Source organism: Camellia sinensis, chromosome 3 (genome assembly GCF_055761805.1).
Source record: "Camellia sinensis isolate YWXY chromosome 3, ASM5576180v1, whole genome shotgun sequence".
Classification (NCBI taxonomy): Eukaryota; Viridiplantae; Streptophyta; class Magnoliopsida; order Ericales; family Theaceae; genus Camellia; species Camellia sinensis.
The window spans coordinates 152,006,886-152,151,064 of NC_138963.1; the positions used below are offsets into that span (position 1 = coordinate 152,006,886).

At 37.7% G+C, this 144,179-nt stretch overlaps 6 protein-coding genes and 1 pseudogene across 11 annotated transcripts in view; 5 read left to right on the forward strand and 2 right to left on the reverse strand.

Moving 5' to 3' along the window:
• The window catches only part of LOC114303585 (protein kinase STUNTED), a 5,954-nt gene extending 1,530 nt beyond the window's left edge, over positions 1-4,424 (forward strand). Inside the window, exons 4-10 of the mRNA XM_028248722.2 lie at positions 63-782; positions 884-1,132; positions 1,657-1,820; positions 1,911-1,990; positions 2,221-2,368; positions 2,450-2,599; positions 3,970-4,424. Coding sequence (XP_028104523.2) covers positions 63-782; positions 884-1,132; positions 1,657-1,820; positions 1,911-1,990; positions 2,221-2,368; positions 2,450-2,599; positions 3,970-4,212 — 1,754 coding nt within the window. The 3' untranslated portion in view covers positions 4,213-4,424. The remainder of the gene's footprint in view (positions 1-62; positions 783-883; positions 1,133-1,656; positions 1,821-1,910; positions 1,991-2,220; positions 2,369-2,449; positions 2,600-3,969) is intronic.
• A 28,200-nt stretch (positions 4,425-32,624) lies between these two features.
• On the forward strand, positions 32,625-43,341 carry LOC114303593 (Zinc finger C-x8-C-x5-C-x3-H type family protein). Of its 4 annotated transcripts, none has more exons than XM_028248729.2 (10): positions 32,625-37,781; positions 38,990-39,218; positions 39,329-39,479; positions 39,606-39,741; positions 40,064-40,138; positions 41,351-41,441; positions 41,628-41,898; positions 41,997-42,039; positions 42,111-42,214; positions 42,648-43,341. In XM_028248729.2, exons 1-10 carry the CDS (start codon positions 32,816-32,818, stop codon positions 43,125-43,127), a joined length of 6,546 nt encoding a protein of 2,181 aa, XP_028104530.2. In that variant the 5' UTR covers positions 32,625-32,815; the 3' UTR covers positions 43,128-43,341. The 4 variants fall into 4 exon arrangements, with proteins under 4 accessions (XP_028104530.2, XP_028104532.2, XP_028104531.2 ...); XM_028248731.2 differs by having other exon boundaries at positions 39,606-39,708; XM_028248730.2 differs by having other exon boundaries at positions 39,023-39,218.
• Positions 42,760-48,547, forward strand: NDHM (subunit NDH-M of NAD(P)H:plastoquinone dehydrogenase complex). Of its 2 annotated transcripts, none has more exons than XM_028248734.2 (3): positions 42,760-44,877; positions 46,457-46,638; positions 48,033-48,547. In XM_028248734.2, exons 1-3 carry the CDS (start codon positions 44,413-44,415, stop codon positions 48,136-48,138), a joined length of 753 nt encoding a protein of 250 aa, XP_028104535.2. In that variant the 5' UTR covers positions 42,760-44,412; the 3' UTR covers positions 48,139-48,547. The 2 variants fall into 2 exon arrangements, with proteins under 2 accessions (XP_028104535.2, XP_028104537.2); XM_028248736.2 differs by having other exon boundaries at positions 48,126-48,547.
• LOC114303595 (uncharacterized) lies at positions 46,547-58,228 on the reverse strand. Of its 2 annotated transcripts, XM_028248733.2 has the most exons (7): positions 57,987-58,218; positions 56,079-57,372; positions 55,067-55,207; positions 54,682-54,922; positions 52,207-52,289; positions 48,869-48,926; positions 46,547-46,945 (listed from the first exon to the last, which is right to left on the reverse strand). In XM_028248733.2, exons 2-7 carry the CDS (start codon positions 57,261-57,263, stop codon positions 46,932-46,934), a joined length of 1,722 nt encoding a protein of 573 aa, XP_028104534.2. In that variant the 5' UTR covers positions 57,264-57,372; positions 57,987-58,218; the 3' UTR covers positions 46,547-46,931. The 2 variants fall into 2 exon arrangements, with proteins under 2 accessions (XP_028104534.2, XP_028104533.2); XM_028248732.2 differs by lacking the exon at positions 48,869-48,926 and having other exon boundaries at positions 57,987-58,228.
• A 20,160-nt stretch (positions 58,229-78,388) lies between these two features.
• LOC145821927 (uncharacterized) lies at positions 78,389-79,042 on the reverse strand. The gene is made up of 2 exons (XM_082918498.1): positions 78,900-79,042; positions 78,389-78,806 (listed from the first exon to the last, which is right to left on the reverse strand). The coding sequence occupies exons 1-2, from the start codon at positions 79,040-79,042 to the stop codon at positions 78,389-78,391; spliced, it is 561 nt and encodes a 186-aa protein (XP_082774624.1).
• A 5,132-nt stretch (positions 79,043-84,174) lies between these two features.
• On the forward strand, positions 84,175-84,899 carry LOC114303584 (putative calcium-binding protein CML44). Its single transcript, XM_028248721.2, has one exon. The coding sequence runs from the start codon at positions 84,265-84,267 to the stop codon at positions 84,733-84,735; it is 471 nt and encodes a 156-aa protein (XP_028104522.2). The 5' UTR covers positions 84,175-84,264; the 3' UTR covers positions 84,736-84,899.
• Positions 84,900-97,465: 12,566 nt separating this feature from the next.
• On the forward strand, positions 97,466-97,936 carry LOC114303592 (putative calcium-binding protein CML44 pseudogene; annotated as a pseudogene).
• The last annotated feature ends 46,243 nt before the right edge of the window (positions 97,937-144,179 follow it).

Consider the following 144,179-nt stretch of genomic DNA (forward strand, 5'->3'; position numbering starts at 1 on the left):
TCTGTACTTAATACATGTAGAGTTCTTGTCTCTTTATTTATTTTGATTTTATTTTTTTGCAGGAATCGATGATCAAGGAAGACATCATTTACTTGGTGCAATTCAAAGCTCGGCAAGTAAGAATTCCAAATTACTACATGGTGCAAATGTGGATGAGAACTCAACAGCGACAAGTGATCAGATTACTTGTGAAAGTTTAGAGACCGCGTTAGTAAAGGCAAGATGGGATTGTGCAGAGAGAGCCTTGAAAAAGAAGTGTTCCATTTGTTCCCCAAATTCTGTTTCGCCGGAAAATTCTTGTTTCGAATCACCAGAGAGCTCTGCTGGTGATAGCGATGAAGACAACTCGAAAGCTATAGTGCCGGTAAAGAAGGTAGAGGCTCCATTGAGCCCAATTTCTTCGTTGATAAGAGAATTGCCTGAAGTGAAACCCGGTTGGCCACTTCTTCATCGAGCTATTTTCTCAGATCGGCAAGTTTCTGACAGATCATCAGTGAAGCGGATCTCTGCGGTACAATGGGCATTGCAATTGCCCAGCAGACATTGTTTGCATAGTGCGGATTCAAATCAAACTACTTGCAGAGAGCAATCGTCTGAATTTGATGAGGAAAGTGGCTCAATTGTTTCTGTTGGTGCAGAGACTGTATCTTCCCCATCTTCTCCAAGCTCTAGTTCTAGAAGTCTACCAGAAGAATTGAAAGGACTTCATGAGAAGTACTCGGAAAGTTGCAGATTGTTCAAATACCAGGAACTTCTTCAGGCGACATCGAATTTCATTCCGGGTTTGATTAATTCTTCATTCATTTTTAGTATCGCATTTACAAATCTATATTGCTAACATTTAGCAGACTCGATCAATTTTTTTTTTCTTTGGTAATTACAGAGAACTTGATTGGAAAAGGAGGTAGCAGTAGGGTTTATAGAGGTTGCCTTCCTGACGGCAAAGAACTTGCTGTGAAAATCTTGAAGCAGTCTGAAGATTTATTAAAAGAGTTTGTATTGGAAATTGAGATTATTACTGCCTTACATCACAAGAACATTATCTCCCTTTATGGGTTTTGTTTTGAGGATTGCAATCTTCTCATGGTCTATGATTTCCTATCACGAGGAAGCCTAGAAGAGAACCTTCATGGTATGCAATATTAAGAGGGCTTAGATTTATTGTCCAACAGGTCTTATGATAATTAATGACATTTTTCATCGTACATTATTAAAAACGTCACTAATTATTAATTTTTAGGTAAAGTTTGAAAATTTTATTACAAAAAATATTACTAATTATAAGTTTTAGCAATAGTTTAAAAAAATTATTACAAAAAAAGGTCACTAATTTTTAACTTTTAGCGACAGTTTGAAAAATTCGATATAGAAAAATGTAACTAATTGTAAATTTTAGTGACAAGGTATTAAAGTCGTAACAAAAAAAAGAAGAAGTCACTAATTATAAATTTTTAGCGACATAAAAAATCGTTACAAAAAATTATTTTTAGTGACAATTATTGTAGGATTTATTTTCAATAGAATTTTATGGAAGTTGGTAGTTTATCCTAACATTAAAACATCTGTTTTAAGACTTCACATGATAAAACTAAAGTAAGAATTTTGGTGTTTGGAATTCGAGATTACTTTATAATTTATGGGTATTCTCTAAAACAGGTAATAAGAAGGGCCCTCGAGCCTTTGGGTGGAGGGAGAGATTTAAGGTGGCTGTCGGTGTAGCTGAGGCACTGGAATATCTGCACAATGCAAGTGCTAAACCTGTGATCCACAGGGATGTGAAATCATCGAATATACTACTTTCTGATGATTTTGAGCCACAGGTAATCGAACTTGGCCTTGCAGTGTACTGGCATTGGACAATTTGGTTTTTGCACTTTCTCAATACTCATGCTGTTTATGTTGGTTTTCAGCTGTCTGATTTTGGACTAGCAAAGTGGGCATCAACGACTTCATCACATATAACATGCACTGATGTTGCAGGGACATTTGGGTTTGTACTTTCTTTAATTTCTAAATCCTGTTTGGATCCTAGTCAAAATACATTTAAAAGTGATTTTTTCTAAAATATTATAATTTATGATGAATAAAAAAGCTGAATTGGTCTAATTTTACTGTCGAAAAATTCCACAAACTTTACGGATCTTCATTTTTATTATTTAAAAAAGAACAAAAAAAAAAACCTGGCACAAATTAAGTGGGGGATCTTATTGCCTGCTGCAGTTACTTGGCTCCTGAATATTTCATGTTTGGCAAAGTTAATGAGAAGATCGATGTCTATGCATTTGGGGTTGTACTCCTTGAGCTTCTTTCAGGTAGAAAACCTATAAGTAATGATCATCCGAAGGGCCAAGAGAGCCTGGTTATGTGGGTAGGTTCTCTTTACTCACTGGATCATTATGAATTTATCTCTTGATCATGTTTAATACTAACAATAAATCACCCCTTCTAGGCAAAATTGATTCTAAAAGGTGGAAAGGTTTCCCAACTATTAGACCCAAGCATGGGAAACAAATATGATCACAATCAGATGGAGAGGATGGTTTTAGCCGCTACTCTGTGTATCAGACGTGCACCACGAGCTCGACCCCAAATGTGCATTGTAAGTTTTTTTTTTTTTTATTTATTAAAAAAATAAAAACTTCCAGTCCATGTAATTTTACACTTTGAAGTGTATCTTAGCTTGCATCCAATGCTATGTAAAAAGTGGAGGCGAAATGATTTTGTAGCACTTGCTCTAGTTTCATGTTTAAAGCGTTGGATGATTTGTAAACAGTAACAGGGTTGTTTTATCCTAACTGGTTCGATTTCTATGCTAGTTATTGTCACAAGTTCCAAATAGCTCCTTTCCTTTCAATTAATCGTTGTATCATCTTTTGTTGTCTTAGCATTCATTCTTTTTGACCCTTCTCTTGCTCTTGCAACTCCTCCAGGTTGGCTAAAATTGCTTCTGATTTTTGTGGTGTTGTTATTCTCCTTCGCACACCATCAAACCATCTTTGAGAATTTTTTCTGGTCTATTCTTTATTGGTGTGCTGTTTTGTCTGTGTTACCAATCACTTTGACACTTTTACTAGTTGTACGGACATGCATTTGTGATTCTTGACTAGTTTACATTTTACACTGTGAAGAACAAATGGCCCCATAGCTGTCTTGCAAAAAATCCATCTTGTTTGATTAGTGAATGATGATCTTCATAAAACAGATACACAATTCCTCCTTTTTTAGTCCTTTCCGAACCCCCATCTTTACTCTTTAAGTTTCTAACTGATGACTTCTTGTCCAAGAGAGCAGAAATGTTGTGATTCTGATAGCCAGAATCAAATAGACACTTTTTTCTTAATTCTGAGACCTTGTTGAAATCCAAGGTCTTGTGCCGGTAAGAAGCTACAAATTATTAGAAAAATGAAGGAATTCATACACAGTTTATTCTAGTCAACATGCTTTTTTGGTATGTGGCTACATCTGCCGGCAAATTAGCAAGAGAAGTTTAACCCCAACTTGAAAAGACTAATACAAAGTTAACCATTTTCCCAACTCCACAAGTCTAGCTATCACGGCATAGGGAATGAGGGGTTACCACTATCTAATATCTTGTCATAAAGTTCTCCTGTCCTATGCTAATAATCTCTTTTAAGTAATTGCATTTCATTGCTATTTTAAGGATTTCCAAAATTCCCTCGTCACAATGAGAACGGACTTTTAAATGAAAGGAACTAGGATCACGGAGTTCAGTGATTTAGGCTGTCATTGAGTTCCCAATAAAATATACCCTTTTGTGGGTGTAAGATCTTCAGATATCAAACTCGATAATGGGTCCCACTTCATGCTCTCCTAAATGTAACATGATGCATCTCAATTATGAAACTTACTCTTTGTTATTTGCCTATACGATGCACATTTCAATTTTTATTTATTTTTATTTTTTTGTTGACAGAAGGCCCTTAACATACAAGTTCTTGTCTATTACAGGTCTCAAAGCTCCTCCAGGGTGATTCTGAGGTAATTAAGTGGGCAAGGCTACAAGTTCATGCTTCGGAAGGGACTGACATGCTTGATGGCGAGGCTCTTCCACGTTTGAATCTCCAGTCCCATCTTAACGTCGCGTTGCTTGATGTGGAGGAAGATTCTCTCTCCTTGAGCAGCATTGAGCAAAGTGTCTCATTGAAGGACTACTTGCAAGGAAGGTGGAGCCGTTCTGCAAGCTTTGACTAACCATAAAAACGTTTTTTTTGTTTGTGTTTTTTTTGTTTTTTTAAAAACCCTTTTTTCGGGTTGCATTACTGCGGGTCGTGGATGAGAGGCTGTTTGCAGATGTGCCCTCCTCCTTCCCTCAATTTGTCGTAAGTTAGTCTCCGGCTGATTCACTAGTTTTGTTTTCTAGGAAAATTGTATCAGTTTCTGATTCTCAATCTGAACTGATAGAGGGCTGCTCACGGGTCGGTTTTGGCCGGGTGCGGGTCAAACCCGACCCGACCCGCACTTATGCGGTTGGGGAAAAATGGACCCGCAACCGCCCGCGATGCGGTTCGCGGTTTGTGCGGGCGGGTGCGGTTCGGTTTGCGGTTTTTTTTTTTTTTTTTTTTTTTTAACTTAAGCAAATTTGACATTTTTTGTTACTTTCTAAACATTTTTTTTTTTTAGAAGAGTTATAAATTAAATTACAAGATATACAAACATGTTAGATAAGATGATATGGAACTATGCTTGAGGATAGTAATTAATCTTTCTCTTTAGCTTGCAAAAACAAACCCTTAAAGTCAAACTAGTAACACTAATTTAAATATGCAAAAACAAACCCTTAAAAGTCAAACTAGTAACACTAATTTTAATAGTGGATTAATCTTCACTGTTTAGTTTTTAATATGCAATAATGTGATAATAGAATGACAATTCAAAATATCATATTTAACTATGTCTACTAGACTAATGGAATATAATGATTTTTTTTTTATATATATATAAATAAAAGTCAAACTAGTAACACTAATTTAAATATCATTAGATCATGATAATGTATATAAGTGCTCATATAATAAATTTTACTTTCATCCAAAATGTAAAAATAAAAATAATAATTAGTTATCTCCATCCATCCAAAATGCAAAAAATAATAATAATAACTAGTTATTTTTTCTTTCTTTAAAAAAAAAAAAAAAAAAAAAAAAAGATGCGGGTTGCGGGCGGGTCGGGTTCGACCCGAACCCGATCTTTTGCCAATTTCTTCACCCGCACCCGCCCGCCTACCTACATCGAAACCGCCCAAAGCACTGCGGGTAGGGTAGGGTCGGGCGGTTTGTGCGGGTGGGTGGGTTTAAGAGCTGAGTTTGATGTTTGTAGTCTTGGAATGGTGTGCTTTGTTTAAGGGTGTACAAATAGCTGTTGCTACATTCACAAATCAAGAAGGCTAATAAAAAGCAATTCTGTCTTCGATGCTTTGATTTCTTTTCAATTCAAATGTTGGATGTCAATTGCATCGACTAAACAAGTCTTTTAAGTACATGATTGTCATCCCTAAACTAGCTAGCTGCTTGTATCATTAAATAACCTCTCTTTCACTATCGGTTTTTTACCTTCTGTCAACATCTATAATTTGGATCCTTTTATGTGTGGCTGTTATTTTATCAAATCACAAGTTGGTTATAAGATGTTTTGTCTCAATGTGGTTAGTTATGATCACATATGTAATCAAATTTCATATAAATTAAAACCTGTGTCGCATTAAATCTTAACTAATACAGAGAGTGCGCATGATGCATGCGAAAGTTTACAGGATAATTATTTAGGCAGGACCTATTCATAAACAAGTTTACCAGGCTCCACTTCACCCCATTGCCATGGCCACACAAATCTATATCCTCCACAGTTTCTATATTTAACTTTTTGGGGGAAAGAAAAATCACCTACTTTGCCATAATCAGTGATTTATTTTTGCCATAAATCTAGGTTTCATATTTCTTAAATATTTGTTTATGAATAGGTCCAATATCATAGTATAGTGGATGGGACTAGAAGGGTTTTTGTGGGTATTCTATGGATTTGGGAGGGTTTTATGATTTGGGTGGGGGTCATGTGGCTGGGTGATCGAGCTCAGTGGCAGGATAAGAATGAAAAAAATTATTTGGTTTATCCATGAATGAGTTAGAAGTTACATATATATAATAGATTTATAATACAATTTAAGAAACGATATAAATAAGGAAATGATATAAATAAGAAAACAATACTAAATTAGCGATTGACACAATCATAAATTATATACATAACACTAAAAATAAAAAGATTTTATATATTCTAATTTCTATATTCAACACTCCCCTTCAAATTGGTGTGAAAATATTTAACAATCATAACTTGCCAATGAATGACTGAAAAAAGCCGAAAAAAACTCTATGGCTAATTCAAATAAATCCTTTCAAGCTTGTGTGAAGATATTCAACAATCGCAGCTTGCCAGTGGATGACTGGAAGAAGCCAAAAAAAACTCAACAGTTAGTCCAAATAAATGCTATCGAACAAATCTAATAGTCTACTACATAAAAAGGCCAAAAGTGCTTAATACATCAGTACCACACCCTAGAAAGAGAAAGAGAGAGAGAAAAAAAAGAAAAAAAGAAAAAAAAAAAAAGGGATTGAATTACCCTAGAAGAGCTGTCGAAGCATCTATGGCCAGGAAACACCCTGGTTGGCAGCCAACAAGACCTAGGTTGGTATCAAAGGTCAGAGCTAATATCGGAAGATAGTTTATGGTCATACCGGACCATTGTAGAAACTGGTCGGAACTAATGTTGGGACAATTTAACGTCATACTGGACCCGTGTAAGAACTAATTAGAATCAATGTCGGAACAGTTTACGGAGTCATGCCGAACCGTTGTAAGAACTGATCGGAATCAATGTCAGAACAGTTTACGGGGTCATGCCAAACCGTTGTAAGAATTAATCAGAATTAATGTCGAGACAATTTACGGGGTTATGCCGAACTGTTGTAGGAACTAACTGGAATCAATATCAGGACAGTTTAAGGGGTCATGTCGAACCATTGTAGAAACTAACCGGAATCAATGTCGAGACAGTTTAAAGGGATCATGCCGGACCGATGTAGAGAACTAGATGTTGAACCAGCAAGCGTGGCATACACATAACTTATGATGTGGTGCTGAACAATGATGGCAACAAATGACTAAGTGTGCCAAAGGGCGACTTATTAGAAAGTGCACCAGGGGAGCAATTTAGGTCGTACGCTAAGAGGGCAACTTGGGTTGTGTGCTAGATGGGGTGGCTTAGGTGGTTCACATGGTATATCATCATGCTCACCATGATATAAGCATAATACCCCCCTCAAACTCAAATAGGTTTAAAGATAGAAACATAATTGATGTTGAAATAGAGGGAAAGACAAAGTGGCAAAAAATAGATTGTAAGTAAAAAAAATATGATAGAGATATTTGGGATAGGAATAAACTAGTGGATAGAGGAAGAGATCACCACGAAGGGATACTGAAAGAAAATATGGCAGTGGAATGAATAAGGTCCGGCGGACGGCCAAGACAAGGTTGTTGCTCACCTGTGAAGCAAAATTACTAGGTACTTAACCAAACTCTAATACCAAAAAGAATTAAAAGAATTATTTGGCTTACCCATGAATGAGGTAAAAGCCATATATATATAATAGATTCATAACACAATTTAGGAAACGATATAAATAAGAAAATAATACTAAACTTATACAATAATTGAATCTAGACCTATATCACTTTTATAAGTTTTTTGATAAATTTTCATGGTTCCTATTCTTTCTGGGTTTAGGGTGTGAAACATGGAATATGTAACTAAAAATTTATTTTAATCAATCTTTTTATCAAAAATTCAATTTACATAATTTTTTTAATAAAATGTTAGTTTATTTAACGTTTTTACTTAAACATGATTTTTTATGAAGTTTATTTATTTATTTATAGGCTATCCTTGGAGTAGGGTTGGTTGTCACATTCCAATTTTTATCAATTAGAATTGGCTTCTACTTGTATGTAAGGGTGAGCATGGTCCAGATTAGATCGGATTAGGGTAAAATCAGGACTAATTCGTTATCAACGGTTCTTGAAAAATTAGAACCAATCCAATCTGTTTAAATCATGGAACCAATTCGAACCAATCCATTTAAACACGGATTGGATCGGTTTAGGACCACGGATTCACATAATTAAATAACAAAATAATATACATATAACACTTTAATTTCATAAAAACATAAATATAACGCTATATTAATTCCACAGTAGCAACATGTTATTCTATAATAGTGACATACTGTTCTAGAATTTAAATAACTATAAGAAAACTAATTTTACCATAAGTATTTAGACCATTACAAATTAAAACTAAAAACTAACAAACAAAAGTAATAAAAGAAGATATTATACGGGTTTCAATTTGAGTTTAGGTTTTATATAGAATAAGAGAAGATACTATGGGGGAGGATGTATAATAAAAATATAAACTATTTGTATACGGTCTGGATCGGTTCCAATCCGGAACCGTGAGGTTCAATCCGGAACCAATCCATGGACTACGGATTTTTAATTCTTTAATCCAGAACCGAACCACGGATTCAAAAAACCAATCCAAACTTATCGGATTGGACTGGACTGGATCGAATTACGGATTTCACGAATTCCTTGCTCAGACATTTATTTGACAAATTAGATTGGATTGAGATTGTGAATATGGTAGAATTAAGTAATGTGATTACTAGTATGATAATATTCAGTTGGAGATGAATAATAATTAGTAATACCATAGTAATAATTATTTTTTATTTTGCTATGTTTGGATGGTATTAATACATGAAAATTTACAATTGCCCTTCTTTCATTAGCAGAGTTATGTAAGGCAGGTGAAAAAAATTGTATTTGAAATCTTTTTCAAGAACCCATTGGAGTACTTTTTGATACTAGTGCCTCTTATTCTTTTATATCTAGACAATTTGTAGAAAGAGAACACCTTGTAACTACCTCTTTATCTAGACATATTCGTGTTGAGACCCCTTTAGAAGGGACAGTTACTCTTTATGAGATGTGTAAAGATTTTTGAGATTGACTTTACGGGCAAAGTCTTGTATGCAAACCTAATTGTGTTAGGGTTTTAGGGGTTTGTAATTATTTTGGGTATGGATTGGCTGCGAAAACACTTTGTGACTCTAGGCCCCGTTTGTTTGGGGTTATGGGAAAGGGATTAGGTTTGATAGTGAGGAGGGGATTGAGAATGGGGTGTTTGTTTTGAGAGATAGGGAGGGGACTAGTGTAACAACCCTCGTTACTGTTTACCGATAAACACTGATTACCGTTAAACTGAATTGATTATGACTGATAATTGGACTGGTAAAAGTACTGAACTGACTGACTGAAATTGGAAACCGAATTGATTGAATATATGTTAGTTAAATTGCATTCTATCTGTTTGACTGTATGATTATCTGTTCATGCTTATATGTTTAAACTGCTAATTGAAGGCCTTATCGGCGGCCGAATCCGGAATTGATTAGTGTTTTATGATCCTCATAATTAATGTGATTTTATGGTATAATTATTTAAAAACTGATTAGGTATGATTAAATTAGATTAAAATAAGCCAATTAAAGAGTTGGACTTAATTACCGTTTTGCCCTTGAGTGGGCCACTACCTCTATACCTTGAGCTCATTATACTTGAGCCAAAAACATTTTCCTCAGCCCATTCCTTGTGCTCTAGCCGACCTTAGAGAGAGAGAGGAGCTAGAAGAGTTGAGTTCAACTTGCTTCATTGTGAATTGGCTAGAATTACTTGAAGAATTGAAGGTTGATTACTAATTTGAGCTCCCTCACTTCTAATCCTACACCTAAGGTAGATCATTTATCATCTTAATGATGTCATTGAGCTAGTTCTTGCATGATTCATGCTTCATTGTAGAACTAAGTCATGAATTGGTTCATTGTTGTTGAATTGAAGCTTAATTGTTGCATGCATGTACATATATTGAAGTTTTGAGGTTGGAAGTCCATGTTTCCTCACATGCATGTCCATCTTTTGGTCATACTCCATGAATTCATCATGTTCTTGAAGAAATGAGTCCATTTGAACAACCTTTGAAGGTTGAATTTGGTTTGAATCCATGCATGTTTGCATGTTCTTCATATTCTTGAAAATGGGTTTGAATATGGTTTTAATTGACTCACCTTTGGGGCTTGAATTCATAAATTGAGCTTTGAAACTTGTCATACATTGAATTTAGTTATGTTTTCCAGAATTTGGGCCCAAGAGGTCGAGTTTGGAGTGGTTGAATGCTTGGTTTGAGCTTGGGAGGCAAATCTGGAAATTCCAGATTTGGCTTCCTCGCTCGAGCGAATGGTTCCCCGCTCGAGCGAATGGTTCCCCGCTCGAGCGAGCACCTTTGTCCAGGGCTCCGCTCGAGCGACCATCGAGCGACCATCGCGCGTAAAATCACAACATCCAGTATTTTTACTGTTTCGACAGACCGCTCGAGCGAAGGATTCCTCGCTCGAGCGAAGCCTTTGATTTTGGAAGCCCGCTCGAGCGAAGAAAGTCTCGCTCGAGCGAGGTTCCTATTTTCAGCAAACTTTGCAAAATGTTTTCTAAGTGTATTTTTGCATCCTCATCCCATCCTAGGCATTCTTAGGCCTAGTTTAAGGCATCTTAATGAGGATAAAGATGTAGAACACACCAAGGCAAATTAGGGATTAAGTTATTATCTTTCCCAACTGTGTAGCGTAGTGTGTGTTCGATCTGTTGACTGTGTAGGGTTGACTTCCGAGGAGACGCTCTAGCTTACTATAGCCCAGAACTCTGTGAGTAACATTTGTGTAAAGATATGTTCAAAATGATTATCTTCTGAACAATTAAACTGAACTGTTTCTGAACTGTTATTGTTAACTGAATGAATGAATGTATGACCTATATTCTGAACTGTATTGTGGCATCCTTAGCAACTACTGCTTACTGTTACTGTTACAGAGATCTCTGTCGGTTCCCATGTTGGAACCACTACTGTTTACTGATATGATGGCCATCATTCACTGTTTGGTCTATTAAGACCTGGTCTGTTAAGACCTACTGTACTGTTTAGCTATTGGATGTACCACATATGACTGTTATAATCTATGAAACTTGGAGCAAAGTGCTGCACGGAACTAAGTGCTACAGAGTGAGCCACCTCTAGAGTCTGTGCGAGACACCTCTTGAATCCATAAGAACTGTACTGTTTTCTGAAATGCTACTGCACTGTTACTGTTACTGTACTGCTACTGCACTGTTACTGTTACTGTACTGCTTGTACTGTTACTGTTACTGTTACTGCTACCGCACTGTTACTGTTACTGTGCTGCTACTGCACTGTTACTGCTACTGTACTGCTACTGCACTGTTACTGTTACTGTACTGCTACTGTACTGTTACTGTTACTGTACTGCTTGTACTGTTACTGTTACTGTTACTGCTACTGTACTGTTACTGTTACTGCTACTGTACTGTTACTGTTACTGCAGCTGTACTGACACTGCTACTAGTACTGCTAACGGATGTGCCACGTACGATTACTATGATTTCTAAATGACTGTTACGGCATCAATATGAGCCACAAACTGACTGACCGATATACTGAATCAATGAACTGTTTAAATTTTGAAAAGACATTCATCCTAAACCTCTTTACGCATTATGTTATTCACTGGGCTTTAGCTCACTGCTCATATATATATGTAGGTGTTCAGGCACTGGACCGCTGCTAGGAGCGTCAGGCAAGCTTTTGTTTTGTCAGCCAACCACTGTGCCTCACTGTGAGGTTCTAAGCCGTTCAAGCTTCGGCTTTGGGGTGTTTTAATATTCCCCGTCTGTCCCTGTAACTGTTTTGTTTACTGTATAGACTGTATAGACTATTACTGTACCGTTTATTAGGGATTAGATCCTTGTTCTGAATGATTGTACTTGTATGTGTAGACTGTCACAGCTCATTGGACATTGTTTATTTACTGTATTGGCTTCCGCCAGGCCCTGTACTCTGTTTTACTGGATTACTGTTAGGCAGGCCTTCGGTAATCTCGAATTACTGGCCGGTTACGGTGCTAAACCCATAGGGCCGGGTTTGGGTCGTGACAGAGTGGTATCAGAGCGATACTTAACCACGAGTTATACTGCACACACGTGTCCAAATGAGCTATTGGATGTCCTAGAAAAGTAATTAGGGCATCGCATGAACTTGAGAAGTGTGTGTGGCCATGATTTGAATAAATGTGTTAATGTGTTTAAGTATGCAACTGTCTACGCTTATGATTACTGTACTGTCTATGGTGAAATGAACGCAACCTATATGCACACTTAAAGAAGTTAAGTGGTATAACATGTAATGTGAATGTTAATGCCGAATATGGAATCTATGTGATTATGGACGCGTGGTAGTAAAGGGTCATGTGACCGTACCTGAGTTGAATTGAAAGCATACACACGTCTGATAGGAAATAAAACGTGAAATCAGTAAGAACCTCTCCTGGATTGATAATCACCCCATTGTGAGTAAACAAGGGAAAGGGTGAGGATTGTGAACGAAACTGAATCTTCTGGTCTGAGGATTAATAGGCTAGAATGAATGATTGAAGGCTTAATCGAAAATCTGAGATAATAAAGGCAGACGTACGTGCCTGAACCAACTGAATATGAACTGATGACACTGATACAGAAATCCAACAAACTGAAACCACCGGAATTTCTGGGAAGTACCGAACCACTGAAAACTGAGGCATGGGTTCAGTAACTAAGAAAATAGGTGAAGTGTTCTTCGAAAAATACTTTCCCCCAATGCATCCAAGATAGGGAAGTATCCGAGTTGAACAACTCGAGTAAGGTGATAAGACTGTGGTCGAATACAAGGTAAAATTTACCCAGCTAATTCGATAGGCACCCCACATGTTAGATACTGTCTACAAAAGAATTGAAGGTGGGCGTGACCTAGATGTGTTTGACTGAATTGACGTGCTAAAACCCAACAAAGCATGTAGATGTCCTGGATAGAGTATTAATGCCTGAGACAACGTAGCAGCATTGAAATATCCAAATCAACATCGTCGACCGAATCAGAAAGAATGAAACGGAAGTAACAGAAAGTGAAAATGACCACTGCGAATGGAAAACCCCGGGCAATAGTCTTGACCAATGATACACCTATCTGTACCGATTGTGGGAAATAACATTGGGGCGTGGCCACCGCCTGTCTAAAACTCGCTTTAGACGTGGACAGGAAGGACACTTGCCTAAATCTTGCCTACGAACTCAACCGAACGACATTGAGTCTAAATCTAGACCCTAGTTCCAGAGAATGCTCAGAACACTGAAATGACTGGTGCGGGTATTACCTTAATTATGTGTAATTGCCTATACGAACATTTGTGTGGGAATCGTACATTCCTTAATCCGATAAAGACTGTGAACATACTGACTGAACCAACTGAATTACTGAAATTATGAACCCTATACTATGAGAATTGTCAGGACTTGTGACCAACGAGAGTTTACTGAGTTAGGTCCTTGTATCATATTGCAATAATTGAATGTGAACTATTAAGCATGACCTTTTGAACTGTGCTAGAACTGTTGAACGTGGGAACACCTTATGACTGACTGTAATTCGAGAAATCTGTACAGCTATGATTCGGACTGAACTGTTATATATTGACGGGCATCATTGAATGAACGGACCCTTGAACTCGAATTATATACGTGAACTGCTTGTGTGTGGGACTTCTGAAATTAAGAACCCATATTAGCTTGTAAAGATGAACTACTGCGTATGAATTCGCGAACGAATGCTCACATGCTAATTGATTTTAGACTCACACCTGTGCATATGTTCCCATGCTTGTAATACTATTAGGACTGTCAGGTATGGACTGTGGTTAATGAATCTTTCGAGATCTACTATTTGATGTGGACTATGTACAACACCGTAACGCCTTATGTTAACAATCACCTATGCTATGAAAACTGTTTGGACTCATGTACATGTTCGTATACCTTTGCTTAAGGATGTCACTAGACTGGGTAGACTTATGACTTGCTACCTTAACTATCGTATCTGGGGAAAACTATTTTGTATTGTACATTGAACTTATGCATCCGTATTGGGAATATTAGTGGACTCTGAGAGTGCACATATATGACTGTACCTTTGCTCGGACTGATTGGTGTATAATTTGTTGATAACTTAACCGTTGGGACTATGACTCCAGAATTGTGTGACTGAATAAAGACCCCGACGAATAAACTCTTGACTGTTGGAATAGACCTGCGAGCCTATGCTCTAGTGACTGTATGACTGATTTGGAACCCTCGTAGGGCAACTCCCTATTATGTGTCCGAGAATCTCGCGTAATGTATTACTGTATGCTATATGCCTATATGAAAGATTTATTTGGAAGTTGCTATACTAACTGTGATGTTTACCCCTCGATGTGAATAACTGCATTGCCTGTAAACTTAATGGGAGGAACACGTTGTATGTGATCTGTACTGCTTCGATATGAATTATAATGATACCAGACCCTGATGTAAGTTTGACAATAAATGGACTCTGACTAATTGCGAAACTACTGACTATGTACTGAAATGACTGGAGTATGAAACTGCTACCTGATCTGATCTGATAGAACCATGGGTTGATGAAACCCTTTGTGTAACTAATAGAACTTCTGTTTGATGCTTGTGCTTCGAACTCTTACTTATTATGATTGGGCAGAATTGGCATCTGAAATGACCTAGTCTAACTTTCATCGATTTGACTTGAGAAAACTCTTATTGAGAGCTATTACCTGATTTACTTACAATATGGAGAAACTGGGTACATGACATGTGATTACTTACCCGGTATTACCGTTATGATTATGAACTTGTTTGACTAGGGAATGATTATTTTGGTGATTACCGTGCTTCAGAACTGATGGGATTTATTGACAACAGACTGGTTTTGATTATGAACCCTCACTATCTAGAAGTATATGTAGTCAGTATGACTGCTTCCGTATTGATACGTAATATGATCGAATCTGTAAGGACTGAAACTGATGAATAGTATGTGAATGATTACTTCAGAACTCTGCCTACTGCTATGGAAGTAATGTACAAATTCGCCTTATGTTTCCAATAACTCCCGAATGAACTGGACTGACTGTGATGGATTGCCGAATTGAGGACAAATTGAACAAAGACCAGATGAATGACTCAGAAGTGAATGAATCGAATCTCTGTAACTTAACGGGGGAAATTACTTATGAAATGAAGCTAGTGCAATCTATAACCCCGATAAGTACTTGATATAAGTAGTGGATTACTACTACAGTAAAGTTGTGTGCAACTGTATTCATGTTCTGTGTTATAAAATAAGTTTTGTTTTCTGAAATGCTATATGCTGTATACTGATTAAGGGGTCAACCTCTGATATGTATTCGTGACTCTTAATATTATGTGGTATATGTTAGCTGCCCGGTATTGGAGGTTCCTTATGGAACTTATATTTGTCTGCACTCTGTTACCCGTAGCGAAGGCCTCGTCACGAGGGCTCAGCTTCTGCTCTATATCTGAACCTGTTCCTGACTCTAAAACCTGACTAGGTCTAAGACTCCACTATAATTCGGACCCTAATCTCTGTATGCGATTTATGATTCTGTTTCTGTGCACCGCTAAGATTGAGATTGGGTCATGAAACTGTTATGATTATGACTATGCTCCTTTTAAAGAGTAAAAGCTACTGTTATGTTAGGCATTATCTCTGTTGCCGTATGTTAATCCGAGTTTAGAGGACTAAACTCTTTATAAGGAGGGAAGACTGTAACAACCCTCGTTACTGTTTACCGATAAACACTGATTACCGTTAAACTGAATTGATTATGACTGATAATTGGACTGGTAAAAGTACTGAACTGACTGACTGAAATTGGAAACCGAATTGATTGAATATATGTTAGTTAAATTGCATTCTATCTGTTTGACTGTATGATTATCTGTTCATGCTTATATGTTTAAACTGCTAATTGAAGGCCTTATCGGCGGCCGAATCCGGAATTGATTAGTGTTTTATGATCCTCATAATTAATGTGATTTTATGGTATAATTATTTGAAAACTGATTAGGTATGATTAAATTAGATTAAAATAAGCCAATTAAAGAGTTGGACTTAATTACCGTTTTGCCCTTGAGTGGGCCACTACCTCTATACCTTGAGCTCATTATACTTGAGCCAAAAACATTTTCCTCAGCCCATTCCTTGTGCTCTAGCCGACCTTAGAGAGAGAGAGGAGCTAGAAGAGTTGAGTTCAACTTGCTTCATTGTGAATTGGCTAGAATTACTTGAAGAATTGAAGGTTGATTACTAATTTGAGCTCCCTCACTTCTAATCCTACACCTAAGGTAGATCATTCATCATCTTAATGATGTCATTGAGCTAGTTCTTGCATGATTCATGCTTCATTGTAGAACTAAGTCATGAATTGGTTCATTGTTGTTGAATTGAAGCTTAATTGTTGCATGCATGTACATATATTGAAGTTTTGAGGTTGGAAGTCCATGTTTCCTCACATGCATGTCCATCTTTTGGTCATACTCCATGAATTCATCATGTTCTTGAAGAAATGAGTCCATTTGAACAACCTTTGAAGGTTGAATTTGGTTTGAATCCATGCATGTTTGCATGTTCTTCATATTCTTGAAAATGGGTTTGAATATGGTTTTAATTGACTCACCTTTGGGGCTTGAATTCATAAATTGAGCTTTGAAACTTGTCATACATTGAATTTAGTTATGTTTTCCAGAATTTGGGCCCAAGAGGTCGAGTTTGGAGTGGTTGAATGCTTGGTTTGAGCTTGGGAGGCAAATCTGGAAATTCCAGATTTGGCTTCCTCGCTCGAGCGAATGGTTCCCCGCTCGAGCGAGCACCTTTGTCCAGGGCTCCGCTCGAGCGACCATCGCGCGTAAAATCACAACATCCAGTATTTTTACTGTTTCGACAGACCGCTTGAGCGAAGGATTCCTCGCTCGAGCGAAGCCTTTGATTTTGGAAGCCCGCTCGAGCGAAGAAAGTCTCGTTCGAGCGAGGTTCCTATTTTCAGCAAACTTTGCAAAATGTTTTCTAAGTGTATTTTTGCATCCTCATCCCATCCTAGGCATTCTTAGGCCTAGTTTAAGGCATCTTAATGAGGATAAAGATGTAGAACACACCAAGGCAAATTAGGGATTAAGTTATTATCTTTCCCAACTGTGTAGCTTAGTGTGTGTTCGATCTGTTGACTGTGTAGGGTTGACTTCCGAGGAGACGCTCTAGCTTACTATAGCCCAGAACTCTGTGAGTAACATTTGTGTAAAGATATGTTCAAAATGATTATCTTCTGAACAATTAAACTGAACTGTTTCTGAACTGTTATTGTTAACTGAATGAATGAATGTATGACCTATATTCTGAACTGTATTGTGGCATCCTTAGCAACTACTGCTTACTGTTACTGTTACAGAGATCTCTGTCGGTTCCCATGTTGGAACCACTACTGTTTACTGATATGATGGCCATCATTCACTGTTTGGTCTATTAAGACCTGGTCTGTTAAGACCTACTGTACTGTTTAGCTATTGGATGTACCACATATGACTGTTATAATCTATGAAACTTGGAGCAAAGTGCTGCACAGAACTAAGTGCTACAGAGTGAGCCACCTCTAGAGTCTGTGCGAGACACCTCTTGAATCCATAAGAACTGTACTGTTTTCTGAAATGCTAGTGCACTGTTACTGTTACTGTTACTGTACTGCTACTGCTCTGCTTGTACTGTTACTGTTACTGCTACCGCACTGTTACTGTTACTGTACTGCTACTGCACTGTTACTGTTACTGTACTGCTACTGCACTGTTACTGTTACTGTACTGCTACTGCACTGTTACTGTTACTGTACTGCTACTGTACTGTTACTGTTACTGTACTGCTTGTACTATTACTGTTACTGTTACTGCTACTGTACTGTTACTGTTACTGCTACTGTACTGTTACTGTTACTGCAGCTGTACTGACACTGCTACTAGTACTGCTAACGGATGTGCCACGTACGATTACTATGATTTCTAAATGACTGTTACGGCATCAATATGAGCCACAAACTGACTGACCGATATACTGAATCAATGAACTGTTTAAATTTTGAAAAGACATTCATCCTAAACCTCTTTACGCATTATGTTATTCACTGGGCTTTAGCTCACTGCTCATATATATATGTAGGTGTTCAGGCACTGGACCGCTGCTAGGAGCGTCAGGCAAGCTTTTGTTTTGTCAGCCAACCACTGTGCCTCACTGTGAGGTTCTAAGCCGTTCAAGCTTCGGCTTTGGGGTGTTTTAATATTCCCCGTCTGTCCCTGTAACTGTTTTGTTTACTGTATAGACTGTATAGACTATTACTGTACCGTTTATTAGGGATTAGATCCTTGTTCTGAATGATTGTACTTGTATGTGTAGACTGTCACAGCTCATTGGACATTGTTTATTTACTGTATTGGCTTCCGCCAGGCCCTGTACTCTGTTTTACTGGATTACTGTTAGGCAGGCCTTCGGTAATCTCGAATTACTGGCCGGTTACGGTGCTAAACCCATAGGGCCGGGTTTGGGTCGTGACAACTAGTAATCCCTTGGTATTAGTAAGGAGGAGGAAGGGGGATTGGTAAGGAGGAGGTAGAGATGGTATTAGAAAAATAGTGAGGGGATTAGAAATTTTTTTATTTTTTATATATTGGGAATTTTTTTTAAATATTATTTTTTTATATTTTTTTATTTATTTTATTATTTTCTATAAAAATAATTTAACAATTCCTCACTATCAATCCCCTCACTATTAATTCCCTCATAAACAATCCCCTCACTATTAATCCCCTCATTATCAATCCCCTCCATTCTATCTCCTAAAACAAACGGGGCCCTAGATTGTGTTGGAAGGACTGTAAATATAGATATTCCTGATATGTCATGACTTACCCACACTTATAGCGATGGAGTAGAGTCAGTGATGACGAGTTTTCTATGCTCAGTAGAAATCCCTAAGCAGGATATTAGTGAGGTAGATGTGATACGTGAGTTTGAGAATGTATTTCAGGAGATACCTGGACTTTCACCTCGACGGGTAGTAGAATTTCGCATTGACTTAGTGCCAGGAACTGCACCGATTTCTAAGGCGGCATACAGAATGGCGCCAAAAGAGCTTGTGGAGATGAAGAAGCAGCTAGAAAAGATGTTTCAGAAAGGGTTCATACATTCAAGTAACTCCTAGTGGGGAGCACTCGCGATCTTGTCTTCAATAAAGATGACACTCTCCGCATGTGCATAGATTACAAAGAGCTGAACAAGGTGATTATCAAGAACAAGTATTCGCTACCTAGAATTGATGACTTGTTTGATCAGTTAAAGGGAACAACTGTGTTCTCTCAGTTTGATCTCAGAACGGGTTACCATCAGATGGGTGTGTCAGAGGAAAGTATATTGCTCACTACGTTTCGGACTCGGTATGGGTTGTACGAATTTCTTGTAATGGCTTTTGGTTTGACAAATGCTTCTGCCTATTTCATAGACTTGATGAACATAAATTTTCAATCGTATCTAGATAAGTTTGTGATTATCTTCATAGATGATGTCCTAGTGTATTCTAAGAATGAGGAAGAGCACAAAGAACACTTGAAAGTCGTGTTGCAGACTTTAAGGGAGCAATAGTTATACGCTAAGTTCAATAAGTGTCACTTTTGAGAGAAATAAGTTCGGTTTTTGGGACATGTTGTGTCCAATCAAAAGATAGCAGTAGATTCTAAGAAAATTATTGCGGTTAAAGAATGGAAGCAGCCCACAAACCCTTTAGAGGTGAGGAGTTTTTTAGGACTAGCTAGTTATTATAGGAGATTTATAGATAAGTTTTTCACTATTGCAGCACCTATGACCAAGTTGACCCGCAAGAATGTAAAGTTCTTATGGACAGATTGTAACAACCCCGACCTGTGATTAACTACTAAACCATGATTAAGAATGTCTAACGAGTAATTAAGATGAAATCTGAATTGATTGCATGTGCATTGCATTATTTGTGTTTATATCTGTCTGTCGTAGAAATATTTGTTTGTATTTCTGATTTGTTCTGTGAATTGAAGGCCTTATCGACATCCGATCAAGAAATTGCCTTGGCTTATGTGTTATTTAGCATTTATAGAAATTTATGGTGGGTTCAATTAAAATTCGATTTAGAGTCAAATAAGTAGAGTAAATAATTTGAATCAAATCAAAATTGAGTAAGATTAGTAAGTTTAATTAGGCTAAGCTAATTATACCCTATATAAGCCTAATTCATGTCTTGAACTTAATTAGACAACACAATTGGCTGAGAATAGAGAGAGGGTACAAGGGAATTCAACAATTATAGTGAGAGGAAGAGGAATTTGGGGGGAATTGTTAAAGATTTGGAGAATCAAGCTAAGATAACACTAGAACTAAACACTAGGTAACCATTTATCTCTAATTCTTGTAGATATGGCATGTGGAAGTTAAATTCATCTCATTTTTGAGGTCATTTGCATGTCATTGAAGAAAATAAGTTAGAAATGCCATGAATTGGAAAAATGGAGTTGAATTGTATACATGCATGTTATGTTTTCAAGATTTGAGTTTTGTTTTGTACAATTGGCAAGCTTTTGTGCTAAATAAGTTTGAATTCCCGATGTTTTCCAAGTTTACACATGTTTCCTTAAGCTTTTGGCCCAAAAGAACATGATTTATTGGTTTGAATTCGAGTTTTGAAGCTTGGGAGCAAATTTGAAAATTTCAGAATTTGGCTTCTCCGCTCAAGTGACGGATTCTGCGCTCGAGCGACCATTCTTGATTCTGCACTCCCGCTTGAACGACCACAAGTTGGCTCGAGCATAAAATGCATGCTCCCAGAAGTTTACAAGTTTTACAGACCGCTCAAGTGACCAAAGTTGCGCTTGAGTAAAGATCTCAATCTTACGCTTGAGCGACCATCGAGTGGAAAAAATCAAGCAACCAGTATTTTTGCAGAGTTTACAGACCGCTTGAGCAACGGAAGTTACGCTCGAGCGACCACCCTTATTTTTGACCCTCTGCTCGAGCGAAGAAAGCTACACTTAAACGAGGACCCTATTTTCAGCAACTTTGACCAATTATTTTCAAGTGCATTTTAGTATTCTCATTGCATCTTTGGCATTCTTAAGCCCTAATTAAGACACAATAACGAAGATAGGACTTAGAAACACACTAAGAACGAAACGCAATGAATTAAATGAATTTCGAGCGTGTGTTACAATGTGTGTACGTTATGTGTTTGTTTGTAGGTCACGCATCATAAGCTATCTGATCTGTCTGCTTAAACTGTTCTGCAATTGGAGCCATCTATGAGTAATAATTTTGTAAAGTTATGTTCAATTATAAGTATTTTCTGAATGATATAAGATGATCTGTTTTCTGCAATATTATTTTTTGCATGAATGAATAGTTATCCAATATTTCTGAAAAGTATTTGTGGCATTCTTAGCTTCAAATGACATCTGTTATCTGTTCTGTTATGTCCCAATTATGGGTCAACTGTACGTCTCATGAGCCAACTGTACCGTCTCCGTGCACACGAGTCAACTGTATGCCATTATGGTCGTCCCTTCATGGGTCAACTGTTTCTGCTAGTGCTAATGAATGTACCACATATAATTAACTGCAAATTCTGATTATGAGTATGATTCTGAATCTGTTTTTGTTATGAAATCTGATTTCTGAACATGATAACGAATCTTTTTCTGTTAACTACTGAAGTCTAATTCCTATAACTATTATGGACAACGTTCATTAAACTCTTTACCTTGTTATTATTTACTGGGCTCCCGCTCACTGTGTTATTTATGTATGTAGGTGATCAGGTTCATGGCCAGGCTCAATGATGATTACCTGGAACTCTGTTTTGTTGGTCAACCCTTATACCTCCTGAGAAGGTTCCGAAAGTCATGTGGTCATGTTTTGTGAACGTATAAGACTTTGTCTTCTTTTTGGAATATGAACAAGTTTTTTGTTTATTTGTATTTTGGGCTTAGTTCCCTTCTGGTTATGTCTATAACAAATGTGATGTAAGACTCTTGTAATTAAGACGTCATATGTATGTTTATAAAGTTTGAAAGTATCTATCTCATGTATGTCTGCACAGCTTAATGGACTATGTATGTTTTATATATCTGCTTCCGCTAGCCCCTTAATTACATGTTATTTCTTTACATAGGCCTTTGGTAATCTAAGGATTACTGGCCGCTTACGACGCTAAACTTATAGGGGCAGCTTTTGGTCGTGACGCAGATGATTGTGAGAGAGCCTTCCAGGAGTTAAAGCAACATTTGACTACAGCTCCAATGTTAACTATGTCAGTACAAGGGGAAAAGTTAGTAGTGTTTACTGATACGAGTGAAACTAGTTTAGGATGTGTGCTGATACAACATAAGAATGTTATAACTTATGCCTCACGATAGTTAAAATCTCATGAGAGATGATACCCTACTCATGAATTAGAGTTGGTAACAATTGTTTTTGCGTTGAAAGTATAACGACACTACTTGTTTGAGGAGCGCTTTGAGTTATACACAAATCACAAGAGCCTCAAATATCTTTTTTCTCAAAAAGAGTTGAACATGAGGTAATAGAGGTAGGTTGAATTCATGAGTAGTTATGATTTCGAGATCCTTTACCACTCGAGAAAAGGAAATGTGGTCGCAGATGCACTTAGTCGACAACATAGAATTATACATTCTTTGATGATTTAGGAATGGAAGTCGTTAGAGTTAGTTTCAATGCATGATGTTTAACCAATAGGGAGTGTCGAGAGGACATACATTGGTAGTTTGACCGTGACGTTACTGGGTAAAGTTTGTCAGATGCAGTATTTAGATGGGTTCCTTGTCAGCAAGCTCGAAGACCTTGTAGTGGATTTGATCGATGATTGTCCTACTTATTGGTCTATGGACTCAGATGGGGGATTGCAATTCAGGGATAGGTTGTGTGTACATAACATTGTTGAATTGAGGAAAGAGATTATGGATGATGCCTATAGGTCTCGATATACCATTCACCCTGGTGGGACTAAGATGTATCATGACCTAAAACGGATATTTTGGTGGGAAGGTATGAAGAATGATGTAGGAGAGTATGTTTCTCGATACTATGTATGTCAGCAGGTTAAGGCAAAACACCAATGACCATTTGGACTTTTGCAGCCTCTTGAGATCCCTACTTGGAAATGAAAGTACATCTCTATGGACTTCGTGGATGGATTCTCGCGGTCTAAGTGAGGCAATAAATCTATTTGGGTGATAGTGGATCGACTCATCTAGTCTGCTCATTTTATTACTATCAGTGTTCACCAAACTACGGATAAACTGGCTAGCCTATATATTTGGGAGGTGGTGCGACTTCACGGCACGTTAGTTTCTATAGTGTTGGATCGTGATCCATTGTTTGTGGCTGAGTTTTGAGAGAGTTTTTAGCATACTTTGGGTGCTAGGTTAGACTTGAGCATGACTTATCATCCTCAGACGGATGGGCAAACTGGCCGGGTAAATCAGATATTGGAAGATATGTTGAGAGCTTGCGTTCTCGATCTTGGGGGTAGTTGGGAAAAGCACTTTCCATTGGTGGAGTTTGCTTATAATAATAGTTATCACTCAAGTATCGGCATGGCACCTTTTGAGGCTTTGTATGGGAGGCTATGTCGATCACCTGCTTGTTAGATGGAGATAAGAGATGCATCGTTGTTAGGGCCAGAGTTGGTGAGAAAGACCACAGAGAAGGTGAACATTATTCGAGAACGTATTAAGACTACACAAAGTCGTCAGTAGAAAATGTAAGAGGGTTGATTTTGTGTTTTTGAAGGTCTTGCTAATAAAGGGTATCATGCGGTTTGGAAAGAAAAGAAAGTTGGCACCTAGATTTGTGGGACCATACGAGATCACTGAGAGGATTGGTAATGTGGCTTACAAATTAGCCCTACCACTTACTTTAGCTATGATTCACAATGTGTTCCATGTATCTTTATTCTGGAAGTATGTGCAAGACTCTTTCCAAGTAGTATCATCAGAAGTGTTGGAGATTAGTGACGATCTAACGTATGTGGTTCGACCAGTTACTATTCTAGATCAGGATGTAAAGTAGTTGCAGCATAAGAAAGTGCACTTGGTGAAAATGTAATGGAGCGAGGATGATAATGATATCCCTTGGGAATTGAAAGAGAAAGTTTGGTATATGCACTCGGAGCTTTTTACTTAGTACTCTTTCCTATTGAATCTCGGGACGAGTTTCTTTTGAGGTGTGTATATTGTAGCGACATTAATTTTTCTTAAGTCGTTATTTATTATTATTGTTATTATTACTTTATTTTTTTGGCTTTATTAATTGCGTGGATACATGATATTTTAATGTGATATTTAATTATATATAATTAATTTGAATATTTATATATATTTATATGTTTTTATATATGTACATACATAAAATGTGTTATATATATGTATTGATCTTATATTGTATATTTACGTATGTTGTATTTATATAGTAAAATATAAGTATAATAGGAAATTATGTTATCATGATCATGAGTGCTGCCACTTAAAAAAAATAAAAATAAAAAAACAAAAAACAAAGAGTTGTGCCTATGTGCGGCTGAGCGAGAGAGAAAAAAAGAGAGAGAGAGAGAGAGAGAGGGCTTTGTGTACGAGAGGTCCCCAGAGAGAAAGAGAGACGGTGGGGAGAAAGAGGAAAGGAGGAAAAAAAGGGGTTAGGATTTTATTTTGCGCTTCATTAATTTTGCAAGTATTTCTTTGATTTTCAAAAAATAATTGTGAGTGTAAAACCCACTTTCCTTAATTATGGTTATTTTGTTGTTATTATTTATCTATTTTTATTTATTTGATGTTGGTTTGATATTGTATTTGCATGAAGATGATGGGTTATTTCAACTATTTTGATTAGTTGTGTATGTAAGGTTTAAATTATATATATATATATATATTTATTTATTTTATAGATGTAATCACACTCATAGATATATGAAATTAAAATGAATTAAAAACCCATATATAAATTTTGAATATTCTACCATGACTTCATGAATTATTGTTTTATTTGAGTGCTGGTAAGAAAAAGTGTATAAAAAACAAAAGTGAGGATTATGAGACTTATTTGGATGCTTTAGGCTCGGCATTGTCATGTTTGTTCTCATGAGTAGATGAGGGATTGTGTATATATATATTGTTACTTCATTCTCAGGAGTAGACGAGTGTTTTGATTTACGCGCATACGTATATATTAACCGTCCCGGGAGTATGGGTCAAACTCGGGACGATATCCCGTGCAAGTTTGACTTCAGAGCGGTATTAGGTATATGAAAGGCACATGAGATACATATGTAGGCCGGAAGTGAAGGGGCGAATTTGTGGAGTTTACAAAGTATTAAATATGAACTTATTGGTATAATTTGAATTGTATTGATTTGTACATCTTGAAAAATAGCAAACGACCTCAATAAATTACGAAATTTAGGAAGAGGCATATATACGTAATTCTAGACAATTCTCGTATTTTAACTTTTTACTAAAAAAATCAATTAGAATTTGTAATCGAATGATCTTGGTTATAATAGTTTTTATTCATTTTAGCAATGTAGATTTAGATGTCTGTTTTTACCCACGAAACGAGCTCATTTTTACTGATTTCGTACAAACGGAAGTAAAACATTATTCTGAACACTTTTCATGTTTTGAACTTTTCCGAAAAAAATCATCTTAGGACAGCTGTTTTTCGTTTTCAACTTCAGATTTTTTGGTCAAATTCCGTCTAGGTACTTCTATCAAGTTTTTCTCTCAACCTGTTCAGTTTCTACTAAATTCGTTCACGTTGCCTATTAGAAAATTTGATTCTGTACAACTTTTATTTTTTGAGTTTTGATCAATTTGAATGATTTAAGCATAAAACGGTGCATTTTTGTTTATACTTCTTCAGTAATTTAATTATGATTAAATTATATTAACTTTATTTATTTATTTATTTTTTTTGTGTGTAGGATAGTGAGTTTTACTAACTTTTTATGTAGGACTGATCAACCATATTATTTATATTTATTTTTTTGTATACTCAATTTATATGTATGGGTAAAAAACTAAATACCACTGTATCTCGGGAAACTATCCCTTTGTCTCGGTGCAGGTGAAATTGCTTGTCTTGTCTCGTAACAAGAATGAAATGTACTTTTGTTTGTATCTGGTGGACACGTGAGTGTCAAATCTTATACTCATACCAGTATATTTGTATACTGACTTATTTTGTCTCTTGGTATCTCGAGTACATTCTATTTGAGTGCAACCGAGCTTCCTTTGCAAGACTAGTTGGGACTACAGTGGTGACGTGAAATAACTATGGTTGTACGACATGTCTTTCAGACTTTTTTATTTTTATTTTCTAGAGTTTAGGGTTGATATTAGTTTATTTTTTTATGATCTTAGTATTTTGATAATTTGGCATTGTGGGTTATTTTCTAAATTTACATTATTGAAGTTGTTTTGACTATTTGTTGCTACTTTAATGTTGGAGGTATTAGATAGTTATAAATTTATGATGGATGGTTTGCTTGGCGTTTGTTAATTTTTTTTTATCCCTTGTATTTTTTTTTTTAAGCGTTGAAATTTACTTAAACCTTATGGAGATGAGAACATTTAGATTTTGTTTCGCCATTAGGATTTGAATGATGGAATATTGATTGAGATTTAGTTTTAATTTAATATTTAATTGTCCAAATTTTAGGGCGTGACAATTGGTTGAAAAATTCTCATTTGGTTTAGTTTTAGAATTGTAATATTCTAATTAAAAAAAATTTAAAACTTTTTTTTTAAAATTCATAACTAAACATACAACTCAAAACTCAATTCAAAAACTATTTTCAAAACTCATAACTAAACACACAACTCAAAATTCAATTTAAAACTCATAACCAAACACTTTTCAAAACTTTATTTAAAAAAAAAATCAAAAAAATATCTTTTTATTTTGTTTTTTAAAATTATTTTTAGAATCTTGATTTGAGTGCGGGTTGTATTTTGAGTTGAGTTTTAAAATAAAAACTTTTGCAAATAAAATTTTAAGTGGGAAACAATAGAAAAATTAGGATTTAGTTGTTTTTACTCAAAAGATGTTTGCTGAGAAATTTTTTTTTTTTTGGTTTGTTTGTTTGTTTAAAAAATATATGCATAGAGAAAATTTTGATAATATTAAAGGCGTGTTTTGATGTCCATTATGGTAATTTTGTTTTAGAGTATAATTATCATTAAAATAATATTTTATTTAGTATGTGGCCAGAGGTAAGTGGGTGTGTAAAAATATAATTTCTCCAAATTTTGAAAGAGTGCTGCTATTGACACTTACCTTTTTCTTTTGGACCCCCACTTCTTCTATTTTTATTTTTTTTTAAATTTTCAATTTTATCCCAACATAAAATTTCACTTTTACCCTTATTCCTCATCTTTTCATCCTAAGTTTTCAAACCCTAACCCCTCTCAACTCCAGCTACCACTTCCACCGGCTGTCGGCCAGCCCCTCACCTCCAGTCGCCAGCTCCATCTCCCTCTTCTTCTTCTTCTGAAATCGCGATCTCCACCCTCTCAATCGTGAACTCCACCGCCACTGCAATCTCTCTCTCTCTTTCTCTCTCTTTACGCATAGTTAGGTCGATAAGGTTTGGAGGCGTGATAGTGACAGGGACGACGATTTGTGACCTTAAACCCTAGCCACCTCCATCGCCGTCGCAATCTGAGATCTTAACCCTAGCCACCATCGTGATTTGTGACCTTAAACCCTAGCTGTCGTCGCAATCTGTGGCCTTAAACCCTAGTTGCCTTCTTTGCCATCGCGATTTGAGTTGGGATGAGCAGCGACCGACGATGGTGGCTAGGTGGTGGTGGCAAGAGAGAGAGAGATAGGGGGGGCTCGTGGCGGTGACTTTGGATTGAGGTTGTTTGAAGCTGCTAGGGGTGGTCGACTGTGGGGGTCGCAATGAAGTTGACCGAAAAGTGGCTCTGGATTGGAATTGACCAGAGAGTGGCGCCGATGGTGGAGGTTGTGGCCGGAACTGACAATGGTTGGGTTGGGAATGTGGGTTAGAGTGAGGGTATACTTGGAATTAAGGTGAGGGTTCAAAGAGAAAATGGAAAGGCCTCATTTAGCTGGATGGGGGTTCAAAGAAGTGAAGAGTCCAAAGAAGAAAGAAAGGTGCTAATAGCAGCATTTTTTTGAAAATTTAATTCCTATTATACCCTAATGTAATAAGGACACACATATTAAATTTTAAAATAAAATATTATTGTTTTCTTGTGATACACTCTAATCATATATACGTATTTTTTTATCTTATTTTCCAAGTTTCAATTGTTTTTTTCTTTACCTTCTTCTTTAATCTAAAACTCCAAACCACTCCACCAAAACTCACCAATATTATCAACATCATCATTTATTATCCTTGTGAATAAAAGAAAGTTTGAATAAGATCAAACAATTGATAAAAATAATAATGAAAACTATTTTTTGAGATAATTCATCAAAGAGGAAGTAAGTATTTGCATAATGAAAACTATATTTTGATTCATCAAAGAGGAAGTAAGTATTTGCATAATGAAAACTATATTTTGAAAAAACCCATCAAAAAGGAGGTAAGTATTCACATAAATATTAAAGTACCATTCTTGATTTATTGTGTTTTTTTTACATAAAAATGAATATTCAACCTATTTAGTGTCATTGCTGTTCAAATTTGTAAATTTGAATAAATTCACTTTGTTCAGTAGTAAGCTGTCAAACAAAGGCAACATGTTTAAATTTGAAAGTCCAAACAAAATAATATTGTTTGGCATTGTAAGTCTGAATATGATAACTTTATTTTTATTTAGATATACCTTATAGAGTAATTTAGAAAAAATTATTAGGTGTACTAAGAATAATATAAAACCTTAAATAACTAAACATAGTGTACTGAGAAATTAAGAGTGCTTAATATTTTTTAAGTGTAAATAGAATCCTTCCAAACAAAAAGGCCTTCATGTGTCAGGCCCAAGTCAGATAGGCCCTGTTTGGCAAGATAATTGGAACTAAATTAGTCTATTAAATGATAAAATAGGTTAAAATGTTAATACGACAAAATATTATATTCAAATTATAATTATTTCACTTTTTATCTGACAAAATTATAAAAAAGTCAAAAGTTTATCTCAAATAAACTTTTTTTAACCAAATTAAAATAACTAAAAAATTAAAATATCACATGAAAAAAAAGTAGGAGATGATGCATTGTTAGGCCCATGAGGTCTATCTCGGGTCCGTTTCGATAATCTGAACCGTTCAATATGTAAAACTTGTTGAGTACTTTATGCTTTTAAAAAATCACGTTGATCGAATAACGGTATCCCTGTGATTGGAATATATTTTTGTTAATAATTTATTTTTAAAATCATATTTATTATTGAAAAAAAAATATTTCCGATCAAGAAATTATTAATATCTAATAAACGTAATTTTTTATAAATATAAAATATTTGATAAATTATACATATTAAATAATTTAAATTATTAAAATAAGATTTGTGATAGATTCCGTGGACCCAGAGAAGCCTCTCCAGACAAATTATTCCCAAAGGAAAGCGTAAGTGGGTGGGAACGGATTGCTTCGAGTTTGACCGAGCCGTCCAAAGAAAAAACGGATAATGACGAGAATTGTAGAAACGTGTCCATTAGGTATCTGGCGGGATGCTATAATAATAACGTGAAAAACATTTGGGACAATTGATAAAAATGGTAAAGTTTTAAAATAATTGTAAAGAGGTAAAAATATAAGATCACTTATACAATTTAATATATAAATTATTTATATTTTCGTGATATTGAAATTATTTTGTGTTGAGATTATTATTATTATTATTATTATTATTATTATTATTATTATTATTTTGCAATTCTCTCAAAAAATTTTAGTTCTTAAATTATTTATTTATTTTTTAAAATTAATAAATCTATTGATTAGGATAGGCAAAAAAATATCCTAGATTTTATATGAAGCATTAGCTGCCAGTTGTTTGTTTGTTTGTTTTTTAAGTAATTAATTAATTAACAACTTGAGTTTTAATTCAGAAAGAAAGCAGTCCAACCACGTCTCTCTATTAAAAATTAATTAAAAAATAAAAAATTATATAATAATCCTTTAATATCATATGACCATATTCCTCCACCAAACCTCATTCATTATGGCTTATTTTGAGAAGTTAGTAAAAAGTAATTTTTTGATTTTTAATCAAGTTTTTGGCTTTTTTAGATAAATAATTTAAAAAATTGGTAAAAAGTTACTTTTGACTTTTTTATTAATATTTATTTATGATGTCAAATCATATAAAATGACCAAACTATCCCCATTTATTTAAAATATTTACAACTTCACCTATGTAACATATTTTAACCCATGAGAGGTAGAAATGTAATTTCACCATTGGATAAAAACCAACTTCCCAACTAAAAAAAGAGTGCTGCTATTAGCACCTACCAAAATTCTTTGGACCCCAATCCTAAACCCTAAATTTTAATCATATTTTTTTGGACACCCCACTTATAACCAAATCTACCCATATTCATAATATTTTCACAATGAAATGCACACCCACCTAATTTTTCATCCCTCTCCTTCCCTGACTCACTCAATCTTCAGAGTTTGGAGCTTTGGTCCAGTATAGAATTCTTGGACCCCAACCCTCCATCACTCTCGTTGCCGTCTTGGCCGTCAACAGAGCATTCTGACAATTTTCATCTTCTTTGAACGCTCTCCGTATCGCCGAATTAGTAATCTCTCTCATCATCATCTTCTTCATTGCTTTTTGTATCTTCGTCATCGCTGAGATCGATTGAAGATACTCTGATTTTTACGGGATTTGCATAACCGTTCGCAAGATGAGAAAAAACAGAATTATCGTCTAAATCGCCATCAGAATTCTGAATGTAGTCCAAAACAATTTGTTCACCATTGTGTAGCCGAAAAAAATGTATTTTGTTCAGAACTGTTTTGTTGAACAATAATGATCCTATCAGCATTGTATGTCCGAACAAAATTTGTTTATCACTATGTAACTTGAATCCATTACAATTCGCAACTTAAAATAACATGAATTAAATCTATTCAAAATACATAACTTAAATCCATTCCAATTCACTCTTTTTCATTCTAAGTTAGTTTAACAAAGAAAATTACATAACTGACTATCTGCATTAATGTTCGGAATCTATGTATTGAACGAAAGGATTATGTTCAGTACTGTATTACCGAACATAATTCTAACAATCAGCAAACCAGTACCGAACAGCTCGAACGAAACAAGAACGCCCGAAAATGACCGAGAATGTTAATACAAGACAGATAAACTTACCAATGGAATGCCGATCCCACTAGAATTGTTGTCCTCATCCTCCATTGCTCTAAACAGTGAAATAAGTGATGAAGTATACGTTATACTTGAAGCAAAACTTTCAAGTTTCAAGTTCAATAGTGTTGATGATGGTGATGAAGATGATATATTCAGGATTTAAGATGATTATGAAAAATAATAGATTTAGGGTTTATGTTAGTTGGTTATGAAAAGTAATAGGTTTAGGGTTTACAAATATGGAATACGTATAGTTGGAGTTGGAGGTAGGGGTGGGGGTAGGTGTCCAATATTATAGAGTGTTAGTTCTTATTGATATGTGAGTGTTCCATTTAATAATGCATTTTAATGTAATTTTACTTAGGGTATAATTGTAATAAAAAAAATTATAAAATGGGGATCCAAAGAATTTTGACAGGTGCTAATAGCAGCATTCTAAAAAAAAAAAAGACAAAAAAACTAATTTTTGACTTTTGCTACCAACTTAAAAAAGTAGCTAAAAATCATGTTGCCAAAACACTTCTATGTTCTTATATTTTTCAATTATGGAGTGTTTTGGGAAGTTAGTAAAAAGCTGACTTTTGACTTTTTACCAAGTTTTTTGATTTTTTTGAAAGTGATTTGGGAAGTTGGTAAAAAGTTAGCTTTTTTGTTTTTTGATTTAATATTTTTTAAAAATGTCACATCACTCCAAAATGACCAAAATATCCTTACTTTTTGTTTTTTTGAATTAATTAATTAAAATGTTTTAGAGGGTAATTTGGTAAATTTGAGTATTGCTTTTTCAACTCTTCTCAAATGGTGGTTCAGCGTTTTCAACTCTTCCAGCGTTAATCAACATTGATCAAGAACGTTGCGTTTTGGGAAGGTTCCAAAACGGCACATAAATAATTAATACACCATTTTTTTCATCAAGTAGGCCTCATTTGACCATTACATGGTTTAGTCAAAAAGTCACTATAAATTATCAAATCACATTATTTATTTTTTTATATATTTTTTTTTTATAAAAAATCAAAATATTATTAAAATAATATATTTTCAAAGCACTATTTTAAAACTACCTAATAATTTTATTTTATTTTTTTGAGTACATCGGAAAGAGACTACCCAATAATGAGGTGTTGATCCAGAAGTTCGTGGCTGCAATTTTTAAACAGCCAGCCAGGGGTTGCGCCTATTTTCAAACAAAACCGCCCACCACCAGTTTAGTTAGACATCCAGTCCAGATTGCAGAGAGAGAAAATAGAAGATCTAGAGAGAGAGACAGAGAGAGAGAGAGAGAATGAGTGCGTCACGCAGCAGCCTCAAGCATCAACATCAGCCGCCGCAGACGGTGGAGCTACCACCCTTCCTCCACCACCACAACCACCATCCCAGGTATGTCCCTCTTCCCCACCATCCACCTCCTCCTCCACCAAACCCCTCCGATTTCTACCACCACCACCACCACCACCACCACCACCTCCCTCCTCCTCCTCCGCCGCCACCACCACCACCACCTATTCCAACCTCACCACACTCATACCGCCCCCTACCTCCTCCCCCGCCTTACAATCCCCTCCACTCCCAATTCACTTACCCCAAACTCCGCCCTATTGACGACGACCTTACAATTTTCTCCCCCCGATCTCCCCCTAGGGTTTTCGATCGATCCCCATTCGTTCACGATCGCCCCCGTCTTCGCATCCCCGAATTCGACAATTCCTGGCCCGATCCACCTAGGGTTCCTCCCGAAAATCGCCTCCACCACCACCGGCCCTTTGACAGTCGAATCCCTGTGTCGCCCTTTCCAACTTCTGATACCCATAGGAATGATCTACAACGTAGTTTTAGGTTTAGAGAGGATTTCATTGATGGGTTTACTCCCAATCGTACTGAAGAATTTTCATGGGCTCCAAACCATAGTCCAAGCACTGATCTTGATAGGAATTATCGTCACAATCGCAATCATCATTATGTATCTAACTCTAGCGGATCTTCTAGAAGTTTTGCATTTGTTGATTCTCATGTTGTTTCTAACTCCAATCCCTCCATAGATTTTGGGTCTAATTTGGGAAATTACGAGTCCCGTTATGGTTCTTCGATATCATCAGATAGTGATAGGTTTCTGAGTAATAAGGATGAATATAGGAGATGGGATCATGCTAGGGAGTTGCCTGATGCTCCAGTGTTGTCAGAAAACAATGAATTTGATAATAGTGATGGTCTTCGAGTTGTTTCCTCCAGACGAGTGCCTCATATTTATGATTCTGGTAAATTTAATTATAGGGCCAGTAGAGAAGGTAACCAAGAATTTCTTCACAGTCCCAGGAAGAAAATAATACAGAAGAAGAGTGCTTTACTTAGGATTCAATATGTTAAATCTCATAATAGGAATAGAAATGATGAACAGCGTTTTTCTTCAACTCGTTATGATGACTCAGACTCTACTACCTTCAGAAGTAGAGGTCCTTTTGTTTATTCCGATAACAGGATCGAGGAAGATAGAGAGGGTAGCCCAGTGGAGCTTGATGTTTCTTTTAAATCTAATGCTTTAGTAGCCAAGGCTATTGTGGCCTCTTCAAGTCATGGAGTTGAATCTGATAGGAATTTCACACCAAGAAATAGGAAGATTAGGAAACTCAAAACACCAGAGATAGACCTTTTAAATTCACCACTAACCAAACTCAGTGATGGTCCTGTGGAATTGAACAGCCCCACGTATGCTTTGGATTGTCCAACTATTTCTTACAGGGACTCAAAACAGTTGGGGGAGAATGTTATGGATTCTGGTGGTGGAGCTGCGTGTGCTATTGGTACACAACCTTGTTCCAGCGGAGCCATTGATACATCTGGAAATAGTACACTGAAAGAATCGGTTTCAGAAAAAGGTGGTAATTCTGTTGGCTCGGATGAAACATCTTCACTCAGGACTAGTAGGAAGAAGAAAGTCGTAAGCCCTCTTTCTCATGTGTCAAGGTCACAGGCAACGGAGAAAAATGTTGAGCCTGTCAAAGCAGATAAATCCGAAAGCAGTCTGCCCGCAGCCTCACATCCTGGTGAGGATGATATGCATTCAGAAGAGAAAACTGTCTCTGCTGGCATGGTTCTGGTACGCAATGTTGATTTGCAGTCTTCTCCAAATGAAGTAACTGCATTGCTTGATCATAATAAAGTAGATGAATCTAAAGTTTCAGAGAAAGACGGAACTGACATTAATTCTGGTGGATCACATGTATGTAATACTAAGAGAAAGAGAAATAGCTCTACCCATCTTTTGGGCTCATCAAGTCCTCTGAAAACAACCAAAGTTGATGAGGGTACTGAACTTGCAGATAGATCAATTGATTTGCATATGATTTTGAATTCTGACAAGAGTCCTGTTGAATTGCAGAATGGAAGTACTTTTACTGGGATTGGTCAGGTGGGTGACATTAGCCAGCAATCTTGTCGGAATGAACCTCTTGCATTGCTTCAGAATGGTCTTGTAAAAGGATATTTAGAGGCTAAGTTGTCGGTAGGAGGCAATGCTAATACCAATTTGTCAAGTCCAGAGGAAATCAAAATTCATGAGGATCACGTAAATTTATATAGCACTTTTTATGATGTCCAAAATGCTTCAAGTTCTGGCAATGAGCTTGTTAGAGGGAAACATAAAATTACTGTTTCTGACATTGATGCTGGTTCTAAGTTTAATGAGGCTACTGGATTGCCAGAAGGTGTTGCAGTAGATGCTGGTTCTGAGGCTACTTTATTGCCAGAAAGTGTTGAAGTAGAAGGAATTCCAAGTCCCTTGGTTGAAGGTAATGCTATCGTGGGTTTGTCAAAAGCAGAGGGAACCAATAACTGTGAAGGTGTATTTGATCCATATTGCTTCAATCATTATGCAACTAGCACCTCGGGTTCTGACAATTTTCCAAGTAAATCTCAATGGAAAATTCCTGTTTCTGAGATTTGTTCTCTTGATGATAGTAGCAAGGAGTCATGTCCAGAAGGTACAACTGTATTGCCTGAGAATGCTCCCACAGAAGGACTTACAAAAGCCAGGATGTCAGTGGGAGGCAACCTGCATGTTGGTTTTGGTAAGGGGGGTGCACCTAATAAGAGGAAAGATATGGATATTCAGTTGGATTTTTCAAGTCCAAGCACTAGTGACATGCCTGTGAACATGGTTAACATTGTATATCCTATAGATACAAGCTTTAGTTGTTCTGACAAGGACCTTAATTTTGCACAAGAGAAAGTTGTGGTTTCTGGTGCTGATAACTTTGATGTTGGCTCACAACCTTGTACAGACAAGGATAGCATTGTGCATGGTACTTCTCGCAAGTATATAAAGAAGAGGAAAGTATGTGTGCCAGTTTCACCTTCTCCAGTGCTGCCTCAGACCCAGGAGGAGCCTGTGAGTGGTGGTACCTTTATGTTCAATGTGGAACTGCCTTCAAATACAGATGGGGATTTGATGCTATCAGAAAATAGAATTGTGGAATCTAACATTGATACTGTGCATTCTGCTAGATTTCCAGCTTGTTCAGAGTCTACGAGTGTGTTGATTGGAAATACAGAGGCACGACCCTCATTTGATGCTACAAGTTTTGTGGGAGAGGGATTTACTGATAATGTTTCAAAACTTAAGCAGGAGTCTTGTTGCCCATCAGGACTGGGAGTTGAGCAGAAAGAAAAAGATGATTTGGTTATGATCACAATGAACCATCAAATTGACATTCTTGATATGGAAAGAGGAGGCAGAGGGGAAAAAGAAGTTGTTGCTAAGGATGTTGAGGAGCCTGGAATGCTTCACATAGACACTGTTCAGCAGAGAGATCCTTCAGAAACTCAGGCTTCAGACACAGCTCAGAGGCAACCTGTTACTGATATGGAATGGGAGAGTTATCTGCTGGTGAAGGATGGTTTACCTTCTGTCTCAAACACTCTGCCTTTATATGCAGATGGCAAGGGCATCTCTACTACCAACTTGCTGGATGAAATGGTGGAGTTTGCGCCTGATAAACTATCCAATATGGACTCTCCAGAAGCACAGTCTATTGTCACAGGATCACAGATGTTCAATGCAAAAATATCACTTGGTCAAATACCAATTGAAAAGAGTTGTGAGGATGTTGGAGAACAAGATGAGAAACATGTGTTTGAAGGTCTTTCTTCGTCATATTCCTTAAACACATCTTTGCAGACAATTAACAAGAAGTCAGGTCATGCAGTGGGTAATGTTCATTCAGTTAATGCCAAGTTCCAAACCCAGGAAGCCAGAAAAACAACTCATGGTTTGAATTCTACGAGTGGGGCAATTAACATGAGAAACAACCAGCTGACTTCAGCAGTCCCTAGGGTTTTTCCAGGTTATTCATCTTCAAAGAAAACAGCCCCATCAAGCCACATAACAAAACCCCGAACCTGGCATCGAACTGGCAATCTCTCTGCTTCATCTCATCTGGCAAAGAATTCCTATCTGAACTCTGTTCCTCCACAAGGGCAGTCATCTAGAAAAATTGGAAAGGATCAGAATGCTTACATTCGTAAAGGCAACAGTATCGTAAGAAAACCTTCTTCAGTTGCTGCAGCTCCTAAATTCTCCTATGCTTTGAGTTCATCCATCTATCGGTTGAATCCTTCAAAGATAGATGACATGAAGAACAGGACGGGAGTTAAGAGCAGTGTCGACGCCAGAAACACACCTAGTAGCTTGCAAACAGGGCTGAATGCTGCTCTTGAAAGGCCCAAAACACCACCATTACCCTGCAGCACCAAATTATCTCATTGTACGACCTTCTCTTCAGGAAATGGAGCACCTTCATCATTGGCAGATCTTCCATCTTATGGTTGCACTAACACTGAGTCAGACCCTCTAAAGCTGAAAGAAATTACAGATGTGTCAAAGCCTTCTGAGGATGCTCCAAATTCTTCTGGAACTCATGAAAATCAAACTGGTCAAATCAACAATTTTGAAAGCCAGAGTGTACAAGATGATGGAAATTCGGAATCTATGAAAGCAAGAAAGATGGTATATGTGAAGAAAAAATCAAATCAGTTGGTTGCAGCTTCCAGTTCTAGTGATCTATCTGTTCTGAACGTTGACAAGACTGAAGCCCTACCCTCCGATGGTTATTACAAAAGTAGAAAAAATCAACTCATCAGGAAATCATTGGAAATCACTCAAAATTTTGCCATGCCCGATGTTTCTTTAAACTCAGAGTGGAAAAAGGCTCCTCGGGTTATTGCAAGCAGTTCTAGTAGGAGGAGATCTGGTAAAGGTGCGTTTTCAAAACTCATTCATCAAGTGTTTTTTAGTTTTGTTTTCAAAAGGATAGATGCTTACTGATTTATAAGGCTATCTGATACTTTGTGAAAAAAGTAAATTATAAACGCATTATAGAAAATAGAAATGATTTTTTTAACATCTTGTTTTCAATTTAAATCTTTAACATGAAATGCTGCTTTTTGCCTCAAAGAAGTTGGCTACAGGTCCCAAGTCTTGTTTGTTTTCAGTATGTAACTCTGGATCTTTTGTCTGCTGTTGATTTGATATATGTTGAAGCTTTCTTATCTCTATTCTCCTTTTGCTATCATTGCTGGTCACGTTCTTTTTATCTGCCGAGCAAAAGAATGACTTCCTTATTGCATTTCATACTCATATGAGGGAGAAGATAGAGTTTTCAGTCATCACTCTCCAGGGATTTGTTCTACCAAAAAAAAAAAAAAAAAAAAAAAGGCCTCTGGAAAACAGAGAGATTTTGTTTATGGTAATTGAAGAAAGTAATATGAGGATTATTGTATAATTAACTTTTGAATGGGTTGGTTTGTTTAATCATTATGAATGTGTTATTTGGTCTAATCACAAACTGGATATCTTAACGTCATGTTAATTGCTGTTTTAGTTTTTAGTTTTTAAGGTATTTTGTGAAAAAGAGGCTATCAAGATGTGTATTAGGGTCTGTGGTTCAGTGTCAATATTAATGAATTGTGCCTTTGATCATCCACTGAGCAAAATTATCTTGTACTGAAATATATCTCTTCTTTTTTCACACGTCACTGTGATTCCATTTCCTGCTTTTCAAATTCTTCTATCTTCACTTCTCTTCTTCTCCTCTGGTATTTGTGATTAATCTTTGGGTCTGAAAGTAAGCACATATTTGCTGGTCTGTTTTGTATCTTTCAATTTTGTAAAAAATTTCTTGGATAGCCTGCTGCTGCTGATGAGGTCACATAGTTTCTTATTGTTTTGGTAGATAGTTTCTTATTGTTTTGGTGGATTTCTGCCGATTATGATTCTTTTATTATTTGTGTAATTGTACCTAATATTATCATTATTTGGAGCATATTTTTATTCCAATGCCTGTGCTTTCTTGCGAATTAACTGTGTCAGATTTAGGCTTCTTGTCCTCCATATCGTTCTTTTCAACTAAAAGGAATATATTTATGCTGTAAATAATTGTTCAGTTCCATTGGACACAATCAATAGGTAGGCAAGACTTAGGACAGTTAACATTTACAGGTTTGGCAAAGTCATATAAACCTTCAAAATTCTCTCTGGTGTGGACACTACGTGATGCACAGTCATTGAAGAAAGAGAATGCATCACTACGCCAGATGTTGCCGCACCTATTTCCATGGAAAAGAGCTACACACTGGAGAAGTTTAATGCATAGTTCAGCATCTATTTCCAATAATAGTTCCTTATCTACAATCAGGTACCTTGGCATTTAGTGCTGTTCTCTCTGTTTTTGCTGCTGGTTCCATGCTTTTATGTTATTTCTACATGTAAGACCTAAGAAAATAATGGATGATTATGTATCTTCAGTCGGGAATTGCTGCTGTCGAGAAAAAGGGAGACTGTTTACACAAGGTCTACCCGGGGATTTTCTCTTCGAATATCCAAGGTTTTGAGTGTTGGTGGGTCTAGTTTGAAGTGGTCAAAATCCATTGAAAAGAACTCAAAAAGAGCAAATGAGGTTAGTGTGGCAGTATTATTCTGGAAAACACCTTTTACTTGATTAAAATTTGAACTAATTTGGTTCACAACTGAGAAGAAATTGATTTTAATTTGCTTAATTAATCTTGACTCTGCTTTTTCATAGGAAGCTACACTAGCTGTTGCTGCAGTAGCGAAGAAGAAGAGAGAACAGAATGGTGCTGGTGCTGTTACTACTGCTGGGACAAAGAATAGAAATCATTCTTCCCGTAAGTCAGTTCATAGTATAGAGCTGCGCCCAGGTAGGCCAATCAACTGTCCTGGTGTGGCAGATACATTTTTTTGAGTATTACTGAATTTGATTGTTTTGATAAAATGATTGTTATATGCATCATCTATATATGTCAGTGGTTTTGAGAAAGATGCTCCAATGACATTATTGAAGCTGAATTTTTTTTATTCATTTATAAAACGAGTACTATCAAAATAAAATTGTAATGATAAATCAATACTATATGCGTCTGATTGCACCTTCTGTATGGTGGTGTAAATATCTTTTTGAAAAGAATGCTCTGGTGATTATAATAGTACTATAACTTTCTAAACTATCTAGCTATGTTGCAGGAGAGCGTATATTCCGTGTTGGTTCTTTTCGATACAAAATGGATCCGACGAGGCGGACACTTCAGAGGCTTTCAGGTACCCTCATCATTCATTTCTTTGTGTTTGAGATGTGCATTATAATTTTATCCTTTCTAATCCATCCTTGCTTAGTCAAAAAAAAAGAAGTCCATCCCTGTTATGCTGTGTCTCTGAGGTAGGCGCTGACAGAGCTTGAATATCTGTCATTTCAGATTTTAGATGCCAGTAGCTACAAAACTCCCCAATACTAATGATTTGTTTTAGAATAGATTCTGCATATTTCTGTTGCTTTCATCTTATGTACTCATTTTACCAGTAGTTAGATTGTTAAATGTAACTACAAACAGAGTTGTAGAAAGTGGACATCAATGCAACATGTGGTAGGGGAAGGATCTCAAAGCAATTAGTTTCTGTACTGCCCCTCGTTCCTTGCTTAATTTCTGTTACCTTTTCATCTAATAGAAGTAGGAACACAAATGTAGTAACCGTTTTGCAACAATGAATTTATTGATTCCAGGAATTCGTTTATTGTCATCGCAGTGCAGTATTAAGTGGCTTACTGTGGAGAGAATCATCTTTTCAAAGGTTTACAATTATAGCTTCGATGAACTTGATCAACTTAAGTTGGCATTCTACCTCTTTCTCTTTCAGGAGGCTGGTTTGTGAAATTCAGTATTCTGAAGAGCTGCAACTGGTGTTATGATTCATAAAATGCTATTTTCCAAACCCATTTTTCCTTTTGTGCTATTTCCCTTTTGCTTTCCTCCCCCCCACCGGAAGACTTGCCTAGAAGTTTGATGTGAATTAGTTTCTATATATTGCTTTTAATTTGAAGTCATAAGGAGTCTGCTAGTTATATCCTGGGAAAATGGTTCCATAACTACTTTTCGGAAATAGCCTATTATGTTTCGATGTCAACTTTTTATGTTTTTACAAAAACGATATTTATGGCGCAACAGGGATGCTTAAGCTTGAAAGTCTCTATGTCTTCCCCTGGGCTTGCTCGATATCTTTAAGGCAGCTTCTGATTTAATTTATTATAAGCTGAAAAATAATAAGAAAATAGAGAACGGAAATAACGTGGAGAGGTGAATGATGTATACCTTGAAATTGGTCCTTTAACTAAGTAAATTCCTTTGATCCACAATTTCTCTAACATAGTTGTTGATCTCAGCATACACTTGTTTATTATTTATGAATGATGTTATTTGGATGTTTCTTTTCTATCTAGAATTTTGCCTTATAAATTCCTCTTCATGCTCTGTGTAGATGAGGAATTATCAGACTCAGTCGCTCTTCAATCTGGGAAGGATTTAGAGAAATCTTCTGTTCCAAAGAGATTACTGATTGGCAATGATGAGTATGTTGAATTATATTGATGATCTACTTTGAATCCTTCTATAATAATCCTGAAGATTGTTCATTGACAATGATGATCAAGGAAAAAAAAAAAAACACTAAAAAGAACTAGAGAACCTTAAACTGTTGCTTTTATTGTCTACAACATGGAATTTGGTTTCATATAAATGTATTCCACTGCTGGCAGGTATGTTCGAATTGGCAATGGTAACCAACTGATTCGAGATCCGAAAAAACGAACAAGAATTTTGGCAAGTGAGAAAGTTAGATGGAGTTTGCATACTGCCAGACTGCGGTTGGCTAGAAAGAGCAAGTACTGTCAGTTTTTCACAAGGTTTGGGAAATGCAACAAGGATGATGGAAAATGTCCTTATATTCATGATCCCTCTAAAATTGCGGTTTGCACAAAATTTTTAAAGGGTTCATGTTCTGATCCCAACTGCAAATTGACCCATAAGGTGTATCACTTAACTGATAGACACAATTTGATATGTTTGATTCAGTATCTTTTATCTTATCAGTTTTCATTTTATCTTGATTGCTTTTTCACATGCAGGTCATTCCTGAAAGAATGCAGGATTGTTCTTATTTTCTTCAAGGTGTGTTTGGTGGTTTATTATGTTTTGTACAATTTCGCACAAACACAAAATTCTGACTCATTTTCTGGCAGGATTATGTACCAATGAGAGTTGCCCTTATAGACATGTAAATGTGAAGGCAAATGCCTCTATTTGTGAAGGTTTTCTGAGGGGCTATTGTGCCGATGGAAATGAGGTATTTCTAGAATTTGGTCGTTATATTTCACTCAAAATTATTTTCTTTCATGGGAAAAGAAACTAGAAAATTTTAAATCAAGCTGTGGGGACAAAATTAACTATTGTTTGCACTTCATTTAGTTGTACCTGGTTACTATTCTAAAAAACTACTATTAGGTTGGTTTTAGCTGTCATTTTTAACTGTTTTGTGTCCATTTAACTAACAGAAGCTGGCATGGTGCTAAGTTTAGGACTGTGATTTACTTCATTTCTTTGGGTTGGTCTAAATTATGGGCTGATTCAATTCATAGCCCTTCCCTGCTAATGGTGTTTGATCACTGTAAATATTATACTGTTTTTTAGATGAGTACAAAGTTGTTGACCCCCCATCACATGCACACAACCCACTTAGCTTGAAACAAGTAAACGGATCACAATCTCTCAACTTGCAGTGTCGAAAGAAGCACAGCTACGTCTGCCCCATTTTCGAAGCAACAGGAATTTGTACTCAAGGTTCCAAATGCAAGCTTCACCATCCCAAAAACCGGAACAAGGGAAAGAAAAGGAAACCATCTTCTGGAGAACAGAAAAATGCTCGAGGTCGTTACTTTGGTTCCAGGAATAGGAATATTGATGTTTCTTCTGAGTACAGAACAGCGGTGTCAGAAAAGCACTCTGCAGAGGATGATGACAACGTTTTCTATCAAGAAGGAAGATTTTCTGATTATATCGATCTAGGTTTATGTGATGAAGAGGTTGGAGAAATTAATGATCCATCTAGTGATCAAACGACCATGTTTGAAGGTGAGCTGACAGATATACTGTTAGATGTTGATGAGCTGATTAAGCCCACTTATGTAGTGAATAGGAGAATGATGACAGAATCATTGAAGACTGCTGGCAATGTTTCCGTGGAATCTAGTAGTAGATAAGGCGTTGGAGTACTAGGTATAATCTTCTTTTTTCTGCAGGTGCAGATCAATTTTGATGTCTTATTGATAGTGTACGCTACTGTTGTAGGAATGCTCAGATGATTTTAGGCGGGAAAAGAGTAAGAAAGAAAGAAAAAAGGAAAAAAAAAAAGAGAAGAGAAACAGTTTGTATAGTTTGAAGAAATTGAGCAATGAAAATTTGATTTTCCCATCAGTTGTATTATTTTATTGTAGAGTATGCTTTTCCATACCAATCCTTTGATTCACCCGGATGCGGCAACTATCTAGGTTGAAAAGAATTTATCATTATATATTATTGTTATCGTTGTTGAAATGAAGTTATTGAACTAGATCTGTGAAAATAAATTCTCCTCTTGGATTGCCATTGTCATCCGTCTTTCTGATACAATTCTCTGAAAATAACTGGTCTTTCTGTAATTTTATGCAATTTTGATACAATTTTGTTGACACCATGTTCATGAATATTGATCTAGTGAGTGGGTCAACAAAGAAGTGGAGTTGTGGTAAATTACAATCTTATCTTTCTGTAATTATTAATTAATGCGGGACACATGTCAACAAATAAGAAGAATGAGCAGCAGGTGGCCTTTGTAATCTCTAATAATACTGAGACAATTTCCTCAAAATTACCAAAAAGTAAAAATACAATAGTCATATCACTTATGGTGTGTTTGATTGGGGGATTTGAGGAGGGATTTAGAAGGTGTGTGAAACTATATGAAATGTAAGTATATTTTATTCATATTTCACCTAACTTTTCCTTTTCCCTTTCCAAATTCTTCCTCAAATCTTCCAACCAAACACAACATTAAACACAACATTAATGAACACATTTTGGAGATAGTGGGACACTTACATGTTAATGTATGAACTTACATGTTAATGTATGAATTTGGAAGTAGGACTTCAAATAGTAATAATGGGTTAACAAGGAAACTAAAACACACTAATTCATTCATTTCTAATCTTTTTGTTTATTAAACTCTTATATCAATTTTGATTCCCAGAATTAGTAAGTAAAAAAAAAAAAGACGAAAGGACAAAAGAAAAAGCCTTCAACAGTGTATCAAATGTACCAGGCAAGCAATTTTCTTTCTTCTCAACCACACATCCATACACACTCTGACTCCCCCCTCTGATAAGAATAACAAATCTTATCCACATAAAAAAAAGAGTCTCTAAAATCCATTCCCTTCCATTCCATAAGACAGACTACAAGCAAATCTTCATACCCACAAAACCCAACAGCAATCTAGATTGAACCATGGCTGCAACTTCCTCTTATATGGCTCTAACAAAGTTCTCCATGTTAGGCTGGTCAGGTGGGACCAAAATGAACCTCAAAAAGAGAACCATGTTCTCAATCTCAGCTCAACAACAACAAGAAACAGAAATTCAAGAACCAAAGGAAGCAAAAGTAGAAAAAGAAGAACAAGAAGCGAAGCAACAAGAAACAACATCATATTACAAGGAACCAAGGCCAGTTGAGCCACAGTTGAATGTGAAGAGCAAGAACTTGAGCAGAGAGTACGGAGGACAGTGGCTGAGCAGTGCCACGCGCCACGTCAGGATCTACGCCGCCTATATCGATCCTGAGACCTATGCATTTGATCAGACTCAGATGGATAAACTCACCCTTATCCTTGATCCAACCAATGAGTTTGAGTGGACTCCTGAAACTTGCAACATGGTCTATGGTTACTTCCAAGAGCTTGTTGATCACTATGAGGTAATTTTTTTTTTCTTTTTTTTCATGTTTTTAATCTTAAGAACACAATATTCTAGAGGTGGTGTTGATTTTCATGGTTTTGAAACAAAGTGATAAAAGCGAATAATTAGTAAACAGAAGCCAAAAAGGTTCTTATCACAACTTCTAGTAATGAAGTAACTATCTACCAAGGGAAAAACTGGAACGAACTCAAAAATTTCTTTCCAGTGTTTGGAACTTGGATTTAGTAGGGGAAAAGAGAAAGGAAAAGAAAAAGTAGGAAAATTAATTTTCTTTTTGTTTTTCCTCTTTCTTAAATAATGTTTTCAGAAAATATAATGATAGAGTAAATCATGGAACAGAGAAGGAGAAATGACATTTAAAGCTAAAATTTCTAACAATCTTTTATACTCTCTCTCCCTCCCTCCCTCCCTGTCTCTCTCTCTGTCTCTCTCTCTCTCTCTTCATTAACCTCACCTAGTAACAAAATTTCCAACATATTGAAAATCTCCTGAATTTATCCAGCTATTTTCATAGCAAAATTTTTTTTTTTTTTATAAAATTTCTTGTTTATATAGAACATTTTTTTTATAAAAAATTTTCCAACATAAGTTTATTTTATTAATCAAAAAATTTGAGGTTCTTAAAACTGTACGTATGTTTTCTCAAATAACTCCCTAGTCAAGAAATATTTCAATGTCGAATAATTTTTGAATCTCAATTCTCAAACACATGAACCAAACAAAGTTTGGTGGTTCACTGAAATCATATATTTGATTCTCAATATGATTGTGAACTCAAATCAATCCCTCAAAATAGGCTGTGAAGGTCCTGAAACTCGGTAGGTAAAAAAAAGGTACTGTTTAATTCAGTAAAGCTACGACTAAGAACTCATACACAAAATATCAAGAAAAGCAATGTATGATACTACATTGTAAGTCACACCCACTGTACAGGATTTGAATATATAGAACCATACATTTTTTATTTATTTATTTTTGATATTTCTCGGCTCTTGGTTCTTAGCATTACTGTTATTTCCAAGATGTATGAGAAGGTAGGAACAGATCTTGCAACTGGAATTCTAGCACCAACCACTTTCATACCTTTGTATGAATTATATGTAACCGACATACAATGGCAGTAATTTAGGGCAATAGAAACCGTGGCAGGGATCCTTTGTCCAGATCTCCCGTCCTCGTCACAAGGACCCTCTCCACCACACAATCAAGCTAGATAGACACAAGGTGGCTTGGAACAGAGAGGATAGGGAGGAGGGCCAAGTAACAAGCAACCAGGATCCCTGTTGCATCCATATAGCACCACCTATTGTTGTTGCCTGAGATTAAAATGATATCTCCGGTACAATTTTCATGGTGTCCTTCAGACATTTTGGCAAATAAGTCTAATGCATATGAACTTCAAAAAGACATTATGGCACGATAGCACAGTTCACAAAAGCAGGCAAGGAGGGCACTGTTGCGCCATTGCAAAATATTCATTTGCTTTTACTAAAAAACAGAAAATTTTCAACTTCCTGTCCTTTGCAATGCTTAATTTCACAGTTGTTGAGACACTTAAACATTGTCTGTTGAATCAGGGAGCCCCATTGACAGAATACACACTCCGGTTGATTGGTTCTGATATAGAGCACTACATAAGGAAGCTGCTATATGATGGGGATATCAAATACAACATGAATGCAAGAGTCTTGAACTTCAGCATGGGAAAACCAAGAATTGGGTTTACTTACAAGGATGACCAAATCCAAGATGTAAAGCAGTAAGTTCTGAACCAAAAATAAAACATTTTGATATTCTTAAAAAAAGAAAAAGAAAAAAAGAAGTCTTAAAAAAAAAGTCAAGTTGTCCCATCTATTATATATATATATATATATATATAGATAGATAGATAAAAAGAACTTTAGTCGAAGCAGTACTTCACTATGACACCAGAAGAAATTGTCAGACAACCTTCTCTAATATATCAGACTTCAGAGCATAGGCAGAATCTTCTAGCGATTTCTTGGCAACACTTCCAAGTATGAGGGGTCTAACCATGGACGGAATGCATCTTCATAAGCCAAATTCTGGCACAATACAAACCAATAAAATAATCAGAAAATGCTACTGCTGAATGGAAGAAAGCAACAAACCATCAAAATTTATGTACTTTCATGCTTATATATGCTACTATAAATTATAATGGTCATGCGTCAACATGCAAATTCAAAATCATGAAATACCCAAGCAGCCCCATCCTAAATTCTTTTAATGCGAAACATCAAGCCCATTGTTTATGGATGCAACACCTTTCTGTTCAATAAATTTAGTCATAAACTTCGTAATTTCCACATTATGCTGTCTGAAGAATGCTGACAAGCTAGAAACATACATGAGCCAAAAATAATATGAGAGCGTGAACACACACACATACATAAACAGAGGGGGAGGGGTGGAAATGAATTTGAGCTGTTATTTAGTTCATGGAACTGTTGTTATTGGTTTCACTTTCCCAGTTAAGACACTATGAGTGCTAACATCTGAACTTTATCAATGCATTACTTTCGAATTCTATCCTCCAACGGTTTACAAATCATTATTTTAGACAATTTCACCAAGTCAGCTCATGCATGGGACAACCTTTGTACCCGATTATTTTTGAATTCTATTCTCACTTTTTCTTTTTTTCGTTTCTTTCATTGCACTTCAACTCTGTTACATTTCTAGTGGAGTGGAGAAGGATTTCAAATTCACAATTGAAGCAGATAAGTCACATGGGGCACATGAACACCCTTTGTTCTTATTTTCATTTCCCTCGTCAAACAACACCTCACAGAACCACACAAATCCTTTTCTTCAAATTTGTAAAGCAAGATCTAAAAAATCAAAAGAGTGACTCAGTGCATGAGACTCTTGCTAAAGCAGAATTTGGGGAGGGCAACATCTACTTGGTCTTTTACCGCCATTTCTGCTAGACTATTTCCACGACTTGAACCCACACCAAGGATGCTAAATTACTGTCAGGCCAATCCGCCCTTTTTAAAAAAAACTCGTAATAAAAATAAAGTATACTCTTGCCATGGTCACAAACTAGTAATGTCTCACCATGAGAAAAATCTCTACTATCAATTTCTTAAGTAATTTTTTCCTTTTCTTTCTTTTGTCTTCTTTCAGGTTTAAAAAGTTTCAGTGCACCAGTTTTAACTGTTCACAAATTGACATGCTCACATGTCAATTAAAAATTCATTTTTTCTCTTTTTTCCTTAGGGGTAAGGAATAGGAGATGCGAAAGATTTAAGTCCAATGAGCATTAACAGAGAGATCAGGGAAGGTCGTGGACAAAGCGGTGGAGGCCTCTGGCTCAATTGTTCAGTTGGAGGGAGAAAATCTTCAGCAACGTCATTGCCAATAAATGCATGGAATCCCAATTTAGGAAAGGAGCTTCACTTTACTCAGTAAATTGGCATGTGAAGAAGGCTCATGGCCTTGCAAATTAGGAATTCATCGTATATTTCCTCAAAGGATGGTCCCTAGAGACAAATGGGGGAGTTGAGTTACATTGTTTCAGTGTGATCATTGAAGCTTCTAGTGGATTGGTTCAGAACGCAATTGACAATAAATCAATGATTGACAATAAATCGGTAGATAATAAAGCAATTGACAATAAATCAATGATTTTTTGAGGTGTATATTGTGATTTACTTGAGATTTTTGAAAACTTAGTTAACATACTTGAGAGTTAAGCCAGCATCTAGTTCAAAATAAAAATAGTAGAGTGAATAACTCTGGGAGAGGATGTGGATGACGGGCTGTAAAATTAATGTGGCCCTAGGTTTACAAACATGAACTAATATAATACAAATGGAGAACTTCATGAGTTCAGAGCTAAAATGCCCAAAAATTAAGCGAAGAAATTCACCAAATGATCTCACAAACTAAGTTGACATATCAGCACAAAAAATTGAAAAGAATATTTAGGAGCCAAACAATCTCAAAAGCACCTAACTAACCTGGTTCAAGATTTGCAACACAAATTAAATACCCAAGGATAAAGTTTTTGGTGAAACCCTATAAAACAGTAAACAATAGGAACTAAGTGTTGCACGTGACAAGGAGACTAATATGGAAACTTTAAGTATAATGTAGGCAATGATAGAAGAGTGATGAAAGGAACAACCTCACCATGAATTGTAGCAAATGCACAGAATCAGAAGGCCTAATACCGTGATAAAATTATCTAAAGCATGGAACTTTTTTTATGATACTACCCTTAAATAAATCAAAAAATATATCACTCCAACAGTAGTCAAGGCACGAGCAGATTATCCTTGTTAAGATTACAAGACTATTTGAGATTTAAAAACAGAAAGAAACCCACACTAAAATTTTTTTTTTAATGGTAAATTTAGTCATCAAGAGAGAAAGAGGAAGAGAGCAAAAGTGGAGAAACCTTCAACCCACCAAATGGGTCAACATTAGTAAGAATCCTGTGACTGGGAAGAGAGGGAGGCGGAGAGAGTGGCTTGGCTTTAAGTTTTAAATGGATAAACAATACACTATGGTCATTAACTGTAGGTATCTTGCATGAGCATCATTGAATTCTACAATAACAAAGCTTGACATGGAGCAAAAATGTGTGTTGCCATCTAGATATTGAATCACTAATTATTAGGATTTTTTTTATTGAACTAGATCATCGTCTTATCAGATAAAATCATAGTTTTACTAGATCAGTCGAACTCCAATCTATTAAAAAGACTAATAACACGACAAAACCTCTTAGCATGAATCATCATTTGATACATATAAGGGGGACTTATGTATAGATTTTAATAGGTGAACTTATTGTTCAATAGGTTTTGTGAGAATTAATGGCATTAGTTATCAAACACTACTAAAAAACGTTACTAATTGTTAATTTTCAGCGATAGATTGGAAATTTTGTCACAAAAAATGTAACTAATTATAAGTTTTAGCGACGGTTTAAAAAAAGATGGCTACTATTAGCACCTAACTAATTTCTTTGGACTCTCATTTCTTTGAATCCACATCCTAAACTCTAAATTTTAATAAGATTTATTTGAACACTCCACTTAATACCAATTTTATCAATATTCATAATATCATCACACCCAAGTGCACACCCACCTAATCTTGCACACCCTCTCTTCTCCTTCTCTCAACAAACGATGAACGATTGAGAGACGATTGAGAACAACAAATAATTGAGAGACGAATCGACTTTCCCTCTCTTCTTCTTCTCTCATAAACGATGGTCTATTTCTCCTTGTCACCGTGAATAATGGTATCTCAGTCGGAAATCTCGTCAAAAATCTCTTTGACTTCTCTCAAGTAACCTCAACTTCCCATCACACACACACACACACACACACACACACACACACACATATATATATTTGTTTATTTCGGGGTAAAACCCTCAATACAAGGGGGTTTTAGAGGAAAAACCTCAAAAAAAAAAAAAAAATAGAAATAGGGAAAAAATCCTACAAAATGGAACCATTCAAAATTCCAATGCTGAACAAAATGTTTCTATTCAGCACTGTATTATTGAATTAAATGTTTCTGTTCCGCACTATTTATTGAACAGAACCTTACCAGTCGACAAATCAGTACCGAACCGAAAACGATTCAGAATCGTAAATGCAAGATAGATGAACTTACCAATGCAACGCCAACCTCATCAGAGTTGTTGTCATCGTCCTCCATTGCTCTATAAGTATCAACGAATGGTGAAAACGACCACAAATATAGAAACTTGGGGTCTATAATAGGTTTGTTTACAACGTTAACTGATTTGGAACACCAAACACATTTGAAACCATCAAATAAAATGTTAATTGATTAGGTGGTTTTAAATATTTTTCATAGAAGATGAATAAGTGTGTTTAGGATGGTGATGAAGAAGAATCCGGTTAGGGTTTAGGCTGGTAAGGAATATATATAGATGGGGATGGAGGTGAATGTACAATATTGCAGAGTGTCATTCTAATTATTTTCATTTGGTGGATGGTTGTTCCTTTAAAAATTGTCCTTTAATTTAATTTTACTTCAGGGTATAATTGTAATAAAAAAAAAAAAAAAGAATGAGAATTTGGAGGTCCAAAGAAATTAGCATCACTCTAAAAAAATGGTCAAAAAATAACTAATTTTTAACTTTCAGCAGTAGTTTGAAAAATTCGTCATAGAAAAATATCACTAATTGTAAGTTTTAGCAACAATTTATAAAAATCATGATCAAAAAAAAAAAAAATCACCAATTTTTAATGATATATGCAAAGAATTGTCACAAAAAATTATTTTTAGCAACAATTTTACCAGGACTTATTTTTCAATAGAACTTAATGGGAATTAAATCTAACTATTAAGATCTATTGATAATTTACCCTATATATAATAGATCTGTTTGGTACAACTTTTTGTAAGTTGAAAGTTGATGATCAGAAACCAGAAGCCAAAGGCACCCCCCTCATAACTTTTAATTATTAGCTTATTTAAACTATTTCTGCCTGATAAACTATAAGTAGAAGTTACACTAAATAATCTGGCATAGACTCTCAAAAATTTAAAAAAAATAAACAAACATAGGTGGTGTTTGGGAAGTTTGTGTGTTGGGTTTTTTTTGATTTTTTTCACTATAAGACAAACTTTTTGCAAAACCAAAAAAAACAAATCCAAACAAAATATCACACCCAACCCCATAATCATTTTACTTTTTCTCTCACAAACATCACATCCAACCACAAAAAAACCCAACTATCTTCCCAAACACCAAAAAAATTTTCTCCAATAAAATTCTACAACTAAAAAAACCTACATAAAAACCCACTTCCCAAACACCCGCTATAAGCTACTCATATAAGCTGCATCAGCCAGAATGTAGTGCTTAGTCATACTTTTTCTAGTCAACAAAGAAGCTTTAGTTGTAGTTCATATAGCAATCCCACTGAAGAACTAATTTGACAAAAGATGAAGCTTGTTTACACTTCAAAATTTTGTACTATTTCAAGTAAAAAACACAAAATAGACCCTCCTGAGTACTGGCTAAGCACTACCACCAAAAAAGGGAAGGAGACTACACCCTAAAGACTCAGAATTAGTAATTTTTGATGTACAAACAACTTTATTAATCTGATTCTATGCACGTAACTGAAGGCAGTGCTTTTTGAACTACAAAATACTGATAACTTTGTCTTCAGAGCTTATAATCCCATACTCGACAACAATTCATCGGTTAAGAAGTTGCTCTTATATCATGAGTTAATTGATAATCAAATATAGCCAAATCAACCAAACGCAAAACAAGCTACAGTAGATAAACACTCACCTCCAGCCAAAAGAAAAACCCACGCAAGAGATTCAATACTTTGCGTCGATCAAATTTGACTGCATTAATCTTCCTTTTAAGACCTGCCATGATTTAAAAATCAATAAATTATAAATAATAAAAAGGCCATCAAAAAAGTAAAATCGACTCAATTAGTAAAATATAAGAGAAAGAAAGGAAGAATAGCTGAAGAAATATATAACATTACTTTCTGAAAAAAAAAAAATTGTTTTTGGTAGTTAAGCATGTGATATATATAATGAACCAAGAAGAAAAAATAAATACAAGGGAAACCAAGGATTACCATATAAAAAAACATGAAGAAAGATATTGAGAAAAAGACAACAAACTAAGTGAAAGGAAAGAGAAATCATCACAATAGAGATGAATGTGATAAATCCAAGTTCGAAAGCAGTCATGGGCAGGTGTGAAATAGATACATAAATAACAAACAATCAAAACGTGAGGCAAAGCCAAATTTTCAGTTCAGCTCTAAGGATAAATCTCCCAAAGTGGTAAGCATATGATCACCAATATTCAGGTCACATCTTTTAACATTTGAAGATAACAAAAGATCCAATTTTTTTTTTTTTTAAAATCTTGACAAGGGATCCAAACATATTTTTGAAGGCTTTTTTTGGTCAAACATCTAAGCCCATGCCAAACAGGTTAGACTTTTTGGGGCTAAAAGACAGGCTTTTAATTTCCAAACTAGGCCTGATAAAGCAATCTGCTATCATTCGGCTTTTGAAAAAGATATCAAAACCTAAACTGAAAAGGGGAAAATCATAACATTAAATAATGCAACACAATGGTTGTTTAGCACATCACACACATTCACATAAAGAATTGTATTTACACAAACACCAAAAAAACAAGATTAGAGGATAGATCAGGATGGTCAAGCCTAAAAAGTGATTGAAATATGACCATGACTAAAGCATAAAATGTGTGAGTTTGACAAAACATATGATCCAATTTGGGCTACTTTGTTCCTGATTTTGGATCCTCATGTTGTGACTGGATTGAATTGTGTTTGGACATGCCCAATTCAGTAATGAAACATTGTCCTCTGGGCTTGAGGCGGGTTACTGGTGACAAATGCAGTGAGGCCAACGTGGCAAGCAGCTCCACTTTGATTTGTGGTGGTGGTTTGGAATGAAAAGAATAGGTCTCCACTCAATGGAGAAAAGTTGCCAATTTTGAAGCTTAGCAAAAGATGTCCACCTTGGTTATTTGACTTATGGGAATCACATGTACAGGAAGGTATTGGAACAATAAGGGTACGTTGATATGGTAAAATCTAAAAAAATGGAGTACTAAAAAGTATTTATTTTTGATTTGAAATAATGCAAAAATTAGTTAAATAGTTTAGTTGGTTAAGATCCCACCTACAATCCACATTTACATGCCAAAAGTAATGTATAAATGAAAGTTAAATGTCATTATATTAAAATACCTACGAACCACGGCTTAATTTTAAAATCATGCTAAGCTAAGCATAGAAAAAAAAAATCTAATAAAACTAACTTCACCTCTGTATATAAGAAAATATTAGTCCTGCTAAGATACGGCTTGCATATATACTAGGTACCTCTAAGATACGATAAAAATTAAGAGAAAAAAGAAGCACGTGTTTCATGTATCCGGTATGCATATAGAAGTACCATGCAAAGTATGCATATTTTTTGATGTACCCATGCTTCATTGCTTTACATACATGATTATGCCCTCTTGCATGCTATGCCAATAAAATCTTCTCATTTATCAAAGAAAAATGAAAGAAGCAAAAAGGATAGGTAACTTTGTTAATCATATTTGGCACTGATGCAACCATGTGATGTCACAATAAAATAACTCACCACTTAAAGTTAATGAGCATTCATGGAATTAAATTTTCACATTGTCTTATCTTATAATGGCTAAAAAAACTCAGAGAAGAATGACCATACAATGGTCACAAGATATCAGATCATTACAAGATTACACATGGAATGCTTATCCAGAAACAGGAATGTGAACTTCAATGACACAATAAAATCATAGAAGCTATTGAGAAAAGCAATATTTGACACTGGGTAATTACTCACCACTGTGGTGATTAGGAATCCAAAAATTCAGGTGCTTCACGGAAACAGTTAGTGAAATAAAAAAATAAAATAAAATAAGAAGAACGTTCGTAAATATAGTTTGCAACAATGAAGAATATCTCTATTCCCAACTTTAGCTAACAGTTTTGACTATGGAAGAATGGATGTCCATCATGTTCAACAAATAATCATAAAATTACACATTGAATAAAACCTACATTTTCAAATAAATACAGTTCTTTCTCTGAAGTTGCATAAGTATATATTCTCTAATCTGGTGGTTTTGTGACTGTTACACCATACCACAAGTGTAGTGTCACTCAAAATAGAATAAATCAGAGCACTTCCAATCACCAGAAAAACCTGTATGTGGTATTCAACTTACTCATATGCCGATCAAGATAAGACAAGTTGCATTCATCCTTCAAGTATGATTTTAATGCTGCAGGTCCACGTAAATCTCTATGGCGTCCATCCATCTGCTTCCGCCCATTTATAAGTCGACAAAGTGTTTCATATTCCTCGTTGTTATATGGTTCTCTGAGTTTAGCCACGAGCTTATCTCTGAACTCAGAATGATTGCCTGTATCAAGACTTCCAAGGAACTGCAGCTCATCTTCTTGCATCTTTACAAATGCAAAAAAAAATTAACCATCTATCAAACCAGGGTAATCCCCGGAGCCCCCCCTTCCAAGCTTACCTAATTTAGAGTATTTTGCTAAAAATGTAAGAAAACAAATCAAAATTACACCATAGAGGAGGTTACTTACAAATGAATCAATTTGTTTTGAAGTTTTAAATGGGTTAAAGTTTCCTTTATTAAGATCAGAAGCATTATATGTCATAAATACTTCGGAATCAGAACAACTTTCAACTTTATGTCCTTCACATATCACATCCCACGGGCGGGCCTACAAAAAAAAAATTATACATACGTAAATCAGTGTAATTTTTTTTATTTTGAACACCCTAGTGCACTCCATTGAATACCCAGTTAGCTCATACCACTTTGTTGAATACCCAATCCATAACCTACTAAATCTTATATATTAATAACTGTAACAATAGCTTTATTATCATCTAAAAAAATTGCATGACCAAATAAGAGATCAGTAGATGAATGATTATTTGATTACATACATTAAAAATGATGTATATGATAGTTTGATAACAAAAATACTATGAAATGATTTCAAAATATGAAATATCATCGAGAGTAATTGTAATCTACTTGTTTATTGTTGGAACAATCCTATCAATATATTAGAATACTTTTGGTATGTTTAAGAAATTTAAATTTGTGAATTTGAAAAGCATAAGTTTTTGAGATTGGGTTTGACAGTACTTTTTTGCTTTTTAAAGATAAAGTTGTAGCTAAAAAAGCTAATGTGTTTGGCAAATGCTAAAACAACTAGCTTTTTATTACTAGGAAAGTCCACATAAGTTGATGTGTTTTTTTTAATATTTTTTGTCAGTACTATTTTTTTAAAAGATAGTTTTCAATTTTTATTTTTTTTTACTTTTAATATCTTGCCAGACTAGAAAGACTTAAAAAGCAGAAAAAAACAAATTGAAAAAAAAAAATCACTAAAGAAAAAAAAATTGAAAAAAATGTTACTTTTTAGCAGTTACCCAACATAGATGAATCTTGTTAATTCCCTTCCCCCCCTCCTCTCTCAATTGCTGACTAAATAAGCTGAAAACAAATTATTTGGTTTTTTATTTTTATATAGCCAAAAAGTGACAAAAAATTGTAGCCAAATAGGGCCTGAAATGGTCTACCTTGATAAAAATTCCTGGATCTGCCATTGTCACCTGTTCACCGGCTTTCATTGCAAGAACTGTGCAATCACCTTCCTCTTTGCTCAAATTCAGTAAAGTCTGATAGTCTTCATCCATCACTATACTAGTTTCGGTTCCTTGCTCACATTCAGTCTTGAAAAAATGATTTGCAAGAATCATGCAATCACCTTCCTCTTTGCTTAAATTCAGGAATGTCTGGTAGTCTTCATCCATCACTATATCAGCTTCCGTTCCATGCTCACATTCAACCTTGAATAAATGATTTCTGTTTGTCTCACTAGAAACATGATTTACTTGTTCAGAGTTCAAATCCTTCTCCAACAGCAAATCCCTTCTTTCTATTCCTATGGCATTCGTCTTATTGTTTGAGGGATCCAACATATCTTTGCTCACAACATACATTGGATTGTCTTGGGTTTTTATATTGTCTTTTCTTGAAAGATTCCTCAAGTCTTTTTTCGTTTCCATAATCATTGTATCTGGAACTTTCATCAATTTTCTCAGAGTGGGTAACTCACGCTCGTCATCCAAATCAACCTCTACTTCATACTTTCTACGTAAAGACATTTTAATATTAATATCAACTTCAAGCACATAAGATTTTCCATCTTCTTTCAACTTCTCCAAGAACATCTTATACTGAGGGTCTGCACGGTCATCCTCATCACTGCGATCACCATCATCCCTCTCTTCTCTCACAGAATGCCTAAATTCACTATTACCTGGTAAATGGTAAAGAAATCTCTTGTAATCCTCATCCATTCCATCACCATCACCATCTCCATCATCCCTCTCTTCTCTCACAGAGTGCCTTAATTCACTTTTTCCAGGCCTCTCTTCCCTCACAGAGCGCCTAAATTCACTCTTTCCTGATAAATTGTAAAGAAATGCCTTGTAATCCTCATCCATTCCATCACCATCACCACCATCCCTCTCTTCTCTCACAGAGTGCCTTAATTCACTATTTCCTGGTAAATGCTTAAGAAATTTCTTGTAATCCTTATTCATTCCATCATCCAACCGCTTGACTTTTGAGGTCCTCCGCAATGTGTCACTGCAAGTATTAATATCAACATCCCAGAAATCAAACCGCTTTCTCTTCAACTTCCTTGCCAATCTCTCATCATACACAAAATCAAAATCAGACCCACCAATGCTCCCCATTTTGGCCCACCAAATCAAAATCAGGCACCTTAATTAATGAAACCTTGTCTCCCTATTTTCACCCCTTAACCAATCCACACTATAAACTTGATGGACAGAAAAAATCTTTCTGGTAGAAGAGGCAAAAAATAAATAAATTTAAGGTTAGATAACAAAAAAATCAAGCAATAAACTCAAAAATAGGCATTTCCGAAGTTGCACGTATCAAGATATATAATTTAAATTTAAAATAAAATAATAAAAAAAAGAAAGATCTTCAACTGTTTGCTAAAACCCAATTTGCATGACATCCGAACGGTAAGAAAGCAACTTTACCCTTTTTTTCATAAAATCTTATTAAAATTTTCCAAATTTATCAACCAAAAAAAAAAAACTTGTTTTGACCATTTTTGATTAAAGAAAACCCAACTCCAATCCTTACTCTGATTAAAATTTCATCAAATCTGAGAAAAAATATGAATGTTGGGAATTTAGTGAAGGATTTAGTTCTTGATTTGGTGAAAAAATTGCCGATCCATTTGACTTGATAAAATGGTTAGAGCAGATTTTAGCATTTTTTTTCATCAAAATTAAATTTGATAAAAAAAAATGTAAGAAGGGTTGAAGATTGGTGCAAGAAGAGTCACAAACAATCGATGATACAAGTTCTACATTCATACTCGTATAAGCATACATTCAATTCTTGATAAGTATATGTATATGCAGAGAGAGATTGAGACATACCAGAAGAGTGAGAATTGAGTGGGAGAGAGAATCGCGCTGTCTGTGAAGGGGGTGTATAGTCCACTCCCCATGGCATCAGGCACCTCGTCCCTCTCGAACACAAGTGTTGGGATTCTCTGTGATCCTCTTGTTAGTTTTTCACTCATGAGAATTGATTATTTTAGTTTTTTTTTTTTAATTTTTTACTAAAATAATATGTAGAAAAATAAAAAAAATATGTGATAATTTATAAATATGGCATCTCTTTTGTTTATATCTGACTTGAAGGTGCTATAAAGCTTTTGTGGACTCGTTACAGCACTCGCATTGATAATTTAAATCATTTAATGTGTACAATTCGTTAAGCATTTAATTATTATAATAATCACTTGATTAGATTAAATTTGTATTAATCATATATATGATTTTTTTAAAAAAATTATTAATACAAATGTGATCTAATTAGGCGATTATTGATATCCAATCAATGTAAATTTTAATAAAAATAAAAAATTTGACAAGCCTTACATATTCAACGGTTCATACTATCTATGCGGGTTTCATGGTCGGCCACGAAAACCCAACAACACCTTCTAAGGCTCCGTTTGGCAAGAGCTAAACGGGGCTTTTTTGACTATTTTAGCCACAAAAGACAAAATAGGCTATTTTAGCTACAAAAAACAAAATATCACATCTAACCCATAATCATTACATTCTTCTCTCACAAAAAAAGTCAAAAAAGTCAAAAAGCCAAAAAGCCCTTCCCAAACCAAACTTTTTAGCCCAGGCTAAAATAGTCAAAAAACTAAAAAGCCAACGTACTTCCCAAACGGAGGCTAATTAACTTATTGTGATTTTTTTTATGATTGACTTTTTAATTTTTTAACCAAAACTTCTAAGACTCCAAACGGCTACAACCATTAATGACCTAGATTTAATTTTTAATATCAAAATAACGTAGTTTTGATTTACAAATTTTAAGAATCAAATAAAACAAAAATAAAAGTGTAGTTGGGAAAAATAAATACTGTATATGAAATGGTAAAATTACCCCCATTCGATTGTATATGTTCTAATATGATTTTAATAAAAATATTCGGGAAAACATTAATAGGGTTGGGAAAATTACAGGATAGGAATGTTTTTTAAGATTAGAATAAAGTATAAAATTATATTATCAAAATAATTGAATACAAGATTAGATTAGAATAAAATATGAAATTATATTATCAAAATAATTGAATTTGAAATTAAAAAATTGCAGAAAAAATCCGACCCGTATTGGAAGCCCCGCTTTTTGACCAGCTGAAATTTTTATTTATTTTATAAAAAACGAAAAACAAAACTGGATTGTTTTGATATTAATAGTTTAAAATTAGATCTAAACCGTTCATTATTGTCTATGCTAATGTGTCTAGCTGTGATTAAAACTACAATGATATTTCGTTTGACAACCGAACTTTTTAGGTAAAAAGATAAAAAGTTATTAAAAATTAGTCAAAAAGTCAACAACTCATAAAAAAAGTCAAATATTCTCTTTTTTCTCTACTTTTTGCACATCTTTTCGTAAAAAGTCAAAAAGTCATCCCAAACATACTAGTTTTTTTTAGCTCATATTTTAGCTAAGTAGCTAAAAAATTACTAAATTAGCCTGTTCCGAAACGAGCCCTTAAAAGAATCATTTGACAAGAAGTTAATTCAGTTAAAAAAATCAAAAAAAAAATCACTTAAAAAATTTAGGACAAATTTCAAAAAAAAAAAAAACTTCAAGATTTTATGTATTTTTTAAAATTAAATCTCAATATTTCAATTGCATCAATTTAAACTATGAATTTTTTTATTTCGTATCAATGTTAACCATGTGTCTATCTCTGTTAACTTATTTGACAAAAAAAAAAAAAAAAAACTAATCCACACATGACACATTATCATTCATTCATTTCACTTAATATTAATCTTATATTTGTTGGAATAATCTTCTGTGTAAATTAAATAATAAAACAAATCAAACAAATAAAATAAATTACTTACCAAATCGAATAAATAATTAAAAGATCAAGTCGAGTGTGTGACACTCTATCCTTAAGACAGATTCGCCCCGCTACGGTACTTACGGACAAATAACGTCTATCTTTCAGGATACAATAATCTTCTCAAATTGTAGTAGCACTCCAAACAATTTGTACGGCGAACCAAACTTGTGTTCTATACTCTCAAAGTATTCCCTAAAAAATATATATGAAGAATTATGCAAAGAAAGAGCAAAATGGAAAGAGAACAGATTTTTCCTAGATATTTTTCGGATGTACAACACTGTTGGAATGATCTCTTTATATAGGCAAACATGTGGTTGTTGGGAAGAGCCGAACATGTATGAAACCAACCTGAACATGTGTAATTTCGAATTGAACAAATACAGATTCAAACTGGACAGCTCTGTTGGCAGTTTTGGATCTGTAACTGCTAGGCAGCTTTTAACACTGTTAAAAACAGTTTGAACTGCTAGAATTCGGACTGGAAGAGGTAACAAATGGACAGAAAAATTAAATTCAAATTTGGCACAAAATTTGAATTAATTTCGTTAGGAATTTTGAAAAAAATTCAAATAAATTTTTTCCAATAAATTAATATTAGAACCGACCTGACCTACAATCCACACTCGCGTCTAGCATGGCTCGGCCGGACAGTGGTGGCGGCGGGCGCGCGCGAGTGGTGGTTTGAGCTATGGTTTAATTTGTCCATAACTCATCCCTTCTACAAACTTGGGATGCCCCTTGGGGTCCAACCCAAGTGTTATCATCTAGAACTTATATACACACATAAGTTCTCTTCAAGTTTCAATGTGGGACAAGCCTTACAAGGAAATCCACATTTATTCTTTAATTGTCCAATTTCATGAACCCGAAAATTACGTCAAGTTCCCATTCATTCATAAATGGTTTTGACGAACCGTTTGCACTGCGTAACTCGCTACGCGGTAAGGAACACGTCACCTCTTTGGACCCACCTCAAAAGACGTGTGGACCCTACCCAAATTTGGGCTCAAAGTTGGCCCAAAATAAGCCTATAAAAAACCAAATTTTCGACAATTCCCCACATGAATGGAATTTGATGGAGAAAAAATGCAACAACATGATCTAATTTTAGAAAGTACAAAAATTAGAAATATTCTGCAAAGGATAGGTAGCTTTTGGCTTGAACCTTCTCTTGTGAAACACTATCGGATTTTCTAGCTAACCAGTGAACATGATGTTTTGAATTGTTCAGCCATTTGTGTAAAACAAGACAATAAAACTCACACAGTAGTATATTACCAAATACAGTTTAGTTCTCACTATTGTGTTCATTTTGGCCCTGAATAACCTGGTCTTTCATGAGTGCTCTAAAGAATTGTAACCCTTCACAAATCTCATAGAACCGGCACAGCTCACACTCATATAGGTGATTTTTATGAAGAGTATCTTACCATACTCCACTGGGTTTACCTAGATATAAGAATCATTAAAATTTTACTTTACCTAAAACGCTGCAGACATCACTATTTCATTATAGAAATGGATTGGAGTTTGACTCCCCAGTGATCCTTATGAGTTATACACAACTCGGTTATCCCTTTGAACCTAGATCTTGGGATCTCCAGTCAACTAGGTTGGGTTGCCGTTATGACAACTCTTATTTGATAGGTTTAAGTCCCATTCCCTTCAATGAATTTTCAACTAACTCTCTTGCTAACCCTTTGGTTAGTGGATCCGCTATGTTATCTTTAGATTTCACATATTCAATGGAAATAATTCCATTAGAGAGTAGTTGTCTCACGGTGTTATGTCAACGACGAATGTGTCGTGACTTACCGTTATACATATGACTCTGTGCTCTACCAATTGCTGATTGACTATCACAATGTATGCATATAGCAGACACCGATTTTGGCCACATTGAAATATCTTCAAGGAAGTGGCGAAGCCATTTTGCTTCTTCTCCAGCTTTATCTAAAACTATAAATTCTGATTCTATAGCAGACCTACCAATGCAAATCTGTTTGGAAGTTTTCCAAGATACAGCCGCTCCACCAAGAGTAAAGACATACACACTGATGGATTTTGAGTCTCTAGTATCCGATATCCAATTTGCATCACAGTATCCTTCAAGTACTGCTGGACATCTAGTATAATTAAGCTCAATGTTACGAGTAAATCAGACATATCTTAGAACCCTTATAATTGCTTTCCAGTGTTCTACTCCTGTATTACTCGTATATCTACTTAATTTACTTACTGCATAGGCTATATCTATGCAAGTGCAGTTCATCAAGTACATTAAGCTTCTAATAATTTGGGCATACTTTAATTGAGAAATATTTTCCTGTACATTCTTAAAAAGAAACACATTAACATCCATAGGTGTTTTAGCAAGATAATCATCATCTTTGCTGAATTTGTTAAGTATTTTCTCAATGTAATGAGATTGTGATAAAGCATATCCTTCTGATGTTTTGGTAATTTTCATACCAAGAATTATATCAGCAATGCCCATGTTCTTCATGTCAAAATGTTTATTCAATATTTTCTTGGTAGTTTCAATCATTTCATTATTATTACCTATGATGAGCATATCATCTACATAAAGACATACTATAACATAACCGTAGTTTGTGTTTTTAATATAAATACATTTGTCACATTCATTAATTTTGAATCCATTTGACATAATTGCTTTTTTAAATTTCTTATGCCATTGCTTTAGCGCTTGTTTTAAACCATATAATGATTTAACCAATTTACACACTTTCTTTTCTTTTCTTTTCTTTTCTTTTCTTGGAACAGAAAATCCTTCTGGTTGTTCCATGTAAATTTCTTCATCTAACTCACCATTTAAGAAAGCGATTTTTACATCAATTTGATGAATTTCTAGATTGTACAACAATATAATAGCAATTAGCATTTTAATGGACATTATTTTAGTAACTGGCGAGAATATGTCAAAGTAATCAAGACCTTCTTTTTGTCTAAAACGTTTGACCACAAGTCTTGCTTTGTATTAGTCAATTGATCCTTCCGCTTTCATTTTTCTTTTGAAAATCCATTTGTACCTAAGAGATTTAACCCCTGGTGGCAAATCCATTAATTCTCAAGTGTGATTTTGTACGATGGATTCAACTTCACTATTCACAACTTCTTTCTATAAAGGAGCCTTAGGACTGGATATAGCTTCTTTAAAAGTTAAGAGCTCATTTTCTAACAAAAATGTTAGAAACCTAGACCAAAAGATTTTGAGGTTCTAGCACGTTTACTATGCCTAAGTTCCTCTTTCTTATTTTGATCTATCTCTTGCTCTTGTTCTTGATCATGATTAGTAATAGCATCATAAGATCTTTTATTAGTACTAGTCTCTTTTTCAGTTTTATTTGGAAACACATGTTCAAAGAAAAACGCATTTTGAGATTCAATACTAGTATTTACATGCATTTCGGAATGTTCTGACTTACGAATCATAAATCGATATGCACTACTATTCATGGCATAACTAATGAAAATGCAATCAACAGTTTTAGGATCTATCTTAGTCTTTTTAGGACTAGGAATAGCCACTTTAGCCAAACACCCCCACACATTTAAGTATTTGTAGGATGGTACTCTCCCATGCCACAATTCATAAGGTGATTGATTCACTTTCTTTCGGGGTACTTTATTTAAAATATAATTAGCAGAAAGTATTGCTTCCCCCCATAAGTTCTAAGGTAATCTAGAACTTATTAACATGACATTCATTATTTCTTTTAAAGCCTTATTTTTCCTTTCAGCAATTCTATTTTGTTGAGGTGAGTAAGGAGCGGTGGTTTGATGAATTATTCCATATTCTTTACAAAACTCACCAAAAGGTGATTCATATTCATCACCACTATCACTTTTGAGTTTTTTAATTTTCTTGCCAAGTTGATTTTCAACTTCATTCTTGTATTGAATGAAAGTTTTCAAAGTTTCATCATTGGTTCGAATTAAACAAACATAACTATATCTAATATAGTTATCTATAAAAGTGATAAAATACATTTTTCCACCTCTAGTTTAAATTGATTTAAAATCACAAATATCACTATGAATTAATTCAAGTGGTTCCGTACTTTTTTCAATTGAATGGAAAGGAGTTTTAGTTAATTTTGTCTCAACGTAAATTTCACATTTATGATTTAAATCAATATCAAATTTAGGTAAGCATTCTATATTAATTAATCTACGCAAAGATCCATAATTAACATATTCAAGTTTACCATGCCATAAATTTGAAGACTCAAGCAAGTAAGAAGAAAATGTATTTTTATTAATAACAGAGGGTACAACAGTCATTACATAAAGGCCATCAGACATGTAACATTTTCCTACATACATCCCATTTTTGGTAAGTACAAACTTGTTACTTTCAAAAACTAGCCTAAACCTATTTTTACTCAACAACGATCCGGAAACAAGATTCTTGCGAATATCCGATATATGCAGCACATTGTTGAGAATGAGTTCCTTTCCAGATGTCATCTTTAGAATAATCTTTCATTGTCCTTCAACTTTAGAAGTTGAGGAGTTGCCCATAAAAAGTTATTCGCCGTTGTCCACTGTAGAAAAAGATGGGAACATCTTTTTGTCGACACAGATATGGCGAATAGCACTAGTGTCCACCCACCATTCTTTAGAATTTCCGATAAGGTTTACCTCGGAAACAACTGCAGAAAGATTTATGTCATCTACACCATTGAAAATTTTGTCCACTTTGGTTATATTGGCTTAAGCAGGCTTCTTACTTGTTCTTCTTTTGCTTTTGCCTTTGTTATGACAATCTTTGGCATTGATGTCCCTCTTTGTCACAAATGTAACACTTGCTATTAACTTGTACTTTTTAGTTTCCTTTTCTTTAGAGCTTTGTGAGGAACTTTCTCCAGAAAACTTCCGTTTCTTGGCTTTTGGAGCATATTCCACTACATTTGCCTTTGACTCTATTGGATGCTTACCAGCTCGCTTTTCTGAATTGTGGTTGTCCTCCTCAATCCTCAAACGCACAATTAATTCCTTCAAAGACATTTCTTTGCGCTTGTGTTTGAGGTAGTTCTTGAATTCCTTTCAACCTTGTGGTAATTTCTTAATTAAGGCTGCAACTTGGAAGGATTCACTGAGAGACATGCCTTCTGTGTGAATGTCATGCAGAATGAGTTGGAGATCTTGAACTTGGCTGATCACAGTCTTAGAATAAACCATCACAAAGTCCAGGAATTTGCCAACCACATATTTCTTTCAACCAGCATCTTCTGCTTTATATTTTTTCTCCAAAGACTTCCAAAGTTCATTTGCTATCTTGATAGGACTGTAGACGTTGTATAATGTGTTATCAAGTCCATTCGAGATGTAGTTCCGGCAAAGGAAATCAGCATGTTTCCAGGCATCGATCGCAGCAACCACTTGCCGGTTAGTTTCATTCTCTTTCAAAGTAGGAGCATCCTCACAGAGAAAACGTGCCAAGTTGAGAGTAGTAAGATAGAACATCATTTTATGCTGTCATCTTTTAAAATCAGTTCCTAAGAATTTCTCTAGCTTTTCACCGTGATTAACTGGTACAGTCATAACCGGAGAAGGAGTTGGAGCAATGGCAGCCACCACACCAGTACTTGTTTGAGTATTAGTTTTAGTAGCCATGAATTCTAAATTATAAAACAAAATTATAATTAGAATTGTATATTACACAGAAAATTTAAACCAAAACAGCATAATTAAATTCTGTAAAAATAAAAGAAACAAGAATTTGTAACTTTTGTTACCAATTAATTTGAAAATAAAATAAAATTTTATTTAAACAAATTAATTCCACACAGAAAAATATTTTTGTAACACTTCAAAAATTAAAATACTGAAAATAAAATTTTAATTAATGAACACTCATAAATTATTTTTAAAAATCAAAAATTAATTTCTGACAAACTTCACAAATAAATATTCTAAATTGTTAATGACATCAGTATATTACTAATAGTTGTCAAAGAAAATAGAGAGTATATTACTACTATCTATTAAATAGTATATTACTACTATTTGTTTTCCAACCAGGATATTATTTTGTAAAACCACAGAAAATAATTTCTGTAAGAAGAAGAAAGAGAAAAGGAAACAAACGAAAAACTCTGTATAAACAGAATAATTCGAATTTGTCTCAAGATTGTTGGAATAATCTTCTGTGTAAATTAGATAATGAAACAAATCAAACAAATAAAATAAATTACTTACCGAATTTATTTTACCAAACCGAATAAATAATTAAAAGATCAAGTCGAGTGTGTGACACTCTGTCTTTAAGACAGATTCGTCCCGTTACGGTGCTTACGGACAAATGATGTCTATCTCCCAGGATACAATGATTTTCACAAATTGTAGTAGCACTCCAAACAATTTGTACGGTGCACCAAACCTGTGTTCTATACTCTCAAAGTATTCCCTAAAAAATATATATGAAGAATTATGCAAAGAAAGAGCAAAATGGGAAGAGAATAGATTTTTCTTGGATATTTTTCAGATGTCCAACACTGTTGGAATGATCTCTTTATATAGGCAAACAGGTGGCTGTTGGGAAGAGTCGAACAGGTATGAAACCAACCTGAACAGGTGTAATTTCAAATTGAACAGATACAGATTCAAACTGGACAGATCTATTGGCAGTTTTGGATCTGCAACTGCTGGGTAGTTTTTAACACTGTTAAAAACAATTTGAACTGTTGGAATTTAGATCAGAAGAGGTAACAAATGGACAAAAAAATTAAATTCAAATTTGGCACAAAATTTGAATTAATTTTATTAAGAATTTTGGAAAACATTTTCTTCAAAAAGTTAATATTAGAACCGACCAGACCCACAACCTACACCCGCGCCTGGCACGGCTCGGCTTGGCCGACTGGACAGCGGCGGCCTGCGCGCGTGTGGTGGTGTGAGCCAAGGTTTAATTTGTCCATAACTCCTTCCTTTTACAAACCTGGGGTGCCCCTTAGGGCCCAACCCAAGTGTTATCACCTAAAACTTATACACACATAAGTGCTCTTCAAGTTTCAATGTGGGACAAGCCTTACAAGGAAACCCACATTTATTCTTTAATTGTCCAATTTCACGAACCTGAAAATTACCTCAAGTTCCCATTCACTCATAAATGGTTTTGACGAACCGTTTGCATCGCGTAACTCGTCACACGGTAACGAACATATCACCTTTTTGGACTTACCTCAAAAGACGTGTGGACCCCACCCAAATCTAGGCTCAAAGTAGCCCAAAATAAATCTATAAAAAACAAAATTTCCAACAATATTTTAACGAGCTGTGCTACCGACCTCCAGTGGGCCGACCCCCACTGACAACCCCCAGTGAAGTGTCTCCTCCCCATTGACTGAAAAAAAAAAATAATAACAATTTTTTTTTTTTTTGCACCAATCACACGCGACCTCCAGTACCCCACCGAGGGTCGGAGGCTTTTTTCTATTTTAAGATGATCACATCATATCAATACCATCATATATCTACCATCCATTACATCATCAGAGCTATTCATCATATACTTACCATGAACTTCACCGCATTGTGGTGTTTTGAAAAGGAACCAAAAAAACTAAAAGCTAACTTTTTACTAATTTTAAATTATATTACCTTGGTGATCTATGTAAGGAGTGTTGCCTTGGACCTGCGGGAGGATAGGAAGGATTTTTTTGTAAAAAAATAAAATATTATATCACCTCTCACATTAATCAATGAAAAAAAATTTAAAAAATCAACTTTTTATCATCTTTTCAAAACACCACATTGTATCAAAACTCTAACCTTTCCCCATTTTCTTCTTCTTTTACCGACCCCGATACATGGTCACCACCCTCGACCTTCCGCCGCCACCCCCTTGCTCAGCTCTCTTAGATCCACTACACCCAACCCTCCACTGCCACCCATTTCCCTCAGATCCCTCATTGATAACCCTCATCTACCACTCTTGTCTTAGATCCTCCATCGCCAATCTCCACTGCTGCCATTCCTTTCAAATCCACAAATCAATCTTGAAAATAGAATTGTTGCAGACCTGGGAGAGGAGGGAAAAAAATTAGAGAGAGAGAGAGAGACTAAGAGTGAGGCATGTGGAAGAGAAGGTCCTGCAAAGGGAGTGATGTATAGTCCGCATATCTGTTTTTGCGATCTTAGTTAAGTGGGTCGTGCTTGTATTGATCTTGATTAAAGTTTTTGGTATTGATTTTGGTTCACTTTGGTGAAAACTGTTGAATTTGTTGATTAATTAGGGCTTGATTGGAAGGTTCGGGAGATGTTTTTAGATGTTTGAAGGACAATTTATGTTGGAGTTGGGCTAGATGTTTGAGGGATTTGCGCATTCTTTATCTAAATTTTTTGTGGTTTGATTTCTGTATTTAGGTTTGGTTTTGTTGATTTGTGTAATTACAGTTTCTTAACAGTCAATTCAATTGGAGATTTGTTTATGAAAATTGATTCGTTTATTTCTTATGTTGTTTGAAATTTTTGGAAATGAGATGAGGAAGAGAATTGATCTGGTGTGGTTCACACTAGGGTAAGATTAAAAATAGATGGTTATGATACATTGATAAGTAGAATTTTAATATCATTTGATCAAATTTAAAATAATATTAATTTAAAATATCAAGTAAAAATATCCTACATATATTATATGAAAAGATTTCGTTGAATAATTTAATTAATATAGACAGATAGTTCAAATTGTGTTAAAATTTAAAATATACGATTGAAATCGACACAATTGAAATAGGAAATTGTTTTGTAGCTCGAAACTTATTTGCCCCGAATGGCTCGATTTCGGAAATGACGTCGTTTGACGTTTTTTTTTCCTTTCCTTTCCTTTCTTGCTTTCTTTCTTTCCCTTCCACTCCAAACCCAAACAAACAGAGAGAAAGACAGAAATGGAGAAGGAGGAGGAGGAGGAAGAAGAGAGGACGCCGAAGATGACTTCACCGACCGAATGGAAAGCTGCGATTTGGTCCGTCTTGTATCCTTTCATCCTTCATCTCTCTGTGAAACATCCATCTGTGTAAACGCGTAGAGACATGGTGCTCCAAAGGCTGATAATAATAATAATAAGTAGATTATGTTTCTATTTTGATGGCTTTTGTGGGTTTTGGACATGGGTTTTGCTCAATTTGCGACTGTTTTAGTGTTGTTTTGGTGCAGTTTTGGTGCTGAAATTGGGGATTTTTTTTGCTGAAATTGGAGCTATTTTCTTCCTCTTCTTCCTTTAGTTTTTTCGCTGAAATTGGGGCTGTTTTTTTTTTTTTGTTGTTGCTGAAATTGGTTTTGATTTTGATTTTGATTTTGATTTTGGGTTTTGATTTTGATTTTAATTTTGGGTTTTGATTTTGATTTTTTTTTTCTCAGATTAATTTTTGGGGCTGTTTGATTTTTTTGGACTCTTCTTCTTCATACAGCCCCAATTTTTCCTTCTTCCTCTAATTTTTCAGATTGCCCAGGGGAATGGAAGAAGAGGAAGCAAAGAGGAGGGAAAAAGTAGAAAAAAAACAAATGTCAAAACGGAGTCGTTTCCAACAATCGAGCCATTCGGGGCAATGAGTTTGTCGAGCTACCTAGCAGCTCCGATTGAAATATTAGAGTTTAATTTAAAAAATACATAAAATTTAAGGATTTTTTTTATTTTTATTTTTATTTATTATTATTTTTTTGTAATTTTTCTAAAAGTTTAATAAAAAAAAAGTCAATCATATTTTTTGGTTTTGTGTCGTATCAAAAAGCTTTACTTTCAATTAAAAAATAAGTATTTGAAAAAATTATAAACTAAATGAAATCTTGTTTAAGGGATATATATTAGTAGTTTAAGGCCACAATGAAATTTTACCTTTTTTCCATAAAATCTTATTGAAATTTGTGGGTCTTGATTTTTGACTACACAACCAAACAGGAAAACTCAATAGGAGAGCACCGGTAGAATAGATTAAGTCCGAATAACCTGTTACAGAAAGATAAGAATCTGGTGGTAGTTTGTCCACCCAGGGACACTCCGACGATCAAGTCAATAATTATCTCTCAAAGATAGCCAATAGTGTTTAACTCACTAGATAGAGTATAAAAAACATACCTTAGACCCACGAGAGTGCCTCACTTTTATAGTTAGCACAAAACTGATCCTTGTAAAAGCCTAGCTTCAATGGACTTTGGCTCAATGCTCATCTTGGACTCCCAGCTAGATAGAGACAAACTCCCTAAGAGCTTTATCTTTATCCAGACTGAGATCCTCCCATGTTCTAGGACTCTTGTCCCTTATCCGTTCATCCTAGATTTTGATATTTCCATAGATAACCTCGGCCTAGCTGAGATTACCTCAATGTCAGAACTAGGCCACGTGGCACCTCGGCTGACACTTCAGCGTCACCTTGGCCACGTGCTGTTATTTACAAAATATGTCTCCACAACTGCCCCTAGGTTCTGTTATCTCGGCAACCTGAGGTGATGGAACCTACATCACTAGTTCATTTACTATGTCAGCTGAAATTCATTTTTTCCTTCGACCGAGATCACAATTTGTTGGCTTCAAGTACCCAATACTTAACTGTCTATTTTTTCTCAGGGATCAAGAACCAAAAACCAAGTTCTTTAAGTATCTTAACTGAGATCGTTCCTCTAGCCGAGATTGTTGCCTCATTAAATCAAGAACTCCAAGAGCCTTGTCGCGCATGGGCTGTCATGCACGATTTTCTTAACCGTTTCTGCCACGCATTCTTTTCGCATTGGTTCATACCTGACACGCGCTATCAGAACGTGTCGCTTCTGCGCACGCCACTTGACAGACACGTTGTCCAAGGGATATCATTATGGTTTTGCCGCCTTTTAGTGTTTTAACAAAAACTTTTTCTCTCTCTAAGTCCTTTCACTTCACATTCCTCCACTCTCTCAAAGTTTTCTCTCTCTAAACCTCTGTTTTCGCGTTTCTAAGCTCCTACAATTGCTCTGATTACCTTTTCCAGCGACCTTTTCATCATTTATTCCTGGCCATTTGCGCTGTCTGACTCCGGTCATCCCCATATCAGCGCTCATTTCATTTGGTAAGTCACAATTCTTTCCTCTTTAAGTTCAGTCGCTGATTTATCTCAAAATCTATTGCCTATTTACACGTTGTTTGCTGCCATTGAAATTCTGTTTGTGTTCTTGAATCTTTACTGTATGTCGAATCTTGCATTTGTCTATGATTCATGTTGTTTAATATATCCTTGTGTCTTATTCACATTGTTTGTGATTCTCGCACACATGTAGTGTTTATAAATTTGAAGCTTTAACACCCTTGCCACTGTTCTTGGCTTTTGCACATCCCACACACCTACTCAGTGTTTCTTGAAAAAAAATATCGCTTTCTTGATTCTGAATCACGTTCTTCTTTGTTTTTGTTTGACTTGTTTCCAGATTCTAGCCTTTGATTTCTTGTTTCTGTATAGATTTAGGTTTATGATTTGATAGAAATCACATTCCCTAGGGAAATTGAAACAAATTCCCCCTAGATCTTGAAAAACCTTTGCCCCAGTTCTTGTTTAGGGTTTAGCCGAGGTCTTTCAAACCTATACCAACCACTCTCTTCTGAAATCTTACACCTTCTTCCTTTACCCGATATCATGGGTATGTTCAGGTGGAGGGTAGATACCCTAGAAAAATTAGGATACTTCCGTCGACAGTTCTCCATCCCAGCCGATGTTCAACTCAGGTTGGCTGGGAAGGAGGACTCTATCATGCCCGATGGGGATTCCATGCCCTTCCTAGTTGTTGCTTTCATTGAATGTGGTCTTCGGCTTCCCTTAGACATCCTTTTTAGGGGAATCCTCCACTACTACAAACTTAACCCTATGCAGTTGGCCATTAACTCCTATAGGGTCATTAATGATATAATTGCTCTAGCTCGCCGAGAAAATGCTAGGATAACACTAGCCGACATCCAATATTGTTATACCATGTGTGGCCTAAAATATGAAAAAGGCTACATCTATTACCTCAAGCAAAGATCCACAGCCTACAAAATCATAGCCGACTTCCCAAACTCCAACAAAGGTGCTGGAGATGACAACTTGATTGTCTCGGGTAACTGGAAATTTGCTTAAGATAATGATCTTTATCTCTTCCCTCTACGCCGATTGGTGTTTAAAGAGGATGAGAGTAAGAACTAAGTGGCAACTTCTCTGCTTAAGACTTTACCACTTTATTTCCTTTATCTATTCTAATGTCTGAATTCTGTTCTTGTAGCTCTCCTTCAGCCCTCAAAAGATTTTCGCCAGACCTTCTTCCCTAGCAAAGACTTGAAGAGGCTGCTGGGCTTTCCTATTAACCTCCGCAAAGCTCCCTTATTACTCAACTATATCCCCATATATAAGTCGACCTTGCTCGACGTTCCATGTCGAAGTAAGACTCTCCCTTCTGCCACAACTCCTCCAACAACTTCATTGCTAAAGCCAAATCAGGCCTCCACCTTTGACCCAGTCTAGCAGCCATCCACTTCTGCCCCACAACTAATTCCTCTATCCCAGTGCCAACGCTGACACCGAGCTTTAATTTTTGCTCCTACCGACAGAACTCGCAGCCGCAAACGTTGAGATCTTGAGTCATCGTCTTCCGATCCAACCAATCCCCCAATCGCCCTTCCAGTAATACACTTTGGCACCAGAGTAATAGTCACTTCCACTGCCGACTAAATGGGCCGTGCAAAAATCATCCGGGACGACCTACTTGCTGACATCTTAGGCGTAGTGTCAGTTCACTCCTCCAGTCCTTCCCAATCTCAGCAAAAACCCAAGGCAAAAAGGGTTAAAAAGGCTAAGGCCAAACCCAGTGCCACTAAGGTGGAGTCAGAAGACACGGTGCTAATTTCAAAATTGGCTGAAACAGAAAGGTCTGCTAAGAAGAGGCCTGCCGAGGTCGAGGCACCCCACCAACCGCAATAAAAAAAGCCGAGGTTTGGCAGGTCTTTTGAGCCCTCTGCATTTCGTGCCAATGCTCCTTGGACCCCGTCTGTCAATGTCGGAGACCGACCTTTTCTAGCGGGGGATAGTGCTCTCGACAGTTTGGAAGTTGGTGCCGCCATCTCCACTGTCGTTCTACTCCTAGCCGACATTAATCAGATGGTCGAGCTTTCGGAGTATGAAAATTATGCGATGATGATGCAGCTAAGTCTCAATACTTGTAACTTTTTATCTAACTTCAACTTTGGTTTTCATACTTAACTAATTTCCTTTGCACTCTTGCAGGCTATCCAATAGGGTCACTCCCTTGCAGTCAAGACTAATGAATTCAAGAAAGAACTAACCCAAAAAACCAAGGAGGCAGCCAAACTTCTCACTTCACTAAACAAAGCCAACGCCCACATCCGAGGTCTTCTGGATCAAGCCAAGGCTATTGAGTTGGTCTTAAAAAATGTCGAGGACCGCGTCGAGGCTGCAAAAAATGTTGTTGAGGTTGCTCAAGTCGAGGCAAAAGAGGCCAAGGAGAAAGAAGCCCAGGCCCAAACCGAGCTCCAAACAGCACTGTCTACAAAGGAAGCCGAAATCAAGGAGGTGAACGAGAAGGCCTATGCCGAGGGGGCAACTGATGTTCGTGATGAATACAAGAAACAAGTCAAATAGGCATGCAACAGGGGTTACACCCTTAGTTAGATGGCTGCTTTGAAAGAGCTTGCTATTCCTGACGACTCGACCCTTAGGGACGAAAGCCGACTTGTTTTGCCGTTCCCTCCCGCTCTAAGCCAGTCTGAGGATGAAGCTGAGGGGGACGAAGAAATTGAGGCTGATAAAGATGAGGCTGAGAAGACTGAAGCTACTGGGGCCAAGTCCCCGACTCTGAATGAGCAAGTCCTAGACTTGACCCAGGACGACGATGACGAGTTACCCAAGAACACGCCTGAAGCTGAGGTTGACAGCGCCGAGAAGAGCCTTGATAAGACTCTTCTAGAGATCGACGTCAAAATCGAGGCCGAAAAAGCTGTCGAGAAGCTCTCCTAGCTGTCTGCTGAGGCTGAAACACAGCCAACTACCGATGCAAAGCAGTCTGTTTAGAATCTCTTCTTTGTACTTTTTCCTTTGCTTTGAACAATGTTTGTTTTTATCGGGTCGATGTGCCTACTTATGTACTTGAACAAGTTATCTTTTCCTGAATGCAAGTCTTATACTTTCTTCCAAGTGTTTGAATGTATGCCTTCCTTTCTTCTTTGCATGCTTACTTTTTTCTTTCATGCCTTTCATGCTTCCATACTTAGAGTATTTTTGTATTTTTTCAAAGTATACCTTAATTTTATAATAACTCCAGGATATAATACCTCAGATATAAACTTTGAATGTTTTACTCGGCCAACCATTAGCATACCTCGGCTAACACTTTAAAAAAAAATTTAAACAAGTGTTATTCAGTATTGTTTTTTTACCTTCATATGTTATCTTCTATTAAGACTTCACCCTTTCCAAGTTTATCAACCTAGTTGATCACCTTGGGTAATATGTATCTCGGATACTTCTTTCAATATTACCTCGCCTAACTTTAACTTGTAAATTTTCCTGAAATTTCAATAAGTGTTTAAGCCAATTCTAGCTTGTAAATTTAAAAAAAAAAAAATTCAACAAGTTTTCCCAAGCTCTTAAACTTTTATCATTCTCTAGTTCTCTGCCCCCTAACGTGAACCTAAGTTTCACTTAAGTTCACATTAAGCATGTGTCTAGCATCTTTCGCCGAAGTCAGATTCAAACAAAGACTAGCTGAGGTTCTCAACTTTGGTTTCTCTGTTAATTTAACTGAAATGCACTTAGTTCCATTCTGAGTTTGACAAGTCTAGGTTAATTCAACTTAGTTCGACTCTATTACATGCAAGTATAATTCAAATCTGCTATATAATGAGTCTAAGTTATTCATCATGTTTCATTCAGAAAACACCGCCAACTTAGTTCAACTCTATTATATGCAAATATAATTTAACTCTGTCATATAATAAGTTTAAGTTATTCGTCATGTTTCATTTAGAAACATTGCCAACTTAGTTCAACTCTATTATATGCAAGTATAATTCAACTCTACCATATAATAAGTCTAAGTTATTCGTCATGTTTCATTCAGAAACATCGCCATGGGACTGATCAGTCCTTTCACACAAATTTTAATTTTTCAAACTAAAATTTTATTACTACCTCGGCTAATAAAATTGTGACATAAACTTTGAAAAAAAAAATCTAATGATAAAAAAACTTCAAGTTGCAAGTGTTCCAGGGTTTTGACAACTCATCACTGTCCTCAAGCTGATATGCCCTATTGCCAGCGACCGAGATAATTTTATAAGGCCGCTCTCAATTTGGGCCTAGCTTGCCCTCCCTAGGATCCTTTTTGTCGTCGACCACTTTCCTTAGCACAAGGTCCCCCACTTTGAACTCTCTTGGGTTGATCTTCTTGTTGTAAGCCCTAGCAAGTTGTTGCTGGTATGCCCCTAGCCGAATTGCTGCTCTTTTTTTTTTTTTCCTCTAGTAGGTCTAGGTCTCAGGCTAGAAATGCCTCATTAGTACCATTTTCCACTCCATGGGTTCTAATCCCTGGTATGCTGACTTCTAGTGGGATAACCGCTTCAGTGCCATAAGCCATGGCAAACGGAGATTCGCCAGTTGATCTTCTCGGCATAGTCTGATATACCTAGAGTACATTGGGCAACTCCTCCACCCATTTTTCCTTTGCTGCTTCCAGTCTCTTTTTGATCCCATCCAAGATAGTCTTATTGGATGCTTCTATCTGACCATTACTCTAAGGGAAACTTGGAGTAGAGTAGTAGTTCTTGATTTTGTACTTTGCATAGAAGGTTTTGATTAGCTTACTATCAAACTGTGTACCATTATCTGCTATTATTGCCCTTGGGATCCCAAACCTGGTAATGATGTTCTTCCACATGAAATTCTTTACATCAATGTCTCGAATCTTCACAAGGTGTTCAGCTTCTACCCATTTTGTGAAATAATCAGTTACTACCAGCAGAAACTTCTTTTGCCAAGTTGCTTGGGGCAGTTGTCCAATAAGATCCATGCCCCACTGGGCAAATGGCCAAGGGCTAGATACTGGGTTCAAATCTGCTGCTGGTTGATGTATCAAAGGTGTAAACTTTTGACACTTCTCACACTTTCTGATGTAAGCTTCAACATCCTTCTGCATGTAGGGCCACCAGTACCCCTGAGTAATGGCCCTATGAGCAAGTGATCTGCCTCCAACATGGCTGCCACATACCCCTTCATGTATTTCATACAAGAAGTCTTCAACCTGGGAGGGGTGTAATATCTCAAAAGGGGGTCAGTAAAAAACCTTTTGTAGAGATTCCCTTCTACTATTAGGCTAAATCTTGCCGACTTCAGTCTGATCTTGTGTACCTCTTTGCGATCATCCGGTAACTTGCAGTCCCTAAGAAACATCATTATTGGATCCATCCAACTTGGACCCATCTCCACACACATTGCTTCATACTCTGTGATTAATGGTTCTACACTTGGGCTTGACAAATAATCAACCATTATTGTCCTTGCTTCTCCTGATTTCATTGCACTAGCCAGGTTAGCCAAGGTGTCGGCATGGCTGTTGTCATCTCGACTGACCTGCTATAGTTGGCAATCCTGAAACAAGGCTAGCAGTTTAACAACTTCTTTGACATAGGCTATCATTCTTTCATTTCGGGCTGTATATTCGCCTGCTGCCTAGTTCACAATAAGTTGGGAGTCACAGAAGACTACCACCTCGTCGACTTTCATTGCTGCTGCTAACTTCAACCTTGCGATTAGTGCCTCATATTCTGCTATATTATTTAAGGCCTTGAACCCCAAACAAATAGACTGTTCTAACATTCACCCATCTGGAGGTACTAACACCACTCTTGCCTCCGTTCTTTGACAGTTTGAACTTCTATCAACAAATAGGCGGAAGGAGTCGCCGATGTAAATATCGCAGGGCTTGCGTTTCTCTTCTTTCTTTTGCTCTGTTGTGGGGTTTTTCATTCCCAACTGGGTCTCTTCTTGTTCCCCTAGATACCCTAAGCCGCGGCTCACCGGAACCCGATGTGAGATGGCACCAAGTGTGAAATCGGCCACAAAGTTGACCAGAACCTGGCCTTTGATTATTGTTCTAGGTCTAAACTCTAAATCGTATTGGCCCAATACCACTGCCCATCTGGCTACCCTGCTTGTCAGATCTCCTTGTTACAGCAGGGACTTTAAGGGGTGCTCAGTCAACACCACAATCTTGTTGGCTTGGAAGTAATGATTCAGTTTTTTTGAAGCCATCATCAAGGCTAGTGCTAACTTTTCCAGGGGTAAATACCTAGTCTCTGCACTTGCTAATGTTTTACTCACATAGTACACTGCTCTTTGTTTTCCTTTCTCTATTGGGACCATCACTGCACTTACTGCGTGCTCTGAAACCGCCAACTATAAGAACAGCTCCTCTTTAGGTATTGGATTTGAGAGAACGGGAGCTGTGGTTAGGTATTTTTTCAAGTCGGCTAAGGCGACTTCGCACTCCTCTGTCCACAAAAAATTTGTGGCCTTCTTTAATAAACTGAAAAATGGTTTACACTTATTTGAACTTCTCCTTATAAACCTATTCAAGGCTGCGGCCCTTCTTGTCAGCATCTGTACTTGTTTTGTCGATGTTGGGCTCTTCAAGTCAATGACGACCTTGATTTGATCCAAGTTTACCTCAATGCCCCTTTTAGTAATCAAGTATCCCAGAAACTTACTAGATCCAACTCCAAATGCACATTTCGAAGCATTAAGTCAGAGAAGATATGTTCTAAGGATATCGAAAACTGCATTCAAGTCGGCTAGGTGATTCTCAGGTTCTTTGGTCTTCACGACTATGTCATCAATGTATACTTCCATTGTTTTTCCAATCAAATGTCTGAACATCTTGGTCACCAACCTTTGGTAGGTTGCTCCTGTATTTTTCAACCCGAAAGGCATCACTCTGTAGTAATACAGTCCTTTTGGAGTGATAAATACAGTCTTCTCCTCATTAGAGGGATACATTGCTATCTGATGATACCCCATATAAGCGTCTAAGAAACTCATCCTTCCATGCCCTGAAGTGGCATCCACTAATTGATCGATCTTGGGGAGTGGGAAATTGTCTTTGGGACAAGCCTTATTCAGGCTAGTGAAGTCCATGCAGACTCTTCACTTCCCATTTTTCTTTTTCACAACAACTGTGTTTGACAACCAAGTTGGGTAGTTTACCTCCCGAATGGCTCTGGGCTCCAACAATTTGTCCACTTCCTCCTCTACTACCTCCACATGAACCAACGTCGGCCTCCTTGTTCGCTGAATGACAGGTTTAGCCGACCTGTCTACATTTAGTCTATGGCAAGTGACCTCGGGATCAATGCTAGGCATCTCGTATGACGTCCAAGAAAACATCTCTAAATTCGCCAGGGATCCTCTCCGGCACTTTGTAATACGGCTGATTCTTGATCCTCTCTAGAACTTTATAAACCGGGATCCAGAACACAGTGGTGACTGCCTGTTCAGCCCTTAGTCCTGCTTCTTGTCTATTAAATCCAGTATTACCTCGGCCTCGCTTCGGTGAGCCATTTCTCTTTTCTTGCTTCGGTGCCTTTGCTCTCGATGTATCCTTCTTTAGTCTAGCATATTTCTCTATCCTTTCCATGAGCTCCTCCATACTCTCCGGCAAAGTCTTTGCCAGTGACTTTCGAAGCATGCAGTCATCCTCCAGGCCGTTCTTAAAAGATACGACCGCCAACTCATGGTTGCGTCCTGGTATTCGGTTGAATACCTCGTAATACCTTTTGGCATAAGCCTTGAGGCTTTCACCCTCACCAATTTTCAGAGCTATTAGGGAGTCTACCCTCAACGGCTAAAATTTGTTTGTAACAAACTTGGCCACAAACATCTCGGCCAGGCCTTTCCAACTCTTCACAATTCCTTTCGGCAACTTGTGAAACCAATCTGATGCAATTTCCGCAAAGGATGAGGGAAACACCTTGCAGAACAACGGTTCGTTCCTAGTATACAGTGTCATTGAGTTCAAATATAAGTCGACGTGAAAGTTCGGATCGAACTTATCGTCATATATTTGGAACCTTTTTGGGGCCTTGAACTTATCCAACTCTACTGAGAATGGTGTTCTTGGCTTGATCAGAGATGTGACCTCGGCATTCTATTGCTTTCTCTGGAGGTAGTGCTTCAAATCCTTTTTAGTCCAACTAGGAGCTCGACTGTCAACGGATTTTAGCCTTTTTGGTGCGTTGCTCCCGGCGTCGTTATGAGTCCTTTTGGACTTCTCCTCAATAGCTGTGTCAAAACAAAGTTCCTTCCCCTGAACATGCCGATGCTCTTTTACATAAGTCCCGTTGGTCTGAGGTGTCCTCTAAGACTCTCCTCTTCTTGACTCTGCTCGCCCGACATCCTGTGAAGGCCGATGTGAGTGTTCTTTCACCTTGTCATGCTGAGGGACTATTGGGATTGTTTTCTGCTCCCTTTCTGGGTGTCGTTCTTAGCCGCTGGAATCGACGTATCTTTTAATGGAAACGGTGGTTGCATGACATTGTTCTGCATCATGAAGTTGACAACCAATTATAGGTCTGCCAACTTATTTTTCATTCCCTTTATCTTGCCGTCCCTCCTCAGGCATCTATCTTTCCATACCTAGAGGTCACTTTTGTTATAGTACTCGTCTCGACCTGCTTTCTTTGGTGGGTTTCCTTCTTGGTTGAACTCCTTTTCCCTGGGATTCTGATCCCAAGGTTTTTCATTACAATTCTCCTCCTACACGTTAGGATCAGCGTGTTTACCACTCCCACTAGGGATGTCGTCCCCAATCTTCTCTTTTTGCCCGTCATTGGCAGTCTATTCTCCTTAAGTTTCCCACAGACAGTGCCAAATTGTGGGTGTTGATTTTTGACCGCACAACCAAATAGGGAAACTCAGCAGGAGAGCACCGGTAGAATAGATTAAGCCCGAACAACTTGTTACAGAAAGATAAGAATCCGGCGCTGGTTCGTCTACCCAGGGGCATTCCGATGATCAAGTTAGTAATTATCTCTCAAAGATAGCCCATAGTGTTTAACTCACTAGATAGAGCATAAAAAGCATACCTTAGACCCACGAGGATGCTTCACTTTTATAACTAGCATTAACCTGATCCCTGTAGAAGCCTAGCTTCAATGGACATTGGCTCAATGCTTATCTTGAACTCCCAGCTTGATAGAGATAAACTCCCTAAGAGCTTTATCTTTATCCAGACTGAGATCCTCCCCTATTCTAGGACTCTTGTCCCTTATCCATTCATCCCGGATTCCGATATCTCCGTAGATAACCTCGGCTTAGCCAAGATTACCTCAGCGTCAGAACCAGGCCACGTGGCACCTCGGTTGATACTTTGGCGTCACTTTGGCCACGTGCTGTCATTTACAAAATATGTCCCCACAAAATCTTATTGGAAATTTTCAAATTTATCAACCAAAAAAAAAAAAAAAAAGGAAAAACTTATTATAACCATTTTTGATTAAAGAAAACAGAACTCCAATCTTTACTTTTATTAAAATTTCATAAAAAAAAAAAGGAAAAACTTATTATAACCATTTTTTATTAAAGAAAACAGAACTCCAATCTTTACTTTTATTAAAATTTCATCAAATCTGAATAAAAATATGAATGTTAAGAATTTGGTGAAGGATTTAGTTATTGATTTGCTAAAAAAAATTGCTGATCCCTTTGATTTGATAAAATGTTAAAGAGCAGATTTTAGCCATTTTTTTCATCAAAATTAAATTTGATAAAAAACTGTAAGAAGGGTTGAAGATTGGTGCAAGGGAAGTCAGAAACAATGGATGGTACATGTTCTACATTCATACGCTTAAAAGCATACATTCAATTCTTGATAAGTATATGTATATGCACAGAGAGAGAGAGGGGGAGGGAGGAAGAGAGAGAGGGAGGGAGGGAGGGAGAGAGAAGTGAGAATCGCACTGTCTGTGAAGAGGGTGTGTAGCCCATGGCATTAGGCACTTGGTCCATTTTGAACACGAGTGTTGGGATTCTCTGTGATGCTCTCGTCATGGTTTTAGTCGCAATTGGGAATTGATTATTTTAATTATTATTATTTTTTAATTTTTTATGAAAAAAAAAAATATAAAAGTAGAGAGAATAATGTGATAACTTATGAGATGATATATCTTCAGTTCATATCAGACTGAAGGGTATTGTTAGGCCTCCGTAGACCCGCCATAGAGCTCGCGTCGATAATCTAAATCGTTTGATTTGTAAAACTCGTGAGTACTTTATTGTTGCAAAAAATCACGTTGATTAAATATCGGTAATCACTTGATTAGATCACATTTGTGTCAACGATATATATGATTTTTAAAAAAAATTATTAATACAAATATGATCTGATCAAGTGGTTATTAATATCCAATTAACATGATTTTTTTGTAGAAATAAAGCACTCGATGAGTCCTACAACTTGAATGATTTATATTATCGATGCGGGTTTTATGGTGTGTCCATGGAGGTCCAATAACACCCTCTAATTAATTTATTATAACTCCTTATTATGACTTTTTAATTTTTTAATTAAAACTTCGAACTCTCCAAACGAATACAATCATTAATGACTTAGATTTAATTTTTAATTTCAAAATAGCGTGATTTTGATTTAAAAATTTTAAAAAACAAATAAAACAAAAATAGAAGAGTAGTTCGTCAAAAAAAAAAAAATACTGTATATGGGATGGTAAAGTTAACCGATTCAATTGTATTTGTTATAAAAAAGATTTGAGAAAACATTAATAGCGTAGGGAAAATTATAGGGTAGGAATGTTTAAGAAAAGAATAAAATATGAAATTGTATCACCGAAATGATTGAAATTAAATTAAAAATTCGCAGAAAAATCCGGCCCATGCTGAAAGCCCCCTTTTTTGACCAGCTTAAATTTTTATTTATTTAAAAAAAAAAGAAAAACAAAAACAAAACGGTATTGTTTTGACATTAGTATTTTAAAGTTAGATTTAAACCATTCATTATTATCTATCGTAATGTGTCTAGTTGTGATTGAAACCACAAGAATTTTGACAAGTAGTTAATTTAGTTTAAAAAATTCAGAAAATTACTTAAATTTTTTCAAAAAAAAGTCATAATATTTTTTGATTTTGTGTCATATCAAAAAGTTTTACTTTCAATTAAAAATAATTACTATATGAAAAAATTATAAGCTAAATGAAATCTTGTTGAAGGGGTATATTAGTAGTTGAAGACCTTATTTTGATCCCTCCCTATATTATTCCAAGATTATGAATTTTACAATTGGAGTAGCCGCATAAAATTTGTTGAGACTTTAGGTTAAATCTTATTTTATTAGATTTCTAAAAATTGAAATTTTGTGTAATAAGAATATATATATATATATATATATATATATATATATATATATTAAAGGCTTTAGACCACAGATTAAATGACTTTGATTTAGCCACCTCTTTTTGCTAGAATTATGTCATATAGTGTAATTAAATAGGAGGATAAAATCAAGAATTGTGACCTTTCCATGTATTTTTTGGTCAATTGATAGAAAATTATTTAAAAATATTAAGAAAATTATATCAAATTAGATAATTAATTAAAAATAGAATCCAAATAATCAAATTTTGTTTTGTGTAATCATTAAACCCTAATCTCCGTGTTAAGAGTCTAAATAAGTACTCAACTAATTCCAGCCTCGTTACTAGCTGGCCTTTGTGTTTTCAAGAGTTACAATTGCTGTCAGAAGCTGTTCATGTCTTCCAAACTTTAATAGATTGATGTAATAAATCAATATAAAAAATCAATTAATGACATATCAGCAATCAAGATTTTTATATTTTTGAAAATTAATAAACTTGCTTTTCTACTTACGAAAAAAAAAAAAGACAAAAATTGCTCAACGTGTTATTTTTTACCGTGCTAAAACTTATTTCTCAATGGAGCGATGAAAAATGATACCATGGTGAATTTATATATTTCCCAATGCGTGATATAATTGTTAAATTTTATACTTATGCTTTTGGTTATGAAAATTTATTTAACTTAAACAATTAAAAATATTTTTAATTATAAAATTTAAATAAATTAAATTATTTGTGATATTTTTGCTCATATTTTATTGAGAAGGGTAAAAATGGAATAAAATACACAATTATGAAGAATTGAATTTTTTTGGAAACAATTTATAAAAAAAATAAGATTTTTTTTTTTTATATCAGCTTTAACAAAAAAAGAAAAGAAAAAAAGAAGAAGTTAGAAAATAAGACTTTAGTTGTTTACAACGAAACTTAATGTTTTCAATGAATTTTTTATTATTGGTTATAGTTTTCAAAAAATAATTTTTAGAAAATTTTAATTTTTTATTTTCCGTATTTTAATGTTTTCAATAAATTTTTTTAATTTTTAGACACACTTAACATAAATATACTTAAAAAGTATAATATTTGTGAAAAAAATCTTTAAGAAATATACTAAATACCAAAAAAATACGAAAATTCAGTACATTTTTTATATTTTTGTGTATTTATTAATTTTTTAAAATAATTTTTCATAAATATTTTATTATTTAGATACATCTATGTAAGGCGCATCTAAAAAAGTAAAAAAAATTACTTAAAATTTTAAAAATATTCACTAAAAATACAAAAATAAAAAACTTAATTTTCAAAAAACTGAAACCAAACACACTAAATAATAGTCAATAATTATCTTAAAAGTAAAATAGGATGCTGTGCAGGCATGCTTTTTGAAAATAATATTTTTATTAGTTTTAAATTAAATTTAACATTTAAAATATCCTGATTATATATATATATATATATATATATAATTATGAATAGTTTCTAAGATTGACTTTTAAGTCAAATATGTTATTTTAGTACTTTGTTGGATTTTCTGTCATCATGAAGTGATGAGCTAGTAATTTCTGTAATTAGGGCATCAATTTAGGTGTGCTTAGTAAGAATATACAAATCTATGTTCATTTCATCTATCTTCCTCAAGGAACCTTGGTGAAAAACTTCTGTACAATTCTCAACCACAACAACATTCTTCAATTGATTCCTTACCTTAACTGTCCAAAAGACGAAAGACAACATAGATTTCCTCAAAACTCTCGATATATACCCTTTTCTAGTTCAATGCAGAATATGTAGCTACAACAACAACAACAAAAAAACATATTGCTTTGTGTTTTTTTGATCTCTCTCTACACCACCAACATGTCTCCTCTTAATACCGATGACTTGCACCGAATCTTCCAAAAGCTTGACCAAAATGGTGATGGCTTCGTGAGCCTCAACGAGCTCAAATGCCTTCTTGAGAAAATCGAGATTCAAATTAGCCTAGACGAACTCGAGTCGTTAGTGGGCAAAATGAGCCTTGATCTTCTTGGCTTTTTGTTCTTTTATGACACCATCGTCAAGAAAAACACTAATAATGATCAAAATGAAGTGGGTGAAGTAGATAAGGATTTGGAGAGTGATCTGGCTAAGGCTTTCAAGGTGTATGATTTGAACGGTGATGGCTTCATTTCATGCGAGGAGATTCAGGACGTGTTGTTGCGATTAGGGTTATGGAAAGAGCATTGTGGCGGGGATAGCATGAACATGATTAAAGTGTACGACACAAATTCTGATGGGATGCTTGATTTTGAGGAATTCAAGAACATGATGTTGCTTACCAATTCTTAAAAACATTTATATGGTAAAAAAAAGTTTCACATTGCTATTAAGTTGTGAGGGGGATTGTATTGGTGAGATAGGATTTGCATTTGATGTAATCATGTTAGAAAAAATTGTCTTGAATTGTTACTATTGCAACTGCAGTTATTGTTAATCTAAATTGTATTTATTTTTAGGATAGATTTTAAATACGCTCTAAAGATTTGCTTAAAATACGAATTGTCTTTTATGATTTTGAAAATTACAAATACAAATTTTTTTATTTAACGAAATTAGTAATAGACAAAAATAAAATTTCTAATTACTCTTTTATAGAACAATCAAATTATTAAAATTGTTAATTGAAATATATTTTTAATATCATTAAAACATTTTCACTGACTTAATGATATATTAATAAAAGAAAACATTTGTTACGCGATTAGAAATTTGAAATGGTGAAATGTAATTTTCAAAGACAATTTGCATTTAAATAAATTTTAAAGGTGTGTTATAATTTACCCTTATTTTTATTAGATAGTTCCTTTTTTTAGCAAAAAGACAGTGTTAGAAACATTCTAAATTTATTTATTTTTCGTTAAATGTTCTTGTCAAAAAGCATTCTCTCTCTCTCTCTCCGACTATTTGCTTTGATTTTTGTTATATTTCTTTGCGTTCCTTTTATTGTCTGTATTAACAAGAAGAAATGAAGAAAAAAGAAAAGAAAAGGTGACATTATTAAGAATTAATATTTTAATCTTTATCTACTAAAATGGATTTACTTTGAAGAACAAACACTTCAAATTTCCATTTAGATCTTGTGTTTTCAGAAAATTTTTGTATCCATGTCTTAAATGAATTCTCAAAAATAATATTTTATCAATATATTCAACTCGGAGGTTAAAATGTAAATTTTATAATGTTGGACAATCTTCACTGTAATTAAAATAAATTAATTCTGTTGTGTACTTAACAACAATTAGAATATAAAAGAAATAAAGGAAAGGAGAGAGAAAGTTTGATTACAAAAATCAAACAAGAAATAGAATAAAATAAATAAAAACAAATTTTATTTTGTTACAAAAACAAAATTAAAATCTGATTTAATAAACAAATAAAACAGAATAATAAATTAAACAACTTACTTGATTAATTTCTTCGAATAATAATCTGATCAAGTCCATTGTTTGACACTGTGTCCTTAAGACAGATTCGTCCTCTCTACGGTGCTTTCAGAATATGGACGTCTATCTCCCAGGATAAAATGATCAACAACAAATAAATGCAGCACTACAATTTATTTGTTCAACGAATACACTTAGTGTATACACTCTTTAACACAGAAAAATAATGGAATAAATGCAGTAAAATGCAGAGATGATTTGTAGCAAAAGATGGACGAAAATTAGTGAATCTGATCAAATAAGGGCTGGTCTATTTATAGAAGTAATGACACCCTTTAATTTTGAATTGAACAGGTAGCATACCTATTTGAACAGGTACTGTACCTTTTTGGTTTGAATTTAAATAGATAACCGAATCTGTTTGAATTTCAAATCTGTTCGGGTGGATTTAAATTTGAACCAAACGAATTCGGTTTTGGACAGATCCGAACCTGTAAAGAATTTCTGAAGAGATGCAAATAAAATTTTGAATTCAAAAATTAAACTTTAAATTTGGACAGAATTTATTCTATCAAAAATAAATTGAATTCAAATATTTTTTGCCCAAAAAGATTAGTATTGGGCCGGACAAGCCCAACCCAACCTCACACCACGCACCTGCGCCCAAGCCCAGCCTAGCTTGCCCAACCGGACAGACGGCGGCAGCGGCGCACGCGCGCGTGTGTGGTGATTTTTGGATCCAATGGGTTTAGCCCATTTTGCCCATAACCTCTCCCTTTTACAAACTTGGGGTACCCCTTGGGGCACACCCCAAGTTCCAATCCCATGCCTTATAAAGCCATTCAAAACTTCCAACCAAATCAATGTGGGACAAGCCACTTTTCAACCTTTATGGATTTTCCACCAAAACTCCATTTTCATGGAGCACACTTTGGCTTCAATTTCCTATTCACTCAATAATGGTTTTGAGTAACCAAATATACCACGTGAATCTCAACGCGGCATAGAACGCGTTACAACTTTGACTCGCGAAAATCGACGCACGGGTCCCGCCTAAATAATAGACCAAAGTTAGGAAAAAATTCTGGTTTTACCCAAAATTTTCCAACCATTTCCAACAATCCCCCACATGAATGGAATTTGGTGACAATGGAAATGCAACAATATGAAGACTTTATCGAAAGAGTATAAGTTGAAAATATCTTGCATCGGGATAGGTAGCTTTCGGCCTTGAATCTTCCCTAGTGATAATCTATCGGACTTACTAGCTAACCAATGGACGCGATGCCTTGAATTGTTCAGCCGTTTGTGTAAGCCAAGACAATAGATTTCACACAAAATATCTTCTAACACATCGTGGTTCTCACTGTTGTGTTCATTTTGGCCTTGAACGCTCCTGGTTTTCATGAGTGTTTCTAGAGAATTTAGCATTTTTCATTCTCATAGAACCGGCCCCAGTTAAACACTCATATAGGTGATTTTTATTGTGGGTATCTCCTTATACTCGTCTTGATTTTATGCCTCAATCAAGATATAAGTAATCATTAAAAGCAAAGCTTATCCTTATACCCCTGCATACAACATATGTTGCAGATATCCCTCTCACCATAGGAATGGATAGGGAATTTTAATCCCTTGGTGATTTCGGGTGAGCCACACATAACTTAGTCGTCCCTTTGAACTTAGTTCTTGGGATCTCCAGTCATATAAGTAGGGTTACCATTATGATGACTCTTATGTAATAGGCTTTAATCCCATTCCCTTCGATGAACTATACACTAGCTCTTTTGTCAAACCTTTTGTTAACGGATCCGCAATATTCTCTTTAGATTTTATATAATCTATTGAGATTATTCCATTTGACAACAATTGCCTTATGGTATTATGTCGACGACGAATATGTCGTGACTTACCGTTATACATATGATTTTGTGCCCCTACCTATTGCAGATTGAGTATCACAATGAATACAAATAGCTGGCACATGTTTTGGCCACATTGGAATGTTTTCTAAGAAGTGACGAAGTCATTCTGTTTTTTCTCCTACTTTGTCTAAAACAATGAATTCGGATTCCATTGTGGATCATGCGATGCATGTTTGTTTCGTGGATTTCCAAGAAACAGCAGCGTCTCCCAGAGTAAAGACATATCCACTAGTGGATTTTGAATCTTTAGTATCCGATATCCAATTGGCATCACAATAACCTTCAAGTACTGCTGGATATTGAGTAAAGTTCAAACCATGATCATGAGTAAAACTTCGATATCTAAGAACCCGAATGATCGCTTTCCAATGGTCTTCTCCGGGATTACTAGTGTACATACTCAATTTACTGATAGCATAAGCTATATCAGGACGAGTACAATTCATTAGGTACATTAGGCTTCGAATGATTTAGGAGTATTTTAACTGAGACACCGCATCACCTTTATTTTTTGATAAGTAAAGATTGACATCTACAGGTGTTCTAGCTAAATTCATTTCATCCTTGATAAATTTATCAAGAATTTTCTCAATATAATGTGATTGAGATTATGCATATCTGTCAGATGTTTTAGTAATTTTCATTCCTAATATAATAGCTGCGATCCCCATATCTTTCATTTCAAATCTTCTGTTAAGCATTTGCTTAGTTGATTTGATCATGTTTTGACTACTTCCAATGATAAACATGTCATCCACATAAAGACAAACTATGACATATCCTTAGTCAGTATTTTTAACATAGACGCTCTTGTCACATTCGTTTATCTTAAACCCATTAGTAAGAATTGCATGATCAAATTTTTCATGCCATTGCTTAGGTGCTTGTTTTAATCTATAAAGAGATTTTACAAGCCGACAAACTTTCTTTTCTTGCCCTGGCATTGCAAACCCTTCAGGTTGCTCCATATAGATCTCTTCATTTAGATCACGTTTAAGAAAGCTGTCTTAACATCTATTTGATGTATTTCTAATTTAAACAACGCTGCTATAGCAATAAGCATGCGAATGGATCTTATTCTTGTCACAGGGGAATATGTGTCAAAATAGTCCAGACCTTTCTTTTTTCTGTAACCTTTAACTACAAGTCTTGCTTTATACTTGTCAATTGAACCATCTGCTTTCATTTTTCTCTTGAATATCCATTTATATCCAAGAGGTTTAGAACCTGATGGAAGATCCACCAATTCCCAAGTATGATTTTGCATAATGGACTCAATTTCATTATTAACAGCCTCTTTCCACAAAGGTGCTTCAGGACCTATCATTGCTGCCTTAAAGCTTTGAGGTTCATTTTCTAACAGGTATGTTAGGAAATCTGGACCAAAGGATTTTGATGTTTTTGCTCTCTTACTTCGTCTTGGTTCATTATCAGTTAAATCTTGTTGGTCAAGACCATTACTAGTCTCTTGTGTTTGATTGTCATTAGTCTCTTGAATTTGTGTACAATCATAAGTTCTTTTCTGTGAACTTAATTCCTGTCCTTTCTTGTAAGGAAAGACATGTTCAAAAAACACAGCATTCCTTGACTCTATAATAGTGTTCACATTTATATTAGGTATTTCTGATTTATAAGTCAGAAATCGATATGCACTACTATTCTGAGCATAACCAATAAACACACAATCTACTATTTTGGGTCCAATCTTAGTCTTTTTAGGAACATGAACTTTAACTTTTGCCAAACACCCCCACACTTTTAAGTATTTATAGGAAGGCGGTCGACTTGTCTACAACTCATAAGGAGTGCTGTTGGTTTTCTTGTGGGGTATTCTGTTAAGAACATAATTAGCAGACAATATTGCTTCCCCCCACAAGTTCTGTGGTAAGCCTGAACTTAGTAACATGTCATTCATCATTTCTTTTAGGGTTCTATTCTTTCTTTCAGCAATTCCATTTTACTGAGGAGAATAAGGGGCTGTAGTTTGGTGAATAATGTCATGTTGTGCACAAAATTCATTTAATGGTGCATCATATTCACCACCCCTATCACTTCTAACCATTTTAATGGTTTTACCAAGTTGATTTTCAACTTCTGTTTTGTAGAGTTTAAATATTTCTAAGGCTTCATCTTTACTTCTAAGTAAAAAAACATAACAATATCTTGTGCAATCATCGATAAACGTTATGAAATACTTTTTACCTCCTCTAGTTTGAATAAATTTAAGATCACATACATTTTTATGAATTAATTCTAGAGATTCGGTTTTCTTTTCAACCGATTTAAATGGAGCCTTAGTTAGTTTCGCTTCTACACAAATTTCACATTTATGATTAGGATTAATTTCAAACTTTGGTATATAATCTAAACCAATTAATCTACGCAAAACATCAAAATTCACATGTCCTAATCTACCATGCCATAAATTCGACTCAAGAATATAAGCAAAAGATGTGTTATTCTTATTCATAGCAACTTTCGGTACAACTGTCATTACATTCAACTTAAAGAGACCATCACTCATGTATCCCTTACCAACATACATACCACTATTTGTTAATACAAATTTATCAGACTAAAAAACAAGCCTAAAACCATTTTCACTTAACAAAGAACCAGAAACTAAATTCTTCCGGATGTCAGGTACATGCAGTACGTTGTTGAGGGTCAGTTCTTTCCCTGATGTCATCTTCAAGATCACTTTCCCTTGTCCAGTCACAGTAGAAGTAGAAGAATTACCCATGAAAGTTATTCACCATTTGCAGCCTCATTGTAGGTAGTGAACATCTTCGTGTCCGCACATATGTGACGAGTTGCTCCAGTGTCAACCCACCACTCCTTGGGATTTCTAACCAAATTAGCCTCAGACACCACAACAAAGAGGTTGATGTCATTCACCCCGTCAGAAATGTAATCTAGTTCAGTTACATTGGCCTGATTGGTAGTCTTCTTGCTTGTACTTCCATGATCCTTCTTAGGGCGGCGGCAGTCAGAAGCTCGATATCCAGTCTTGCCACAGTTATAGCATTTTCCTTTGAACTTCTTGTTGCTATCGCCTTGTTTAGGACCATATCCGGTAAACTTCCTCTTTTTGTTATGTGGTTTATGAACTTGTTCAATCACATTAGCCTTGGACTCAATGGGATTTTTCCCATTCCTTTTTTCAGCCTTACAGTTATCTTCCTCAATTCTCATCTTACAATAAGTTCATCCATGGTCATTTCTTTGCGTTTATGTTTTAAATAATTTTTGAAATCTTTCCAAGCCGGTGATAACTTTTCCACTAAAGCAGCGACTTGGAATGACTCGCTAAGAGACATACCTTCTGAATGAATATCATGCAAAATTATTTGAAAATTTTGAACTTGAGAAATTACCATTTGGGAGTCTACCATAACGAAGTCTAGAAATTTACTGACAACAAATTTCTTCGTGCCGACATCCTCTGTCTTGTATTTCTTCTCCAAAGAATTCCACAATTCTTTTGCTGACTTCAAAGGACTGTAAACATTATACAACATGTTGTCAGGGCCATTGAGGATGTAGTTTCTGCACAGGAAATCTGAATGTTTCCAAGCATCTACAGCGGCAACAACTTGCCGATCACTTTCACCCTCTTTAAGTGCTGGAACCTCTTCATGGAGAAACTGGACCAAATTAAGAGTTGTAAGATAGAACAACATCTTTTGTTGCCATCTCTTAAACTCAGTACCGTTAAATTTTTCCGGTTTTTCTCCATGATTTATTGGTACTTGAACATGGTTCTGGATAGGGACCGGTGTTGGTCTAACAATTGGAGTACCACTACCAGTTGTAGTTTCAGTTGCAGTAGCCATAATCTCTGATTACAAAAATCAGAAAAATTAAAACACAAATTAATTTTCTAGTTACAAAAACCAGAAAATAAATTATTACACAAAATAATTTTATTTTCGTTGTTACTAAAACTAGAAAAATAAAATACCACAATAATTTTCTGTAACACAAATTAATATTCTGCAATTGTTAATGACACCAGTATATTACTATTAGTTGTCAAAGAAAAGAGACAATATATTACTACTATCTGTCAAATAGCATAAACCACTATTTATTTTTTCAACCAGAATATGTCTTTATGAATCACAGAAAATTAAATACAATGAAGATACCAAAAATAATTTTGTCTTAAGATTGTTGGACAATCTTCACTGTAATTAAAATAAATTAATTCTGTTATGTACTAAACAACGACTAGAATATAAAAGAAATAAAGGAAAGGAGAGAGAAAGTTTGATTACAAAAATCAAACAAGAAATAGAATAAAATAAATAAAAACAAATTTTATTTTGTTATAAAAACAAAATTAAAATCTGATTTAATAAACAAATAAAACAGAATAATAAATTAAACAACTTACTTGATTAATTTCTTCGAATAATAATCTAATTAAGTCCAGTGTTTGACACTGTGTCCTTAAGACAGATTCGTCCTCTCCACGGTGCTTTCAGAATATGGATGTCTATCTCACAGGATGAAATGATCAACAACAAATAAATGCAGCACTACAATTTATTTGTTCAACGAATACACTTAGTGTATACACTCTTTAACACAGAAAAATAATGGAATAAATGCAGCAAAATGTAGAGATGATTTGCAGTAAAAGATGGACGAAAATTAGTGAATCTGATCAAATGAGGGCTGGTCTATTTATAGAAGTAATGGCACCCTTTAATTTTGAATTGAACAGGTAGCATACTTGTTTGAACATGTACTGTACCTGTTGGGTTTGAATTTAAACAGATAACCGAATCTGTTTGAATTTCAAATATGTTCGGGTGGATTTAAATTTGAACAGAACAAATTCGGTTTTGGACAAATCCGAACGTGTAAAGAATTTTTGAAGAGGTGCAAATAGAATTTTGAATTCAAAAATTAAACCTTAAATTTGGACAGAATTTATTCTATCAAAAATAAATTGAATTCAAATATTTTTGGCCCAGCTCGCCCGACCGGACGGCCGGCGGCGGGGCGCGTGTGTGGTGATTTTTGAGTCCAATGGGTCCAGCCCATTTTGCCCATAATCTCTCCCTTCTACAAACTTGGGGTACCCCTTGGGGCACACCCCAAGTTCCAATCCCATACCTTATAAACCCACTCAAAACTTCCCACCAAATCAATGTGGGACAAGCCACTTTTCAACCTTTAAGGATTTTCCACAAAAACTCCATTTTCATGGAGCACACTTTGCCTTCAATTTTCCATTCACTCGATAATGAGTTTGAGCAACTAAATATACCACGTGAATCTCAACGCGGCATAGAATGCGTTACAACTTTGACCCGCGAAAATCGACGCACGGGTCCCACCTAAATAATAGACCAAAGTTAGGAAAAAATTCTGATTTTATCCAGAATTTTCCAACCATTTCCAACACATAATAGATGCATGAAATTTTTTTTTCCTATTTTATGTTTTATTTTGTTTGTATGTTTGTCACAAATTTATAAAATCAAATAATAAGCCAACCACGTCAGCTAGTGCAAAAAAATATTTTTAGTTATGGAAATGTTTGGGACTCTCTTTGGGGATGACCCCCACACCCCCAAAATGATCATGACCTTCCATATATGTGTGAAGCCCACTCATATATGTGTGGAGTCCACGTCATAAGTAGTATAGATTTGTAGAGATTTTGTGGGAGGTCTTGTAAGAATGGGGGTCTCAATCATTACTATTTAGTTATACCGTGTCATGTAAACATTACTCTAATCAATATTATTGTATTTGTAATTTTTCATTTATATTGAAAATTAAGTGGAATCTTGAAGAGAAAAATTCTCATTGCAACCAAAAAAAAAAAAGAAAAAGGAGGGGGCATATATGGCCAAATTTAGATTGCATTAAAAGTTAAAAGTTGTTGATTTATTTTTATATATATATTTTTATTTTTCAACAATTTAAGGCGACTCCTGACTTGCAATTTTCTGAGCTTGGCCAAGTTCATATTCATGCTTACCATCAAAATCACTGTTAAAGTGGCATTTTTGGTAACGTTTTAGTTTTTAATTTTCAGTTTCCATTTTTTATTTTTGAATTAAAAAAAAAAATTTGTTTGTATACAATTAGAATTGTTAGGTTATTATTTTTGGCAATCTCGTTTGACAAAACTTTTTTCAATTGTAATTTTGTTCAACTTTTATTTTCAGTGAGGCTATAAGTTTTTAGATACGAATCTAATCCAAATTGTGCCTTGTGTGACGTTTCAAAAGTTAATTCTTTCATGTTTGCTACTTCACTGACTATGTCGGGGATTGAGCTGCTTGGTTAGCTCGCTGGGGTCGAGGGGGCAGCGCCTCCGAAGCCAGAAGCAAAATTATAGTCGAAGTTGCTTGTCTGCTCGAGTGGCCATTTGTGCGCTCAAATGGAAAATCTTTGATTCCACAAGTTTGAACTGTTTGCAAAAGTACTGGAAGTTGTGTTTTTGCGCTCGAGCAGAACTTCTTGCGCTCGAGCGTCAGTCCGCTCGAGCGACCATTCTTGCGCTCGAGCGGAGATCGAGCGGAGATCGCGGATCAATTTTCTATAAATATTTCATCCGTTTTTAGGGTTACGACTTCTAGATTTTTTTCTTGGGTGTTAGGTTTTTTATATGAAGCTTCTTTGCTAGTTTCTTTGATGTTTGTTTGAGTTTAAATCTGATTTGAAAAGTATACATCAAAGGATTGTTTCTTTCATTTAATACAAAAGAAAGTGTTATTCTTCGGTGGATTCCGTGGAATTCAGGCCCGAAACTTTGGTGGATTCCGGAGTGGCTCATTGTCGTGATTCGACATCGGCGATGTGGATTCAACGTTGGGTAAAACAATTCCGAAGTGAAGATGGGGCTGGAAGAGGCATATAGGGGTCGGTTCGATTCAGACGTGGATTCGCTAGGTAATTGAGAATACACTTGTGTAATTCCTTTATGTCTTCTTAATAGATTGTTTTGTGACTTTTGACGGTGATTTTTTATCACAATTGGAGGCGCTCCAATTGTGATTTTTTCATGTTAAATCGTTATGTTAATTTATCTTTGATTGTTTGATTGAGATTGCTATTTACTCGTTAAAATTGATATATAATCATAAATCAATATCTAAGAAATTTTTAGATTTTTCAAGAATAAAATTAGATGCATCATTTTCTAACATATTTTTTATTGTCTATTTATAGTCGAAGTAGAGCTCACACCATGTGATGATATGGGTTCTACTTCAATTGTGAGTAGACAGTAAAAAATATAATACAAAATGATGTCCCTAGTAGTTATTTTTCAAAAATATGAAAATGATTCTAGAATTTTCAAATATTTTGAAAATGGAAAAAAAAAAAAATTGTGTTTTCACTTTTGTTTTCCTCCACCACCTATCGCCAGCCGCCTGTGATCATTCGGAAATGGTAAGATCTGGTGACCACCTTCCGACAGGCTGCAATGATTGGATGGTTAAATAACTATTTTATCTCAATCTTAAAACTAGGAGCTAGGCGGCGTTGTTACGCATGCCGCGGAACAGTAATTGTTGCGCGTTTTATTAAATTTATAATTTGAACTACTTAAAATATATATATAAAAAATTACGTGAATCGAATATCGTTATCTTTTTTATTAAATTATATTTATATTTAAAAAAAAAGAAATAATTGTAATTTAAAGTATAAAACTCAATACAAATATGATTTGATGAAAAAAATAACGATAACTGATTGATGTGATCTTTTACAAATATATTCTACTTGATATCTTCTAAAATATGAACAGTTCAAATTATTAAATTAAACTTTGAAATGGACCTAATAAAACACACAATAATTACTACTATGCACCATACGCATCAATAACCCCCAAACGCCACCGCACTAGTTATCACCTCTGATAACTTATCAAATACACATATATTTTATTTCCCTTTTATTTTCTATTTTTTAATAAACGGAAACCTAACAATATCAAACCACACCAATTGGTTTGCGTGTAGAGACTCTCAAATGTACCTACTCTTTGATGCAGCCCAGTTCTGAGATTTTCGAATCCCAAAATCGATAATCAACTAATAAATTTTTGAGATTCTTCATATTTTTTTTTATTGTATGAAAAAAGAATTTAAAAGTAAAAGATAAAAGATTTGTGTCAAAATCACAAAAAATACTTAGCATTACATTACAATAACTAATAAGTATCGCTTGATCCTCCATCTTCTTGTATTTTTAGAAGCAAATAAATCAATCATACTCGCATAATTTAATTTTTTTTATAAAATCATTTTCAATGAATAACAGTGTTAATTATTTTAAATGGGCCTTTCAATTTTTTAATAGATTAATTTATTTTAAGTTAATTTGGATCTTCCTTAATTTTTTTTGGACTTAAAATATACTTAATATATTAGACTAAACTATAATAAGAGAGACCCATTTTTTGGGTCTATTTTCAATGGATAACAATGTTAATTTTTTTGAATAGCCTTTTAATTTTTTAATAAGTCAATTTATTTTAAGTTAGTTTGAACTTTTTTTAATTTTTTTAAACTTAAAATATACTTAATATATTACACTAAATTATAATAAAAAAAAATTTTTTTTTGAACTTATTTTGAGGGGCCTAGCCATAGCGTTGTGGCCTATGGCCCGGGGCCGGCCCTGCTTTGATGTTTCCTACAAGAAGAGAAGGTTCTGAGAGGACTTGGACTTTTTCATTTTTCACATGAAAATGATGGTTAGATGGGTCATACGTCTGGTCAAAGTCTATATCTAATTCTTTTCCAAAAAAAATTATAACAATAGCCCTCGAGATTTAAATAAATGCTTTGTAGTGTTCCAAGATACTCAGAAACGGTTGCTAGTAGTGGAAGATAAGGAAGAGATCAAATTAATCTAAACACCAAGCCTCTAGAGTTTTTTTTCTTTAAAGTTTTTTAAAGTGGTGTGTTATATGGGTGAGATTTAATGTTAAAAAATTGATGTGACTTGTCATTAAATCTCAATCATACAATACACCACTCTAGAAAATTTTAAGAAAAAAAAATTCTAGAGGATCCTTGCTCAATCTCAAGAGCATCGAGAACTAATTTTTTTTTTTTAGTCTTGCAAAAATAATTGTCCCCGTGACTTTGGACTTGGTTGTTTATTATTATTATTATTGAAAAGATCAAAAGAAAAAAAAAAGGGAATTAGGAAAGAATCTTTAATATAAAATTAAGCGATGAACTTTATAAAGCTTTTTGAAACTTGGTAGAATTTATTTAAAACTTTGTCACACAATTTTAATTTTGGATAATGTTCATAGAATTACTAAATGAATGAGTAAACATGTCAAATTTAGTAAATAATTAAATTTTCAAAATCGATTTATATTTCTCATTTAACAAACAGTCTTTAAATATAAATTTCATATAAAGGGTTAAAATATAGCATGTGTGCCAGCCTTAATATAAATAAAAAATTATCGAAAGCAATAAATTGCTAAAAGTAGTTACATGCACAATTGGGAACAATGGTCCTCCGTGCTTGCCTCTCTAAAAGACAAAGTAAATGTCTAGACAATGAGGCGGAAAGGACAACATTGATTTCCTTGGCACTCTCTCCATATATACCCTTTTCCACTTCAATGTAAAATATGCAGTTACACAAGCTACAACTACCAAAAATATTTGCTTACTATTGATTTTTTTGAGATAAATTTGCATCAACATGTCTCCTCTAAATACCAATGACTTGAACCGGATTTTCGAAAAGCTTGACCGAAATGGTGATGGCTTCCTGAGCCTTAACGAGCTCCAATAGTTTCTCCAGAAAATCGGAGTTTAGACTAGCTTAGATGAATTGGAGTCATTATTGGGCAAAACGAGCCTTGATCTTCTCGACTTTCTTTTCTTTTATGATACCATCGTTATGCAAAACATTAATGGTGATCAAAGCAACGGGGTTGAAGAGAATAAGGACTTGGAGAGTGATCTTGCTAAGGCTTTCAAGGTGTATGATTTGAACAGCGATGGTTTCATTTCATGCGAGGAGCTCCAGATTGTATTGTCGCAATTAGGATTGTGGAACGAGCATTGTGGTCAGGATACCAAGAGCATGGTTAAGGTGTATGATACAAATTTCAATGGGGCGCTCGATTTTGAAGAATTCAAGAATATGATGTCGCTTACCACTTCTTAAAGACATTTATTTGGTAAAAGGTTTCACATTGTTGTCAAATTGTGAGGGTGATTGTGATGGTAAGCTACATATCTTTCAATTGAATTAGGTAGAGACTTGTTGTCCTTGATTGTTACTATTGTCATTTTAAATGCTTGGAATAGTATTATATTGTATTGTTTCTCTTAGAATAGTGGTTCGGTTTGAATGAAAAATAATAGTGCTTGGAATATTCCAATGTTAATAGGATTAGTTTGGAATGTAGGTTAATTTTTTGATTATTTTAGCTTGGAGCTAAAAAGTCTCGTTTGGGATAGGCTTTTTGGCTTTTTTGATTTTGTGAGAGAAAAAATGAAATGATTATGATTTGGATGTGATGTTTTGTTTTATTAAGATAAAAAACTTATTTTATCTTTTTGTAATTAAAATAATCAAAAATCTAAAAAGTTAGGCATGCCAAACGAAAGCTGTGGGGATATATTTTCTGAATACCAACACGTGGCATGGTGACGCCGATGTAACAACCCTCATACTGTTTACTGATTGATGACTGATTGATTACCGATAATCGCTGATTACTGTTAAACGAAACGGATAAAGACTGATAACTGACTGACTGAAATTGGAAACCGAATTGATCGAGTATATGTTAGTTAAATTGCATTTTATCTGTTGACAGTATGATTATCTGTTCATGTTCATATGTTTAAACTGCTAATTGAAGGCCTTATCGGCGGCCGGATTAGAAACCGATTGATGTTCCGTGACCCTCGTAATTAATGTGAATTTTTGGTGTATTTATCTGAAAATTGATTAGGTACGATTAAATTAGATTAAAATAAGCTAATTAAAGAGTTTGGTTTATTTACCATATTGCCACCCTTAGTGGCACACTACCTAGTGATGCTAGAGCCTTGCATCCTTGACTCAAAACATTTCTATCAGCCATTTCTCCTGAGCTTAGCCGACCATGAGAGGAGAGTTAGAGAGAGAGAGAATTGTTCTTGTTGATTTGGCTTGAATTGCTTGGAATTAAAGTGTTGATTGCTACTTTGAGCTCCTAGACCTTGAACACAAGACTAAGGTAGGACATTCATCTTCTTGTTGTTGTCTTAGAATCCATTCTTGCACAATTCATGCTTTAATTGTAGAGTTAGGCCATGTTTTGGTGCATACATGTTGAATTAAAGCTCATCCCATGCTTGCATGTGTTCTTGGTTGAGTGTTGAGTTGTTTTCATGGCAAAAATGTACATGCATGCTCATATTGTGGTTATAGACCATGTTTTCATCTGGTTTTGAAAAGGAATGAGTTCATTTGAACAAGCTTTGGAGCTTTAATTTGATTTAAAACTCATGCATGCATGTTTGAATGTTGTTCTTGAAAATGGGTTTGAATATGGTTTTAATTGACTCACCTTTGGGGCTTGAATTCATAAATTGAGCTTTGAAACTTGTTATACATTGAATTTAGTGATGTTTTCCAGAATTTGGGCCCAAGAGGTCGAGTTTGGAGTGGTAGAATGCTTGGTTTGAGCTTGGGAGGCAGATCTGGAAATTCCAGATTTGGCTTCCTCGCTCGAGCGAAGGATTCCCCGCTCGAGCGAGCACCTTTGTCCAGGGCTTCGCTCGAGCGACCATCGAGCGTCTATCGCGCGTAAAATCTCAGCATCCAGTATTTTTACTGTTTTGCAGACCGCTCGAGCGAAGGATTCCTCGCTCGAGCGAAGCCTTCGGTTTTGGACTTACGCTCGAGCGGAGAAAGTCTCGCTCGAGCGAAGCTCCTATTTTCAGCAAACTTTGCAAAATGTTTTCTAAGTGTATTTTTGCATCCTCATCCCATCCTAGGCATTCTTAGGCCTAGTTTAAGGCATCTTAATGAGGATATAGATGTAGAACACACCAAGGCAAATTAGGGATTAAGTTATGATATTTCCCAACTGTATAGCTTAGTGTGTGTTCAACTTGTGAACTGTGTAGGGTTGGCGACTGGGGGACACGCTCTAGCAAACTGTAGCCCAGAACTCTGTGAGTAACAATTGTGTAAAGATATGTTCACAAATGATTATCTTCTGATTACTGAACTGAACTGTTTACTGAACTGATATTGTTTACTGAATGAATGTATGTCCTTTATTTCTGAACTGTACTGTGGCATCCTTAGCACTACTGTTTACTGTTACTGTTACTTGTAACAAGCCCGCGGGGGACCTCGCTACAGCTCGGACTCGACTTTGTGTTAGTCACGGTTCTAAATCTGAACCAAAGAGTCCAAATCCGGCAAATCGTTTTGAGAAAACAGATTTTTGAAAGAAGTGCCAAACATGGACTGCTTTGCCAGATACAGAGTCGCCACCTAAATATTTTATTTTGGGAAATTTAGGAAACCCTGACTCGGTGCCAAAAGGCCACGTGTCCGTCATCACCAAAGTTGCCTCGGCTCGGGAACTTGGGTACGATTGGGGAAGGTCACTTCGTGAGCACCCCCGCTCGCCCGATCAAAGATCGGCCTCTACTAACCGTGATATCTATTTTTGAAAACTTTGTGTGTTCTTATTCCGGTTATTAGCCTAGGTTACTATGTGATGCACACAGCATATAAGTATAGACTGGATCGCCCGAATTGGAACAAAACATTTCATGCTTGTTTATTTGAAAGATGATTTGCTACTCGCAAGTAGGCTTAAAATGCAGATTTTACCACCCGCAGGTGGGTTTAGAAAAGATGGTTTTGCCACTATCTAGTGGGCTTAAAACAAACAGTCGATGATTTATTCCAATCTAAACAACTCAACCTTCACCCACAGGCATTCAGGCAGATATATCACATAAGCACATAGCCTCATGGTAAGCATGCTATTCATGGCAGTCACTCACACGCATGCGAGGATGCTAAAGCATAGAACTTACCGAGTACTCCAAGCCAAAATAGGAACTACATTAGAAATCATGCATGATCCTAAGTATACAAAAATGCTTAATGCAACACATGCAAAATGCAACTATAGTAGGCTCGGCTATTCTAAGATGGCATATGAAATGCTACAACTAACATGTATTCAACTTGGAATTGAAAATACAATGCAGTTAGTATGATGCGCCGAGCCCGGTGCATGCAAAACAGATGAATGATGCAAACATGCTGTCATACTGTATGCTAATTTAAACATGCCCTAATCTAACCATCATAAGCGGATAAATAAAAGGGAGAAAGACGTGGGGTTGGAAGACATACATCACACTCACGCACACTTATTACAGTTGTGCCCTCACTCGGAGGGTCCGAATAAATAATACAGTCCAAATATTACAGTCCCCAAAATAAAAGAATATTACAGTCCAAAATATTACAGAATTCTAATTAATTAATGAATTAACTAGAAAGCAAATAAACTGGCGTGCAAGCCAGGGACTGCCTTGCTTCTGGTGGATGATGCATGTCCGGACTGTCTTGCGTGGAAATCCACCGGAATGCCCCGATTAGCCTCTGTTTACACCTGTTCTTGAAATGCGTGCCAAGTTCCAAAAAGTTGCTGATTCCTCGTTTTGCTGCAACAGAGAGCAGGAAAGGGGCATAGCAATGTATTTGCACAAATATATGCATGTCTCGATCCTCGTGCCACCAATCACGCATACCGAGGCATGATGGCCGAGGAGTCGAAATGCACAACTCAATATAGGATGAATGCACATGAAACTACAGCTAAAACCTAACTCCATCATGGATAATCCGGAGTGTCGGTGACTGGGGAATTGAGACACATTCCGTCACTCGGAGTACGAAATGTACCTCGTTTCCCGTGCCCGGGCTAACTCCTATTCCGGACATGATGCAATATGCATGATATGCATTGAAAGACAACTAAGATACAATCCTAACATTCACAATGCTATGAAATGAGATGCCTCGAAATGCGTGCACGCAGGCACGCAAACCGAGAAAATGCAGAATGCTGTGAAAATGAAATGAAATGTGTTTCGAAGTACGTGCACGCGGGCACGCAAACCGAGGCAATGATATGTGTCTCGAAGTACGTGCACGCGGGCACGCAAACCGAGGCAATGATATGTTTCTCGAAGTACGTGCACGCGGGCACGCAAATCGAGGCAATGATATGTGTCTCGAAGTACGTGCACGCGGGCACGCAAACCGAGGCAATGATATGATATGATGAAATGATATGGGAATGACAAATGGGCTTATACCAACATGAGTGAGCCTCAGCCACACTCACATGGGATGCCGTTGGATAAAAATGAAGTGCCTCGAAATGCGTGCACACTGGCACGCAAACCGAGGCGATGCGAAAGCGATGCGAATGACATGAAAACATGATATGGGCTTATACCAACATGAGTGAGCCTCAGCCACACTCACATAGGATGCCGGTTGATGAAAATGAAGTGCCTCGAAATGCGTGCACACGGGCACGCAAACCGAGGCAATGGCATACGCAATGCAAATGACATGGAAATGACAAATGGGCTTATACCAACATGAGTGAGCCTTAGCCACACTCACATAGGATGCCGGTTGATGAAAATGAAGTGCCTCGAAATGCGTGCACACGGGCACGCAAACCGAGGCAATGGCATACGCAATGCAAATGACATGGAAACATGATATGGGCTTATACCAACATGAGTGAGCCTCAGCCACACTCACATAGGATGCCGGTTGATGAAAATGAAGTGCCTCGAAATGCGTGCACACGGACACGCAAACCGAGGCAATGGCATACGCAATGCAAATGACATGGAAACATGATATGGGCTTATACCAACATGAGTGAGCCTCAGCCACACTCACATAGGATGCCGGTTGATGAAAATGAAGTGCCTCGAAATGCGTGCACACGGGCACGCAAACCGAGGCAATGGCATACGCAATGCAAATGACATGGAAACATGATATGGGCTTATACCAACATGAGTGAGCCTCAGCCACACTCACATAGGATGCCGGTTGATGAAAATGAAGTGCCTCGAAATGCGTGCACACGGGCACGCAAACCGAGGCGATGGCGGAATGCGATGAAATGATATGGAAACATGATATGGGCTTATACCAACATGAGTGAGCCTCAGCCACACTCACATAGGATGCCGGTTGATGAAAATGAAGTGCCTCGAAATGCGTGCACACGGGCACGCAAACCGAGGCGATGGCGGAATGCGATGAAATGATATGGAAACATGATATGGGCTTATACCAACATGAGTGAGCCTCAGCCACACTCACATAGGATGCCGGTTGATGAAAATGAAGTACCTCGAAATGCGTGCACACGGGCACGCAAACCGAGGCGATGGCGGAATGTGATGAAATGACATGAAAATGACAAATGGACTTATACCAACATGAGTGAGCCTCAGCCACACTCATATAAGATGCCCGTTGAATGAAAAACGAAGTGCCTCGAGATGCGTGCACACGGGCACGCAAACCGAGGCAATGATAAAATGCAATGAAACATGGAAAAAAATGATATACAAGCATGCCAATGGAATTTCAGCAACAAAATATGGGGGAAAACAGTCCCGAAATGAAGCGAAATGACATGAAATGCAAGGAAATGTCCCGAAATGCAACATTAGGCATCCGAAATGGCCTATAGCCATACTAAATATGCACAACATGGACATGCAATGCAAAGACAGAAGCTAGACAGTCCCAAAAGATGCACTTTCGCAGTTATGAACATGGCCAAACAGCAAGCATAGGTAAGGGAAGCATAGCATGCAAGAATGGGGGCCAAAAGAGGGGTAAAGAAGCAAGTGGTATAAGCAAAACTCAAACTGAAAAATTTCCTTCTACAACACTGAAGATGGACCAAAAATATGAACATTTACAGTATATGGCAGTCTCAAAATCAGTATACAAATATGCTAAAAATGTGATGTAAAATGAAGCTCAAAAGGTGCTAAAACATGAAGTGTATAAAATAATCACCAAACAGAAAAAAAGTGTGAATGAAACATGAAGTATAGGCCAAAATAAGACCTCTTTCAGTTCGGACCAAGGTCCAAAAACAGAAGCAAAGAGAGCTATTAATTTATGCAAAAAATGGGGCTAAATAGGGGATATAACTACAAGTGACATATGGAAACACCAAACAATGTTGAGCCCTTCTCCAATGTTGAAGAGGGGCTCAAAATAAGCCTTATATCAGTTTACAACATGCTCGAAAATAAATTTCTCATGGGTCAAAAATAGCATGCAAAACTATGACATACAACATGGTCAATGAAGCAAGTATATTATGGAGGGCTCAAACAAGGTTGAGCCCTTAATGAGAAGTGAAGATGAGCTCAAAATATGGCCCTTTTCAGTTAGGGCCGGAGCTTGAAACCAAAAAGAAATGAGGCTTAGAAATAGATCAAAGGAAAGGGTCAAAAGGATCAAAGTGGAACTTACCCTTGAAGATCTAGACTTTGGTTGCTTCTTGGATGGATTTGCTGCTCCTTTGGCCTTCAAGAACCCTTCCTAGCTGCTGGAAATGAGATAGTGGTGGTAGAGTTTGGTGGTATAGAAGGAATGGAGGTTAATGGACTTAGGGTTTTTGAAGAATTGAAGAAGATGAAGATGGAGTTGGCTATGGAGTTCTTAAGATCAAATTTTCTAACCCCCTAGAAGAAGGTCCTCAGCTGGTTATAAGGTCAAGAAAGGGGGTGTAAAAGGGGGGTGCAAAGGAGAGCAAAACTCTCTCCCAAAATATCCCCCGGATACAGAAAATATCTGGGGGATATTGCCTCACAGCTGGAAGGGGCACAGTGAGGAGAGCACGGCCGGCCGCTCACTTTTGCTGGAGGTGGCCGGCCGGCCACACCCCCTAGCCGGCCGGCTAGGGGTCAAAAGGGTCAACCAGCTTTTCTGGCCGGCCAGGTATTGGGGAGGTAGCCCTATGTGTGTACAACACAACCATGTAATTGAAATTCCAAGAAAGTGGGCCCAAGGGGTTCAACAGTGGCTCGGAAAGAGGGGTTCAAAAGGGTCAAGTTGACTTACTGGCCGGCCATGAACTTTTAGTGGCCTCTCAGGTGTGTACATCACAGATATGTGGTTCAAAGTTCGAGAAAAAGGGTCCAAGGGGTTCAACATTAGCCCGGAAGAAAGGGGTCAAAAGGGTCAGGTGACCTTAATGGCCGGCCATGAACTTTTAGGGGCCTCTCAGATGTGTAGATCACAGATATGTGGTTGAAAGTTGGCAACGCTGGCTCTAAGGTATTCAACATTAGCCCGGAAGTTGGAAAAACGGGCGCCGGGAGGCTCCGGAGGAGAGATAACTGGTTGCTGCAACAATTGCTGGCCTCCCACCCTTCAGTGACCTTCCCTGTGATAAAACAGAGGTACCTGCCAAAAATGAACGAAAACCATTGCAAAACGAATGTTCCGGGGCCAAAACACGCATTTCGAGGTCCCGGAAATGGGCTGTTAAGCACCGAAAATTGTATTTGACCTCGAAGTGGGTTTCTCAGCCCTCAGTGTCCCTCAAAATGGATGAAATAGGATGTATGCCAAAAATCAGAGCAAACGGAGATGGTTAGGTGGTCCCGAACCGAGGCACACGGCCTGACGGCTCCGAAAACCGGGAACCGGACTCCGAAATGGGCAAAATGGCCTACGGACATTGAGAGATGGTCTACGGGACCTCTCCCTTCCCTCAGGAAAAGAAACAGAGAAAACCGAGTCTGGTTCGCAAACCGAGACAAGGCACAGAAGAGGGTTCGGAAATCCGGAGGCGGGGCTCGCAGCCAAGACTCTGAAACTTCTGAACGAGCACATTATGCAATATCACCAAGTGCTCAACTGGTGACGTCTGAGTCTCAAGGTCGGTCAAAAATGGGGTGTCTACAGTTGCCCCTCTTTGACAGAACTCGGAAGTCACAAGTGACGGGAGTGAATGTCAAAGCCCAGAGACGACCCATTTTTGACAAGGCCGAAGACTTAGACAAACATACAAGATAAACAGAGACGCGCCCGCAGGCAGGGGGGCAAAAATGCAAATGATAATGCAAGAAGATTTTGAAGATTGGACTTATACGCTGCGCGAAGCCGGTTTTGAAAGTTGGACTTATACGCTACGCGAAGCCGGTTTTGAAAGTTGGGGATTCATGCAATGCACTGTAATGTAGTGACTAAAATGCAATGTAATGGCCTAGAGGTAAAGGTACCTCACAGGGGTAATTGGCGATGACTTACCTCATGCTGTTGGGGATCTTCCGCTTCTTTTGGTTGAACTGCAGGTACAACTTTTCTCCCTGACCATGGTCGCAGCTTTCCTTATTCTCCAACAGGGTGACAGACTAGGTTGGATCAGTATCCAGAATTGAGGTGCATACAGATGCTATCTCAATCTATGGGGCTGCCATACAGATTTCAAGCCGAGGATATACCCCTGGGTATTTAAACCAGACTTTAGTCTCGGAAATCCCGAACCTTTGCGTTCTAGGCATAAGCCATTCGAACTCTAGTTTCCACCGTCTCAGTTGGTCTCCTAGGAACTCACCGCAAACACAGGCAGGTGGCTATACCAGACCACCGGAAGTCGTTCGGGCTCGACAAACACCAAAGGAATTGCACCTTTAGAGGATTTAAGGTCTCCTAGACCAGGGAGTGCACAAGACAGTGCGAATAAAGATGCAGGATTTAAGGTTTCCGCAGACCGGAGGATTTAAGGTCTCCTAGACCGGGGAGTGCACAAGACAGTGCGATGCAGAGTGAATGCACAAAACAGTGCTAAACAGATGCACAAAATAGTGCGATGCTAAAGGTGTACAAAACAGTACGAGCAAGGTGAATGCACAAAACAGTGCGATACAAATAAGGTGCGCAAGATAGCGCGATACAATGCACTAACAAGTACAGGTGAGATGCGCAAGATAGCGCGATGGAATGCATGCAAAATGCAAATAAGGTGCACAAAACAGTGCAATGCGCAAGAAAGCGCGAGTGATTTGAAATGCACAGGACCGTGCGATACGCTAAACAGCGCGATTGAAATGCACTAAACAGTGCGATTGATTCGAAATGCACAAGAAAGTGCGATTGAGATGCGTAAAATAGCGCGAAATGTAAACTGCACAAAACAGTGCGATGCCCAAAATGGCGCGAGTGATTTTTGAAATGCACTAAACAGTGCGATACGCTAAACAGCGCGATTGATTTTGAAATGCACTAGACAGTGCGATACGCTAAACAGCGCGATTGAAATGCACTAAACAGTGCGATACGCTAAACAGCGCGATTGATTTTGAAATGCACTAGACAGTGCGATACGCTAAACAGCGCGATTGATTTGAAATGCACTAGACAGTGCGATACGCTAAACAGCGCGATTGATTTGAAATGCACTAAACAGTGCGATACGCTAAATAGCGCGATTGAAATGCACTAACAGTGCGATACAACCACAAGATGTACAAGACAGTGCTAGTGAGATACAAAGTGTAAGTGCACAAGATAGTGCGAGTGAATGCATGTTCTATGCAAATGAGGTGCATTTTCTATGCAAAAGATACGAGCATATTCTATGCAAGTATGGAAGAGTGCATTTTCTATGCAAAAGATACGAGCATATTCTATGCAAGTATGGAAGAGTGCATTTTCTATGCAAAAGATACGAGCATATTCTATGCAAGTAACAGGAGCATATTCTATGCAATATTGAAAGCAAATTCTATGCAGAATCGAAAGCAAGCATATTCTATGCATGAATCATAACGATGTGCGGCAGGCATGTCACAGAAGTGTATATGAAAGTGCACATTCTATGTAGTTGAGAAGTATCAAATATGTACTCTGGTGCCTCTGATTTACCTCTTAGAGGACTTTGCAACACACTCAGCTCAAAAAGGGGCACACCCTGTTCATATTGGCGGGAGATAACATCTGCTGCTGCTGCTTTAATTGCCGTTCTGGCTTGAAGCATGCTTAAGCTTGGAGTAGAGGCACACTCATTCTTCAGGGCACTGGCAAGGCCTGAAGAGGTACATATGGAATGTAATCTCAGAATTTTCTGAAGGTGAAACACACTCAGATGCTCAAAATTTTCCCTATTTTCTTTTGCTTCGTAGTCCGGAACTTATATAACTTCAAATAGGTCCTGGTTTTGCTGTTCACACTTATCGGGGGTGGACCCTGCAGTTTTATGAAAGAACAAATCTTGTTTTGCACAGATGTGGAGAACGGCACGGCACTCGGAGCGCAAAACGATTTTATTTTGAAATTGATAAATGAGCTCTTGACCGGGTATCGAGCCTACGACTGAACATAGCAAGACAACTCAACACGAAAATAAAAGGCACACAACCTAGACACATCGGGTAACACTCGAAACGACTCAAAACAAGAATCGAGATAAAACAAAAAGACACGACACTCAAATGTGCACAGGGAGCCTGTTTCACCGGGTAGTGTTTCCCACCCTTTCTTATTTGTGGTTCTCATATCACTCGGCCCTCAAGCTCTGTTTTTTTCTGAAAAAAAAAGCCCCTTTCTCACTTTTTCTCTCATCGTACATCTCTCTATTTTTCAATCTCTCGTTTTTCATCCCTCCCCTGGGTGGTTGATGGATAAACAGCAAATTGTGGGCTCGTGCCCTTAGCATTCCGCTAGATTCTTCTTCTTGTTCACAACAGTGAGTTTCTCCCACAGAGGGGTTATGATCAGATCTGTCCAGATAAGGGAGTGGAATGTCTTGTCCCATTCCAGTTCGTGCTTCGCACTTAGCTTGATACCTCGTTGCTTGGAGGATGAGAGAGCTTTCAGCCCTTTGTTGTTAACTTCAGTTGTCCCCCCTTTTTTTTTTGGCGGGTAGAGTGGCCTTTCTGGCAAGTATGTTTGGCAATGGGGAAAAGACAGGAAGCCTGACTCAACTGTGCCCGTAGTTCATCATTTTGACCATTTTTTAGTTTTAGTTTTCTCCTAAAAAAAATTTTGACCAAAATGAGAGTTAGATTAACATACTTGTTCAATTTTTTGATTTAAAATCATGCAAGTTAGGCAGTGAGCACTGAGAGTTTTCCTTTTTTGGGTCCAAGAAATGGTCCAGTTTTGAAAATGGAATACTTTTCGAGAAGATTAGTCAACCTCAGTAAAAATTCTCAAAAACTATTTTCGCAAACGACCACTGCTCAACGAGCACGGAACCTACTCTTGAGATGCGCAACCTCGGATCCATGGCAATGGAAAATTGCCCCTTGTCTGAAGGACACTACATGGCAACGGAATGTTGCCCCTTGTTTGAAATGACACTGCGACGTTCTGAATGGCAACGGAAAGTTGCCCCTTGTTTGGATAGCACCGCAGCGCATTGAATGGCAACGGAAAGTTGCCCCTTGTCTGAATGGCACCGTAGTGTATTGTAGTCAGTCCTCAAAGCGACGAACGCAACCAGACTCTCAGATATAGAGAAGGCAAAGATTATCAGAACCATTACATGGACATGATTGAGTTTGAAGTGTTTTACGGCTGGACTTCAGAATGAAGTTGCCTACGTATCCCAAAGATGGGAATCAAGCCTCACGTAGTTCGGGGTTAAGGTACACTCGGGTATTAACCTCTCCTTTTTAGGCTCTAACTTTTGCCAAGGCGCCCGTTACGGGTTTTCGACCTTGCGAGCTTTGTTCTTCTTTTCTTTTCAATTCTTTTCATTTCTTTTTCCTTTTTTGATTTTTTTCGTTCTTTTCTTTGCATCTTTCTTTTTTGTTCTCTTTTTTTTCTTTTTGCATTTTTTTGCTTCTTCTTCTTCTTTTTTTTTTGTATTTTTCTCTTGCTCTAACTTTTGCCTGGGTCGCCCTTCCGGGTTTTCGGCCCAGCGAGCCTCTCAAGGGTAAAAGTATAACAAGTCCATGCCAAATGGTTTTGAGATCCTGGAGTCATCTGAATCCAGGAGAATGGCTGCTGCTTTGCTTTGTAAGCTTCTTCTGATGAGATCTGATCTTCTTGACCTGACTTTGGTGCCTCTTGTTCGAGGGCTGCTTCAAATCTAGCCACACAGACCTCACATCGTAGTTGACCGTCGAACCTTCTGATTTCAATTTCAAGGTTTGGAAGCGAAGGGGTTGAGTCTCGAGGCTGAGAGCGATCCTAGGCTGCACAATCTCAAGAGCGATTCCACACAGGTCTTCGCAAGACCGCGCAAAACATTTTGTTTTTGAAAATTTTTAAGAAAGCGACAAATCGCTCGCGCTGAAGATAGTGTAGAACCAATCTGGATCAAGCCAGGGTCCTTCTCAGTACTCACGCTAACAAGCATGATTTCATTCATTAAGGGCTTAGCATGCCTCTCTTTCTCTCAAATGATCAAAGTTTTGCAAAACCCGAGGAATTACTTCCTCTTTGTTTTCACCGCAGTGTTCAAAAAGTTTTGAAAAACTTAGGTTAAATGCAATGATTTTGGGGTGCAGAAGAGAGCAGGTGGAATGTACTGCCATTTCATTCAGATTCCGTCACAACTAGCACACGGCAGAAGCGAACATAGAAGTGCAAAAATTACTGCTGTTTCATTCAAATCTGTTGGTACAACTGGCTCCCTGGCAGAAACGGACTCAAAACAAAACGAAAAGACAAACACAAAACAAAATGGTGACGCCCGAGGTAACACCCCCCGGAATCACCCGACTCCTGTACAACAGGACTGACTCGATACAACAAGACAGATCCAAAATAAAAAGAGACTGACTCAAAACAAAAAGACAGACTCAAAACAAAACAACAAGACTGACCCAATACCCGAGTCGGAAACCGGCATTCGCCAATGCTCAAAACAGTGCATGCCATCCACCATATCTGGAGTAAACTGAGCGCTGCCCGCAGGTGGTTCATCCCTCCAATCACATCACATTATCCCCTACAAGTTCACTGATCAAGTGCCGATAGACTTTGCAGGACCTGGTGCGGGGATGACCCCATTGTCGATCAGATCTTGTATTTCGTGATGGAGACGAAAGCACATGTCAGTGTCATGACCGGTTTGCTGATGGAAGGCACAGTAGTCGGCTGGGTTGTGCGAGAGAGGGAGGTTCTTTGGTAATGGCTGCGGCTCCAGGGGCTTCAAATCCCCCTCTCTAACCAAGATCCTAAAGGCCGCTGATAGAGACATGTATAGTGGTGCGAACACCCTCTGGCCTCGAGGTGGGTATTTTGAGGTTTGTGGATTTTTACTGGGTGCACCAGCAAAGGGATTGGCAGGTGCTGGCCTGGTTTGCCGATCTCTTCCGAGTAAGGGTTTAGAGCTGAAAGGAACATTCCTGGTACAGCGGCCCTTCTCCCGGATTGCCCCTTGATTCAGACTAATCTCATGCTGAGTGGCGAAAGTGTTATCTACAATTTCTGCAACAACTGCGAGTACTTGCTGCTTGTTCAGCCCTTCGGCTTTCAAAGCCTCAATATCCCACCGAAGGTGTTCATGGGGACCAATGCCTGCCCCTACCTTGCTCTTACCAGTCGCTTCCACTTTGCCAAGGGATTGGCCTTCCTCAAACGCAGCTCGTCCCAACATCGGGGAGTCTTTTGACATGAAGTTCCCGGTATGTGGTGTGGTCGATGATGGAGCCAATGTCCCGGAGGCCAGATCCATCACGGTTTTTTGAAGATCTTTAATCATTCCCATCAACTCAGAAGTAGTGGGTTCATGGGTTTGAGATGGTTGAGGTTCGGGTGTTCCCATCATGCATAAGTCCATGCTTTCTGGGATAAACACCTCAGGCTTGGGTAGATGGGCCGGGGTGATGTATATACTGGGGTCAAAGGTGGATGGCAGTATGTGGATGTGATTGAGGTAGGCAGGAGATGTTTGGTCATTGGGGTCTGAAGGTGGAGCTATCGTCCGGTTGTCGATGAGATTTTGGACCTCATGACGAAGGCGGTAGCAACGGTCGGTGCCATGACCGCGCTGCTGATGGTACATACAATACTTGGCGGGGTTATGTCTGGCTGGGAGTGGGTTGGGAAGAGGTTGAGGATCGAGGGGTTTGAGATGCCCTTTTTCCATCAAGGCTTTCAGTGTGCTAGTCAGGCTCATATAGAGGGGGGTGAAAGTTCTACCCTGAGCTCGGACTGGGCCAGCTGTTTGTAGGCTTGGTTTGGCAAAAGGGTCGGCTGTGGTGACCGTATTGATTTCGGTGGGTTTGGGAATGCTACTACCAGCGTTGGTACTCCTTGAAATTACCTTCCTTGTCAGTTCCCTTGTCCTGGGAATGATCCCGCTGTTGAACGCATTCTCGACTTGAACCCCCAGTTCATGCAAATTTTTGAAAGTGAATAGTGGAACGACTATCAACTTTTGCAACATATCATGCTCGAGGTTTCGGACCATCATCTGCACTTGATCCTTCTCAGAAGGGCGACGATCTGTCATTTGTGCTGCCTTGGCTCTCCACCTTGCAATGAATTCCACAAAAGGCTCTGTTGGGTTCTGGCGGGTTGCTTCAAGCTCTTGGATGGTCATTTCAACTTGGGTATTGTAGGAATACTGATCGACAAAGGCCTCAGCCAGTTCTTCCCAGTTTTGCTTCACTGTATCCTCCAATTTGGTATACCAGGTGGCTGCTACACCCGACAGGGTTCTTCCATACAGAGAGAGTTTTTGTGGCTTAGTCAGACCCATCGGTTTTAGGACATCCAAGAAAAGTCGGATATGTACCATTGGATCTCCAGACCCGTCGAAACGGTCGATATATGGCATTTTGAATCTGTCTGGGAGCCGGATGGAAGCCTCGGTGTGCCCATCCTCAATGCCAGGAATGGAGTTAAGGCCCTGTGACCTTTTGAATTGCTTCTCAAGGTTTGCAATTTTCACTGCAGTCGGATTGAACTCATCAACATTAAAGGGTTGAGTTTTCTCATTAGGCTGCACCAGGGGTCTGAGCACCTGAGCTTGAGCCAAGCCTTCTCGAGGATTCAGACACTGCAAGTCTTCAACTGGTGGAATTGGATCAAAGTTCGGCTGGGGTCCCAAAGCTGGATGTGAGGCAGATGCCTCAGATGGGCGCTGCGTTTCAATACTGGTCTCAGCCTGCATGGTAGTTCCCTGATTTAGCGCTGCTGTCATAGCCGCAAACTCCTCCGAACCTTGTGCCATCATGGCCTGTTGAGTCTGAACAAAGGTGATGTGACTGGCGACTGACGGATTAGATGAACATATGAGCCCTGACCGGCTTTTCTTTACCTTGCCTCAGCGAAAGAACACTGATTACCCTTGAACTGAATCTCTGACCTGACAAAGTCTATAAGCACAAGTTCGATGAACCTCGGGGGATATCGGAGCCTTCTGAAGCGACAGTTCCAAGACTACCTAGCAAAAGAGAAAACAGACAGCACCTCAGCCTGATTTCACCTGAACAGATACGAGCATAGTTGAATGAGTGTGCCCTCTACTGAATTCTGCCCAAAATTCGGCCTCAAAATCTGAGTCTGAAACCCACGGGTAAAGCTGACTCCCAAACACTGATAGTAATGCCCGCAGGCCTGATGCCAAAATTCGCAAACTGGTGCCCGCAGGCCTGATGCCCAAACTCATATACTGATACATGCATTCCTGTAGAGACGCACTCTAAAGCACATAACAGATAAGTGAGAGCCAAAACACCCCTATGTTGGGGTAGGGTTTCCCTGTCCTATTTTGTCAGGAGCTAGGGTTTCATTACGCACACAGCGGCTTCAAACAATCTATAAACGGGTAAGCGACCTGTCCTAATTTGGAATGGTCACTATGGATCCGAATATGCACTAGGTCGAATGGTCAAAGAGGGTGCCCCGGTAAAACCGGGGTTTGTGTTCCCATACTGGCAGAGCCCACAACCGGTCAGCCTTATGGTCATGCCTTGACAAGACAAGCCTCCGGCAAACCGTTCAGGAATAGCAGATGGCAAACACGGTGTCCTAGGCGCACCAATGCAAATGCAATGCAAAGAAACACACAAGTGTAGTAAAAAACAGATATCATGAGTTCGAGTCAAGCTCTCTAAATCCCCAGCAGAGTCGCCAGAAACTGTAACAAGCCCGCGGGGGACCTCGCTACAGCTCGGACTCGACTTTGTGTTAGTCACGGTTCTAAATCTGAACCAAAGAGTCCAAATCCGGCAAATCGTTTTGAGAAAACAGATTTTTGAAAGAAGTGCCAAACATGGACTGCTTTGCCAGATACAGAGTCGCCACCTAAATATTTTATTTTGGGAAATTTAGGAAACCCTGACTCGGTGCCAAAAGGCCACGTGTCCGTCATCACCAAAGTTGCCTCGGCTCGGGAACTTGGGTACGATTGGGGAAGGTCACTTCGTGAGCACCCCCGCTCGCCCGATCAAAGATCGGCCTCTACTAACCGTGATATCTATTTTTGAAAACTTTGTGTGTTCTTATTCCGGTTATTAGCCTAGGTTACTATGTGATGCACACAGCATATAAGTATAGACTGGATCGCCCGAATTGGAACAAAACATTTCATGCTTGTTTATTTGAAAGATGATTTGCTACTCGCAAGTAGGCTTAAAATGCAGATTTTACCACTCGTAGGTGGGTTTAGAAAAGATGGTTTTGCCACTATCTAGTGGGCTTAAAACAAACAGTCGATGATTTATTCCAATCTAAACAACTCAACCTTCACCCACAGGCATTCAGGCAGATATATCACATAAGCACATAGCCTCATGGTAAGCATGCTATTCATGGCAGTCACTCACACGCATGCGAGGATGCTAAAGCATAGAACTTACCGAGTACTCCAAGCCAAAATAGGAACTACATTAGAAATCATGCATGATCCTAAGTATACAAAAATGCTTAATGCAACACATGCAAAATGCAACTATAGTAGGCTCGGCTATTCTAAGATGGCATATGAAATGCTACAACTAACATGTATTCAACTTGGAATTGAAAATACAATGCAGTTAGTATGATGCGCCGAGCCCGGTGCATGCAAAACAGATGAATGATGCAAACATGCTGTCATACTGTATGCTAATTTAAACATGCCCTAATCTAACCATCATAAGCGGATAAATAAAAGGGAGAAAGACGTGGGGTTGGAAGACATACATCACACTCACGCACACTTATTACAGTTGTGCCCTCACTCGGAGGGTCCGAATAAATAATACAGTCCAAATATTACAGTCCCCAAAATAAAAGAATATTACAGTCCAAAATATTACAGAATTCTAATTAATTAATGAATTAACTAGAAAGCAAATAAACTGGCGTGCAAGCCAGGGACTGCCTTGCTTCTGGTGGATGATGCATGTCCGGACTGTCTTGCGTGGAAATCCACCGGAATGCCCCGATTAGCCTCTGTTTACACCTGTTCTTGAAATGCGTGCCAAGTTCCAAAAAGTTGCTGATTCCTCGTTTTGCTGCAACAGAGAGCAGGAAAGGGGCATAGCAATGTATTTGCACAAATATATGCATGTCTCGATCCTCGTGCCACCAATCACGCATACCGAGGCATGATGGCCGAGGAGTCGAAATGCACAACTCAATATAGGATGAATGCACATGAAACTACAGCTAAAACCTAACTCCATCATGGATAATCCGGAGTGTCGGTGACTGGGGAATTGAGACACATTCCGTCACTCGGAGTACGAAATGTACCTCGTTTCCCGTGCCCGGGCTAACTCCTATTCCGGACATGATGCAATATGCATGATATGCATTGAAAGACAACTAAGATACAATCCTAACATTCACAATGCTATGAAATGAGATGCCTCGAAATGCGTGCACGCAGGCACGCAAACCGAGAAAATGCAGAATGCTGTGAAAATGAAATGAAATGTGTTTCGAAGTACGTGCACGCGGGCACGCAAACCGAGGCAATGATATGTGTCTCGAAGTACGTGCACGCGGGCACGCAAACCGAGGCAATGATATGTTTCTCGAAGTACGTGCACGCGGGCACGCAAATCGAGGCAATGATATGTGTCTCGAAGTACGTGCACGCGGGCACGCAAACCGAGGCAATGATATGATATGATGAAATGATATGGGAATGACAAATGGGCTTATACCAACATGAGTGAGCCTCAGCCACACTCACATGGGATGCCGTTGGATAAAAATGAAGTGCCTCGAAATGCGTGCACACTGGCACGCAAACCGAGGCGATGCGAAAGCGATGCGAATGACATGAAAACATGATATGGGCTTATACCAACATGAGTGAGCCTCAGCCACACTCACATAGGATGCCGGTTGATGAAAATGAAGTGCCTCGAAATGCGTGCACACGGGCACGCAAACCGAGGCAATGGCATACGCAATGCAAATGACATGGAAATGACAAATGGGCTTATACCAACATGAGTGAGCCTTAGCCACACTCACATAGGATGCCGGTTGATGAAAATGAAGTGCCTCGAAATGCGTGCACACGGGCACGCAAACCGAGGCAATGGCATACGCAATGCAAATGACATGGAAACATGATATGGGCTTATACCAACATGAGTGAGCCTCAGCCACACTCACATAGGATGCCGGTTGATGAAAATGAAGTGCCTCGAAATGCGTGCACACGGACACGCAAACCGAGGCAATGGCATACGCAATGCAAATGACATGGAAACATGATATGGGCTTATACCAACATGAGTGAGCCTCAGCCACACTCACATAGGATGCCGGTTGATGAAAATGAAGTGCCTCGAAATGCGTGCACACGGGCACGCAAACCGAGGCAATGGCATACGCAATGCAAATGACATGGAAACATGATATGGGCTTATACCAACATGAGTGAGCCTCAGCCACACTCACATAGGATGCCGGTTGATGAAAATGAAGTGCCTCGAAATGCGTGCACACGGGCACGCAAACCGAGGCGATGGCGGAATGCGATGAAATGATATGGAAACATGATATGGGCTTATACCAACATGAGTGAGCCTCAGCCACACTCACATAGGATGCCGGTTGATGAAAATGAAGTGCCTCGAAATGCGTGCACACGGGCACGCAAACCGAGGCGATGGCGGAATGCGATGAAATGATATGGAAACATGATATGGGCTTATACCAACATGAGTGAGCCTCAGCCACACTCACATAGGATGCCGGTTGATGAAAATGAAGTGCCTCGAAATGCGTGCACACGGGCACGCAAACCGAGGCGATGGCGGAATGTGATGAAATGACATGAAAATGACAAATGGACTTATACCAACATGAGTGAGCCTCAGCCACACTCATATAAGATGCCCGTTGAATGAAAAACGAAGTGCCTCGAGATGCGTGCACACGGGCACGCAAACCGAGGCAATGATAAAATGCAATGAAACATGGAAAAAAATGATATACAAGCATGCCAATGGAATTTCAGCAACAAAATATGGGGGAAAACAGTCCCGAAATGAAGCGAAATGACATGAAATGCAAGGAAATGTCCCGAAATGCAACATTAGGCATCCGAAATGGCCTATAGCCATACTAAATATGCACAACATGGACATGCAATGCAAAGACAGAAGCTAGACAGTCCCAAAAGATGCACTTTCGCAGTTATGAACATGGCCAAACAGCAAGCATAGGTAAGGGAAGCATAGCATGCAAGAATGGGGGCCAAAAGAGGGGTAAAGAAGCAAGTGGTATAAGCAAAACTCAAACTGAAAAATTTCCTTCTACAACACTGAAGATGGACCAAAAATATGAACATTTACAGTATATGGCAGTCTCAAAATCAGTATACAAATATGCTAAAAATGTGATGTAAAATGAAGCTCAAAAGGTGCTAAAACATGAAGTGTATAAAATAATCACCAAACAGAAAAAAAGTGTGAATGAAACATGAAGTATAGGCCAAAATAAGACCTCTTTCAGTTCGGACCAAGGTCCAAAAACAGAAGCAAAGAGAGCTATTAATTTATGCAAAAAATGGGGCTAAATAGGGGATATAACTACAAGTGACATATGGAAACACCAAACAATGTTGAGCCCTTCTCCAATGTTGAAGAGGGGCTCAAAATAAGCCTTATATCAGTTTACAACATGCTCGAAAATAAATTTCTCATGGGTCAAAAATAGCATGCAAAACTATGACATACAACATGGTCAATGAAGCAAGTATATTATGGAGGGCTCAAACAAGGTTGAGCCCTTAATGAGAAGTGAAGATGAGCTCAAAATATGGCCCTTTTCAGTTAGGGCCGGAGCTTGAAACCAAAAAGAAATGAGGCTTAGAAATAGATCAAAGGAAAGGGTCAAAAGGATCAAAGTGGAACTTACCCTTGAAGATCTAGACTTTGGTTGCTTCTTGGATGGATTTGCTGCTCCTTTGGCCTTCAAGAACCCTTCCTAGCTGCTGGAAATGAGATAGTGGTGGTAGAGTTTGGTGGTATAGAAGGAATGGAGGTTAATGGACTTAGGGTTTTTGAAGAATTGAAGAAGATGAAGATGGAGTTGGCTATGGAGTTCTTAAGATCAAATTTTCTAACCCCCTAGAAGAAGGTCCTCAGCTGGTTATAAGGTCAAGAAAGGGGGTGTAAAAGGGGGGTGCAAAGGAGAGCAAAACTCTCTCCCAAAATATCCCCCGGATACAGAAAATATCTGGGGGATATTGCCTCACAGCTGGAAGGGGCACAGTGAGGAGAGCACGGCCGGCCGCTCACTTTTGCTGGAGGTGGCCGGCCGGCCACACCCCCTAGCCGGCCGGCTAGGGGTCAAAAGGGTCAACCAGCTTTTCTGGCCGGCCAGGTATTGGGGAGGTAGCCCTATGTGTGTACAACACAACCATGTAATTGAAATTCCAAGAAAGTGGGCCCAAGGGGTTCAACAGTGGCTCGGAAAGAGGGGTTCAAAAGGGTCAAGTTGACTTACTGGCCGGCCATGAACTTTTAGTGGCCTCTCAGGTGTGTACATCACAGATATGTGGTTCAAAGTTCGAGAAAAAGGGTCCAAGGGGTTCAACATTAGCCCGGAAGAAAGGGGTCAAAAGGGTCAGGTGACCTTAATGGCCGGCCATGAACTTTTAGGGGCCTCTCAGATGTGTAGATCACAGATATGTGGTTGAAAGTTGGCAACGCTGGCTCTAAGGTATTCAACATTAGCCCGGAAGTTGGAAAAACGGGCGCCGGGAGGCTCCGGAGGAGAGATAACTGGTTGCTGCAACAATTGCTGGCCTCCCACCCTTCAGTGACCTTCCCTGTGATAAAACAGAGGTACCTGCCAAAAATGAACGAAAACCATTGCAAAACGAATGTTCCGGGGCCAAAACACGCATTTCGAGGTCCCGGAAATGGGCTGTTAAGCACCGAAAATTGTATTTGACCTCGAAGTGGGTTTCTCAGCCCTCAGTGTCCCTCAAAATGGATGAAATAGGATGTATGCCAAAAATCAGAGCAAACGGAGATGGTTAGGTGGTCCCGAACCGAGGCACACGGCCTGACGGCTCCGAAAACCGGGAACCGGACTCCGAAATGGGCAAAATGGCCTACGGACATTGAGAGATGGTCTACGGGACCTCTCCCTTCCCTCAGGAAAAGAAACAGAGAAAACCGAGTCTGGTTCGCAAACCGAGACAAGGCACAGAAGAGGGTTCGGAAATCCGGAGGCGGGGCTCGCAGCCAAGACTCTGAAACTTCTGAACGAGCACATTATGCAATATCACCAAGTGCTCAACTGGTGACGTCTGAGTCTCAAGGTCGGTCAAAAATGGGGTGTCTACATTACTGTTACAGAGATCTCTGTCGGTTCCCTCGTGGAACCACTACTGTATACTGACTGATGGCCATCATTACTGTTCGGTCTTTCAAGACCTACTGTTACTGTTATGCTAATGGATGTACCACATATGACTGATTACTGTACTGAACAACTGAAATACTGATTGAATTGAACTGTTTTCACTACTGTAAGGACATTCATTCTAAACCCCTTTACGCATTATGTTATTCACTGGGCTTTAGCTCACTGCTCATATATATATGTAGGTGTGCAGGCACCAGACCGGAGCTAGGAGCACGGGTTAGACTCCAGTTTTGTCAAGCCAGCCTATGTGCCTCACTGCGAGGTTCCGAGTTGCCATGCTATGGCTTTGGGGTGTTTTGTTTGTTTTCCCCCGTCTGTCTCCATACTGTTTGGACTACTGTACTGTTATACAGGGATTAGGTCCCTGTACTGTGTGACTGTAAATTTTGTATAGACCGCACTGTTTTGTATAGACTGACTGTTCACTGTACCGTTATCTAGGGTAGAGTCCCTAGTTTGGAATGAATGTAAATATTGTGCATACTGTTCTGTACTGTTTATGTATGAATGCATGAAAAATCTTTTTGGCATACAGACTGTCACAGCTCATTGGACATCGTTTAATTACTGTATTGGCTTCCGCCAGGCCCTGTACTCTGTTTTACGGTATTACTGTTCTGCAGGCCTTCGGTAATCTCAGATTACTGGCCGGTTACGGTGCTAAACCCATAGGGCCGGGTTTGGGTCGTGACAGCCGAGATGCCACGTGCCTTGGTAGTTAAGCCGAGGTAATCTCGGAGAAGCCGAGGTCATCTCCGAAGATATCGGAATCCGAGATAAGGGGCAAGAGTCCTAAGGCACAAAGGGGATTGAACCAAGATAAGGATAAAACTCTCAAGGAGTTTATCTTTATCACTTAAAAGAGTCCAGAGTAAGCAGTGAACTAGAGTTCATAGAAGTCATACTTCTAGTGGGACTTGGATTAAGTATATTATAAAAGAGAGGCACCCCCGTGGGTCTAAGTTATGTAATTTATACTGTGAGTATTCAGTTTAGTACTTGATTATCTTTGAGAGATATACTGACTTGATCGTCGGAGTGTCCCCGGGTGGAAGAACCACCGCCGGAGCTTTTTCTTTCTGTTTCAGGTTGCTTAAGCCATCTATTCTGCTTGTGCTCTCCAGCTGATCACTAGACGGGCAGTGTGGTCAGATTTTCACCCACACAATTTGGCGCCGTCTGTGGGAACGAAGGAAGAATAGATGGCCAGTAACGGACAACAAAATATTGGGGATGACGCTCCCACTGGGAGTGACAGCCCAATTGATCTTGATATCGAAGGAGATAACCACAATGCAGAAGCCCGTGACCAGGGTCACAGAGAGAACGACGTCATCCCAGAAGGCGACACGTCAAAAAGAGCAAACCAAGGAAAATACTACAATGAAGATAACCTCCAGGTATGGAGGGACAGGTGCCTACGGAGGGATGAGGAAGTAAAAGAATTAGCAAACAAGTTGGCGGACCTCCAGTCAGTCGTCAACTTCATGATGCAGAATAATGTTATGCAGCCACCATACCCGCTGCAAGATACGCCGATGCCGGCAAACAACACCCAGAAGGATGGAAGAAAAACAATCCCCGAGGTCCCTCAGCATACCAGAAGCGGAAGACATTCTCACCGGCCTTCCAGGGAAGTCGGACGGGAAAACCCGAGGCAAGAAGAGTCCCGAAGGACACACCACATGAAGAATCCAGACCCCAAAGAACATCGACATGTTCAGGGGCAAGTACTCCATTTTGGCACATCCCACGAAGAAAGATCCAAACGACCCCACCACGAGGCCGAAAGCAGTGTACCAAAAAGACTAAAATCCAAAGACAGCCGAGCTCCAGGGAGGAGCAAAGAAGACTTGAGGGACTACCTCAAGAGGAGGCAACAGAATGCAGAAGCCGAGGTAAACTCCCCAGTGAAACCGAAGACAGCCTTCTCGGCGGAACTGGACAAATTCGAACCGCCCAAAAGATTCAGTATGCCGAGGTTTCAAATCTATGACGGTAAATCAGATCCAAACTTTCATGTTGGGTTGTACCTAAATTCAATGGCGTTATATAGCGGAAACGAGCCGTTGCTCTGCAAAGTATTCCCCTCATCCTTTGGGGAAATTGCATCTGATTGGTTCCACAAGTTACCAAAAGGAAGTATAAAGACATGGGAAGGCTTGGCCGAGATGTTTGTGGCCAGATTCGTGACCAACAAGCTGCAACCCCTGAGGGTTGATGCTTTGATGGCTCTACGAATCACCAAGGAAGAAGGCCTCAGGGCCTATGCGAAGAGGTACTACGAGGTGTTCAACCGAATACCTGAATGCAACCAGGAAGTAGCAGTCGTGTCTTTCAAGAACGGCCTGAAAGATGACTGCCCTCTACGGAAGTCTTTGGCAAAAACATTGCCAAAAAGCATGGAAGAACTCATGGCAAGAATTGAGAAATATGCCAGGGCCGAAGAAGATACATCGGGAAACAAAGAGGTGAAACAAGAAAAGGGAAACGGCTCGCCAAAGCGAGGCCGAATCAACAATGGGCCTACCAAACAAGAAATAGAATTAAGAAATAAACAGGCGGTAACCACAGTATTCCGGATCCCAATCCATAAAATTTTGGATCGGATTCGAAATCAACCTTATTTCAGGGCTCCGGCAAGAGCACCAGGGGAATTCATGGGAAGGAACGTTGGTAGACGTTGTGCCTACCACAATGAAGAAGGGCATCCAACTCAAGGTTGCAGAGCCTTAAAAGCACACTTGGAGGACCTAGTAAGACAAGGCCTTCTGAGGGACCTGGTCGATGAGGCCAGAACAAGGGAAGAGCAGGCAAGGCTGTCCCAAGCACCAGCAGCACCCCCTCCCCCAGCACAGCTACCACAAGCAGGAGAACCAAGGGTGGTCAATGTAATCCACTCAAGGGTCAATGAAAACGAAATCAGAGGAGAAACCTAGAGGGTAAGACATTTACAGCATATTTATCAAGTCGGGGAAAAGAGACATCGGCCAGAAGAATGCCAAGGGCCAATAATAGCCTTTACTGAAGCCGACCTAGAACTGGTCCAACACCCGCATAATGATGCCTTGGTAGTATCCCTACAGGTCGGGGAGTGCCAAGTTAAACGCATCCTAATAGATCAAGGCAGCTCCTGTGACATCATGTATGTCAGATGTTACAAAGAGCTAGGCCTTCACCCCGATGACCTAGAACAATCAAGCGGCCCGATGGTCGGCTTTAACGGAACGCCGACATGGCCACTGGGTGCAACAAGCTTAGAAGTACAAGCCGGCACTAAGAAGATCAGGACGGAATTCCTGGTAATTGACACACCCTCACCATACAACATCATCTTGGGAAGGCCGTGGTTGCATGCAATGGGGGCAGTTCCCTCGACATTGCATCAACTACTCCGGTTCCCAACAGAGAATGGGATTGAAGAAGTCAGAGGGGATCAACTACAAGCCAAAAATTGCTCCATGGCAGCAATAAAATCCACCTGTAGTGTACAGGAACCAAAGAAAGCAGAAGTTGAAGATGAGGACATGGAAGTCCTGGAAGATGTTGGGAAAGAACCAGCCGAGAAAAGCGAAGAGGCGCTAAAGAAAATCCTCGTCCAGGAGGGCGACGAAGAACGATTTTTTCTTCTCGGCTCAGGCTTAGCCAGAGAAGAAGAAAAAGAACTGGAAGATTTTTTAAGGGCAAACATAGAGGCGTTCGCCTGGACACCTTATGAAATGCCTGGCATTGACCCCGAGGTCACTTGCCACAGTCTGAATGTCGACAGATCGGCAAAACCTGTGATTCAACGAGCCAGAAGGCCGACGTTAATGCACGTCGAAGCAGTCGAGGAAGAAGTAGACAGACTCCTTGAAGCCAGGGCCATCCGAGAAGTCCAGTACCCAACGTGGCTGTCCAACACAGTAGTAGTAAAAAAGAAGAATGGCAAGTGGAGGGTTTGTGTAGACTTCACCAGCCTCAACAAAGCTTGCCCGAAAGACAGCTTTCCTCTGCCCAAAATCGACCAACTGGTAGACGCCACCTCGGGACATGAAAGGATGAGTTTTTTAGATGCATACAGAGGGTACCACCAGATTGCAATGTACCCTCCAGATGAGGAGAAGACCGCGTTCATCACCCCGAAAGGCCTGTACTGTTACAGGGTAATGCCTTTTGGGCTAAAAAACGCAGGAGCAACCTATCAGAGGTTAGTGACAAAGATGTTTAAACACCTGATTGGCAAAACGGTAGAAGTTTACATCGATGATATGGTCGTAAAGACCAAGGAATCAAAAGGTCATCTTGCCGACCTTAAAGAGGTCTTTGACATACTCAAAAGATATCGGCTCCGACTCAACGCCTCAAAGTGCGCCTTCGGAGTTGGGTCAGGTAAATTTCTAGGATATCTGGTAACAAGAAAGGGCATTGAAGCCAGCCCAGACCAAATCAAGGCCATCCTGGAACTACAGAGTCCAACATCGGCAAAACAAGTTTAAGTGCTCACTGGAAGGGCCGCAGCCCTAAACCGATTCATCAGCAGAAGCTCAGACAAGTGCAGACCCTTCTTTAACCTGGTAAAAAAAGCCACAGACTTCCTATGGACGGAAGAATGTGAAGCTGCTTTAGCCGACCTAAAAAAGTACTTGACCACAACCCCGGTCCTTTCTAACCCAATCCCAGGGGAGGAATTGTTTTTGTACTTAGCAGTCTCTGAACACGCAGTCAGTGCAGTGCTAATCCGAGAGGAAAAAGGGGAACAGAAGGCTGTCTATTATGTAAGCAAGACTCTGGCTAGCGCAGAAACAAGGTACCTACCACTGGAAAAATTAATACTAGCCTTGGTAATGGCCTCAAAGAAATTGAGCCATTACTTTCAGGCACACAAGATTGTGGTCCTAACAGAGCACCCACTGAAGTCCTTATTACATCAAGGAGACTTAACAGGAAGGATAGCAAAATGGGCAGTAATACTAGGCCAGTTTGACCTAGAATTTAGACCAAGAACAGCAATAAAGGGCCAAGTTTTGGCCGACTTCGTCGCAGAACTCACACCGGAAGCCATCACACCTCAGGCTCCGTCGAGCCAAGATGAGCATCGGCCCGACAAGGAAAAAGAACTCCAGTCAAAGACAAAAAAACAAGAGAAAGAAAAGCTCAGACCATGCAGCATCTACATCGGCGATTCATTCAGATTATTCGTCGATGGAAGTTCAAACTGCCAGGGAGCAGGAGCAGGAGTACTGCTGATATCTCCAGATGGAGAAATTGTAGAACAGTCCATCCGTCTGGGGTTCAAAGCCTCCAATAACGAAGCAGAATATGAAGCATTAATTGCAGGGCTAAAGCTAGCAGCAGCAGCAGAGGCAGACGAGGTAATTGTTTTTTGTGATTCACAATTGATTGTTAACCAGTCAACAGGAGAATTTGCAGCCAGAGACGAAAGAATGTCGGCATATGCAAAGGAAGTCATTCGACTGGCAGCCCTATTCCAGAACTGCAGATTACTCCAAGTAAGCCGAGATGACAACACCCACGCCGACGCGTTAGCAAACTTGGCCAGCTCAATTCAAACTGGAAAAACAAGGACAATTATGATCGACTACATGTCGGCCCCGAGCATAGATAAACAGAACATTGAACAAGAAGCAATGTGCGTGGGCCTTGGACCAAGTTGGATGGATGCAATCATTGCATTCCTAAAAGAGGGGAAGCTACCAGAAGACCATAAAGAAGCACATAAAATTAGGCTGAAATCGGCCAGATTCAGTCTAACAGCGGAAGGCCATCTCTACAGGAGGTCCTTCACTGGACCACTTTTAAGGTGCGTACATCCTTTGCAGGTTGAAGATTTCCTTTACGAGATTCATGAAGGAATTTGTGGAAGCCATGCAGGGGGCAGATCGTTAGCCCACAGGGCCATTACCCAGGGGTATTGGTGGCCCTACATGCAAAAGGATGCCGAAGCTTATGTAAAGAAGTGTGAACAATGTCAAAAGTTTGCACCTTTGATACATCAGCCAGCTGCCGACCTAAACCCAGTATCCAGCCCCTGGCCGTTTGCCCAATGGGGCATGGATCTGGTTGGACAACTTCCCCAGGCAACTGGGCAGAGAAAATACTTGCTGGTAGCAACAGACTACTTTACAAAATGGATAGAGGCAGAACCTCTTGCCAAAATTCGAGATGTAGACGTCAAGAATTTTATTTGGAGAAACATAATCACCAGATTTGGGATTCCAAGAGCAATTGTTGCCGACAACGGGACACAGTTCGACAGCAAACTCATCAAAAACTTTTGTGCAAAATTCAAGATCAAGAATTATTTCTCAACACCAAGTTTTCCTCAAAGCAATGGGCAAGCAGAAGCATCCAACAAAGTAATCTTGGATGGAATAAAGAAGAGGCTGCAGGCAGCAAAAGGAAAGTGGGTGGACGAACTGCCCAACGTACTTTGGGCATATCGGACTACGCCAAGAAGATCAACAGGTGAATCCCCCTTTGCCATGGCCTATGGCACAGAAGTAGTCATCCCATTGGAGATCGGCATCCCAGGGATCAGAACCCAGGGAGTAGAGAATGGCACCAATGACATTCTCTTAGCCCGAGACCTGGATTTATTGGAAGAACGAAGAGAAAAAGCTGCAATTCAGCTCGCAGTATACCAGCAACAGCTTGCCAGAGCTTACAACAAGAAGGTTAATCCAAGAGATTTTCAAGTTGGCGACCTAGTCCTGAGAAAAGTCGTCGGGAACAAAAAGGATCCCAAGGAGGGCAAGCTTGGCCCAAACTGGGAAGGACCCTATAGAGTCACTTCAGTATTAGGCAATGGAGCATATCGGCTTGAGGACAATGAGGGCAAAGCATTACCCAGACCTTGGAATACTTGTAATTTGAAATTTTTCTATCATTAGATAAACATCATTGTTTGGCCGATATTATCAATAAAGTCTTTTCAGAATCTTTTCAACATCTTCGATTGATAAAGTTATGCATGGATGTTTTCGAAGACACATCAAACTCAGGCAAAGATAAGCCGATGTTATTCCTTAATCCACTTGTTGAAATTTGTAGCAATTTACAAGTTGGAATTAAGCTGATTCCTTATCTTCACTTGTTGAAATTTGTAGCAATTTACAAGTTGAAGTTAAGCCGATGTTATTCCTTAATCCACTTGTTGAAATTTGTAGCAATTTACAAGTTGGAATTAAGCTGATTCCTTATCTTCACTTGTTGAAATTTGTAGCAATTTACAAGTTGAAGTTAAGCCGATGTTATTCCTTAATCCACTTGTTGAAATTTGTAGCAATTTACAAGTTGGAATTAAGCTGATTCCTTATCTTCACTTGTTGAAATTTGTAGCAATTTACAAGTTGAAGTTAAGCCGATGTTATTCCTTAATTCACTTGTTGAAATTTGTAGCAATTTACAAGTTGGAATTAAGCTGATTCCTTATCTTCCCTTGTTGAAATTTGTCGCAATTTACAAAACGAAGATAAGCCGAAGTTATTGCTTAAGTTCTCATAGCAATATGTGGGTTGTTTAAACCCTAGGGAAGATGCTTAACACTTGTTGAAATTTGTAGCAATTTACAAGTTTATGTTAAGCCGACATATGATCAACCGCCGAGGTATACAGAAAGTTACAGGTTAAAATAAAGGCTAAGTATATTGTTCATTACTTGTTAAAATTTGTAGCAATTTACAAGTAGGTCAGATTAAGGTTATCATTTAATACTTAATTGAGAAGAAGCTTGCAAAGTTTACATTTTATATGTTCTATACTTGTTGAAATCTATGAAAAGTTTGCAGGATAGTATCTTGCCGAAGTCAAAGTTTTATGGTTATACCCGAGGTATGAAACCCCGAGGAGATTGCACAAAAGAAGCAACATGAGGAAATATGCAAAAATTTCATAAGTACAAGACTATGCGGAAATAGTCAACAGAATATCACAAGATTGGAACATCCAGAAGAAGAACTGTTACAGTTACATATAGAAGAAACCACGTCGGCCAAAAGAAAGAGTTTTGCATTACCCAGAAAGTAAAAAAGTACAAAGCGCAAAAAAAAAAAGAACAGAAAAAAAAGAGAAGGAAAAAAGTACAAAGGACAATTTTTTCAAGATTCCTCAGCATCAGCCACTGCAGGGACTGGGACCTCAGATGACTTTGGTGGTACCTCCTCGGCCACTTTCTCCGCTTCTATCTCGGCATCAATCTCAGCGATTGTTGACTCAACACTTCTTTCTACCAACAGAAGATTGGACGATAGTTGCCCAGTGGCAGTCTCCTTGGGTGCCCCCTCAGCCCCATCACCCTCCTCATCCAAAGTCAAGTCCATAACCTGCTCAGCAGGAGGAGGGGACTTGGCTTCGGCAGCATTCTTGGGTCTTCTCACCAAGGCGTCACAATCATCTTTTTCTTCATCTTCATCAACGGCCTCGGCCTCAGACTCTGATTCACCTTCAGGAGGAGGAGGAGGAAACGGTAACGGAATAGCGTCGGCCTGACGCAATGGCGAGTCAGCAGGAAGGTCAAGCTTCTTTATCAAGGACATCCAACCAAGGGAAAATCCCCTGTTGCATGCCTGCCTGACTTGAAGCTTGTAGTCTTCTGCGACGTCGGCCATACCTTGAGCATAGGCCTTTTCGTCGGCCTCTTTTGTAGCCAGAGCTTGCTGGAGTTCTTTCTCCGCTTGGGCCTTCTGAACCTCGGCCTCTCTTTTCTCGGCCTCAGCAACTTTTCTAACGGCCTCAGCAGCTTCGGCTTTCTCAAGAGCTAAAGTTTGAACTTTGGTTGCAGCCTCGGCTTGATCCTCCAACTTTTTCATTTTTGCTTCAAGAGACTTGATCTCTCTCTTCATAGAAGATGCTTCCCTTTTCATATCAACCAACCTTTGACGATTTTCAAAGGATTGCATGGCAAATGAGTGGGCATGTTGAATGGCCTGCAGAAAAACAGAAATGTGAGACAGTACTCTCAGTGAAGAACAGAGGAAAAAAAAAAAATCACAAGTACAAACAGAAATACTTACTTGAGCAGAATGTTGGAGCATAAGAGCATAATTTTCATACTCACTAAGCTTGCTATTTCGCTCCAAGTCATTTGGTAGAAGAAGAGCAGTGCTAAGGGCGACAGCAACATTAATGTCGTCAGCACTTTCACTAGCCATGATGGGCCTATCCTCCAGGGATAGATCAGGGGCCCAGGGGACGTCGGGCTTCTTCGAAGCCGAGGTCGTCGCAGACGATGACCTTGGCCTCTTTGTTTGTGTAGACCCTGAGGGTTGGCCCTCAGCAGACCTTTTGGTTGAAGTAGAGGCTGATTTTTTGCTTTCAGCTAGCTTCGAAATCGGCAGAGCATCCTCAGCCTCGGCATCTGTAGCCTTGGCCTTAGGCTGAGCCTTTTTTACCCTCTTTGGTTTGGGTGGAAGCATTGATTGCGTTAGTGCGGCTTCGGCGTCAGTTGGAAGGTCGGCGAGAAGATCTTGGACGACAGGCCTTGGACGAACCATTTCGGCTGTTTTTACAAGCTTTCTTCGGCGTTTACGTTCAGGAATTGGTATTAAGTAGGGGGCCGAAGTTGATGGAAGATCGGCTGGGTCAGATGTGGATTCTTGATCTGTTTGGGATGTAGAAGCAGTTAAGGTTGTGGCTGTAGGTGGAGAAAGGCTCTTTTTCCTTTTTCTTGGGACGTCGGGTAAGGTGGATTTGTATGTAGGGATGAAGTTTAGTAATACTGGGGCTTTTCGTTTATGGATTGGGAGGCCAAGAAGTGTTTTCAGATCTGTTCCTGGGAAGAAGGATTGGCGAAAATTTTTTGGTGGCTGATGAAGATCTGCAAAGAAACAGGCGTCAGAAATAAAGTATTAAAGTCTTAAGTAAAAACAACTAAGTGTTGACTCAGGGCTCTTACTCTTGCCCTCTGTAAGTGTTCGAGGAAGAGGGTAGAGGTGGACATCTTCATCTGGGCCAAATTCCCAATTTCCAGAAGCAATGAGAAAATCATCTCCAGCCCCCTTGTTGGAGTCTGGGAGGTCGGCTATAATTTTGTACTGAGTGGATCTTGGCTTAAGGTAATAGACAAAACCCCTATCCTTCAGATTGAGAAGGCACATGGTATAACAATATTGAAGGTCGGCTAGGGTGATTCTAAGGTTTTCTTGCCTAGCTAAGGCAATAATACCGTTAATTACCCTATAGGAATTGATAGTAAGTTGCATAGGGTTCAGCTTATAGAAATGGAGAACTTGACGAAAAAGGGGATCAAGTGGAAGCCGAAGTCCACATTCGGTAAAAGCAACTATTGGAAAAGGCATTGTATGATCTGTGGGCACGATGGTATCATTATCCCCAGCCAATTTAAGATGAACGTCGGCTGGGATAGAGAATTCTTGCCTAAAGTATTCAAGTTTTGTCGGGGTATTTACCCTATGCCTCCACATACCCATTATGTTGGATTAAACTAAGAGGAATATGTTTCAGAAGATGGGCGTTTTTCAGGTTTCCCTAAAGATTAAGGGTTCTATAGACAAATCCCAAATCAATGAAGTATGAAGATAAAAATCGAAGGCACAGATCTGGGGCAGATACAAAAAAGAGAAAACAAAGACGAAGTTTCAGATTCAAGAGCAGAGGTATAGTTCTCAGAAACAATAGAAATACAGAAACAAATCAAGAACAGCGGCAAAGAGAATAATGAAAAATCATAAAAGTTCAAGGCATAGCCACAAATTCAAGATACAAATAAAATCAAGACTTCGAGCAAAACATCAGTAATGGCGACAGACAGACAAAAGCACATAAAAAGAATGGAAGAATTAAAGGAAAGGATCTTACCAGGACAAAGGAAGCCGAGGCAATGTTCGCCGAACCCAGAAACCGGTTGCAACAGCAAAGAAGGCTTTGCAAGAATGAGGGGTTAAAAGCAAATCCAGAAGAGAGATTGAGGCGATGGCAGATTCGAAGAAGAATGAGCTTTTAGAGAGAGAAAGAGCAAAAAGACGGAATGAAAAAGTGAAGAAAAGATAGAGGCAAAAGAAAAGTTTTGTCAAAAATGTGAAACGGCGGCAAAATTAAGGTAATCATTACGCCTAGGGTAACGCACGCGTCATGCGGCGCAGACGAAATGAACAGACAGCTTCAGGCGCGTCACCGACACGCTCCAATAAAGATGAAACACGTAAAAAAAATAGTTAGATATGCATGACAGCTCATGCGCATGGGAGAATACGATCGAAGCCTTGTTCTCCGAAGAGAACACGTCGGCTGAAAGTAGATAATCTTGGCTAAATAGTTTTTGAGCCATTACTCAGAAAAGAAGTGACAAAATTTCGGAATAGGTTCCATCACCTCAGAATGCCGAGGTAATAGAACCTAGGGGGCAGTTGTGGGGATATATTTTCTGAATACCAACACGTGGCATGGTGACGCCGACGTTTCAGCCGAGGTGCCACGTGCCTTGGTAGTTAAGCCGAGGTAATCTCGGAGAAGCCGAGGTCATCTCCGAAGATATCGGAATCCGAGATAAGGGGCAAGAGTCCTAAGGCACAAAGGGGATTGAACCAAGATAAGGATAAAACTCTCAAGGAGTTTATCTTTATCACTTAAAAGAGTCCAGAGTAAGCAGTGAACTAGAGTTCATAGAAGTCATACTTCTAGTGGGACTTGGATTAAGTATATTATAAAAGAGAGGCACCCCCGTGGGTCTAAGGTATGTAATTTATACTGTGAGTATTCAGTTTAGTACTTGATTATCTTTGAGAGATATACTGACTTGATCGTCGGAGTGTCCCCGGGTGGAAGAACCACCGCCGGAGCTTTTTCTTTCTGTTTCAGGTTGCTTAAGCCATCTATTCTGCTTGTGCTCTCCAGCTGATCACTAGACGGGCAGTGTGGTCAGATTTTCACCCACACAATTTTCTGTTTCAGATTTTCAGCTAATAGTGCTTGGAATATTCCAATGTTAATAGGATTAGTTTGGAATGTAGGTTAATTTTTTGATTATTTTAGCTTGGAGCTAAAAAGTCTCGTTTGGGATAGGCTTTTTGGCTTTTTTGATTTTGTGAGAGAAAAAATGAAATGATTATGATTTGGATGTGATGTTTTGTTTTATTAAGATAAAAAACTTATTTTATCTTTTTGTAATTAAAATAATCAAAAATCTAAAAAGTTAGGCATGCCAAACGAAAGCTATATATGTTTGGTTGTTTTCCACACAATTTAAACTTGCCCATGTGTTTCTACTAATGTCTAATTAATTTAAATTTTTATAAGAATAAAAATTGAACGATTCAGATGATTGAGCCAAAGTGAGCCCAAATTATCCTAAATTGGATCTCCACTAGAATGAAGCTCAGCCCAATATTTTCTCATATATACATTTTTTTAACTCCATGAATATAATTAAGACTTCGTTTGAGAACATACTATTTTAGTAATTTTTTGATTTTTTACAAAAAGATATGTAAAAAAGTAGAGAGAGTGATGTAACAACAACAACTAATAGTGACTTTTTGATTATTTGACTAAAATGTATAATTAACAAATGAGGCCTAATTGTGAGATTAAACGGAACTTTGAACATATCTTGGAGCAAGTTTTATATTGGAAAGAAACTGTTCAAACTTAACTTTTAAACACATTTTTTTGGATCAACAACGTTTTGAAATAAAAAGGAATTTAAATAAATAATGTAAATAAAGTAAGAAAAATGAATCTAATATGTCTAATTTTCTTCTTAGAGGAACTTTAATGGAATAGGCAAATTGGACATTTGAGGCATTTTGCCTATTGAAGTTACAGTTTATAGCCTCCAATAAGCTTGCAAAGCCATAGACATTTTATTTATTTATTATTATTTTCACTCTTACATGTAGCTAATGTTGGAAGCTAGGCAAATCTTTCTCTCCGCTAAATTCATTCTCCAACCGCCCTTCGATCAGTTTTTCAAAAATCAAATATGGTTTCATCTCTCTCTCCCTATTAATAATATGATCATATAGAAATATTATTTTTTTAAAAAAATTAATAATATATTTTTAAAAATTAAAATATTTTCAAATTCTACATAAGAAATCACGTTAACACTAGGTGCATATGTGGTATGTCGTAAAAAAGATTGTATTTTTTATTTATGTATTATATTATTATTCTTTTGAAAAATAGTTAAGTTAGTTTGATTAGTTAACTAAAATAAAGAGAGGGGTAAATTACAAATACACCCCCTGAGGTTGCTTAAAATATGAATTGTCCCATATGGTTTGAAAAATTACAAATACCTTATTGACAAAATTTTTTATTTAACATAATTAATTAAAAAAGTGAAATTTCTAACTGTTTACCTATACAATAATAAAATTATCTAAATTATTAATTGAAATAAAATTTTAACATTATTAAAAACTGTTAATTAACTTGATGATTTGTTAATAAAATGACTTATTTGTTATGAAATCAAAAACCTTAGGAGGTATAATGTAATTTTCAAAACTACATAAAACAATTTATAATTTAAATAAATTTCAGGTGGTATGTCTGTAATTTAGCCTGAAGAGTGTTATTGGTGTACAAACCAAATTAATTGAGAATATACTTTTCTATGTACTTTTGTTTCAAAATTCTTTTTCGTATTTCATCAGAGTCGGCTGCTGAAACAAAATACCAAAAGAACAAGACTGGGTCTTCAACGTTAGACTAGAGAGATGAGTTTTGATTTAGGAAGATTCTTAAATTGAATTTTTAATTAAGTTTGTTACCTTATTCTTTAAAAATTCACTGTTAGGCTATTATTAAAGAGGGCTGCTAAATGTTCCTACCTTTCTTCTTAAGACCTTCCATTTCTTTAAACTCTCACCACCAAAATTGCTACCTTTATCATTTTTCTTTATACTTCTACCACAATCCCAAATATATCCTCACCTTAAAAGTTTTTCATTTTCATTTTTCAACCGGCAACCTCAGCCTCAACTCCGGTGACCCTTTCCACAGCACTTAGCCATTGGCGGAGGCAAAGAAGGACGAGGGGGTCACATGCCCTCCTCCTCAGTTTTGAGATTTTTTTTTTGTCATATATAAAATGTATTTATTTATTTTTAACATATTTTTTGGTTAAGGATTTATTATATTGTTCATAACAAGTAATTATTTGATACTTTAAGAGCACTGTGTGATATTATTTATATAATAGTTTAAACCAATAGTATAGCGAAAAATATTATAGATTAGATATAATAAACTCATTATTTTCAAGTAGTTGACAGACTGCTTAGTGTGATTTGTGATTTCTCATACTTTGCGCATCACGTAGGCAATGTTATATGGTATTCTAAGACTGTTTAACAATTTTCATTCAAAATACATCATTTATAAGTAATGTCATCTCTTTAATATTTTTCTATCAAATAAAAATTAAATATATTTTATAATAATTTGTGCTACAAACGATGTGTTTTTATTTTCTAAAATTAAGAATTTTGATCCATAATTTTTTGTGCTAAAATTACAAACTTACATCACCATCCCTCACTGAGCTATTCTACACTATTATAGAATTTTAATTTGTTCCTATTAATAATGAATATGTAATATTTTATGCTTCAATTTAGCTCATAAAATTATTATTATCTTAATATTCATCATAATTTTTTTTTAAATAAAAAATTATAATTAATAGTGTCCCCTTTAACTCAATTTCCTAACTCCGCCGCTGCACTCAGCCCAATTTTTTTTCATTTTTCTAGACGTGCATCACTGTCTTCATTTTCCTCACCAGAAAGATCTCTAGAAAAAAATCCCAAATTGATCACCCAGAATATCCAATGTTTCTAATAAAAAATCTGAAACTACCACTACCATTTTCAATCAATTGGCTTACAAGAAGAATTCTAGATCCCATCACTGTCTTCATTGTCCTCCCTGGAAAGAACTTTGGGGAAAACCCAACATTCACCAACTAGAATATCAAATGGTTCAAACCCATATCCGGAAACACTTCAAACCCCCATCCCTCATTGGCAATCAACCATCCCCACCTCGACAGTCAACCACGGCGGCGTAGCGACGACGTGGCGTTCCTCATTTGTGCTCTCGCTCAGGATCTGGGTTTGCATTCTTAGTGCCGATTACAAGTTAGTCCGTCGGTGGGAGGGTGGTCGTCGGTGGGTTGGTCCGTCGTCGGTTTCGATGTATTGGCGGAGGTTACCGTGCGCACAGAGCACAGGTTAACCTGAGAAAGAGGAACTGACTGAAAACCGAGCCGTGGATAAGACAACGACGACGATGTATCGTCGGCTAAGAAGCTCTAAAACACACCCAGCGACACCATCATTTTTGGACCATTCTTTACTGATATTTCTCTTTCTCTCTAGAAAACAATGTGAAGCAATGCTTAGAGCGAGAAGATAAGAGCTTCGAAAGGGTTTTTTGTGTCTCTATTGAATTGAACCTTGTCTACGGTGGGAGGGGGGTCGTCGAGGGTGGTTGTCGGTGATGTGGATATGGAGTTGGGGTTGGAGTTCAAAGAATAGAGATTGGGTCAAAAATGTAAATTGATGTTAGGATAAAATTGTAATAAAAAAAATTAGAAACGATGGGAGTTTAAAGAAAAAAGGTAGGAGCATTTAGCAGCCTTCTTATTAAAATAGGGACCGATTCCATCAAATGAACGGGTTGGGCCCATAGGTTCATTATGGTTTCGTTTTAATAATTAAAATTTTTATTTTGTTAGATATTTTGTATATTTTATTTACACACAAAATTAAACTAGTTTGATAATCTATATCATGTATTAAAGAAAATGGGTTTTCAACTTTTAGATCTCTAGAAACTTCAAAACTTCAATTCAATCATGTTAATTTTTAGTTATTTTTTAAATAAAAAAATATTATTGGCTACTAAAAATTAAAATTTAAAGTTTAAAATTACAATCAACAAAGAATTTATTGAGTTCACTTCTCATTTAGAGATTTAAATTTCAAAACACACATGATTTGAGGAATTGTTTTCCTACTAAAAATTGAAATTTAAAGTTTAAAAATTAAAATTATAGTCAACTAAGAATTTACAGAAAAATGTTGAAAAATCCAATTTAAGGTGGATATAAGGCATTACGTCAAATAGATATTATTTTTGTTAGTGAAAGGTTTACCCTTTATGAAATAGTTTGGTGAGAAGTCCTTTTATTGTTTTAGAAGACATTTTATTTTCAATTTTACCCCTTAATTTATATGTTGAATTTTTTGACTATCTGTTTAAATTTGTATCTATCTGTTCAATTTTCCCCCTATCTATTCAATTTTTTTTTTCTTTATTGGTTGAAATATCTATCTAAATTTAAGTATTTGCTCAATTTTTTTTCCTTATTTGTTTAAATTTATTTGTCCAAATTTTATTATTTGTTTATTTTTTTCCCTTATCTATTTAAATATGTCTGTACAAATTCAAAAATCCTCTATCTGAAGAGGGCTTTTTTATTAGTTAAAATATTATTCAATCTTTTCAATAACCTATTGTAGACATCCCATTTTTGACCGACCTTAAGACTCAAACGTCATCGTTTGTGCACTCAATGATTGTCTATGCTTGTGCTCGTTTTAAGTGCCCGAAGTTCTCGGTTGAGTGCCTTGTCTTTGAGCCTCTAAACTTTCTTTGTTTTGGCCTTGTTTTTTGGCCAAACCTTGGTGCCTCTTGCCTGGAGGGGGGAAGGGCCTTGTTGGCCACTTTTGGCACTTGTTGGCCACTTTTCCCCCTTGTTGGCCACTTGAAGTGGTCGGTCGGCTAGGGGAGGTGGCCGGCTGGCCAATTTTCTCCTTTTTCAGATATTTTATGTGCCAGCTGTGCCAGTTGTTGATCACTAAAAGCCTCCTCCATACACGTGTATGGAGGGATGAAAGAAAACTTTAGGCTTGTATCTCTATATAAGGGGATGTCTCTTCCTCATTTGTGGGGTTACAAAATTTTGTGAGCAAAATTTTCCTCTCTCTCTCTCTAGAATTCTCTCTCTCCCTATTTTGTGCTTGAAAGTGGAAATTCTCTACACTTTTGTTCTAAGACCCTTGACCAAACACCTTCACCTTGGAGCTGAGGTTCTTGGAGGCCTTGTTTGGGCTTCTAAAAGTGGTTTTAGCTCAGAATTATTGCTGTTTGTTGTTATGCTTCAAAGGTATAAGGCTCACCCCTTTAAAGCTTTGTTTTAGTTATTTGTTTGGCCACCTTCGCATGCTATTTTGAGGCTGGTTATGACCTCTAGAAAACTCTGTTTTTAAGGTTACAAATAGTGGTTTGAAGTTTATTTTGGAGTTAGGGGTGATTCTCTCTCTTTTGTAGCTTGTTGGCTAAAGTGTTGTACCATTTTTCAAAGCTTTTAAAGCAACCTTTTTTGGCCTTTTAACCACTGAATTCCAGGGAAATTTCAGTGGTAAAAACTTGGTTTTGAGGTCCAAAATAGAAGGGGGTGGCCTCCTCTCCTTATGTCTTGTTTGCAAGTGTAGATGGCCTAACATGTGAGCATGTTTTTCTATCATTTTGTAGTTTAATTCAGGCATGTTTTAGGCTCTGATTTAGTATGCTTTTGCTCTGTTTTGAGCCCTCTTAGTCATATGAGCCTTGTCTTGCATGGGTATAGTGCAAATGCTTTCACTAGCTCATTGTTTTAAGGCCTCTAACACGTCTTGCTTGAGATGATTACATGCCATAGCATCATTTAACATGTGATTTCAGTGCATATATCTCTGTCACACTCTCACTTATTCTACTCTTTCATTATTTTTGAGGGTTGTGCTTTAAGCCTTGTTTGTGAGCCAACATGTGTGCATGTTTTTCTTGCCATTTATGCTTCCATCTCTGCATGATTTAGCCATTGTTTTAGCATGCTTTAGCTCTGTTTTGAGCTGGCTTGGTCATTTGAGCTTGATATTGCACGTCTCTAGTGTAGTGTTCTTCACTAGCTTTGTTGGTTTTGCCACCTTTTCGTGTTTTAACAAAAACTCTTTCTCTCTTTAAGTCCTTTTATTTCGCATTTTTCCACTCTTTCAAAGTTTTCTCTCTCTAAACCTCTATTTTTGTGTTTCTAAGCTCCTGTAACTGCTCTGATTACCTTTTTCGATGACCTTTTCATCATCTGTTCTTGGCCATTTACGCTGTCTGACTCCGGTGATCCCTATATCGACACTCATTTCATTTGGTAAGTCATAATTTCTTTCCTCTTTAAGTTTAGTTGCTGATTTATCTCAAAATCTATTGCATGTTTACACGTTGTTTGCTGCCATTGCAAATCTGTTTATGTTCTTGAATCTTTACTATATGTCGAATCTCGCATTTGTCTATGATTCATGTTGTTCAATACATCCTTGTGTCTTATTCACATTGTTTGTGATTCTCACACACACGTAGTGTTCAAAAATTTGAAGCTTTAACAACCTTGCCACTATTCTTGGCTATTGCACATCCCACACACCTACTTAGTGTTTCTTGAAAAAAATGTTGCTTTCTTGATTCTGAATCATGTTCTTATTTGTTTTTGTTTGACTTGTTTCTAGATTCTAGCATTTGATTTCTTCTTTCTGTATAGATTTAGGTTGGGATTTGATAGAAATCACATTCTCTGGGGAAATTGAAACAAATTCCCCTTACATCTTGAAGAACCCTTGCCCCAGTTCTTGTTTAGGTTTTAGCCGAGTTCTTTCAAACCCATACTAACCACTCTCTTCTGAAATCTTGCACCTTTTTCCTTTAGCCGGTATCATGGGCATGTTCGGGTGGAGGGTAGATATCCCAGAAAAACGAGGACACTTCCGTCGACAGTTCTCCATCCCAACCGATGTTCAACTTAGGTTGGCTGGGAAGGAAGACTCTATCATGCCCTATGAGGATTCCATGCCCTTCCCAGTCGTTGCTTTCATCGAATGTGGTCTTCGGCTTTTTTTAGACATCATTTTTAGGGAAATCCTCCAATACTACAAACTTAACCCTATGCAGTTGGCTATTAACTTCTATAGGGTCATTAATGATATAATTGCTCTAGCTTGCCGAGAAAACGCTAGGATAACACTAGCCGACATCCAATATTGTTATACCATGTATGGCCTAAAATCTGAAAAAGGCTACATCTATTACCTTAAGCCGAGATCCACAGCCTACAAAATCATAGCCGACTTTCCAGACTCCAACAAAAGTGCTGAAAATGACTACCTGATTGTCTCGGGTTACTGGGAATTTGCTCCGGATGATGATCTTCATCTCTTCCCTCTGCGCCGATTGGTGTTTAAAGAGGATGAGGGTAAGAACTAAGTGTCAACTTCTCTGCTTAAGACTTTACCACTTTATTCCCTTTATCTGTTCTAATGTTTGAATTTTGTTCTTGCAGCTCTCCCTCAGCCCTCAAAAGATTTTTGCCAGACCTTCTTCCCTAGCAAAGACTTGAAGGGGCTGCTGGGCCTTCTTATTGACCTCCGCAAAGCTCCCTTGTTACTTAACTATATCCCCACATATAAGTTGGCCCTGCTCAACGTTCCACGTCAAAGCAAGACTCTCCCTTCTGCCACAACTCCTCAAACAACTTCATTGCCAAGGCCAGATCAGGCCTCCACCTCTGACCCAGTCAAGTAGCCCTCCACTTTTGCCCCTCAACTAATTCCTCTATCCCAATGCCAACGCCAACGTTGAGCTTTAATTTCTGCTCCTACCGACAGAACTCGCAGCCACAAACGCCGAGATCCTGAGACATCGTCTTCCGATCCAACCAATCCTCTAATCACCATTCCAGTAATACACTTTGCCACCAGAGTAATAGTCGCTTCCACTGCCGATGAAATGGGCCGTGCAAAAATCATCCCAGATGACCTACTTGCCGACATCCTAGGCGTAGTGTCAGTCCACTCCTCCAGTCCTTCCCAATCTCAACAGAAACCCTCAATCTCAACAGAAACCCAAGGTAAAAAGGGTTAAACGGGCTAAGGCCAAACCCAGCGCCACTGAGGTGGATTCAGAAGACACGGTGTCAATTTCAAAATTGGCTGATTTAGAAAGGTCTGCTGAGAAGAGGCTTGCCGAGGTCGAGGCACCCCACCAACTGTAATAAAAAAAGTCGAGGTCCGGCTTGTCTTCTGAGCCCTCTGCATTTCGTGCTGATGCTCCCTAGACCCTGTCTATCAACGTCGGAGACCGACCTCTTTTAGCCGGGGATAGTGCTCTTGACAGTTTGGAAGTCAGTGCCGCCATCTCCACTGTCGTTCTACTCCCAGCCGACATCAATCAGATGGCCAACCTTTCAGAGTACGAAAATTATGCGATGATGATGCAACATTGTGTCTTGGTAAGTCTCAATACTTGTAACTTTTTATCTAACTTCAACTTTTGTTTTCATACTTAACTGATTTCCTTTGCACTCTTGTAGGCTATCCAACAGGGTCATTCCCTTGCAGTCAAGACCGATGAATTCAAGAAAGAACTAACCCAAAAAACCAAGGAGGCCGCCAAACTCCTCACTTCACTAAACAAAGCCAAGGCCCGCATTCAAGGTCTTCTGGATCGAGCCAAGGCTACTGAGTTGGCCCTAAAAAATGTCGAGAACCGCACCGAGGCTGTAAAAAATGCTGTCGAGGTTGCTCAGGCTGAGGCAAAAGAGGCCAAAGAGAAAGAAGCCCAAGCCCAAACCAAGCTCCAAACAACACTGTCTACAAAGGCAGCCGAAATCAAAGAGGCGGATGAGAAGGCCTACGCCGAGGGGCAGCTGATGTTCGTGATGAATACAAGAAACAAGTCAAACAGGTATGCAACAGGGGTTACATCCTTGGTTGGATGGCTGCTTTGAAGGAGCTTTCTATTCCTGACGACTTACCCCTTAGGGTCGAAAGTCGACTTATTTTGTCGTTCCCTCCTGCTCCAAGCTAGTTTGAGGATGAGGTTGAGGGGGACGAAGAAGTTTAGGCCGATAAAGATGAGGCTGAGAAGACTGAGGCTACTGGGGCCAAGTCCCTAACTCTGAATGAGCAATTCCTAGACATGACTCAGGACGAGGTACCCAAGAACACGCTTGAAGCCGAGGTTGACAGTGCCAAGAAGAGCCTTGACAAGACTCTTTCAGAGATCGACGCCAAAATCAAGGCCGAAAAGGCTGCCAAGAAACTTTTCCAACTGTCTGCTGAGGTCGAAACACAACCAACTGCTGATGCAGAGCAGTCTGTTTAGAATCTCTTCTTTGTACTTTTTCCTTTACTTTGAACAATGTTTGTTTTTGTTGGGCTGATGTGCCTACTTATGTACTTGAACAAGTTATCTTTTCCTGAATGCAAGTCTTATACTTTCTTCCAAGTATTTGAATGTATGCCTTCCTTTCTTCTATGCATGCTTACTGTTTTCTTTCAGGCCTTTCATGCTTCCATACTTAGAGCATTTTTGTACTTCTTCGAAGTATACCTTAACTGTAGAATAACTCTGGGATATAATACCTCAGATATAAACTTTGTATGTTTTACTCGGCCAACCATTAGCATACCTCGGCTAACATTTTAACAATATTTTTACAAGTGTTATTTAGTATTGTTTTTTTACCTTCATATGTTATCTTCTATTAAGACTTCACCCTTTCCAAGTTTATCAACCTGGTTGATCACCTCGGGTAATATGTATCTCGGATACTTCCTTCAATATTACCTCGTCTAACTTTAACTTGTAAATTTTCCCGAAATTTCAACAAGTGTTTAAGCCAATTCTAGCTTGTAAATTTTAAAAAAATAAAATTCAACAAGTCTTCCCAAGCTCTTAAACTTTTATCATTCTCCAGCTCTCTGCCCCCTAACGTGAATCTATGTTTCACTTAAGTTCACATTAAGCATGTGTGTATGGTCTTTCACTGAAGTTAGATTCAAATAAAGATTAGCCGAGGTTCTCAACTTTGGTTTCTCTGTTAATCTAATTGAAATGCACTTAACTGCATTCTGAGTTTGACTCTACCGAAATGGTAAGTCTAGGTTAATTCAACTTAGTTCAACTCCATTGCATGTAAGTATAAGTCAACTTTGTCATATAATGAGCCTAAGTTATTCGTCATGTTTCATTCAGAAAACATCGCCAACTTAGTTTAACTCTATTACATGCAAGTATAATTCAACTCTGCCATATAATAAGTTTAAGTTATTCGTCATGTTTCATTCAGAAACACCGCCAACTTAGTTCAACTCTATTATATGTAAGTGTAATTCAACTTTGCCATATAATAAGTTTAAGTATTCGTCATATTTCATTCAGAAACACCGCCAACTTAGTTCAACTCTATTATATGTAAGTGCAATTCAACTTTGCCATATAATAAGTTTAAGTTATTTATCATGTTTCAATCAGAAACATTGCCATGGGACTGATCAGTCTTTTCACACAAATTTCAATTCTTCAAACTAAAATTTTATTACTACCTCAGCTAATAAAATTATGGCATAAATTTTGAAAAAAACAAAAATCTAATGATAAAAAAACTTCAAGTTGCAAGTGTTCCAGGGTCTTAACAACTCTTTGCCATCACTGTCCTCAAGCTGATATGTCCCATTGCCGGCAACCGAGATGATTCTATAAGGCCCCTCTCAATTTGGGCCTAGCTTACTCTCCCTAGGATCCTTTTTGTCGCCGACCACTTTCCTTAGCACAAGGTCCCCCACTTTGAGCTCTTTTGGGTTGATCTTCTTGTTGTAAGCCCTAGCAAGTTGTTGCTGATATGCCCCCAGCCAAATTGCTGCTCTTTCTCTTTTTTCCTCTAGTAGGTCTAGGTCTCGGGCTAGAAATGCCTTATTAGTACCATTTTTCACTCCCTGGGTTCTGATCCCTAGAATGCCGACTTTTGGTGAAATAACTGCTTCAGTGCCATAAGCCATGGAAAACAGAGATTCCCCAATTGATCTTCTTAGCGTAGTCCGATATGCCTAGAGTACATTGGGCAACTCCTCCACCCATTTTTCCTTTGCTGCTTCCAGTCTCTGTTTGATCCCATCCAAGATAGTCTTATTGGATGCTTCTGCCTGACCATTACTCTGAGGGAAACTTGGAGTAGAGTAGTAGTTCTTGATTTTGTACTTTACACATAAGCTTTTGATTAGCTTACTGTCAAACTGTGTACCATTATCAGCTATTATTGCCCTTGGGATCCCAAACTGGTGATGATGTTCTTCCACATGAAGTTCTTTACATCAATGTCTCAAATTGTTGTAGCGATCCCGATTTTCCCTTTCTGTATCTGTTGTATTCTGGACTTTGGTTCCGTGGAGTTGGTAGTTGTATCTACCTTGTTGTCGTCCTTTGATTCCATTTCTTTGAGTTATAGGTTGTGTTGGGCTTGGTTGTTACAAGTTGGTAGAGCTTTGGTTCCCATTGTTGTTGCCCAGTTTTTGTATGGTCCGCTCGAGCGTGGTTTACACCCTTCCAGTATTTCGTGTCCCTGCAAAAATTCTGCAGTTGTGTTTTCTACGCTCGAGCGGGTTTACTGCGCTCGAGTGGGTCGTGCTCGAGCGGGCTTGTTGGCACTCGAGCAGGTAGTTCTTTTTCTGAAAAGTTCTGGGAGATGAAAATCTACGCTCGAGCAGACTGGTTTTCGCGCTCGTGCGGATGTACTTTATTCTTGTGTCTTGGCGCTCGAGCGGGCCTTCTTGCGCTCGAGTGTGTCTAGATTTTTGTGCGTGATGCTCGAGCGTCTTGTTTTCCGCTCGAGCGGGAATGTCGTATGACAGAGGGCAGCTGGGCATTTTTGAATCATTTTCTACACTTCCACTCTCTTTCTTACTTTTCCAAAACGCCATTTGAAAGCCTCTCTCTCTAGAACCTTGCCTTCTCTCTAGGTATTGATCTAGTAGGAGCTGTCTCCTCACCTTTGGCCTTTACAAAAAAGTTGTTGATCGTCGAGGGCTATCTTTTGATCCAAGAATCTCGGGATTTGGAGCATTTCCGTTTTCTTCATCTTCTTCGTTGGGTGTCATCATTTGAAGTAGGGATTCCTACTCACTACTATGGGTTTTAACCTAGATTTTTGGGCATTTTGTTAAATGGTGATTTTGGAAAGTTAGGGTTTGAAAATGTTGAAAAGGGGTTTTGCTATTTTGATTCTAAAATGTGTATTTTGGGTTTCAAAATAATGATATCGTTGTTGGTTGTTGATATATAGACCATTGGGTCAATATTGGGAAATGGGGTAGAAAACCCTAATTGGTAGTATAAATTAATTGGTATGATTAATTTGAAAAAATTGTGGTTATATGGAATTGAGTTGGAAATAATGAAATTGGTTCATTATATAGTAGAATAGTGGAGTTGGATTTATTAATCGCTCACTTTTGAAAACATTGATATTTTATCTGTTGGAGCTTTTATTATCTGTTTAGAAATAATTGCTTGGGCTACCCGTGAAGGGTAGTTTTGATTATTGTAGACAATGCATGATGATTAGGCAAATTAAAACTAATCAATTGGATATGTCATAGAGTATGACGGTTGATAAAATACATTAACGTTATGTATTGATTGATTGTGTATATGACCTATGTATATATACGTTGTGTATGTG

Excerpts from the sequence above, each read along its gene's own strand:
- LOC114303593 (XM_028248729.2), top strand. The coding sequence starts at position 32,816 with ATGAGTGCGTCACGCAGCAGCCTCAAGCATCAACATCAGCCGCCGCAG. Across the intron at positions 42,040-42,110 it reads TTGTTCTTATTTTCTTCAAG|GATTATGTACCAATGAGAGT; the intron begins GTGTGTTTGGTG and ends ATTTTCTGGCAG. Across the intron at positions 42,215-42,647 it reads ATTGTGCCGATGGAAATGAG|TGTCGAAAGAAGCACAGCTA; the intron begins GTATTTCTAGAA and ends CTCAACTTGCAG.
- NDHM (XM_028248734.2), top strand. The coding sequence starts at position 44,413 with ATGGCTGCAACTTCCTCTTATATGGCTCTAACAAAGTTCTCCATGTTA. Across the intron at positions 44,878-46,456 it reads AGCTTGTTGATCACTATGAG|GGAGCCCCATTGACAGAATA; the intron begins GTAATTTTTTTT and ends CTGTTGAATCAG. Across the intron at positions 46,639-48,032 it reads CAAATCCAAGATGTAAAGCA|GTTTAAAAAGTTTCAGTGCA; the intron begins GTAAGTTCTGAA and ends GTCTTCTTTCAG.
- LOC114303595 (XM_028248732.2), bottom strand. The coding sequence starts at position 57,263 with ATGGGGAGCATTGGTGGGTCTGATTTTGATTTTGTGTATGATGAGAGA. Across the intron at positions 52,290-54,681 it reads TTATCTTGATCGGCATATGA|GTCTTAAAAGGAAGATTAAT; the intron begins GTAAGTTGAATA and ends AAATCATGGCAG. Across the intron at positions 46,946-52,206 it reads GGTTTTTCTTTTGGCTGGAG|AATTTGGCTTATGAAGATGC; the intron begins GTGAGTGTTTAT and ends GTATTGTGCCAG.
- LOC145821927 (XM_082918498.1), bottom strand. The coding sequence starts at position 79,042 with ATGACACTGTATACTAGGAACGAACCGTTGTTCTGCAAGGTGTTTCCC. Across the intron at positions 78,807-78,899 it reads GCCGAGATGTTTGTGGCCAA|GTATTACGAGGTATTCAACC; the intron begins GTTTGTTACAAA and ends TTATGCCAAAAG.
- LOC114303584 (XM_028248721.2), top strand. The coding sequence starts at position 84,265 with ATGTCTCCTCTTAATACCGATGACTTGCACCGAATCTTCCAAAAGCTT.